The 144,179-nt window shown below is 41.4% G+C and overlaps 1 protein-coding gene across 7 annotated transcripts; it reads left to right on the top strand.

Moving 5' to 3' along the window:
* The first annotated feature begins 58,944 nt into the window (after positions 1 to 58,944).
* Positions 58,945 to 140,009, top strand: arhgef9a (Cdc42 guanine nucleotide exchange factor (GEF) 9a). Of its 7 annotated transcripts, none has more exons than XM_072439853.1 (14): positions 58,945 to 60,453; positions 62,890 to 63,219; positions 65,269 to 65,395; positions 65,474 to 65,568; positions 105,897 to 106,076; positions 110,671 to 110,760; positions 115,555 to 115,755; positions 119,869 to 120,048; positions 120,893 to 121,125; positions 125,770 to 125,899; positions 127,673 to 127,804; positions 131,955 to 132,198; positions 135,394 to 135,462; positions 139,374 to 140,009. In XM_072439853.1, exons 1-14 carry the CDS (start codon positions 58,984 to 58,986, stop codon positions 139,550 to 139,552), a joined length of 3,660 nt encoding a protein of 1,219 aa, XP_072295954.1. In that variant the 5' UTR covers positions 58,945 to 58,983; the 3' UTR covers positions 139,553 to 140,009. The 7 variants fall into 7 exon arrangements, with proteins under 7 accessions (XP_072295954.1, XP_072295957.1, XP_072295958.1 ...); XM_072439856.1 differs by having other exon boundaries at positions 135,394 to 135,485; XM_072439857.1 differs by lacking the exon at positions 62,890 to 63,219.
* Positions 140,010 to 144,179: the final 4,170 nt, after the last annotated feature.

Raw genomic sequence — 144,179 nt, 5'->3', positions numbered from 1 at the left:
AAATAAAAACCTACAGTTTCCCAGCTTGAGCACCATCCTCTGTTTCTGACTACTTTTACTATACAATTTTTAAGATTTAGTTTAACTTGCAATCTGTTCATTTCTTTTCCTTCTTCTTCTTCTTCTTCTCACTCTTCCCGCCGGGAGTGGAACACATTGATGACCTGTGGACCCAGATGCTCCTCAACTGCCTGGAAAACGCTCTGTACTCGGCTGATAACTAATATTTTCCGATACTGATGTTACATTTTTTAAATTCTTAGGGAGGTTCAAAAATGTGAATTATAAAGTTCCCAATTTTTTTTTTCTGGTTGGTTGTATTGATTATTCTTATACAATCTTATATTAGCCTATTTTTATTTCATTTAGATCCTATAGAAGATTCACATTTTTTAATTTTATGTCAGTTGTTTTATCATTGTTTATTGTTAATCAATAAATTAACAAAATAAGTTAATTTGTGAACTTTATCATTTATTATACAAGGCTGGGTGGTCTGAATGTCCTTTGTTCCATTTGTCTGATCTGTTACTATGTCAGTCCAGTCCTTGATCTTTGGTGACGTTTGTGTCATCCATTTCTGTGATGGCCTTTTTTCCTGCCGCCAATAGCACGTTCCAGAAGTATCGGTTTATTGTGTCCCTGGCAGGAGTTCTAAAATTGGCAGTGTCAAAATCAGTGTTCAGTGCCTAGTTAAATTCAGTCCAATATCTTCGAGCAACAGGACAGTCCCAGAACATGTGACGGTGGTTTGCCTCCCGGCTGCCAGTTTCTCCAGCAGTGAATATTGAGCACTTTGACATGTGACACATTTTGTGGACCTCCACTGGACAAACAAGTTTACCATACTTTTTCCCCATTTGTTTTATTATAATTAGCAATGCATTGACCGCATTTAGATAGTATTCCCCTTAAAAGTTCTGATTTACAAGCCTTTATATAAAGTTCATTCAGAGGATTATAATTGTCATTACTTTGTACAATCTTTTGGTTATAATAACTCCTATAAATGTCCTGTTTCTCCAAGCCAAAGGATTCTTTCAACATGTCAAAACTTTTGATGTAGTGATCTTTTGTGGAGTGTGAGATTGAAAGGCGGATTGGTGCAGTGATGCGGTGGTTGTTTCGGACTGTTGTGGTGAAGGAGCGCAGTCGAAAGGCAAAGCTCTCGATTGGCAGGATCATTCCACGTTCCTACCCTCACCTATGCTCACGAGCTTTGGGTAGTGACCGAAAGGACAAGATCGCAGAGAAAAGCTGCCTAAATGAGTTTCCTCCGCAGGGTGGCTGGGCGCTCCCTTGGAGATAAGGTGAGAAGCTCAGTCACACAAGAGGAGCTCAGAGTAGAGCCACTGCTGCTCCACATTGAGAGGAGCCAGCTGAGATGGCTCCTGGACGCCTCCCTTCCGGTAAGAGGCCCCTGAGAAGACCCAAGACTATGTCTCTCTGTAGCCTGGGAATGTCTCAAGATCCCCCAGAGGAGCTGGAGGAAGTGTCTGGGGTAAGGCAAGTCTGGGAGACCCTGCTTAGGCTGCTGTCCCTGGACTATAATCAGTGGGAGACTTGAGTCACATGACTTACTTGACTAATGTACCACAAAGACGTGACTTAAGGACTTGTCCTTTGTGACTTGAGACTTGACTTTGACTTGAGCCTAATGACTTGAAATTAATTGGGTTTTAGAGGCTATTTATATTTCTGAAGACTCAGGCCTGTGTGCGTAGCCGAGGGAAGTGGAAATGTATATGTCTTTGGATGGATTAACACAACATGTGTGAGTGAAGAGTCGTGATTAGAAATATATTGGTCACACAAACACATTTGTACAACATTCACTATGTGAGCACAAGCAGCACAAGAACAAACTGACGTGAAAAGGTAAGAATCAGACCTCAATCAATATTTTATCTTTGCAGAAAATTAGATAGATATTTGAAATAAATAAACCTCATATTGCCCGAGATCTCATTCGAAAATATCCAATCACGGACTTATAATACTGTGTGGCCCATAAAAGCGGTTTAACGCACAGCAACGTGCAATGTCATACAAAGCAGCAGTCAAAATGTACAAAATAGGTAATATATTAAAAATGTATTGGTTTCAGGATCAGAACGGAAATTTCTGCTACTGCATTGTAAAGGGATTCATTAAGATCTGATAGATTTTTCTTCAATTCATTTGTTTTTCTCAGTCAAATGCTCTGAACATAAATGGTGAAGGAAGATTATGCAGCATTTGCACACATGCTGAGCCTTGTATTACAGTGACTCGACCTTCTTGACCCACATGACCAGTGAACTGAGACATACGGTAGGCCTATATATATATATATATATATATATATATATATATTTTGTCCACCGTAATAGTGGGATTTGATAACAGACGCAGTGAATGACATGTTCAGTCCTGAAAACAGCATTAGCGGCTGGAATCAGATGTTGGACCCTAAACAAACCCTCCTCCCTGGACCCACAAGTGATAAGCGCTGAGAAAATGATTGCGTTCGATTTGTCGCTGGGAGTGTACCGGTTTAGCAGTGATTTGAGCTCAATAATGAATGTAGCTGAGCACTGATAAACTGGGCTCTGTGGTGTGGATTGGTTTCCAGGTTACACTGAGGAGCACAGACTGGTAATCAAATGCACAATGCTACAGGGTGAATATACTAGCACCCATTTATAGCCAATGTAGTCTTAAATTAACCCCATGTATCATGTGGTTTTCAGAGATTAACAACAACAAACATAGATTTATTTATCAGTTGTTTTTTTTGCAATTACTAATTAAATGTATTGACACTTTTAAGAGTGATCTGTTTAGAACAGTTGCAACATGGTACTTGTGTTTACGTTCTATACCATTCATTTTAATGGAGCAAATTAAATAACTAATTGTGTAGTATTAACTATCAATATCTAGCTTCAACCCCCACTTTCACTTATCACTGTTAGATTTGTGGCACTTGGTTAAACAAAACTAAACCTGTGATCCACCAGGTTTTTGATGGATTATTGTGCAGAATAACATTAGATTAGAAATGTGTATTATGAGGTTGTTAGCATGCATGCTAAACAAAACACACAAACTTAGGAAATAAGAGAAAAAAACTACATTTTTTTTTTTTTTTTGTAAAGCTGGGTTTACAATTATGTTATATTGCTGTAATGTAATGAAGTCAATTGATCCATCTCGACCAATATAACAGTCTTTTTTCTGTAAAACATGCCATGTACTGAGAGAAAAGCCCCCACAATCCAGACATCAAGAATCTCACCAAAATGACACAATTGTGTAAAATCCGGACTTGTTTTTAATTTATGTCTTAATGTGTTGGTTGTTGGTGTTGGTGGTTGTTGTTGTTGTTGTGGGGGGTTGGTTGTTGGTTGTTGTTGTTTTTTGAGGTTAGCGTGCATCTGTGAGGGTATGGACATACTGTTTGTAACCTGCATCACCTGTGGCTGGCCAAAACATAAACTGTAAAATGACCCCGAGGTTCGAGGCGGAATCTAACAATGGGTCATTTGACGGGAACAGTTTTCTGCAAATGTCACATCTGCAATGTTGAAGACAAATCCTTCAAAATGCAACCGTTTCTCGGGGATATCATTTTCTAGCACTTCATGTTGCTCATTGTCTGGTGGAGGGTCCGCCATCTGCTCTCATACATGGAGATGCTTTAGATAATGCGCTACATTATGGCATTAACCGTATCTATCTTCACAGAGACAAGTGCAGGGGATAATCAGAATCAGAAAAGGTAGTGCAGAAGTAGGTTTTTTCAAGATATTAATGAGCAATAGAAGCGCTTATTAAAATTGATAAACGCAAGATGAGTGTGTAATCAAAATATTATAATTGTATCTGAAAGACAAAATGCAAACGTACTCATGCAATGTTAGAATGTATCGTATGCCTAGTGTGTGCAGCCGATCCTATAACTTAATCATCCACTATATCTGACATGAATGACAATGCGAATATCTGTTTGATCACTTGTAACATTTCATTTTCCATCACAACATGAAAGACTACGGCACTTTCACAGCCGCACGCCATTGTATACTATTCCACTGATAAAAGCATACATTTTCTTTGATGTGCGTTTGGATTCCTGTTATTTTCCATTTCTCCGTTGCGCTCGTAGCCGTGCACAAAACCGGCTGATCCAGCTCGTGCATGAAAAATACATTTGAGCTCTCGAAACTTCACTTTTGACCCATTTTACGTCAAGATCCCGGGAGGGCCGCGAGTGGGTGAACTTCACAGGCCGTGCTCGAAAGCGATGTGTTGTGTTATCTTTCGCACATTAAAAGCATGTCCAGTAAGAATACTTTGATGGTATCAATATTTCAGTAAGTCGGGTGATGGCTATTGTGCGGAGAATAAAGGGGAATGGCAGAGGGGGATTGCGTTAGAGTGGTGGGCCCGGGCGATGCTCATGTATTCAGAACAGGAGCCTCAGTCTAATCCACAGTCTCTCAGTCCGGCTCTCCTCTGCGCCCTGCCCTTACCAAGACAAACAATGGATATCCTTCACTCTGCTCAAGATCACCTCTTTCAACACATTAGCCCTTCATCTTTTATCAAACATACACATGACTTTCTAAAATGTGTGTGTGTGTTTTTTTTTTAAATGTACCGCTTGTTTTTGGGTCGCTTCTATTTAACTTTGTGTCACCTTTTGGATTGAAATTGTGGCTGACAAACATGTGATCAGTGAGCTTAAATATGTTTAAAAGTTGCACAATCTTAACCAAATCAACCAAATCTCCTGGTTAAAATGTAATGGGAATCAGTGCAATATGAGGGCATGTGCAACACCGATGATTTTTTTTCTAATAGTTGTCATGCTCCGGGTTATTTATTATTGAATGTTTGTGGCAACATGATTAATCATTTTTGCCTGTTTCTGTCCAGCTGCACATAGTCTGTATATATAATGTGTGTATGTGTTTTATCTTTCTGTCTGCCAGGGGGTCTGCAGGTGGAATTTAGTCTAATGCTATAATCTGGCATATTTACATTCGGTTAAATGTTCCATATGCATTGATCCCCCTTTTCCTTCAGTAAATGAATAAAAAAAATGAACTGACCTACCTGGAGTTACAATAGGCAAAGCTGAATATTTAGAAGTGTGAGTCTGCACTAGAGACAGATGAAGTAAAACTGTACAAAAGTTGATGAGAGGGACGCGTTTGCATGAATTGCGCTGCTTACCTTCAACTGTCCATGGCGTGTCTTCTCCTTTCTTAAGTTGTCCTTGCAAAATTGGATGCAGCGCATTTGTGTTTATATGAGCTCCTCATACTTTCAGGTTCACAAAGGCACTTTAACCACTTCAAAGGAGGACGGACTGAATGAGTCTTTGGATGGACCAGTATACCACTGCAACAGGTTTGCATAAAGAAAAGACTAGACATTAGATGTATTGTTCACTCGCAGCAACTTTTATGGACAACACTCTCTACATGAGCAAAGAAAAAACTTAATCCACGTCTTTTAACTTTACAGAAAAGAGCCTTTATGTGACATAGGCCTAAATTGAGCAGGGGCGGATGAGAGAACACAGTGGCTGGGGCATTATAGGGGAACCACTCACTCAGAAATCAGACCTTAACAACAAATAAAATACATTTGTCAACCCTCAGGCTGTTTGGACTCTCATGTTTAAAGGGTTTTGTTATTTTTTTTCTGGGAGGGGGTGTCAAAGGTCTGTGTGTTGTACTTCATAATCCAAACTTCGACATAAACCTTGTGATCGGTCCAGGTAAAAGCGCAATCAAACAGTAAATGTGGTCAAAATACAGTATGAAGTGCGTCTGTTTAAAGTTGTGGCCGGAGTTTGTGTGAAGTCGCAGGAAAAAACATCTGCAAGTATTGTTAAAATACTGGTATACAAAAATATCTAACAGTACCGACCCTACATATGGGACAATAAAGTGTAGCTGAACCTTATTACGACAAAAAAATATATATCCAAGGCATTTATTGGACTTGAAGTTCAATACACGTTTTTCAAAATACACTATTTCAAAAACTACAGAGAGCAATAACATACTTTTTTTTTCAAGGATATGAAAAATCAGCACCGACACTCTCGTCCCTGTCGAGCTCAAGGCTGGGAACTAAAACTGTATCTTTTTCTCGAGTGTTTTTGTTTTCTATCACTCTGACGTCCCACCGGCTGCGGCGCGCAAAGAGCCACAATTTCTTTTCTTTTTTTTCCTGCCTTTGAGCACAGAACGAAATTGCAAAGACAAGCAGACATTACCTTCCAAAGTCAAGACCCAACATTTGCAAAGTGTATTGACGTATTGATTTTGCTTGGCAGCTATTGGCAGAGGTAGTGCGGAGGACGTGGAGGTGTGTGCGCGCCCGTCTTTGCGATCCAGGCAACATTATGCACACCAGGAGAATGGGGCTTAGCATATATTGAGTGTCTATGCTGCAGAATAGAAAGTGTAGAGCACCTTTGCTTAAACTCACCGACTGTTAAATTAGGCTTAGCAAAAAATCCCTCTTACACAAACACAAAGTGATCCAGGGGCTTTCTCTCCCCCGCCGATCTCCTCTGCATAAAATCATTTTTGGTAAAGCTCTTCCAGTCGATGAATGAAGATGCCACAGGTAAAAGCGATATGTAGAGTGGACCTGATTAAAACATTCTGCGAGGATTAGGTTCGTTTTTGTGGTCATAATTAGGCTGTGATTATGTTGTGAAATAGGGCAACGAATTTAAAATCTTTATACAATTGTATGAACAGCTAAAAATAAATGCGTATGTTAATCGTTCGACCCTGATTATTAGATTTCAGCTTTTCGATGCTGTGATCAATACATAAGCAGTGACGCAGTTTGTCCCAGAAATATAAAGCTGAACTGGTGTTAAAAAAATAATTTGCTAAAACACTTAAAACACTAAAAATGCATCTAGTTTGTCCAATTGCTATGTCCACATTAAATAAACAAATGTAAATAAAAGTAAATAAATGTTGACCGCATTTCCATATTTATGTCGCATTTTTCCGGTTTATTATTTTACGTTGACTCAAAGTAAATCATTCTGATTTGAGGGAAATTAAATATTATGCTTATTTAACAAAAACTATGAAAAGAGGAAATTACAAAATGTACACACAAAAAATTACCGCATTTATCAGAATCAGAATTTTTGGAATCAGAAGCTCTGGAAAAGGTGGATGATGGAATCTTGTATACAGGCCAGTCATTACTTTATCATTTAGTCAGACAGGAGTTTTAAGAGTGAAAGTATGTTTTGCTTCTCATCCAAGGAGCTTTAGCAGTTCATCTGAAACCTCTCTGAAGGGAGGAGCTGAAACACTAAAAGAAACACACAATAAGGAGCTTCTGTTGTTAATTAAATCTATTGAACTCCTCTAATGTGTGAACTGTCATCTGAGCCATGTTTCAACGCCGTTCATGCCCCAACTGTGCCATCAGGCCTGAGGATGGAGTTGTAAATGGTTGACAGGTTGTACTTTAGATCCAAAAGGCTCTTTGCCCCTTTACTCATTAGACTGGCACAAACAAACAGAAAGCATTATCAGCTGACTTGCACGTTTAAATAAAGTTGTGGCCGTCTTAACCCTTCCTCTGTGTTCAGTTGTGTATTGTATATGCATTCACTACCACCTGCCAATGTCACCTCACATATGACTGTTACAACCACCATGTTCACTTCCACGCTCGGAAGTGAAAACGACCAGTCTGTCACAATGTCACTCCAGTCCCGACCCATTCATCTCACATCAAGCTGAAGTTGCTGTACAATGTAGTATTTTTCATGAAGGGAAAGAGTTGGAAAGGCCAAGGAGGCTCATGGATTTGCTGCTGCGGAGAAGCGTTGTGTTATGTAAAGCTGAAAAGCAGGATCGTGGCGGGGAGAGGGGGTGTATTCACAATACAGTGTGAACATGAATATATAGGAACAATGGTGGGCAACATCTTTCTGCTGGAATTTAGATTTTTTATTTATTGGGGCAGTTTTAGCAAGTAAAGTTAAATATGAAGTTCCCTTTACTTTCCCACTTGGGGAAATTTGTTGAGCAGCAAATCTCAACACCAAAACACACAGCACAGGCCCCTTATGATCTACCCTGTAGCTGGTGGGAAGGTGGTCCTCGGCCGGGGTCCCGTCGGACAAAATCTGACCACCAGACGCTCACCTGTGAGCAACCCACCCCAGGCCTGGCTCCAGGGTGGACCCCGGTTTGGCCATTCTTTCCATAAGGAGTTTGAGGAACCGTACTTGGTCTGGTTCATCACCTAGGACCTGTTTGCCGTGGGAGACCCCACATGACCCCTAGGATCATACGAGCACACAAACCCCTCCACGTTTCGGTGGTGGGTCAAAGAGAGACTGATGTTGTTGTGACTCGACCCTGGATGAAGCAGAAAACCATGGATGCCAAATAAAAATGTATATTTATATATAACAGACACAAAACCAATAACATACAGAAGATTAAGAACAATAAATACTGAATTAAGAGCACTGTACCTCATTTTAATTGTCTTAAATACATGTGTTTGCAGTGGTCCAATTTATTACTTCAATTGAAAACGTATGAATTTAATTGAATTTAGTGCGTGCTTATAAACACAACTCTTCACCCCATTGTGTTCATAAGCACGTTTCACAACCCTCAAATGTCAGAGCGGCGTTTGGGCGTCACTACGAGCATTACCAACTCCTCTTCTTTAGTAGAAAAAAGCTTCAGTTGTAGTCATCTGGACTCAGTTTGAAAAATAGACGTTTCGACTCTCATCCAAGAGTCATTGTCAATAAAAGAATTTAGATCGAGAACTCCGATATTAATACTGTTCTGTGGTAAGACCCGCCCATTGGGAGGAGCCTTCCTGAAGTAGAAAGAGTTGTTTGTTTCAACAGAAACTCCCCCCTTGTATCTACCGAGCTAGCCTATTCAGAATCTTAATGGACTATAAGAATCCTCTTTGTCTTTGTGAGACCCTGGCTCAACCACCCTGAGTACCTGATTAGCATCTAAATGTCCTGGTCCTGGTCCTCTACCTTTCCAGGGGTTCAGTAACCCATTATAAATAACAGGAAGATTAAACCTTAGCCCTCCATTTCTGTTTAAAGAAGGTCTTTCTTTTTTAACAAAAATAGCTTCCTTAACTCCTCTTTCAAACCATCTTTTCTCCCTGCTTAAAACCTTCACCTCACCGTCTTCAAACGAGTGATTAGAGGCTTCAAGATGGAGATGCACGGCACTCTGTGGACCTGAACTTGTATTTCTTCTGTGCTGATAAAGCCTCTTGTGTAGAGGCTGTTTCGTCTCACCTATGTACCGTTCTTTACAGCTTTCTTCACTGCATTGGATCGAATAAACTACATTGCTCTGTTTTTGAGTCGGCAACTTGTCCTTAGGGTGAACCAGTTTTTGTCTTAAAGTGTTTCCTGGTTTAAAATAAACAGGGACTTGGTGTTGTCTAAAAATTCTCTGCAGTTTTTCCGACAGGCCAGACACATAAGGGATAGAAACACCCTTCCTTCTCTGTTCAGTTTCCCTTTTGTCCTGCTTCTTGGTTCTCTTCACTCTGTTGAGAGCCCAAGCGGGGTAACCACAGGCTGAGAGGGCATTACGGACATGTTTTTCCTCTTTCTTCTTGCCCTCTGAGCTGGTGGGCACACCTTGAGCTCTGTGTTGTAAGGTTCTGATCACCCCCAGCTTGTGCTGTAGTGGGTGGTTGGAACCAAAGAGCAGATACTGGTCCGTGTGTGTAGGTTTCCTATATACTTCTATTTGGAGTTTTCCGTCCTCTCCTCTGATCGTGGAACAATCAAGAAAGGCCAAGCGATTCTCCTTAGCGTCTTCTCTTGTAAACCTGATATGTGGGTCCACAGCATTGATGTGATCAGAGAAGGTTTCCAGCTCTTGTTTCTTAATTGTTACAAAAGTATCATCGAGATAGCGGAGCCACAGTTTTGGGGCTATGCCTGAGAATGAGGGCAGTGCCTTCTTCTCAAAGTGCTCCATGTACAGGTTGGCCACTATGGGAGAGACGGGCGAGCCCATGGCACAGCCATGAATCTGTCTGTAAAATTGTCCCCGGAATTGAAAGTAAGTGGTGTTCGGACAGATGTCCAACAGTTTACATATGTGTTCAGGTGTCAGTTTGGTCCTTTCCTGTAGGGTGGTGTCTTCCTGCAGTCTGATCCTCACTGCTGCTACTGCATCAGAGGTCGGGATGCAGGTGAACAGGGACACAACATCATATGAAACCATGAGGTCATCTGGGTCCAGTTGGAGATGTTTCACTTTATCCACAAAGTTGTGCGTGTTTTCCACATGATGTACCGAATTCCCCACAAGCGGAGCCAATATAGTCGTTAAATGCTTGGACACATTGTAGGTGATGGAATCTGTGCTGCACACTATGGGTCTGAGTTGAACCTCCTTTTTGTGTATTTTTGGAAGGCCATAAATGCAAGGCATGGCTTCACCAGGATACAGTCTGTAATACAGAGGCCGGTCTATCGCTTCCTCTTTTTCCAGCCTTTGTAAACAGTCTATCACTTTCTAAGACTGAAAGTCTAAAGTCCAGACTGCAGGAAGACACCACCCTACAGGAAAGGACCAAACTGACACCTGAACACATATGTAAACTGTTGGACATCTGTCTGAACACCACTTACTTTCAATTCCGGGGACAATTTTACAGACAGATTCATGGCTGTGCCATGGGCTCGCCCGTCTCTCCCATAGTGGCCAACCTGTACATGGAGCACTTTGAGAAGAAGGCACTGTCCTCATTCTCAGGCATAGCCCCAAAACTGTGGCTCCGCTATGTCGATGATACTTTTGTAAGAATTAAGAAACAAGAGCTGGAAACCTTCTCTGATCACATCAATGCTGTGGACCCACATATTAGGTTTACAAGAGAAGACGCTAAGGAGAATCGCTTGGCCTTTCTTGATTGTTCCACGATCAGAGGAGAGGACGGGAAACTCCAAATAGAAGTATATAGGAAACCTACACACACGGACCAGTATCTGCTCTTTGGTTCCAACCACCCACTACAGCACAAGCTGGGGGTGATCAGAACCTTACAACACAGAGCTCAAGGTGTGCCCACCAGCTCAGAGGGCAAGAAGAAAGAGGAAAAACATGTCCGAAATGCCCTCTCAGCCTGTGGTTACCCCGCTTGGGCTCTCAACAGAGTGAAGAGAACCAAGAAGCAGGACAAAAGGGAAACTGAACAGAGAAGGAAGGGTGTTTCTATCCCTTATGTGTCTGGCCTGTCGGAAAAACTGCAGAGAATTTTTAGACAACACCAAGTCCCTGTTTATTTTAAACCAGGAAACACTTTAAGACAAAAACTGGTTCACCCTAAGGACAAGTTGCCGACTCAAAAACAGAGCAATGTAGTTTATTCGATCCAATTCAGTGAAGAAAGCTGTAAAGAACGGTACATAGGTGAGACGAAACAGCCTCTACACAAGAGGCTCTATCAGCACAGAAGAAATACAAGTTCAGGACCTCAGAGTGCCGTGCATCTCCATCTTGAAGCCTCTAATCACTCGTTAGAAGACGGTGAGGTGAAGGTTTTAAGCAGGGAGAAAAGATGGTTTGAAAGAGGAGTCAAGGAAGCTATTTTTGTTAAAAAAGAAAGACCTTCTTTAAACAGAAATGGAGGGCTAAGGTTTAATCTTCCTGTTATTTATAATGGGTTACTGAACCCCTGGAAAGGTAGAGGACCAGGACCAGGACATTTAGATGCTAATCAGGTACTCAGGGTGGTTGAGCCAGGGTCTCACAAAGACAAAGAGGATTCTAATAGCCCATTAAGATTCTGAATAGGCTAGCTCGGTAGATACAAGGGGGGAGTTTCTGTTGAAACAAACAACTCTTTCTACTTCAGGAAGGCTCCGCCCAATGGGTGGGTCTTACCACAGAACAGTATTAATATCGGAGTTCTCGATCTAAATTCTTTTATTGACAATGACTCTTGGATGAGAGTCGAAACGTCTATTTTTCAAACTGAGTCCAGATGACTACAACTGAAGCTTTTTCTACTATGGAACACGCCTGGACGAATGAGGGATTACACCGACATACAACTCCTCTTCTGTTGATGGAGGCGAGCTGTTGATGGAGGCGAGCTGTTGATGGAGGAGAGCAGAGAGCGCCTTCTCCGTGAGATCAGCTCAACTCTGAAAACTCCTTCATCAGATAATCCTGTCGGCAGGGATTCTCTCCCACACATACATGTACAAAGACACACTGAATTATGCATACTCGGAATGACTGCGTATCACAGCTGCCTCAAGACCCAGTCCCCAACTGATGAGTTAGAAGATCCACAGTTGAGCACATAATAATGTTTTTGTGCATCTAAAATTATAATTCCCTCATATTATGCTGGTTCAAACTTGTAGCAAAGCTGGAGTGAATGATAAGTGCCAGAAGTATGTGTTACAAGTGGACTTCGAGAGATCAATACTCCCTGCATGAATTTGGTTTGAAAAAAACAACTAAAACTAAACTGGACTCAAAATAAAAATTGTTGATTGGAAGTTTTTCTTTTATGATTCTTTTTCTTCTTAAAAATAAGGTCAATTGGCCAGAGGAAACTCTCTACCTGCTTTCCAAGTTGTTTAGAAAAGTAGAGCTGTGTCAGATGTTAGTTATATTTAGACCCCTGATATGGATTTAACAAATAAGTCGGACATAAGCGCCTCAGATTGCACCATCATTGGTCATTGTTAAGGCATTGGACCAGGAGAAAGTGTACGTTAGAGAACATGACGACAGCATAATTAACAAATCACCTTAATTAGAGCGACCAGGGCGACATGGCGCCAAAACACGCACACGCAAACACACACACGCACGCACACGCACGCACACCTGTACTGGCGTTTCTCTTAGCTGCCCCAGAGCCATTCCTTGTCCCCGCCAAAGCCATCGTAGCAGTCACGGGTGCACACTTGATTGCTGCTAAACCATATTTCTTGTTTCAAATCCATATTTGGATCAATATTTCATATTTGTGAATTTATTGTATTATTTATGAAAGTGTTATGTTTCTATTTGAAGATAAAGTTTGATTTCTTCCTGGGGGAGGAGCCCCCTACTATAAAACGGGCCTTCTATCACCACAAAGGCAGTGTATGTTCCAGGAGGGAGTAGTGTGCACTGCAGGCACTAGCAGAGCCAGCCAAGGACTATTATCTGCTACACCACCGATGTGGAAATATATATTTTTCTGTTCTGCACTGGTTTGTTTTTGCACTTCTGGCCCAGAAGTTCTGGGAATAAATTCACAAACACTATTTCTGACTCTGCCATATAATTTCTTAGTCAAAAAAGGAACCCACTATCACAGTAAGACATGACAGGCCGTCAGACCATACTAAAATAAATGTAAACATTGTGAGTATTGGCTGTTGTGCTTTCCTTTACGATATTGTGTTCACTGATCAACCTTAAAACTCTGCTGCTGTATTTTGTGAATCACCGTCATATTGTTTTGCATTATTATAACAGAGATTTTTAATTTCCTCCTCCCTCGTGGTCTATTCCTCCCGTTCTGATCTTCACACTGTGGTATTGTGGTTATGTTCAGCGCACTACGGAAGCTTGTTCAGATCATACAACACTAGAAGGTTCACACCACGAACAAACCGCACCGGAGACCACTTGTAACCATGCCGATACCACCTCTGATTCTTTAGTCTGGACCAAATCAAACTGGTCCGCTTTCACACCATGCTATCTTTGTTTTAGTTCTGCTTGATGTATACACGTGTATCTTTCAATAATAAGTCAAACACAGTCATGCAGAATAATACATTAGAATAGGGGCCTCGTCACTTGCTAAAAATATGTGAAACGGCTGTAAAGATCTTGTTCAAAAATACAAAGTGTGTGAGACACGAGACACTGGAACATCATAACAAGTCACACTGACCTGCCTCTGCTCATTTGAAATCTCATGCATAGTCAGAGGCAAACTTTGATTTCATTTTTGCACACGTTTTCTGTTCGTTTGTCACTTCCTGGATATATCTGACAACAAACCTCTCACCAAGACCGTCAGCGCACTGGCTTTTTACATGTTATTTTTATGCAATTTCATAACGTCAAGCAAGAGGGTTATTGAGGTCAATTTATGAGGTTTTTATGAAATATGTTTGGTGGACAGGGGGAAAAGGCCAAGCAGCCCTGTCACACACACCGGTTCTGTCTAAAAAAAAAACCTCACACATTTAAAATAGTTTTCTCTCCTGGGATCGTGAATCAGCAGCATTTCATTGCATTGTGTTTTGATCCTGGCTTAGCCTTCACCAGCTTTTGGGGATGATCGCTTATTTTCACTGCAAACGGTGGCTCATGAATATGGTCTCAGCAAAGGTAAATTCATTCTTCGGCACAATGAAATAAATATTCATAGAAGCACAACATTTCAATGCTCCTTTTAGAAAAGTGACGTAGCGCAACTTTTAAGCTAGCACTCACTCAACACATTTGGGTAAGGTGGAAAAAGTAAATGCCAATAAAGTACAGTATTGCCACTCTTTTCTAGTATTTTTAACCTACTCCAGTGAATAAAGATTAAGATATTTACAAATGGTGAGAATTGATTTTCCAGTTGAATTAATCCCCGAGAATTAAGAATGAAATGTTATACTTTTGGCTTCGAATAGATTTCAATTTCCGGCTGAAAAATCCTTGCAGAGACATCGTTTAATTTGAAGCACAGATGAAGTGGGTCAGTCTTTACTATAAAATATTTAGAAATCCATGTTTGCGTTTAAGAAATGTCCAAGGCTCAAGATTGTACGGTCAAGATGAAACATGGATGTGCTTTTCCACCAGAAAAACGGGTCGTCCTCTTGCATGCAGAAGTAATGCAATTCCACTGCGTTCCAGCCAGTTCTTTGACAAAACATTCTCTCGATCCATATCTTTTAGTTTGTTCGTTTTATAATGTATTGATGTGATCCGTGCCAACAATTGTCAAACTTTTCACAGGAAGTAACAAAAAATGTGTCTTTCCAGGAAGTCCAAGCATCACTTCAATGCAAGCTGTTGCCTCGATGGGACTTCCGGAATTGCTAATTTAACAAACAGAAAGTTGGAGAACGAACAAAGTCCAATGAAACCGTAATTAGCAGATTAACAATGTCCACAGGAATTAAGTAAATGGATAACTCTCCCAGAGTATCCCCAGTCCCCGACCCAGCCTCTCGGCAAGGAAAACACACACTCCTACGTACGGACAGGCCTTTTATTTATTCTTTTATTTATTTTCAGGCTCCACGGGCGGTTGTCGGCTGCGGCTGCTGGGGCCTGGCTCCTGGGCCCCTGGTAGAGGTTTGGTGTCTTTTCTCATCTCTCTTCTGGGCCCTCTGTCTATGTCCTGTGGCTGTGGACGATGCTCCTCTGATGATGCTTCCTCAACTGGTTTATGGTACTCAGTCTCAGGCTTGTATTTTTTTTTATTATTATTTTTTGACATTTAAATACTAAAAGATGTATTGGATTTGGCTAGGTGTTCTTTATTTTTTATTGAGTTAATTTTTACGGAGCCCCGCAATTGACATCAGCGAAATATTATGGACCCAGATGCCCCTCTCCTGGTGAAGTGGTCCCTGCCCCGTGTGGACGGTCCCTCATCTGCCTGAAGAGTGGGTCCAGCTCGACTCAGACGGTCCCTCATCTGCCTGAAGAGTGGGTCCAGCTCACCTCAGACGGTCCCTCATCTGCCTGAAGAGTGGGTCCAGCTCCAGTCTCCCTCGTGTCCGTCTGTCCGTCTGTGAGAGTCGGATCTCTTCTTCACTGGAACTCCTCCAGGTTTCTACGCTTTTTCCCTTAGGAGGTTTTTTTGTAGTTTGTCCTTAGACTCTCCTTCTCGGCCAGGAAAGAGGACCCTGGGACATCGTCCCTCGCCACCACAGACATTGTTGATTCGGCCCTCAGAGGCGAATGTTGTTGTGATTTTGGGCCTTACAAAAATAAATTGAAAATTGAATTATATTTAACAGGAAAATCTTTTTTTTTTTTTTATTATCATTATTTTTTTAATTATCACATTCCCACGAGATAATTATCGAGATAATCTATTTATTTTTGTTAAAAAAAAACGACTATTTATTTTTTTAAATCACGTGATCATTTATGTATGGCAGGTGACCTCTTGGTGGCGCTCTTTAATAGTGTATACAGGAAGTGTGTGAAAAAGCATAAAAGATACCAGAATCCAGGACACAATGGACCGTGACTCCAAAATCAAACATTATTTTATGCTAGGGATGAGCTACGACGATATATTGGTCACACTTACTTTGGATGGTAATATTTTGAGCAAAAGACATTTGATGAGAATATTACAAATGCATGGACTCTACCGTCGTCAGTATGCTAACTTCGAGCTTGTTGTTAGCTTCATACTTAATCAATTGGAAGGGAGACTCAATGGTTATCGTGGATGTATGCTAAGTGTTTGGAGCATGGTATCCGCGTCAGGAAGGAAGACGTGAGGTTACTGCTTTCGCTCCTGAGATAATTATCTCGTGGGAACGTGATAATTTAAAAAAAGAAAATGTATATATATATTTTAAAAAAAAATTGTGAATATAATATTTCGCTGATGTGACTTGCGGGGCTCCGTAAATTGTATCGCATTTCTGTTTCTAAAATTTCAAATTTTAATGCATTTTTCCTGTTGTGTGAAGCACTTTGAATTGCCTTGTGTATGAAATGTGCTATACAAATAAACTTGCCTTGCCTTAAAAGCACATTATTTTTAGTTAGTTTTATTGATTAATTGAATGAAAATGGCCCTGAGCTAAACTAGATAGATTCTAACAGAAAATTACAAACTAAACTATTTATATTCTATTAAACTGATATTTTTACTTGAAATAGTTTCTGCCGTATATGTGTCTAAGTCTGTATAAGGTTTTAAATTCAGGGACAACTAAACCTGTGATGCTGATGATGCGGCACGCAGACCTGAAAGCACTGAGCAGAGGGCACATTTTTTATGCTTTTACACCGTGGTGAAATTTTGGCAAAGTAACAGAGGAAATGACAACCCCGAGTTGGATTAAGATAACTAAACGTACACCGTGAATGCCTAAAAGTTTGGACTTTGCTGGAGTTACAGTTGGATGTGCAGCAACTCGTGTTTGAACCCGACACTCTGCTTAAGGACGTTTCACTGCTTAAGGACGTTTCACACGTGAAAACAGCGGGACAAATGCACGTTTCCTCGTCTCATGAAGGTGGGACTTGGCTTCATCGCAACGCGTCATAGGGATTCTGAAGTGAGTTAGTGTTGTTTCATGGTGCTGCTGCCATTATGCTGTATAATGTGTTAAACAATGATATTACTTTGGCATATGCCCATGAAAATGTTTAATACATCCATGCATATGCCCAGTTGACCATCGCCAAGGCAACACCTGCTCGTGTGTGTCTGTGTTGGTGTGTACTAAAGTGAGGCCGCTTTAGCACTAGTGAAGAGCGGGTTTGGGTCCTGCGGTTTTGGCGTTCTCTGACCCGGACTACGGAATCTATGTCCAACCCGCCCCATGTCTACGCCTACTAAAAAGGTTGCCTATTACTATCAATATTATTATATGTAATTTGAACTACAGTTTTTTGAGTCTGAAGAGGCACCTGAAAGCTTTTAACTGGTAGTAACTGGTTTTAACGTGTAGGATCTGAGCGATGAGGCATTTTAACAAATGAATTATCATTTGAAATTAACTGAAGTTGCGAGTGAGAGTGGATGCGAATGAAAGACTCAAACTCCCAGAGTTTAGACTGAATGGAAAGATACCTGACTCCGATACGGCGATCAGCAACTCGCACCACAATCAAATTTGAATTTCTTGGCCCACACCCAGCAGAGTCAGAGCAGCGTAAAATGACTTCATTGTGCCTTCTCTTTGGTGTATCTTGATCATCTTATACCGAGTTACACAGGTCCAGAAGTTATATACAAACACATTACTACTGTATGTAAAAATACCTCGTTTTCAAGGGTGACCTGGCCTTTTTATTTCAGTCTTCAAATCAAATCAATTTATTTTTGTAAGGCCCAAAATCACAACAACAGTTGCCTCTGAGGGCCACAGGGAGAAATATATCAACAATGTCTGTGGTGGCGAGGGACGATGTCCCAGGGTCCTCTGTCCTTAGACTCTCCTTCTCGGCCAGGAAAAACTACAAAAAAAACCTCTTTTGGAAAAAAGCGTAGAAACCTGGAGGAGTTCCAGTGAAGGAGAGATCCGACTCTCACAGACGGACAGACGGACACGAGGGAGACTGGAGCTGGACCCACTCTTCAGGCAGATGAGGGACCGTCGGAGGCGAGCTGGGCCCACTCTTCAGGCAGAAGAGGGACCGTCTGAGTCGAGCTGGACCCACTCTTCAGGCAGAAGAGGGACCGTCTGAGTCGAGCTGGACCCACTCTTCAGGCAGATGAGGGACCGTCCACACAGAGCAGGGACCACTTCACCAGGGGAGGGGCATCTGGGTCCACAGGTCCTCAGGAGTGAGAGAAAGAAAAGAAGGCGGTGAACAGTTTACAAGTGGAATCAAAAAATAAATATTGTTTGATAGCATAAGTAGTCAGAAGAAGAAGAGGCTAGTGCTCAAGCTGTCATACTTCCCCCAGCATAGTTACTCCTAGGGCAGCGTAGCTAAAGCTGTGGGTTTATGTTTCTGTTCCTAACTAGTCTGACCATAAGCGATTTCGAAGAGGAACGTTTTAAGCCTGGACTTAAATTAAGAGACTGTGTCAGCATATCTAACATGGGTCGGGAGCTGATTCCATAACACAGGGGCTTGGTAGCTAAACGCTCTACCTCCTACAGTACTTTTAGAGACTCTTGGCACCACCAGAAGGCCGGCATTCTGAGAGCGAAGAGCTCTGTTTGGATGATATGGTTCTATAGCATCTTTGAGGTAGGATGGGGCCATGTCATTTAGGGCTTTGTAGGTCAAGAGTAGAATTTTGAATTTGATTCTAGACTCGACGGGGAGCCAGTGAAGAGACTTCAGCACTGGCGTAATGTGCTCTCTTCTTTTTGTTCCTGTTAGTAATCTTGCTGCTGCATTTTGAACCAGTTGAAAGCTTTTTATGGAGCTTTTAGGACACGCTGCAAGCAGGGAGTTACAGTAGTCTAATCTAGTCGTTACAAATGCATGGATAAGTTTTTCGGCATCACTTTTAGGCAGAATTCTTCTGATTTTGGCTATGTTGCGCAAATGGAAATAGGCTGTTTTACAAGCTTGATTTATATGAGCTTTAAATGAGAGCTCCTGGTCAAATAAGACTCCAAGGTTTCTTACAGTAGAACTGGAGGCTACACTGACATTGTCCAGTGTGACTATCTGCTCAGATAGAGCGTCTCGTAGATGCTTAGGGCCAATCACAATGACCTCGGTTTTTTCAGGGTTAAGAAGCAGGTAGTTTAGTGTCATCCAGGTTTTTATCTCCTTCACACAAGCACTAAGTCTGTCTACTTGATCGCTCTGATCAGGTTTCATTGATAAATACAGCTGAGTGTCGTCTGCATAGCAGTGGAAGTTAATGTCATGCTTTCTGATAATGTTGCCTAATGGCAGCATATAAAGAGTAAACAGAATTGGACCGAGTACCGAACCCAGTGGCACACCGTAAATTACTTTAGAGCTTGGTGAGGAGCTCTGGTTTACATTAACAAATTGGAACCTATCAGATAGATAGGATTTAAACCAGCTGAGGGCTGTTCCTCCAACACCTACATCACATTCTAACCTCTGCAGTAGAATGTTGTGGTCAATGGTGTCAAACGCTGCGCTGAGGTCCAACAGAACCAGGATTGAGACCAGTCCATCGTCAGCGGCTAATAACAAATCATTTGTGACTTTAACTAGTGCAGTTTCAGTGCTGTGGTGGGCTCTGAACCCTGACTGGAAAACTTCAAATAAGTTATTGTCCTGCAGGTGGCGACAAAGCTGTTTTACTACAACTTTTTCAAGGATTTTAGAGACGAAGGGAAGATTTGAAATAGGTCTGTAGTTTACCAATAGGTCGGGATCTAGATTAGGCTTTTTCAGAAGAGGTTTAATGACTGCATGTTTGAAGGACTGTGGAACATAGCCACTTTCGAGTGAAGTATTTATTATATTAAGAATAGGGTCTATAATTAGGGGAAGAATGTCTTTGAGGAGTCTGCTTGGAATGGGGTCTAGGACACAAGTTGAGCTTTTAGAGGACATAATGGCTGAAGTTATCTCTGCTTGATCAACAGCTGTGAACCTTTCTAGGTTTACAGGTGGATTTATATGAGACGTTAGATTTACAGCTTGGGCTAGTTCAGGGCTAATAGCGGGGGTAATTTCATCTAATTTATCTCTGATTGTTTTTATTTTATTGTTAAAAAATAGGAGGAAATCATCAGAGCTGAGTGTAGCTGGGATTGAGGGCTCTACTGCGCTGTGACAGTTTGTTACCCTAGCTACAGTGCTGAAAAGGAATTTAGTGTTACTTTTGTTGACTTCTATTAGATTTGAATAATATCTGGTTTGGGCCTTACGCAGAGCCTGCTTATAGGACAGCAGGCAACTTTTCCATGCTTTTAGGGATTCTTCGGTGTGAGAGCGACGAAATAATCCCTCTAACTTTCTAACTCTTTGTTTATGTGAACGCAGTTCTTGGTTGTACCATGGGGAGGCGCGCTTTGGCCTAATGACCTTCTGTTTTAACGGCGCGACAACGTCAAGAGCAGACTTCAGAGAATTCATGGTCAAGTCGACACATTGATCACTTAAACTGGGACTAAAGCTGTTCTCAGCAGGATCACATGACATGTCACTGAATATTGGCTCTATTATTTCTTTGAATTTTGAGATAGATTTTTCAGATATTGTCCTTTTCATTATAACTTTATTTTGTGGGACTGGATGATCTTTAAGAATAAACTGAAAGGTAATTAGGAAATGATCTGACAATATAGGGTTTTGAGGGAGGACAATGAGGTCACTAATCTCTGTTCCATACGTTAGGACAAGATCCAGAGTGTTCTTGTGAGTGTGAGTCGGTTTATTTACATTCCTAGTGAAACCAATGCTGTCTAACAAGGCGCTGAAGGCATTACTGAGGGCGTCATCACTCATGTTCACGTGGATATTAAAGTCTCCAGCTATAACTATTTTATCCCAGGCTAACACTAAGTTTGATATAAAGTCAGAAAACTGTTAAAAACTCTGAGTAGGGTGTCTTGCTAGAGTCTTGCCCTCGCTGTCATCGCTGTGGCTCCACTGTCGGCTCTTTCAGTTGCACTGCAGTTGCACAGCAGTTGTAGGCTTTATGTCAAATAAAATATGATTTGAAATTGTGTGTTGAACCTTTAAGACTGGTTTTAAGCTATATACCAATAAATGGAAAGCAGAGGTTCCCTGCAGTTATTCTAGGGAAGGGCTATAGTCAGCAAAGAGTATTTTAAATTAACATTAATATTCTTTTCTTATTCTTGCTTCATTTGAATTTGATTTTTACTGGTAAATATAACATTCTTGGTTTACTTGTTTCTCTTAAAAACGGGTAGAAGCTTTCTGAATGTGTTCATGGTCAATTGTCAAATTGCGTTAATAGTTGGGCCTACAGTGATTGAGTCTAATGAGTAAAATGTAATCCATCCATTACTAAATATATACTGCATCAAATATATACAAGAACCCATGAATTCATTTACTTATTCACCAAATCTAATGTTGTTTTCTTGTTGTTTCTTTAGTTATCCTTGAAGTTTCTGCTTACCTTCTAAATATTTCAGTAGCCTCACCATCGACCCTCACTCACTAAAGTAAGAGGCCCGAGACTGCACCTGTTCCCTGCCTTGTTAAAACTACAGTCTTTGAGCATTCTTAAATAAACCATTTACTCCACTTCACAGGGGAAGAATGTGGTGCAGGTGGAAACACCAGGAGGATCTGTTCTGGAGTTCTTAGAGCAAGGAGATTTGAACAGGGTACTTGACTATGGGCTAAGCATGAGGATATTTCACACACATTTGGTGCTCCACAGTGTACTACTACTCAATATATGTTATACTGAGAACTGGACTGAAGGTCAGCACAGAGGCACTCATCACGGCTGTACAAGAGCAGGCCCTGAACACCATATCAAAAGAGGCCCAGATCTACCACACCAGACAAGACCCAAGATGTAGGCTGTGCAAAGAGGCCCCTGAGACAATCCCGCACATAACTGCAGGGTGCAAGATGCAGAGACAGCATACATGGAGCGCCATAACCAGGTGGCTGGCATAATGTACAGGGCATATGTACCAAGTATGGACTGTGGAACTTCCAGATACAGACTGACTGAATGGTAATGAGAAACCAACCAGACATTGTGGTGGTGGATAAACAGCAGAGGAAAACCATTGTGGTTGACATGGCAATACCAAGTGACGGCAACATCCGGAAAATGAACATGAGAAACTGGAGAAATGCCAAAGGCTCAGAGAAGAGCTGCTGAAGGCGGAGTAACCCCCAAACTGGAAGAGTGGCTACATCAGAGATCTTTGCCCAGAAAAGTGCATTGTCATATTTGTCATAGTTCGCTTGGGCTCTTTTGGCACATTTGACTTGTGCCCAAACCACAACACTCCCCTGTGGTCCTATCTCGCCTCCCTCTGTGGATTAGAGCGCAACCGCACTAGTGGGAGCTGTGCAAGATGGATTCTAATGCATTTGAGACATTTATTGTTCATGTGCCTGGTTTGGCTGTAATGTGATTGAGAGTTCAGGCACAGGTCATACAGTCCAAAACTCTTTGTAGGCTAAATCAGGACCTCTGTATACCAGCAGCATTGGGCAGTGTCTCACCAGAAAACACTAAAGTGCTTTGACTTTGTGGGCTGAAACGTTCTCGGCGCTGCAGGTGAAAGTCTATACAGTGATCGTGATGATGTCATGTCCAGCTGCGGCGGCCACATGGTAGGCAGCCAACACAACACCGAACAGAGCAATTGGTTAAAAGTTTTAAAAAGTTTCAGGGAAGTTTTAACACTAAATTCACTGCAGTGTCAGAGAAACAAGAGAAGCCACAGCCTCACATTAGACTGTACAGTCAAAAATGCCTCTAAAATAATACAAGTTTGAAACTCAAGTCTCTTCTAACGGCGGTAGCAGCAGTCTCTGCTCCTCACAGTCGTCCACACAATTCCAAGCTCTATATGTTAAAGCCTGTTGTAAGTTGACTTGCTCTGGTGATAGATCAGGGGTAGTGTGGAGCTGTGTTTAACAGTGGAGTCATAAGTGGCCCGTTTATCTGCTGACTTTTAAATTTTTCTTATCTGTCATCATAAAATGGCAAATAACCTCCAAAACAGACCTCGCTCTTGCCTGCTGCACTCACTTTCTGCCCTCCAGGGGGCGTGCGCATGCCCAAAATCCCGGAAGCAGACAATAAGAGCAATCACTCGTATGACATAGTTGGAATGCAAAATGGACGCCTTTGTGTCCAAAATAAAGTTTTCATTGACTTCTCAGATTTTGTGCTGCTGATCCAAATAATTGTGTCTGGCCAACTCCTCATCGTATTGCATTTTCCACTTTTAAGCTTATAGAACGATTCTCTGAAAACTTGTGTAACTCTGGCCCCACATTTCTTTTTAAAGGCCACTTTAATTGAACATAACTGTCTACACTCTCTGGATCTTTAGAGCTTTTCAGCTCATCTGAATTTTGCTGAGCAATTTAGTTAATGGGGTATTTTCAGTTATATTTGAGAAGAACTTTTGAAACAGGGAAGATTAAAATGAGAGCTAAATGTCATCGCCGTGTATAGGAGCGCATTAAAGAAAAACAAAGTATTATATTTGTATCAGCTTTATTATATTTTCAAATGTGGCATTAGTGACTAATATACATTAGTTGGTTTTTATGGTCCAAAATTGTGTAGTTCTTTTAAAAACAAAACTGTCCTCCAATAAGTTACACACGCAGATGCAGTAAACCCTTCAACCTACAACTCGACAAAAGTATTAACCATGTTTCTCACTGAGTTGTATTTTGAGTGTTTTATGCATGTTTGAGTAATATTATTCAATTGTCCTGCATCAGAGGTTCCATTGCTCTGAAAATATCCCTTTAAACCTTCCTCTTATACACGCTGACTGCTACACTTTTTGCACAGTTTTACCAGCTTTTGAATAGAATTGATAAACCAGTACAACATAGTTACATCTTAGCTTCCACAGAGTTATATAAAACCTGGCATATGTTCTGAGCTGAAGACGATGGAAGCTTGTTCTGTTTCTTTCAGTGTGGGTGCAGTGTCTTCATAAAATCAATGATTAAATTGCCAAGAGAGCTGCTGCTTAACATGGCGCTGAGAGGTGATGAGCCGGTGTCAATTCAAGCTATTGAGGGAATTAGCATTAGCATAATCCAGCCAGCATTTTCTCAAAATCTAGAAGAAATAATTGAAGCTAATTTAATATGTTAAGGATTCAATTACCTGAAAAATGGACTTACGACACAGTCAACAAAAAGGTTAATTTAATAAAAATCAATCAATACATAGGCTATTTAAAATGTATTCATGTATTTATTAGTTTAACATGCTTCCAATCAAAACCAATCAGTGGAATGGATGAGCTGATATGTGCATTCTTGGATGATTTCATTGCCCTCTCTTACTAATTGTTTTTGCGAGGCTTTTTCAGCTAATGACAGGCAATAATTTACAATAAATCACACCATGATGCTGATTTAGCTTTCATTCAGTCAGCATCGATCCAATTAGCTGTAAGAGAGTGTGTCTGCATGTCTACACACACCAAGTAGCCCCTTTGTTTGTTTTCTGGTGACTTGTTGTGTTAAAGATTCTGTTTTAGCCAAGGATTTCACCGACTGAGTGTTCAGGGTAATGTTTTATTTTTTATTGGATTTTCTTATATAGGGAAAACCCAAGAAGAAGACGTTCTCTACATAACACAGAATAAACAACAATCACAGGATACTAAAACACAAATAAAACATTCAATGAAATTAACCAATACATAAAAACACATTCCGACATGTACTATGAGATAAGATGATTTGACCAGTTCTTTAAAATCATTAAAAAAGGCATGAAATAATTTAATTTACCGGTAAAAAGTATTTTTTTTCCTGTCTGTGTTGATGCAATGGGACTGTAAGATGGAAATGTCCTGAGACCTCAAATGGTGACAACTTGACCTGAGGGGCAACGAACTTGTTAAATAAATCAGGCAAAATCCCAACGAGAGCTTTATAAATAAACATAAAGCAGTGCTGTTCTCCTCTTGCATCCAATCATTGCCATTTTACTTTAGAGTATAAGTGATAGTTCTGAGTTCTGATTCCTTCTCCTGTAATGAATCTTAATGCTGAGTGATAAACTGAATTCAGAGGTTATACAACTGTTGCTGTAGAATGCATATATATATCACCATAACACAGAACTGAGAGAAATGTAGTTGGATTAACTGTTTTCTACAATTTAAAGGAGGAATGATAATCTGGCTTTAAGATCATTCGTCAGCTCTTCTTGTGTGTGTTTTGTTGGAGAGTTTATCATCGATCCAGAAGTATTTGTATTAGGGTACGTGATATATTACCAGACATAAACACAGGTAAATCAGCTCACAGAGTAATCAAGACGGGTCAGTAGGGACAGCTCAGACGTTTTTTTTCTGTTTGTTAAGCTTCAAAATGCTTTGTTACAATCCAACTCATATTCACTGAGAGATTAGTCTAATTATACCCACGGCACAGCGGAGAGCAGGTGCACCGTGAGGCCCTGGTTCAAAAGACAACCGGCGCATCACTACCGTGCAAGTTCTTCATGATTGTTCAATGCTATTAAACGCCAATATAATTTATAACTTTGGTAGCAGCTGCAATAGTGCTATGCCCTTATCTAAATCCAGACTGTTAACTATTTAAAATGTAATAGCTAAGCTTGGCTAAGAAAGCATGCACCTGGTTACGTATTAGCTTCTCCAAGAGTTTTGCTGGGCAGGATAGTTTTGAGATTGGAACGGAAATTGTTCAAAACATTTGTCTGGCCTCCTTTGTGCAAATGGAGAACAAAAGCAGTTTTCCACAATAATGGGATACTTTCAGTTTGGATTGTGGGATTAAATACATGAGTTAAACTATTTACTCTTAGTGGGGCTGATAACAAAAGCAACCTATGTTCAAGGGTGTCGGCTCTAGTGGACTTTTTTGAATCCATAGAGAGCAAAACATATTTCAGACTAACTTTGCGGTGATGATGAAGCAGGTACAAACGGATTACGGATTTCCAGCTAACGCATCAAAAGTATTAATGTGACAATTAAAACCTTGCCTCTGTCTTTGTGCCTTAATTTAATTGGTCCTGTGTATATCAAGTGACGTTGTTTGTCTCTTTTATAATTTGCTTACGAGAAAAAAATAATTGCACAACCGCCCTGTGACTTACAGCATGGCATTAAACTTTTTAAATCACAACCTAGTTCTGGCACACAACCACCACTTTGCGTCGGTGGCTATGCTAGCAAATGTTTATTATTTATTCAATATATATTATTCACAATTAGGTTGAGGTTTGGGGCAGGTTTATCAGGAATTGGCCGAACTGTGTGGGGAACAAAATGACAAATTTTGCATTTGTAGAAAAACATTCGGTTGTAGTCACGATACGTTTCGACACTCATCCATCATTCATTCATCTTTTTCTACAATGGAACACTCCAGGACAATGAGGGATTATATCGACATGTTTATACATTTTTAGAGATTTTTTTTTGCTCATAAAACACGCTTTCAAACAGTTCGACCTCTCCACAGAGCTGACCTATAACTTGGACTGGAATGCCTTGGACACCTCCTCGTCTCCCTGGATAAGTTTAATGTCATTCCGTGCAACATCCAAGACAAAGCAATTCAAATCTCCATGGAGACGGCGTGGCGGGCACGTCACCTGGGAAGTTGCTCAGTGCACCTTTAATATGTGCAGCAGATCCAGAGCGTCTCTCTCCCGTGTTTGCTGAATGCTGTCGATAATTAGACAGCGCTAACATACATCGTCCTCTGTGGATGAGTCTCTTTTATTTTATGACAACCCGGCAACGCCATATGCAGGGCGGCCACTTTAACGGGCCGGGGATAAATCAACAGTTAGTGAGCCCCGGCATTGAGGAAATATTTATCCTCCTGGACTAACAGTGCGGCTGACAGAGCGTCCACACCGGGAGGAGTACATAAGGCAGATTAACCGTTCTGGTGTGGTGGCGATGTTGTGTTCCCGGACATGTTCTGGAGGCACAGATGGAGCCAGTGAGACATGCAGCCCTCATTGTTGTAATCATCGAAATCGGCGGCAGAGCCATCGAAAACGGGCCAAAGTAGCCGCATTGGAATTAATCAAACAAAAATAAATCCTATAAAAGATGATCGAGCACATGTAGATGAACCGGGATGGATATGAAGGGAGAAGGTTATTGTGTTTATATGTTAGGATTTAAGATGAGAACACATTTTATTAGTCCCAGAATGGAGACAAGTACAGCAAGTAAAACATAAATACAAAATAGACCTTAAAGGTGCCATAACATGCTTTTTTTCACGTTTCGTAGTCTATCCTAAGTGTATAATTGATAATAATAAGGGTTGTGCAACACCCATAACACAATAGTTAAGAAATATCACCCAGACCTTGGACCCCCTCACCAACCCGGAAATGCAAACGGCTTGGTTTGATATTCGCCCCCACCATTGCGAAGAGCGATCTGGCTCCCCCGCCCAACCTGTGACGTAGTCTCAGCGAGAGGGTATGTCCCCCGCCCACCCGTGACGTAGTCTCAGAGAGCGCGTGTGTGCCCCGCCCACCCCGGAGACGGTGGGGGTGTAAACAAACTAACTCAATAATCCCGTTTTCGATTCTAGCGGCGGTGAAAGTTGACGGGGCCGGTCCCCTTGTCATACGTTGCCGCCCCTTGGCTGTCACTTGTTGCGTTCCTTTGCACTGATAGTGTGGAAAGTGATCTCAAACGTACATTATGGAGCCCCCAGTGCTTTCAGAGTCCACAAACTCCTTGGATGAGCTACACAGAGGTCGATATTTAGAAAAGCTGCGATCTATCAACTCAGATCCATATTTTATGCCTAAATCACGACTCTTCCAGATATCTCCAAGCCCACTGGTCCCATGGTTCACAAGTCCCAATTTTGATCAAAGGCTCTACGGCTGAATAAAACATGTTATTCTACAGCGTTTATGCTCCGGAGTTCCAGCGCAGGCAGGCGGTGCGTGAGTCTGCATGCCCGGGGTTCGGTCACCTACACCGGGCTGAACAGCTGACAGCTCCGCCCCGTGCCGCTCCGTCCGCGCGCGAGTGAGTGACAACCGATAAAACTTCAGATCAACAAAGTGTGTACTAAACCAATGTTAATTCTACAGCGTCCGCAGAACAGATAGACTTACATATCCGGAGCTCCAGCACAGACAGCGTGTGGTTATGACGCAGTCTTGCACCCATCCCCCGTCAGTTTGGAGATTCGAGGAAAGGAGATAATAATAAATATAATATAATAATAATAATAACTAATCAGACTAAATCTAAAGTAGACCTGTAGTTCCTAGATCCAAAGTTTATCACGGCATTGTTTTTTAAAATGTTCAAGGTTGGTTTTGGCTTATAACAGGTACAACCTTAAATGCACTTTAGGAAACACAATCACAGAACAGAACTTAATGCCAGTGTGTTAGCTGTGCAGAGCTAATGGTACATAAACATTCAAATAAAACATCTAAAAACATGCATTAATATGGTGAGCGGGCTGGCTTCTCCACAGATCTGGTCTATACAATGACCGAGATAAGCTAAAACTATACTTGCCTATTCCTTTTCTTTTGTGTGTAAACATGTTCCAATAATCTAAAAAAAAAGCCAAAGCCAAAGCTAGTTTCCATCTGCAGTCCCCAGTTTTAAGCCTTTCTTGCAGAACGGTCCGGGCAAAAAAAGACTGGCAGACCTTCCACCACAAAAGTCACACAGTGCATATTTAAAACGATCTTACCCATATGGCCCTTATATAGTCCCAATCTCTTGCACAGTTGCCCTACTTCCTTCACTTCACCGGGCTCCATCACCGCGATGCGTGTCTGTTTGTGCTTTCGGGCAGATATTGATGTCAATCTGTGGACCCGATCTCCGCGGTTGAATGAAAGGTCAGGCCCAGACTCTATATTCCTTTTTCAGCAGCCACAAGCCCGAGCCACCCACACGTAATGCACTGAGCAGCCTCGTCAATCGTGATGAAAAGAACCGTCTTTCATCTAACCTCACACAGAAATGTCAGCTTCTCACTTGGTCCCGGCCCCACCGTCCATTGTGCTGCGTGCCATTTTCTGTAACTAATGAGCACCACATTTAATGCCTTATCCCCGCATGGCCATAGCATGACTGGCATTCAAAGATGTTCTTCCTTTAAGCTCCTTTAGCCTGCAGCATCTGTGCTCCGAGCCAGACGCAGCGTGGTTTTTTTCCTGACCTTGTTGCTTTGCTGTTGCTGCGATACAACTATAATGGTGCTTAACATTGAGGACTTAAATCTATAGGGCTGCAGTCTACTGTGCATTTTCTAGGCTGTATTCATCGATACACTTTTGATACTTATTCTGCATTTAAGCTAGGGTTCCTGATTTTCACACTGCGAAACGTTTTTTGTTTGTTTTTTTCCTCTGCGTAACTTTTGTCCTCACAAACTCTTTGGCCCATCGAAATCAAAGTTTCATTTTCAGACTCGCGTACTGCTTTAACACAGCTTTTTTTTTTATATAATCTTTTTTATAATATTTCCAGCGCCTTCAACACCATCCAGCCGCTGCTCCTGAGGGACAAGCTGGAGACGGCTGGTGTGGAGTATGACCTGGCAGAGTGGATCCTGGACTACCTCACGGACCGACCCCAGTTTGTGAGAGCCCGGGACTGTGTCTGACACTCGGACCTGCAGTGTGGGGGCGCCCCAGGGCACTGTCCTCGCGCCCTTTCTCTTCACCCTTTACACTGCAGACTTCAGACATGACACGGACAGCTGTGTCCTGCAGAAGTTCTCTGATGACTCTGCCATCATCGGACTCATCACAGATGACGATGACGAGGAGTACAGGGGACTGGCGCAGGACTTTGTGGACTGGTGTCAGCGGAACCACCTCCTCATCAACGGGGGGAAAGACCAAGGAGATGGTGGTGGATTTCCGCAGACGTCACCCCACTGCCCCCTCACCAGTGAACATCCAGGGACGGGACATTGAGAGAGTGGACTCATACAAGTACCTGGGTGTTCATCTGAACCACAAACTGGACTGGACTCATAACACAGACGCACTGTACAGGAAGAGCCAGAGTCGGCTCTACCTCCTGAGGAGACTCAGGTCTTTTGGAGTGACAGGGCCACTCCTGAAGACCTTCTACGACTCTGTGGTGGCATCAGCCCTCCTGTACGGTGTGGCCTGCTGGAGCAGCAGCATCACAGAGAGGGAGAGGAAGAGGCTGGACAGAGTCATCAAGAAGTCCAGCTCCGTCCTGGGCTGTGCTCTGGACTCGGTGCAGGAGGTGGGGGACAGGAGGGTCCTGGCTAAATTCACATCTATGCTGGACCATGAGTGTCGCCCCCTGCAGGACACTCTGTCCACTCTGGAGAGCAGCTTCAGTGAGAGACTGATCCACCCTCGATGTGTGAAGGAAAGGTTCTGTAGGTCTTTCCTTCCTGCTGCTGTCAGACTTTATAACAAAAACTGTTAGTCCTGAACACTCGCAATACTGACCTAACCTAATACTGATGTGCAATTCTGTCATATGTGCAATTACTGTTGTAATTCATGTGCAATTACTGTGAAATTCATGTGCAATCTATGTGCCGTCGTGACACATATTCATGTGCAGTTACTGTCGTGATCACATGCAATGGTATTTATGTATTTATTTATTTGTCTATGGGAGTTTTTGTTTATAGGAGATATTCTACTGAAAGTGTTTTTCAGACTTCCTACAAGTGATCTGTTCTTCTGTATCTACCTCTGTATCTTCCTGCGTTGCACCAATGAAATTTCCCCATGTGGGACAATAAAGGAATATCTTATCGTTTCCAGATGCAAAGCGAAACTGGGCTGGACCACCCAAGCACAGCCAATCAGAACGTTGCTTTCAGCTTTTACGTCTGACGAGCCATAAAGTACTACTATTACTACTTTTTGTTCAAGTGCTGCTTTTACAAAATAAAAAACACAAAATGTACTAATTTCCCCACAAAGAAAAATGGGATGGGTACCCAAGTTCAAAACAAAAAAACATGCGTTTCAGTGTCAATAAGATATTTCTTTCATTAAAAATATAAGCTCTCATTGTGCATTGGCAGTTAATGGACATAATCAATTCGGTGTCCTTTGTGTTTTTTTTTGCTCTACAATATCCACACCTTAACGATCTCTTTCTGCATGTATCATTATGTAGAAGAAAAGAAAAAAAAAACAAGAGCGTGCATAAATTCAATAAAAGACGGCAAGTACTTATATCAATTATGGGCCTTGAAAGGGAAAAATATAACATAACCCAGTCCTTCTTCAGATCAGTGGAATTGAAAAGAACTTGTACTGCACACACAAAAGAAAAATATGCTGGGTACCTTAGTTAAAATCAATATGTATTAAAAAAAAAAAAACACGCATTTCAGTAGAATATTTCTTTCATTAAAAATATAAGCCATCTCAGTGCATTGGCAGTGTAAGTGATCAATTCGGTGTGTTTTTGTTTATTTGCTCTACAATATCTGTACCTCAACAATCTCTGCATGAACCATTATGTAGAAAAAAACTTTATAATAAACGTGCATAAATTCAATTAAAAATGGCAAGTAAATATGGGCATTGAAAGGGGAAAAAAACAAAAGCCTGTCCTTCAGATCATTGAAAAGAACTTGCACTGAAAGGCTCTTAAGTGTAAACCGCAATGCAAATGTTTCTGCAATTACATAACCTTAACTCAACAGATTTAATACAATTCTCAATATTATATAAACCTTAAGCCATAGAATGAATAACGTGTTAATGTCTCACCTGGACAAGCATTTATCCTTTACATTTCTTCCCACGCTCCTTTGATTCACTCGGCTGTCGCAGGACTCTGGGTGACCTTGAAAGCCTTCAGGTGACATTCTTAAAATAAGAACACGACAAATGTATACAAAATAAACATGAAACACGAACAGGATGTATACGGAGAACATCACCAAGGCTAAGAACAAATCTCAATTCAGTGCAACCAGTTCAAACTCTAACAATACACAAACACAAGATTTAATTGTATCAGAGTTGAAGATTAATCAGTTCAGAGTTGTACAATTCCTTATACATTTTTATGGGTACAGGTGGATGCAGGTGACAAGTTACAGGTCAGATCTGTGGAGAGGAGACGCAGCTCACGGTAAGACATTTTCTGCAATAATACACACTTGTGATTGAATAAATACAATTTTAATATCACACTGTTGTAAGCTCCAGAAAGCAAAGAAATAACATCTCCATGGAGACAAGAAGGTGACCCGAAGACATTAATGAATGTTACTCAGACGCTGTCACTTGGCTGGCCAAAGCTTCCCAGAGTTACCACTTAAATAAATGAATGGTGAAGTTAATCCCTGTATTAAAGTATATTTTCATGTTTATTTCATGATGATGTTATTTATCTGGTCTCTTCACTAATAACATATACAAGAGGATGTTTAGTGGTCAATAAACACACACCAGAAGCACGCAACATCAGAAATGTCGACTTAAAATCAGTTTTTATGCACAAATTATCCAAATAATAATGTAAAAATGCCAAAAGGTTTTCACACGTATCAATGACTTTTAATAATGCTTTGACCTCAGCTAAATGTGGTTGATGTGTCTGTACCTGGTGAAACATTACTGATTATTCATAACTTGCGTTTTGTGGGCTACTAGTACCTCAAATCTTACCGAGTCGCAGAGTGATCGATGCGACGAGTCTACTAATGTATGTATGAGGGACAATCTACTGGAAAAGTTACATAGTGCACCTCTAAGTGACTTTTATCAGGCAGGTCAAACGGACTCAAACTGAATGGAGTAAACGCAAAAGGCAAATATATAACTAAGACTCCTCTGATGGATAATGAAACAGGAATACCAAAACAGAACTAACTATAAAAGTGTCCCGGACAGGGTTCCTTTATTTCAGGAAAAGTGAACAAATGCAAAACAGATTTCAGATGTGAGATCATGTGAATTAAATTAAGTGTCCCTTTTAGAGCAGAGTTCTATGAACAAGAGACTTCAGCAGACTTCTTAAACAGATATATGCACAAGGCAAACAGGAAGCGGGAAAGTTCCTATGTTTGTGAATTTTGTTCATTGACAATGGCAATACACTTCCGATTCCGAATGTCTGTGTTGACTGACCATCCAGCAGAAACTGACTGCAGAGAGGGAGCATATATACTCTCCCATAGACTAAGAAGGGAATGAAGAGAGAGGGAGCATATATACTCTCCCATAGACTAAGAAGGGAATGAAGGGAATGAGGGAGCATATATAAGCTCCCTTAGACTAACGTGGGAATGAAGTGCAGCTGCAGAGAGCGGGAAAACAGGGCAGGGAGCAAAACACGAACTGGAGCAGTACAAGAGCTGAACCAGGGAAAACACAAACCGATCAGAAACACAGGATCATGATAACTCTGCTAGCCAATTATCTATCTTGGCCAGAGCTATTCAATTTAAGGCCCAGCGGCTAAATCAGGCCCTCAAACGATTTAATCCGGCCCAGGACCCCTTTTTACAAATATAAAAAAATAAAATAACAAATCTTGTTTACTGGTTTATTTCTAGTCTGCGTTAGCACTTGTTTAGATCTTGTTTGCTCTTGGTTTAGTCCTTGTTTAATTCTGCTTCAGACCTGTTTTTATTCTGGGTTAGTCCTGGTTCAGTCCTGGTTAGTACTAGTCTAGTCTTTCTGGTTCTGGTTCAGTAGTTATTTTATTGTATTAACTTAATTTACTGAAAAAGTGTTGGGGATATTTCGTGCAATCCAGAATGTAGTCACATAGCAGTGGCCATGGCCCTCCAGGAAAATAAAGTTGAATGGCCCTGTTCTAAACTACCACCAAATATGTAGTGAGAAAAAACAAAAAAAACATTTAGCTAAATTAAAATGCTCTATGTCGACCCTTCCCACTCATTCATTACTTACCATTTACTTACTGAAGCCGGTCCCTGGTGTGTATTTAAGATAAGATAAGATAAGATATTCCTTTATTGTCCCACATGGGGAAATTTCATTGGTGCAACGCAGGTAGATACAGAAGTAGATACAGAAGAACAGATCACTTATAGGAAGTCTGAAAAACACTTTCAGTAGAAGATCTCCTATAAATAAACAAAAACTCCCATAGACAAATAAACACACAAATACCATGTCATGTGATCACGACAGTAATTGCACATGAATGTGTCACGACAGCACATGAATTGCACATGAATTTCACAGTAATTGCACATGAATTGCACATGAATTCCAACAGCAATTGCACATATGACAGAATTGCACATCAGTATTAGGTTAGGTCAGTATTGCGACGGGATAACGTGACGATCTCCGGGTAAGACGACTGTTCTCTGCAGTTTCATGAGTTCCTCCTTTGTGGAAACGCGGTACGGCGCCGGCCGGGGGGCGGGGCCGGAGCCGGGGGGCGGGGCCGGAGCCGGGGGGCGGGGCCGGAGCCGGGGGACTCAGAGCCAAGACACATCGCAACGACACGACGAAAACACTCAATCCAGCCGAATAAAGTCAAAACAAGTTAATTTAAAGCGATTCCAGTGCGTGTCCCGATCGTTCGTGAAGTTCCTCTTTCATATAAACGTGTATATAAACGTGTACCGACGACACGCCGTACTTTAGCGCGGCCGGAGGGCGCGGGGAGGGGCTGGTGGGCTCACTCGGAGCTAGCTCACGTCACAACAACACAACGAACGCAACGAAAAACGCTCAAATCCAGCCGAAAAAAGTCAAAAACAGTTGAATTAAAAAACTATTCCAGCGCGTGTCCCTATCGTACAGTAAAATAGAAAAAATATACTAACTATATTTACAAAATATAGGAGATAAAGCACAATAAGTGTGAGAAAGAAGAGAGAGCGTTTACACCGGGCTGCCAGCTGTACCAGCGCCTTATGACGTAATTTAGAGGAATAGACTGACAAGCAGACAATTTTGGCCAATTCATCCAAGCCTGATTTTCATGCAGGGAAAAGGCCAGACGATGTATGAAAATAGGCTATATTATTAATTTATGTCAGATTTAGTTTGTTGTTGCCTTGTACATATGTGTGTAGCAGTTGTCATGTGTTTAAGTCTTCCTTTTTCCAGTTTTACCCTGCACCTCTGAACACTACATGTAATGGAAATACTACCAGAGCCGAGCAGAGTAGAGTAGAGCCGAGTACACTAATGGGAAAAGGCCCATTATATTTAGTAACGTGAAAAAAACTTCAGTCTAGTATTTTCTAAAAGTTTTTGACGGATTATCAAACTGCAAACTAAAACGTTCAAATAATCCTGTTCAGCATTAAGAATTAATTTACTTCACTTTGATTAGCTTTTTGGGGCTGTGTGCAGAAGTATCACGCTGTGTCTTATATTTCTCATAAGGAATAAAAGCCTGTGCATCTTTTTTACTTCCAACAGCTTTTTGGCTCGTTGCAGCAAAGATCACACTACGACGCAGTAAGACGTGTTCCAGCACAACAGTCTCAGGGGAAACGTCAGCTTCATCCCTCAGTTATAACAACAACACGTGCTACATGCTAACAAGCTATAGCAAGTAAGACATTAGACCTATCTATCTGCATTCATTCAATAACAGTGTTTTCATGGCTTGAAATGATTTAAAAAACTGTTAACCTCTTTGTCTACATGTTAAGCTATTTGTCTACACTTTAAGCCATCTGTCTACATGTTAAGTCATTTGACTACATGTTAAGCTATTTGTGTACACTTTCAGCTATCTGTCTACGTGTTAAACTATTTGTCTTTTTTGCTTAAAAAACTGCAATCTTACGCCACCTCTCCACAGATCTGACCTGTACCTGGACCTTGTGGCACCACCTTCTTGTCTCCATGTTGATACGTTTATGATGATGCTACAAGGAAACAACCAGGTGGTGGATAAGTTACTTTGTGTACCTTTTAATAACACCAAAAATGCCACTTTTGTCACAACCTGTGTATGTAATCATCAACTAATGAAGCTCAAAAGTAAAAGCAAAATAGTTTTTTTCCATTTTATTTCAAATCTGTTTCTTGAGATTTGGTTTGTGATTTTTTTAATTGAAACCAACTGTGTTTTTGACATTAGTTACGATAAAACTTTTAGTGAAGAGCGGATTGATACCATATATCAAAATATCGATACTGACAGAAGTATCGAAAGGTATTTGTCATGGTCACGTCTGTCTGGTGACGTATAGGTTGTCTTGTTTTACTCACAGTGTTTCTGTCTCTGCGCCTCTTCGTTTCCCCCCTCCCTTCTTGTTCTCCTCTCTGGTTACCGCCCCTTTGTCTCTCAGGCTCATCACAGGCTCCTCACACCTGTGCGTGGGTTCACAGCTGTGTCTCATTGTTAATCACTGGGTGTAGAATTTTAGTTGTTGGTTTTCCTTTGTTCAGTGCGAGATTGTCTGCGTTGCCCTGTTAGCCCCAGCATTTGAGCGTTTTGAGTCTGATTCCATTTTTGACTTTGGACTCTGATTCCTGCCTACTTCTCGTGATTCCTGTTTGCCGTCGTCGACCCTGGACCGTCCTGAGATTATCCTTTCGCCTATCCCCTGATAACGCTGTCTTGCCTGTGTTCCGAACCTGAAACGGACCTGACTACTTCTCTCGTCTGCCCTCCGACACTGCGGTTGCTGGTGCTGCTCACCGCTGGAAGAATCTTTTGTTTGTCGTACTCTTAACCAAGAGATTTGGTATTTTTTCTGTTCCATTATCATTAAAGACTGTTTATTCATCGCCTGTTTCCGGCCCTGTAAATTGGCTCCGTTCTGCCATATCGTGACAGTATTGCTACGTGTGCAAAACGTTTGATGCCCAAAATGCAGTTTTTACATTGCAGTTTGCGTACAATTTTGCAATTTAATTCTTTTCATATTATTAGTTCGAGCAGCCTGGACGAATGCAAGATGGATGCCTTTAATGCCATACGGTGTAACTTTGCAGGACTAAACAATAACATACTATGTAGACAAGCATCAAACATAAAAGTAAACCAGTATTGCCTCTGCTAAGTGAAGACATTTTGATCACACTAAGAAAAGAGCTTCACTGCGGTGACCATGGATACAGGAATCAAAAGGAAAAACAAAGTAAATTGACTGCTTTATTTTGGTGCATACGATACAGGGGAAATAACTTGGTGTAGCTCTTCTATCAGCTCTTCTATCTTGGTGTAGCTCTTCTATCTTGGTGTAGCTCTTCTATCAGCTCTTCTATCTTGGTGTAGCTCTTCTATCTTGGTGTAGCTCTTCTATCAGCTCTTCTATCTTGGTGTAGCTCTTCTATCAGCTCTTCTATCTTGGCGTAGCTCTTCTATCTTGGTGTAGCTCTTCTATCTTGGTGTAGCTCTTCTATCTTGGTGTAGCTCTTCTATCTTGGTGTAGCTCTTCTATCAGCTCTTCTATCTTGGCGTAGCTCTTCTATCTTGGTGTAGCTCTTCTATCTTGGTGTAGCTCTTCTATCAGCTCTTCTATCTTGGTGTAGCTCTTCTATCAGCTCTTCTATCTTGGCGTAGCTCTTCTATCTTGGCGTAGCTCTTCTATCTTGGTGTAGCTCTTCTATCTTGGTGTAGCTCTTCTATCTTGGTGTAGCTCTTCTATCTTGGTGTAGCTCTTCTATCAGCTCTTCTATCTTGGTGTAGCTCTTCTATCAGCTCTTCTATCTTGGCGTAGCTCTTCTATCTTGGTGTAGCTCTTCTATCTTGGTGTAGCTCTTCTATCAGCTCTTCTATCTTGGTGTAGCTCTTCTATCAGCTCTTCTATCTTGGCGTAGCTCTTCTATCTTGGCGTAGCTCTTCTATCTTGGTGTAGCTCTTCTATAGTTATACAGTTCCCAAATGTGTTGTCAATGTTGGTTAATCTGGGAAAAGAGGATGTTATGATAAGTTTATATCTTTATTTGGATTTCATTGTGTTTAAGTTGATAAGTTGAAGTGTCATGTTGAGCAAGCGTTCTACATTAAGAACTTTAAGCTATTTGTCAACACTTTAAAATATCTATCTACACTTTAAGCTATTTGTCTACACGTCAAGCTATTTGTCTACACGTTAAGCTACTTGTTTACACTTTTCCTTTTCTTGTCAGAGTGTATCTATTCATGTCCAGTAGAAGGTATGCCCTTTTTTGTCAGGGGTACTATAGTTGGCAGAGTCTAGTTCTAGTGCACGGTTACTCACTACTCTGTGCTTCTACACCGCGTTTTAAACTTCTTCTGTGAAATGCGTTGGGTTTGGATTGCATTGGGTCCATTATGCAGTGGAAATGCAGTATAATAAGTTCGGTCTTGAAGTGAGTTCCGTTCTTCGTTAACAGGAAACGGCTTATGCTAACGTATGCTAGCTTTGTTTTGTTGCCGGCTCGACAAATAGTTATCATCAGTGACTTAATCTTGTTGTCACAAGATTAAGTCAGCGTTTGGTGAGGAATAATTATTTTGTTTATACATCTGCTTTTTGCCATTTTGTTGTCACCCAAGTACGCGTTCTCCTCTGTTCTCTTTTGCCCAGTCATCTTGTAGTAAAGCAATCCGGGGGTCTAAATTGAACCGACACCCCCTGGAAGCAAGTACCTCTCACGGCCCACTTCAGACCCTTCAAATGGGAAGACAATCTTGGACCACCCCAATGCACTCCAAAGTGAACCAATCACAACGTGCCTTATAAGAAAAATGAATGTGTGGTCCGTTGCATGCATGTGCCGTTCTCTTACTATACTTCCTGTACTTTTTACAACTAAAACTCTTTAACCTGGGTCTGAATCTCCTTATACCATCTTCATCACCCAATATCAATCGCCTCGTCTTTAACTGACCACTGACTCTTTCACTCTTTCGTTTCATAACTTTCTGCTGATTAAAGCAACCGTCTTGTGAAGCCCAACGAGCTGCTGTTCTGATTTTTGCCTCTACAAAAAGCACACGTTGATGCCCTCCTTTTCAACACGCCTCCAGCTTTCATACACATTAATTATCTATTTGGAGCCGCATAACCCGCTGTGCAGAGAGTGTACCGTTCGAGCCCAAATCACGTCGAATAGGACGCAGCCGCGGCTATTGTAAACACTTGCATCGAAAACCAAAACCGGGTGAAAATGCATTAACGCGAGCGAGACGCACCATTACTGGCCCCGCGCGCCGCCTCGTCCCTCCGCATCGTCACCGCATAATCGGCGCGAGATATCCCAGGGACGCCGCAATTTCGACGATCATTAGCTTTAAAAAACAACCTGGCGCGGACACCCGAGGAAAGGAAGAAGGACCCGTCTAATTGAATCTGCGCCTTTTTGCGGCCGACGCGTTCATCCGCCGCCCGTCATGGGAAGATGGCGGCTGATTTTTATTTTGGGGGCTTATCTCTCCAGTGGCCACTACCTTCCTCATCTGCCGTGGTAATGTGTTACCCCCCCCGACAACCCACCCACCCTCACTCTCTCTCTCTCTCAGTCTCTCTCTCTTTCTGCTCTTTCAACCCCTCACGAAGATTACCACCACCACAGCAGAGAAATGATTGTAATTGGCCATTTTGGGCTTGGACAGCTGCTAACATGAAAGAGAAAGTGGCTTCAGCGTGGAGTGCTGAGCTCCTCTAACCTCCTCCGCGCTTTTTTTTCCCAACGCTAATAACTGCCCACAGCACATTTACAACAAACAACATTTAAATGGAGACAAACGCCACATGTAAAGAGGCGTTAGAAACCAGAGCTAGATTGGCTCGGCGTGTTGCTTTTCCCGCCGCACATGGTCTTTATGCCCACTTATCGTTAAGCCTTTAAGATGGGGCCACCGGCTTCACTGAGTCGTAAAGGTAAAAAAGTTCCACTCCGCTTGTAGTATTTGATTGGAACCGGGCCCTTTGTGAACAATGAGAGAGACACTGTAAGACATGGATACATCGAGTTAACTTGAGAATCCGGGCGTGTCGTTGTGGCGGCGGGAAATTCTTCGTTTCTGTCGAGAAGGAGATGCGCAGCTCCGAGACAAGAAACACGGCAGACAGCCAGTACAGAGTTGAACAAACTAATAATTTTCGGGCACAATCTCGACGGGGCGTGACGAGCGGGTGTTGTGTTGCTGTGGTGGAAGAAAACAAAGTACTTCAGTCACTTTTTGAGGTATCTGTACTTTACTTGAGTACATTTTACAGTGCATCCGTTATACTTTCACTTCAGTGTCTGTATTTTCTACTCCACTACATTTTTGAACTGGACTGAAAAGTATAAAGTACATTTCCTTGTGTTTTTAAGCACATTTATGATGATATTGTCCCTGAAGGTTTTTACTTCAAGTCACGGCTTTGAGCAAACAAAAATATATACCCTAAATAAAAGCAGGACATTTAAGTTATTGATTCAGTCGCCTCTGTAGACTGAAAATCAGCACACTTTGTTATGAAGACCACCACGACAGAATCAATGTTTATTTTCTTTAGCTGTTTTTAGTCATACATTTTTTCCTGCTCAAAGTTTTTCAGCTCGAACTATGAACATTCAGCCATCTCAGGCGACTACAGACAGTAAAGAAAAGTACTTTTTACTTTTTCAACCTGCTAAGAATAAATACGGATACCTGCTCTCAAATGTTGTGAAGTAAAAGTAAAAAGTATACACTGTAAAGTTTACTGACAACAATACAGACTCCTAAAGATTTGATTTAAGTAAAATACTTATTACTTTTCACCACTGCTCATAACATTTGATTTGTACATCTTTATATACTAAATGTCACTTTCCTACAAGACAACATATGTTTACAGCTCTATTAATCTTCTGCCCTTAAACCAAAGTCTTTATAGATTAATTTGTATTGCATCATAGGGTTATAATCAGGGTGAGAGTGTTTACTATTTTCATTTTTTTATAATATGAAAAGAGAAAAGTAACAAAGTTGTTGTTTTCCTCTGCTATTCTTCATAACTTACTGTGCAGCTTGTAATACACGTTCAAATGATTATTATAGCTAATGAACGCTAACCTTTCTAGCCACTTCTTCCTTATCTGATTCTTTGCTTTAACACAGAACATACATTTAATGACTACCTGAGAACGAGTCTCAGATGTAGCTGAAGGACCTTGAGGGACATGAGATTAAAAGCAGATAAAGATATACGGCTGATGTAGACTGATTGCGTCTCTGTGGATATTGTTTGTACATCCACAGTTTTCGAAAGAGCCATCTTTACCTCAGCCTAACACAGAGCAGTTTTGGCAATGTCGCTGCTCATCAAAAATGAATCATATTAGTCACTGGTCTGAATAAAAACCCAAGCAAAATGTGTTTGATTTTCCTCGTCATCCTTTTTTAACCAAATATATTATGTCTATGGCACAGCATCTCCTGAAACCTTTGTCTGTGCTGCTTTGCCTTTCTGAAATACTGTACTCTCCCAAATGTGCACAATATCAGCTTTTTAATAAGAAAGGATTGTGTCGTCTGAGCCTTCTTTGCACTTGTAACGTGAGGGTTTGAAGGAGGAACGCAGACAGGGTCAGAGTGCCATCATGTGGTAGAGAGACGTAACTGCACACGGGGAAATCTGACAAGAGGAAGGATCTAAATACACATAAACAAATACATATAATAATAAATATGAATACATGTTCTTGTGTATTTATGGTAAAGGATCATTTAAGAATTGGTGGTAGTAGTGGTAGTAGTAGTAGTAGTAGTAGTAGTAGTAGTAATACTACTACTACTACTTACTACTACTACTACTACTGTAGTAGTGGTAGTAATAGTAGTGGTAGTAGTAGCAGTAGTAGTGGTTGTGGTAGTGGTAGTAATAGTAGTGGTAGTGGTAGTAATAGCAGTAGTAGTAGTAGTGGTAGTAATAGTAGTGGTAGTGGTAGTAATAGCAGTAGTAGTAGTAGTGATAGTTATAGTGGTAGTGGTAGTGGTAGTGGTAGTGGTAGTAGTGGTAGTGGTAGTGGTAGTAGTGGTAGTGGTAGTAATAGCAGTAGTAGTAGTAGTGATAGTGATAGTGATAGTGGTAGTCGTAGTCGTAGTCGTGGTAGTAGTAGTGTTAGTAGTAGCTGTGGTTTAACGGTATGGTAGAAGCAATAAATATGATCAAGTACATTTTATTAGATTTTATTGATCAATTAAATAAATTACTATTTCTGTTTTCCCTCACATTCTTATACCGCTTGTATTTTGCTTTACCTTTTATGTGGGAATTGTAATTAAAAATGCGCATTTAACTTTACACCATACAATCAAATAACAGACCATGCTGTTTAGGTTTCATTATTTGTTCTTTTTTACAGTTCAACTTTCAAACTAATATGTCATTTTCTCCACTAGATGGCTCTCTTCACCCAAGTGTAATTTCCTCCCAACTTTATTTATTTATTTATTTACAGAAAAAATGTGATAGAGAACAGAAAGTAGTGCAAGGTTATACCATTTTACAGTACTTTTTGACAACTAAAGGGGCAGAGTTTACCTTGTAATTACATAAATAAATGAAGTTAAAACACAGAAATAATAATAATCTTTAAATAATAATATGAATATAAAATAAATAAAATAAATAAAATAAATAAAATAAATAAAATAAATAAAATAAATAAAATAAATAAAATAAAATAAATACAATTGTAATGCCCAAAATCACTAGAGCAGTTTCCTCGAGGGGCGACAGTGAAAAACAGATTAAACGATGTTCACAGGGATTTGGCAATGTCCCATCATCCCGTGTCCTTAGACAAATGTCCCAAGCTCCTCCAGCCTTAGACCCTCCTTCTCGGCCTGGAAAAAACACCAAACCTCTTTGGGAAAAAGTAGAAACCTGGAGGAGTTCCACTGTGAAGGAGAGATCTGACTCCCTCAGGCGGACGAGAGATGGATAGTGGAGCTGGAGCCACTCAGGAGAACCAGTTCTTTGAGGCAGACGAGGAACCGTTCATGTGGAGTAGGGACCGTTTCTCCAGGCAGTAGAGGATCATCTGGGTCCACAGGTCATCGCTGTGCCTGTCCCACTCCTCTCTGGGGCTGGGAGAACAGATTGCAAGTAAAACTAAATATTAAATATTGTTTGATAGAATAAGTAGTCAGAAGCAGAGGATAGTGCTCAAGCTGCCATACTTCCCCATAGTTGCTCTTAGGGCAGCGTAGCTGAAACTGTATGTTTATATTTCTGTTCCCAACTGGCCTGACCATAAGCCATTTCAAAGAGGAACGTTTTAAGTCTGTTCTTAAATGAAGAGACTGTGCCGGCATCTTTAACAAGGACCGGAGCTGATTCCATAACACGGGAGCTAAACGCTCTACCTCCTACTGTACTTTTAGAGACTCTTGGGACCACCAGAAGGCCAGCATTTTGAGAGTGAAGAGCTCTGTTTGGATGATATGGTACTATAGCATTTTTGAGGCAGGATGGGGCCATGTCATTTATGGCTTTATAGGTCAGGAGGAGGAGTTTAAATTTGATTCTAAACTCGACAGGAGCCAGTGAAGAGACTCCAGCACCGGCGTAATGTGTTCTCTTCTTTTAGTTTCTGTTAATAATCTTGCTGCTGTGTTTGAACCAGTTGAAAGCTTTTTATAGAGCTTTTAGGACACGCTGCGAGCAGGAGTTACAGTAGTCTAATCTAGACACTACAAATGCACGGATAAGTGTTTCAGCATCGCTTTTAGGCAAGATTTTTCTGATTTGAGCTATAGTGGGCGGATGTAAATAGGCTGTTTTACAGGCTTGATTTTTATGCACTTTGAATGAGAGCTCCTGGTCAAATAAAATCAAGGTTTCTTACAGTAGAACTGGAGGCTACACTGACAATGTCCAGTGTCACTATCTGCTCTGATAAATAAAAGAACAGAACATTAAAATAAGTTTCAGCCAGGGGTTTTGGATTACAGTTTGAAATAATACACTTTTACAGCTTTAGGGTCTGAGTTTGTAATATATTGTACTTCGTTTTGTAATATTGAGAATATGAGTTTCATGTCACAGACTTGAAAAATTAGCTGCACAACAAAACATTAAAAAAAAAACATTTACACGTTTAAAAGTGGCATTTAAGAAAAAAATTAAACACAACCAAATTTAAAAGAAATCTTTGAGACCAGCTTCTAATTTAATATAACATGTTGCCCCGATGATGAGTAAATGTATAATGTACTGATTATTACTATTGACTATTAACAGTTTGGTGTTAGGGAGATAAATAATGTTTTACTGTTGCTTAAGATGTTTGACATAGTGTTTCCAGGAGGTGGTGGTATAAGAGCAAGATCCAGCTCTGCTACACCACAAACCAGAATACAAAGAAGGCCCTGCTGTATGCATTACATTCATGACTGTTTGAGTGCATTTAATTCAGGCTTGTCCCTCCCAGCGCTGTGTAATTACTAGAACACACGGCCATTTCCTTTTACAGACTTTTAGCTTCACTTTGGCTGCCCAAATACAGCCTGTCCGAGTAAATTTACTGTTTTGACATCCTCCTTTTTGCTGATAAGACAGAGGAAATGTAAAAAATAGCCGCACAAACAAACCGTTTGAGTGCGTTTGAGAAGGACAGTATGACAGATTGTAACGCGGGGAGGGACAGCAGGTCGTTTTAGAGAAAAAGACTCATATTATAAAGCTTTTACATATCATTTCTGTGTAACAAGAGAAGGTCGAGGGGTGGAGATGAGTTATCCGAAACTAAAAGCACACAGGACACTGACACGGGTCAAAGGGCACAGGACAGCATTCATCAAACAACGGGACAACTAAAAAGAACCGTTTACTCAGAGGCTGTAAAATAACACGTATCAAGCAGCGAAATTGTGTTCAAATGAATGGAGAATATTGTGAAATAGACTTATAGATGTAAAGGATGACTGCAGGCTGCACATGAGCTCAGAACAGCAGAAATGTAGCTTTGTATTTATGTTTTATGTGTTACTTCTCATTGAGCGGAAGATTATATGGAACAAAAACACCTACAACAACTATTTGGTGAGGGCAATCCAATCAAATCCCGCCTAAAAACATACCTCTTCACCCAAGCCTATGACCTCCCCTACCCCTAGCCTCCTCTACCCCATTGCCTACTCTTCTACCCCCTGTTACATCCCCATCTTTTTCTCTCTTCTGTCTTGTTCATTTTATCTGTATATTAATGTGTATTGTATGTGCTGTCCCCCCCTGTCTGTAAATACCCCCCCCCCCCCTTTTTTATATATGTTCAGCGTCTTTGGGTCACTGAAAAGCGCTATATAAATAAAAGTTATCATTATTATTATTATTATTAATGTCTTTGTAATTGAAAAAAAACAAAAGAATTAAGTCATAAATACTATTCTTTAGCGTCTCCAAACTTGCTCTTGTATGTGTTTCATTTCAGCTCCAAATGATGTGTTTGGTGACAACTCTCCATTACAAATTAAATATAATTATAAATACATTGATTTGTGGTGATTGTATACACCATATAAACGAAACATCAAGCAATTATTAAAAAATGAATAAACAATGGAACAAATAAATAAAGCTCCGGGGAAAGATGTAAACAAAAGAAATGGCCGAACAATTGATGGATTAATGTGCAGAAAAGAAACAATTGAACATACAAAGGCTCAAGCAACTGAGGGAACAATCGAAATTTAAAAAAGAATGATGGAATTAAAGTAAAAAAAAACTGCTACTGACTGAAAGAAAACGATCACAAAAATGATCGAAAACCAAAATAATGGTTCCACAAAGTTAACCACGTCATCCCTAACTACTAAAACTATGCCGTCACCTCACCATTGGCATCACAAATGTAAGTCTTATTGAAAAAAGTCTGTTATTTTTTATTTTTTTTCCCTTTCTTCAAATCCTTCTTCAAAAATCAACGTTTCCTCCCAGGCCCAGAACAGGAAGTAGATCCGTGGTCGTCTTCCCGTGGTTTTGTTTATTGGAACCCGACTTCCTGTTTTCAGATTCATCCCGATAATAGCTGAAAGTCCCCAGCTGAGACCTGCACACACACACACACACACACACAGACACACACACACACACACACACAAAAGCCTGTCCTGTTCCTCTCATTCTTTCACTCTCCATAGGCCCCTCTCTGCCTCGTCTGCTGCAGGGACACTGTGAGAGACGCCGCTGCATGGCTTGTTCCCAGGGTAACAATTTTGTGTGTCACTGTGTCAGAATCAAACTAAAAACTTGGCTATCAATATTTAAAACGAAAAAAGTATTACATTTTGCATTCGCAGTCGTTGGATTAAATGTGGGTCACAAACTGGAAACGGTGAAAGAGACTCATAACCCATTAGTTGTCCAGTTGTTGTTGAAAATGACCATGTACATATATTATATTATATCATGATATCATACAAAGTGATGTATATTATCTATTGTTGCATTTAACTTATCTTAAAAGGGACATTTACATTTTAAGAGTTTTTAACCAGAGTTGCATTTTGATTGATCTGTTTGAATAAAGCTAATGTCCTGCATTTAAGGCCTGAATGTTTTCACGTACCCCCTATCTCCGCCCACTTCTCAGCGCTCATTCGAAACAATTAAACTTTGGATCTTGATGGTAGGTTTAAAAAAAAAAAAAAGATCATGTATATACAATAAGCAACAATTAAAATGTGCCGTTTGCTTCTATGAAATGCCTTTTGAACAGAAAGCCAATGGACACGTTTCTATTATTAATCTGTTTTAGATTGTTATTGCGCTTTACAATGAACACAGTGTGAAATCAGGATCTACTTATATATATACCTGGAAAAAAAGCAGTCTGTCAATAATAAAACTGCTATTATTACTACTTCCCTATTTGGGCTGCGTATATTTGCACTTAAATCACCAGTGAACCGCAAATACTACTTAAGCTACTGCCATAAACTTTCCCTTTACCACAAAAAGGACTCGTCTCATGTAATAAACTCAGATCATGTTGAATAGTAAAGTTTACAAAAGTTTGAATACTTGAATACTTTACAGTGTCAGTGTTCCTCAAATTGAGATTTGCACAATAAATACATACATTTCTTATATATTTATTCCAGTTTATTATCATTCTACTATTGCCAGTAAAACGAACAAACAAATGAATGACTTTTCCTGAATAAAGGACACGATATACATTCACATTTGGGAGTATGCGAGTCGTGTATCAAAGGATAACTCATAAAATCACTTGTCTAAAGAGGAAAGCACAATTGTACACACTCAATTTCCTCCAATACTGCTGTGGATTTGACACAACAGACACGACTAACTTTTGCATCTGCCTTTTGAAGTGACTCCGCTAAAGGTTCAGCGCACGTATACCATTTGTTTACAGCCGGGACCGCTCAGCCCGTCCCTCCCTCAGCATTCCTCCTGACCACATGTGAAAGCCAGGCGGCCCATTTGGGAATGCAGCGGGGACTGATTGATTATCCCTCCCTGATCCGCGCTGATTGGACAGAGCCGGACAGACGGTGGGGCGGGGGGAGAGGATCAAAGTTCGTCCCGGGATAGACTTTAAACCTGTGTCTATTTGGCTTTTAAGTGCGCTTCCATGTGCGTCCGACCCGGGGAAGTATGCAGGTCAGCGTACGGGGAATGTCAGGAATGTCTCTCTGTGCCACTGTGGGTATTACCTGGGCACGAGGAAGACGAGGGGCGGAAATGAGAGCGGGGCATTTGACCGTGAGGATGACACTTACCGAAAATGCCAAGTGAGGGTAGTCAATTAGTGAAATTTTTGATGATACAAGTGAAATTAGGCACAAATAATCAACAAATCTGACTTTGTTTGTGTTATTGTCTCATGAAATTCCAATGGGACAAACATTTTCCAAAAGGATTTCCTTTTCAACTATGATTTTGTTTTCCACAGCTCATTCAGAGTATGAATAAAGTACAAGCGCATAATGTATGAATGAGAGTATGGTACAAAAAAGTAGGTTATTGAACTGACTGTAGAATTTGTACTTCCACATTTTAATCAATTATTGCTTTTACTGATAACGATTGTAACGCTGATGGATTCGTCTCACCTACGAAAAACGTCGAACAAAATGCAGACTGAGCCTGACACGAGTCTCTCATTTGTGTTGTCATGGGTACTATCTCTGATCTGAGTGGTCACTGCCTAAAGCCCGATCGTGAATCAGAGCTAGTGCGGCCTTTGCGGCTCAGTGAGGAGCTGAACGTGAGCCGTGGTCTGTTCATAAACTGAGGAGGGGAAAAACGTCCATGTGTCCTCTGTCTGCAGCTGTGATTATAGCTTTTATTACCAGTAAGAACAGGCTACATAAGAATAATGATGTCAAAAGTAACAGGAATCAGATACTAATCGATTTCAAACTAGCATCAAAGCTAGTCACTCGTTTGAGTCTCAAGTATCCGTAAACAGGACACAATTTGACCTTTTCTGAACAGTTTTAGAATGACCTTGAGCTTTATCAGAACAAGTATAAAACCACATGGAATGATAAAGAAAGTGCTACTATTTTGTGTCGAAAATTACATTCCACAGTTCAAAAATATGTTGTTTTTTGTTATTGCGGTATCAAAATGAGCAAAGAAATGTGAGTATTGTGTCACTACTGTATTCTCTACCTTTACCATAACCTCTGCTTTCATTCAACCCCAAGGCCAGTGTACTCTTTATGCAAATTAGGACACTCAGAGATAGTTTGCTGTGTTGCTTTCGGTCAAGAGTAACAGTAAAATCCAAAAGTCGCACCGGAGTATAAGTCGCACCAGCCAAAAAAATGCATAATAGAGAAGAAAAAAACATATATAAGTTGCACTGGAGTATGAAATGAGGTTGCTAGTGTGAAAATAACAAATAATATCACATATAAGTCGCTCCGGAGTACAAGTATATAAATATAAGTCCGGAAAATACCGTAGTTTGACTATTCAAACTCATCTAATAATGTAATAATAATAATAATCAAATGTTTACAACAAAATCTACAAAATTCCCATTGCTTTTACTCCTCACTTTTGTCTAATTTGCATAGCGTGACACAAATGGCTGCAGTTTGAGCCTGCAACCTGTCGCTAAAACCCACCAGAAGCAGGCACAGCTTGTGATCGAGCAACAATCTCCCCAAACAACAGATTTAACCGAGCAGCTGTTCTCACACAACTCTTACTACTCCCTTGTCCCGTTTCCCAGGCCCAAATAAGCCTTTTCATTTGATATCACAACACACTATCTGTCCTCTCCTCACTCCCCAGTCTGGCTCGCTCGCTTTTTTTTTTTTCTTCTTCTGTTTTCACTCCGGAGCGTTGACAAAAAGCGTTGAAATAATTACAAATGTTGCTAAAGCGGCGAGTGTTGTTTGCGCGCAGTAATCTGTGCCGGGCCCCATGTGTCAGAGGAAGAGGAGGAAGAGGTCCGATTGTTCACCAAATCAGCTCATGACATCATTTCAAAGGGCCGTGTCAGGAATGCTCCCGACTCCAAAAGGTCTCGCTCGGTAAACAGTGACCGAATATGAGAGAAGTACGTTGTTGGACCGCGAGTTGTGGAAACGTGAACTTTTCTGCAGTTTTTCTCACTCACACTGTGTTGCCTTGAATGTTTCACAATACGACTTTAAACAATCTAGCGTTTTGTTTCATGAAAGGTTACAAAGTGCACCTTTAAGTACGGATCATATCACAACACATTCAACAAGCAGTAAATTAAAGTGAGGTTTTATGACAAATTCCCGTCTGATTGCGTACTACAATTTACTGCATTTTAATGTCATAAAATCAGCATTTGAACAAAACTTTATTGATTAATTACTGCTAATACAACTACTTCCCATAGTATTTCAGGCTATTTGTATTTACTATATCCCCAACTGATTAAAAACTACTGCCATGGACTTTTCCTGTCATTATTACTACATGGATTAATACCTTTAAAGCCACTGTTACATATAGAATTTTTGGTCTTTACTTATATATGTATTTCAAATCATATTAGTTCCGGCAAATGTCTCTATGGTCTGAAAACACAAATACATATGCATATGAGAGCGAAAGTGTCGACAAACCATATTATTTCAGGCCCCAAAACAATTTAAAGTACATAAATCTAATCTCACATGCCGCTCACACATTCAATAATGCCGTGTGAAAGAACGTGACGTGAAAGAGTGTTTAGAGCATTTTTGGCGGCCATAGTTTTGGGTCCAGGGCTTCAGACCAAAGAGTGTTATAGAGTGAGATGTCTTTTGTGACTCGGGGCAGGGACAGCAGGAAGACAGCGGTCCAGAGGAAGTGAAGACGAGAGGGAGGAGGAGGCACACATCTGCTACACCGTGGGACAATAGTGCGGGACTTTGATATGAGCCCAGACGTGAACATGGCCCACCAACTAAAAAGTGAGACAAGACCATTCGATTATGATTTGTGTTTGAGGAAAAAAAGAGAAAAAGCAACCGTGAGACAGTCCTAGTCCCTCCAACTATCTAGGTCATGTCAACACCTCCCCGGGGAGGCGTTCAAGAGGCGTCCGGAGCAAATGCCCGAGCCACTTCAGCTGCTCCTCTACACGTGGAGGAGCAATGACTCTACGCCGAGCTCCTCCTGGGTGACTGAGCTCCTCGCCCTATCTCCAAGGGCCATTTCGACCGCTTGTGTCCGCGATTTTGTCTTTTCGATCGTTACCCACAGCTCATGAGGGTAAAACGTACCGTATTTTCTGGACTATAAGCAGCCAGCCAAAAAATGCATAATAGAGAAGAAAAAAACATATATAAGTTGCACTGGAGTATGAAATGCAGTTGCAAGTGTGAAAATAACAACAAAATATCACATATAAGTCGCTCCGGAGTATAAGTATATAAGTATAAATATAAGTATAAGTCGCACCCCGTTCAAAACTATGAAAAAAGGTCTTATAGTCAAGAAAATACGGTACATTGACCGGTAAATTAAGAACTTTGCGACTTTTTTGACCTCCTTCTTCACCACAACAGACCAATGCAGCGGCCGCATTGTATTTGTGAGGCTATTGAAGGTTTATTTATATATGCATTATTCATTAATTCATTTGATGATAAACGACAGACACTCGTACACGTAAACTAAAACCCGTCACCGCACACGCCAAACAAGTATAACGCATGGGTTCCGTTTCCGCCGTCACAGCAAAGATGGCCGTAAATAAAAAGCGGGAAGGAAAACCCGGCGCGGAGCTCTCGAGTCCCGACACGGTGACGCGCAGAGCGGGGCATATGGAAGTACACATTGCGGAGGAGCTTCTCTGGAGGCGAGCCCAGTTGAAGATGGGCCCGCCGTAATGTGCACTGACAGTTGTGGAAGAGTTATGCGGGGAAGTGTTGCATGTAAATCACCGCGTCCCCACTGCCATAACACAGAAACACGGACTCTAGGCACCTCAAGGTGTTCGGGGCCAGAAAGAGAGACGAGATAAACTGTACTTCAAAGCGTGTTATTGCACCACTTTTACTTTCTTTATTTTCTTTGTATGGTGAGAACTGACCACATTTGGGTATTGCATTTACTCGAATTGACTGACCCTGTTGTTCTCTGTCCACCTCTCTCCCTCACAGCTGATTAACAATGGTTTCTCCCTTGTTCAAGGTTTGATGACGCTGTTGTACATAGACGGTAGATTGTACTCTTATCGGATATTTCTGTCTTTATTTAAGTTTAATACTGTACCGTTGAACAATGAAAGCAATATAATCTACATAATGCACCTTTATGTATCGCCCTACTTCAGAGAGTGTTATTGCACCACGTTTTCTTTCTTTCTTTTCCTTATATAGTGAGATCTAACCACATTTGGGTATCGTAATAGTCGTACTTATTTACATGTACTTGAATAAATAGTTTAAACGTGTATTATGTAACTTTTCTTTTCTGTCTGTCTCCATAAAGGTGATGTCAAATGTCACTGTTTTTTAAAATCAAGACGTTTCGGCTGCCACTCGGAAGTCATTTTCAATCTGAAGCTACTGCTCTGAGCTCGATTAGTCCTGCCTGTCTGCCTTTGTTTACCTGTTGACTTTGATATGCTCTGACCCTGTTGTTCTCTATCAGCCTCTCCCTCACAGCTGTTATTTACCTGATTAACAAAGCTGTCTCGCTTGTCCGAGGTTTGATGATGCTGTTGTATATAGAAGGTAGATTGTACTTTCATCGGATATTTCTGTCTTAATTTAAGTTTAATACTGTACCGTGGAACAATAAAAGCAATATAATACATGAAGACAAGCAGGTAGTGAACAGCCACCAGAAATGTTACATAATGCACCTTTGATTATAAATTTGGGGGCACAAGAGACAGTTTTCCTTATTGATTAACACAACATTTCTATGAGAAATATCTAGAAGGGAAATCCACAAAGGCTGAACACAATTATTGCTTGAATTTGCCCCATTTCAAAAATCAATAAATAAAATCTGACTGTAAACAAAAGAAATAATAACTGCCTCGATCTTTTCAGGTGCCAATCGACAAATTGTCATTATTATTTTGCATCATCGTTATGGCAAGTCAATAACTCAGATTTATAGTCCGTGGTTTACCGTATTTTCCGGACTATGAGTGGCACCAGAGTATAAGTCGCACCAGCCCAAAAATGCATAATAAAGAAGAAAAAACATATATAAGTTGCACTGGAGTACAAGTATTAATATAAATATAAGTCGCAGCCCGGCCAAAACTATGACAAAACTTGCAACTTATAGTCCGGAAAATACGGTATATGGTTTATTTTCCCATTTTTTCTTCCCTTTATTCACGTAACAGGGAACAGTCTTGCTCCTCTCTCACAGGAGTAGCAGTGGCCCCACAGGCAGCAGTAAGGGAAGCGTGGACACGTCGAGATATTTACATACAGTCAGACAGACTTCCTGCTATTGTCAGCCGCTGCGCGTTGATGTCAGATCCACTCCTTCCTGTGCAGAAGGGAGAACGCCAGGCTATGACAATGGGCTCAAAACAAGACAAAGAGGAAACGTTTAAATTTAGGCCCCCTCTTGCTACCATCTTGCCTCCTCTTTCTCTCGACAGGCAACCACGGCGCGTTCAAGCTGTTTTAGTTTTTTAGCAAATTCCTCCGGTTTCCCCCAGAGCGCCCTCTCCCCATTGTGTCGTCTCAATGGAAGGATTTTCACATTCAACACAAATCCCAAAGGAAGATCAACCAGTGAGACCAAGGTTCAGTCAATAACTCCATGCTCCCCATAGAAATGAGAAGTGCTTTTCCTAAATAGGTCATGCGTCGAGTAAGTAGTCAACAGAGGAACACAATTGAATTCATCGGAATACGTTTGACTCAACACGAGGCGAACTTCTAAGTAGGAAAGCTGAAGGATACTGTATCATAAAAAAAGCACATTGGCATCTGTTCAAGTTAATTAAAAGAGGGGGCATTGACGGGGTAACCACACCAGGAGGTTTCCCTGGGCCTCAAAAAAAGAGAGGCCCCCAATACTGTCTCCGTGATGGTGATGGATGGCTTACAGTGAGTACGGTAATAATTAAAATGTGGAGCATTACATTGAGAATAGGTTATGACAATATTTAAAAACACTTTTGGTTGGTAAGTATGAACTTTATTTTTATTTCATGTGTTTATTGATGCTCAGTCTTTACAAATGTCATAAACGTTGGAGTGAAGGAGCTTTAATGTTGGCTTTTTTGTTCCTTTTGACATTTCACTTGTCACTGACTGGGTACAGGGCTTTATTGATTGGATCCAGAAACTTTCTGAAATTACAATGGAATTTATCTAAGGACTGGATAGACATTATAACAGACATCAAACATATGGGAAAAATTGCAGTCAGACCTGACTTGAAACTGGAAAAAATTGAAAAATCTTGGGCGAGATGGGATGTTTCTGTTGGACTCATTATGCTGTACCCTCGTAATTTATGTTTTATCACTGTCATTATTATTCTCATAGTTTGTATTATCATTATTTTTATTTGGTCTCAGTTCATGTCCCCCAATATCATGTATTGTGTACAATTAAAATTGAATGGAAAAAAGGAATTTATCTGGAAACATGTATTTGTTCGTTTGCTCACCATTTTAAATATGTATGTAACATATCTGGATGCCCTTCCTGAACAATTTCTCCTGGGAGTGACTTGTCATATTTCATAGAATATCCCATATCCTTTTACCATTTAAATAGCTTACTACAACTTTAGACACAAAACAGCTAAGTTCTACTTCCCACTTAAAGTGCATATGACAGTTTTTTTGTATTAATTTTGACTTTATTTGGTGTATTTATACCTGCTGTAAATATAAATTAAAGTTTTACACCAATCAAGTTGCTCTTTGTGGAAAAAAGTTGAAAACCCTGTAGAAAGTAACAGGAAGTGACATCAGGGACATTCAAAGTTTATACATAAAAGAAACAACTTTTTTGACCCTCTAAACATTAATTCAATAAAATAAAAGGTACTGTCATATATGTTTATTTGTCAAATGCAAAAAGTTACATTATATGAGTTTTGGCTTAGTGGTTGCTGGGGATTTTCCTCGTTCCTAATAATTACAACCAGGAAGTAAAATTGTAAACCTAAAAAAATGCTATTCATGGATACATTTGTGTATTTAATTTTATCAAAATGAAAAACATATTCATCTCAAGTCCCCTTCGCTTCACTGAGTCTCCCGACCCGTCAGAGGCACTTTACCCCCTCAAACACGCCCGTCAGAGGCACTTTACCCCCTCAAACACGCCCGTCAGAGGCACTTTACCCCCTCAAACACGCCCGTCAGAGGCACTTTACCCCCTCAAACACGCCCGTCAGAGGCACTTTACCCCCTCAAACACGCCCGTCAGAGGCACTTTACCCCCTCAAACACGCCCGTCAGAGGCACTTTACCCCTCAAACACGCCCGTCAGAGGCACTTTACCCCCTCAAACACGCCCGTCAGAGGCACTTTACCCCCTCAAACACGCACGTCAGAGGCACTTTACCCCCTCAAACACGCACGTCAGAGGCACTTTACCCCCTCAAACACGCACATCAGAGGCACTTTACCCCCTCAAACACGCACGTCAGAGGCACTTTACCACCTCAAACACGCACGTCAGAGGCACTTTACCCCCTCAAACACGCACGTCAGAGGCACTTTACCCCCTCAAACACGCACGTCAGAGGCACTTTACCACCTCAAACACGCACGTCAGAGGCACTTTACCCCCTCAAACACGCACGTCAGAGGCACTTTACCCCCTCAAACACGCCCGTCAGAGGCACTTTACCCCCTCAAACATGCACATCAGAGGCACTTTAACCCCTCAAACATGCACGTCAGAGGCACTTTACCCCCTCAAACACGCCCGTTAGAAGCACTTTACCCCCTCAAACACGCCCGTCAGAGGCACTTTACCCCCTCAAACACGCCCGTCAGAGGCACTTTACCTCCTCAAACACGCACGTCAGAGGCACTTTACCCCCTCAAACACGCCCGTCAGAGGCACTTTACCCCTCAAACACGCCCGTCAGAGGCACTTTACCCCCTCAAACACGCCCGTCAGAGGCACTTTACCCCCTCAAACACGCCCGTCAGAAGCACTTTACCCCCTCAAACACGCCCGTCAGAGGCACTTTACCCCCTCAAACACGCCCGTCAGAGGCACTTTACCCCGTCAGAGGCACTTTACCCCCTCAAACACGCCCGTCAGAGGCACTTTACCCCATCAGAGGCACTTTACCCCCTCAAACACGCCCGTCAGAGGCACTTTACCCCCTCAAACACGCCCGTCAGAGGCACTTTACCCCCTCAAACATGCCCGTCAGAGGCACTTTACCCCCTCAAACACGCCCGTCAGAGGCACTTTACCCCATCAGAGGCACTTTACCCCCTCAAACACACCCGTCAGAGGCACTTTACCCCCTCAAACACGCCCGTCAGAGGCACTTTACCCCCTCAAACACGCACGTCAGAGGCACTTTACCCCCTCAAACACACACGTCAGAGGCACTTTACCCCCTCAAACACGCCCGTCAGAGGCACTTTACCCCCTCAAACACGCCCGTCAGAGGCACTTTACCCCCTCAAACACGCCCGTCAGAGGCACTTTACCCCGTCAGAGGAACTTTACCCCCTCAAACACGCCCGTCAGAGGCACTTTACCCCCTCAAACACGCCCGTCAGAGGCACTTCACCCCCTCAAACACGCACGTCAGAGGCACTTTACCCCCTCAAACACGCACGTCAGAGGCACTTTACCCCCTCAAACACGCCCGTCAGAGGCACTTTACCCCCTCAAACACGCCCGTCAGAGGCACTTTACCCCCTCAAACACGCCCGTCAGAGGCACTTTACCCCCTCAAACACGCCCGTCAGAGGCACTTTACCCCGTCAAACACAGAGGCACTTTACCCCCTCAAACACGCCCGTCAGAGGCACTTTACCCCCTCAAACACGCACGTCAGAGGCACTTTACCCCCTCAAACACAGAGGCACTTTGCCCCCTCAAACACGCCCGTCAGAGGCACTTTACCCCCTCAAACACGCACATCAGAGGCACTTTACCCCCTCAAACACAGAGGCACTTTACCCCCTCAAACACGCACGTCAGAGGCACTTTACCCCCTCAAACACAGAGGCACTTTACCCCCTCAAACACGCCCGTCAGAGGCACTTTACCCCCTCAAACACAGAGGCACTTTACCCCCTCAAACACGCCCGTCAGAGGCACTTTACCCCCTCAAACACGCCCGTCAGAGGCACTTTACCCCCTCAAACACGCACGTCAGAGGCACTTTACCCCCTCAAACACGCCCGTCAGAGGCACTTTACCCCCTCAAACACGCCCGTCAGAGGCACTTTACCCCCTCAAACACGCACGTCAGAGGCACTTTACCCCCTCAAACACAGAGGCACTTTACCCCCTCAAACACGCCCGTCAGAGGCACTTTACCCCCTCAAACACGCCCGTCAGAGGCACTATACCCCCTCAAACACGCACGTCAGAGGCACTTTACCCCCTCAAACACGCCCGTCAGAGGCACTTTACCCCCTCAAACACGCACGTCAGAGGCACTTTACCCCCTCAAACACGCACGTCAGAGGCACTTTACCCCCTCAAACACGCACGTCAGAGGCACTTTACCCCCTCAAACACGCACGTCAGAGGCACTTTACCCCCTCAAACACGCACGTCAGAGGCACTTTACCCCCTCAAACACGCACGTCAGAGGCACTTTACCCCCTCAAACACGCACGTCAGAGGCACTTTACCCCCTCAAACACGCACGTCAGAGGCACCTTACCCCCTCAAACATGCACGTCAGAGGCATTTTACCCCCTCAAACACGCACGTCAGAGGCACTTTACCCCCTCAAACATGCACGTCAGAGGCATTTTACCCCCTCAAACACGCACGTGCACTTGCACACCTTTCCGCCTTCAGACAAGTAAACAAAGTGCGGGCTGAGGGGCGTGTCCTCCGCTCTTGGCTCGCGCGTGTGCGTCTGCGTTTGCGTTTGCGGAGCTGCGCGTGCGGCTCTTGTGGCGTCTGCGGCGTCTCTCCCGTCTGCGTCAGAGCCTTTATCACACGTATCACACACTGTCCGCGTCTGCCGCTGCTGCCGCCGCGTCTGCCGCCGCCGCTGCCGCGCACGGGGGCCAAGAGTTCACGGCTCGGTCCCCCCGCGGCCCCTGCGCAACTTTCTCTCACAGTTTGACGCGAGCTGGAGGAGAGCGCCTCGCCGCCACACGTGACCCGCTCCCAGTGGCATAACTTCGGACTTAACTCATGGATAAAAGTTCGTGAGGCGCCGCGTCCACCGGATACGCTTCGGCCCCCGGTGCGTCAAAAGTCGCTTCGTCTCGGCGCCGCGGACGGAGATGGCGCTTTGTTGAGGGTGAGTTTACAGCGCAGCAAACTTCACTGACTTTATCTTTCGCTGTCATGAGACGTTCTGTGGAAGGACGGCTTTCCCGGTGCGCGTTCCGTTTGTTTAGACCGTCAACTTGACCCGGGACACGGCGGAGGAGCGCGTCCCTTTTACTTTGACTTTAATTCATGCTTCTTTATCTGAAGTGTCATTAGAAAGTCTGTGTCGCCTCTGATGGTCACTCATGTCGCCTTTAACATGGTCAGTAACTTCTTTCTACCTTCCCCAAGACGAAGTTTAAGTATTTGTGGTCTCTAGCCTATTGGACTATGTAACAAGTACAAATACGTGACGTTATTGCATATTATGAAACTTTTTTTTTATTACAGTTTTATTTGTAGCCTGAGCAGTGTATTGATTGCCTTTGCATCCTCTCTCTCTCTCTCTCTCTCTCTCTATCTGATGTGAACCCCCGTGACGTCATTATGCCCGATATCCCAGTAGTGAGTGTTTCCATGGTAACTCTGCCTCCTGGTTTAATGGTGGTCAGAGACTGAAATAATAATTACTTTGAAAAGGATGGACCGGATATGAGGCACCGGGCAGAGTTCACTCAGGAGACAGTGTGTTATGAAAAGTACCAGAGAGTATGGTTTGTTCTCACTCACTCGCTGCTGAGGTAAATGCAGGTGTGAAGACCATGGATTTAATTACACAACATGTTTGACATACTAAGCTTCTAGATCTGTGAATAAACAAATAGTAACCCTGTGTTTGTGGCTCAGGTGAGAGAGAGACACATGATGGAGAGCTGACACGGAGGAGAGCGAGCATGGAGCTGACTGACTGCTCTGCCCTGGAGAGCACCAACCCTAATGGCTTTGTCAACAAGGTCTTTACAGTGTCTCTGGACGTGGCCAATGAGAGCAGCTCTATTTGTGTTCAGGAGCCTGCTCCCTCAGAGGGGCCAGGGGACAGTCCTGTCAGAGACAGGCAGGAGGTGAACCGCAGGTCCCGCACCACAGGGGGCATCTGGAGAATCCTGAACCGAAAGAGAGCCGTCCCAGAGCTGGACAGACGGCCTCATTCCATGATCCTGCCCGGAGAAGCCATCCCCAAACTCTCCTTTGCTGACAAAGTCCGCTCCTTCAAAAAACTCAAATCCCCCTCTGTGTTCAGAAGTAAAGGGAAGTTGTCCTCTAAATTCAGCAGCTCTTTGGTGGACGAGGAGTCTTTTTGTCATGACATCGGCACGCCTCAGCAGCACAGCAGGAGCACATTGCGGCACCGGGGCAAAAGGCACTCATACGCTGGATACACAGTCGACTTTGACTGTTCATTTGAAGATCTGGACCTCTCTGTTCCTCCAGAGACCAGTCATCCCTCTGTTTCAGACTCTGCTGTTCAGAATGGAGTTAAACCTGCAGACAGAGTCTGTTACACTAAAAGAAACCATAACAATTCATCCAACATTAACAAAGCACCCGGATGTGAGGAGGCGATCATCAGAGACAGTCCCGGGACCCACCGAGGTGCAGGAAGGAGACACAAAGACGTGTGGAGTTACCTGCGGAGGATTTCCCTTCTGGGAAAGGCCGGTGCGGCCTACTCAGAGCGGAGCTTTGACTCAGAGCTGCCCTCTCTAGACAAAACACTGGACTCAGACTTCGGGTCTGTGGACTTTGAGATGGTAAAGGACTTCCAACAGCCTCTGCCCAAGCACTCAGAAACCAAGGGCCACTTTGGGGGACTATTCAAGTTTTTCAACAATGTAGCAGAAACGGCCCGCAAATGGCGGACCACAACTCGCTCGTTCTCCCCTCCAGAAGGAGAGAAGACTCCAGTGAGCTCCCCACGAGCCCCACCACGCACAGCCAACAACATCCACAGTGTGTCCCTGTCCATCCACACAGACACACCTGCCACTCCACACACCAAGTCATCAGGCAGCTTCAGCAGTGAGGCCACGGGACGTCCCAGGAAAGGCTCTCACAAACTTACCAAGACCCAGGGATCAGGATCTCATGCTCTTAACGGACTTCAAAACCCACACAAAGTGGCAAATAACATAGTGGAAAATGGTTTAAGTGCAGACAATAAAACGGAAGCAGAGGTCATCGTGGATCCATTGAAAATGCAGGAGGAAAGGGCCGAGGGACAGACAGGAAATGAGCAGGATTCCAGCCATGCTCCACCTGACACCACAAAGATACAGGAAGTAAATGTCCAATCACAACACGGCGACAAAGACAGTACGACCAATAGTGTCCCAGCGTCCGACTCTACTGAAGAAATATTTAAGGTATGTGCCCTAAAGTGAATGTGCAAGTTATGTTTGATTTCATTTGTTGAATTAGCATCATCGCTGTGCAACATTGACCGCATTCATGCAATAACCATAACCTCATCTCATTGCAGCTTCTCACATCGTTAACATCAACAAACCCATTGTCTTTGCTGCAAATATACTTCAAAACACGACTCAAACTTTACTCACAGAATTTGCACTTTTTACTTGTATTTGAATATGACACTGAGTATTAGTAGAAGTAGAGGTGGTAATAGTAGCATCAATAGTAGCACCTGTGTTCTCATGCAAAATATTATGGTAATAGCAGCACGCACGAGAGGTAGAGCCTTGTTTCAGTAGTTGTACTTTAATCGTAGTGCAGTTAGTACTTTCTGAGTGCGTATGCATTTGGAGTATTTCCTGCTTACACTTTATGCTCTAGGACTGGGAACATAATAATAATTAGTTAGCATTTCTTTTCACGAGTCAAATCTGATAATTACCTGATTTCTGTTAAGCATCTGATGGGCGTAGTCTGATTTCTGTTATGTATATGGACGTAATCTGATTTCTGTCTGATCGTTCACACCTGTGCAAGTTTTTACAAAGACAATTATGCGGGAAAAAAATGTAAAAATCACAAACTAAAAAGAGAAAATGTTGAAAGTTACTTCAAAACTCATTGTAGTCTGTCTTCCAAACACAACAGTCATTCTGAAAACCCATTGATTTACCCGACACCTGCCTCAGATTTCTCTTGTGCACGTAGACAAACACCAATAATCAGATCTATTTATTCAGTGATCTGATGAATCTGGGTCATGTAAATAGTCCCATGATGTGAGTTATAGGTGTGTCTTATTTAACTGCCGAGTCGCATCAGATCAACAAAACCAAAACCTTTCAATCATAACAGTGACACACCTTCTCTGACATAGTCCCACTGTCCTTTTGCTCCCTCTATTGGCCTTCAGAGGGACTGCGGTTTCACAAAAAAGCAGTTAGTCCTGTGTTCATATGACGAGACTGAATGCCTTTCTATATTTTCCCGTGGAGCTCTGCGCGTGTGTCTGTGGCAGCCCTGGAGGTCAGTGAGGCAGCCTTCGCTTCTCACTTCACTGAAAACATTAGTCAACCCCCCCTCCCTCCCTGTTGCACCGCCAAGTCAGGACACGTTAGCCCAAACTCCCCATGACGAGATGCAATGTGACATCTCGGGACTCAGCACACTAGCATTGGGCCTGATTATGCAAGTGCGGAAAAGTGTATTCAAATTGGTGCCGTTAAGTAGGGCTATAGTTGTATTAAAGTTTAGGGAGTAGCAGGAGTAGTAAGATAAGATAATAAGATAAGATATTCCTTTATTGTCCACACATGGGGGAATTTCATTGTTGCAACGCAGGTAGATACAGAGGAAAAGGACAGATAACTTATAGGAATTTTAAAAAACACTCTTATAAACAAAAACTCTTATAAACAAAAACTCTTATAAACAAAAACTCCTATAAACAAAAACTCCTACAGACAAACCTCTCATTTCTTAATAAGGAATGGAGGGGGAAAAACAGCTAGCGTAAGACAAGACAATACTAGTAATAATGGTAAAATAAACACTCTATTTTCATCAGTTATATGCACATGAATGTGACATTATTGCATGTGACAGTAATTGTAATAATTGTAATAGTAGTTACAGTATCTGCTGTAGCTATTGAAATCAAGCCAGGTTTAATCCAGGTTTAAACTTAAATGGGCGACAGAGCATAAATGCAATGGGTATATGCATTATGGGTGAGACTGTATTTAAATGCAGTACCAGGACTTACACTGTTACTGCGTTCCTTATGACATGACACAAATTGATAGCAATGAAAACCCTGCTGGTGCTTTGAGTTGCGATACATGTGTGTTCGTTTATTGAAAAAGCCATGATATATTTAGCCAAAAGAAAACTGAAAGAAAGACAAATGATAAGGATTGACAGGGGAGGGCGTCTGCAGTGTTGAGAAGTAACTACATACATGCACAGAAAATACTCGGAATACTAATTTTGAGTACAGTTTCAGAAACATGACGTTACTTCATCTGCCATTTAGGCTTTGCACAACACAGTAATAAGGGAAAAAAGAATACATCGCTCCTACTTCCCAGTCTGATCAGGGAAAAATGAATCCATAACAAACGGTGCAATAAATGTTAAGCTATTTTATTTATCTGACATTTTTGTACTCCATAATATAATGAACTAAATGTGAATGTGATGATATAATGGAAATAGCGGATCATTTACAACACACATAGCAAAAAAATAGATTCATATGCTAAAAATTGCTACTGATTCACAATTTGGAGTATTCGACCGAATTGTAGAGCGTCTCCTCCCCGTCCCGAACGTATATTTTTGTCCCTGATTGTGCGCCAAAGCCTGAGTGTGTGTGCCAATCCCAGCTGTGTGAGCAGATTGCCCTGCAGACGAGCAGCTCTGTCAGACACCTTTGCCCCGCCGCGCATCACTCCAGCCTGGACCGCTCGGCCGGACCCACCCGCCTCCGCCCTCGTCCCGCCTCAGCCGTCCCGGACCTCCGCGGACCCGAGGCGACCCGGGACTACTATAGCCACTACAGCGAGGTGGGCTCTCTGTGCCGGAGGAGGAGGAGACCGGCTCCCGGCGTGCACCTCTCGCCGGGGCAGAAACGGGCCGCTGCTCGAACCAGGCCCTGCTCTGTCATAGAGACCGGTGTTACTAGGGAGACGCAGTTCACCGAGCGACACCTCAGAGTAAGATGTCCGGCAAACAAACACGAGAAAAGCTTTTTATGTTCCACCGTAGGGAAATTGCGTTAGTATGCAAATTAGAAACGGGCTGATATATCGGTTTGCCATTATATCAGATCTTTGCACTTTTTAGCGTATCGACTATCGGCCGTAAATCTACTGCATGTATATGTATGATCTGGGCTTAATGAAAGTCATAAAGGTTTTTTAACTCTTAAATATGAAGATGAGATTGCACAAAATGTGACCACTCTGCTCCCTTATGAGTTAGTAGTAAAACAGGGTGTGGATGTCTAAAAACAAATTTCTATAGATTGTTTTCCTTATTATTATTAGTTTATCATGCAGAGCAGTAAAAAAGTTTAGACAGTAATTAAGTTAGTAGTAACTATATATTCTGGGGAAATTATTAATAATTAAATAATCAGTCCTACTTTAGTCCAAAAATATTGTCTGAGCTTTGGATTGTAAAATATTAATATTGGCCACGACCATGAAAAATAACCAAAAACATATCAGACAATTTCTAATGCAAATTTTATAGAAAAAAGGTATGTTGCTCAAATGCAAATACTGTTTGTATTTATTATCTAATCCATTGCCACAAGTCAGTGAATTAAATACAATTTAGGCCACACAATTATTACCCAGGATCACAATTATTGCTAACCGATGTCTTGTTTTGAATACATTTGAGATGAAACGTGTTACCGTAGTAATCATCTCTCTGCACAAATAGCCCAGTTCCTGCCTTGACCATTTTAGCATCTTTACCCCATCGGCTGAGGCCAGTGAATGAATCATGTTGGCGTGGATTTCACAAGCAAAGAGAAGCTTTTGTATACAAGAAAAAAGTTACATTTAGTAGTATGTAGGCCAAGTATGTTGTGTAAAAAAATACCGTACGTCTGTTATCTTTTAGAAAAGGAGCATCCAGCAGTCTCTGTTTGCAGATATAAATTGCTCAAACCCATTATGAGTCTACAAGAGTTTTTGAAGGGCAGCTTACGGGACTAACCCAGTATTTATGCTGCGACAATGCATGCGCGCTCTGCCCCATTTACACTGCACTTCTGGCTTTTCCTCAGTTAACCGCCTCCTACTTTGCCTCGCTTTCTTTTTTTTTCGTTCGCTTTTTCAATCGTAAATGTCTGTCTCTGTGGTCCATTTTTCTGCCTCATCGCATCCACGAGCGCTGCCTCTCGCTGGCCCCAAACGCCGCGTGCGTTTGGTTTAACCTGGGATAGCCCTGGCTGGTTTGATGTATGTTCTGAGCTGGTTTGGCTTCAGGGCGCGCGCACATAGATCACGGCGCCATGAACAGGCTTGTGGTACATTTATTTACAGTAAAAAAAAAAGGGGATAGTGTAGAAAGGAGACAGTGGAGGACGTGACAAGAACTAAACCAGTGCAGGACTCATTCATGACCTAAAGAACTATGTCTAAACCTGGTCCAAATCAGGGCTAAACTAGCTCTAAATGATCTGAAGTCTTTAGAAGGTTCAAACCAGGTACAAAAGAAGAATTGTGTGCGTTTACATTGTCACAAATGTCAGATTATTCACTTTTTCTGAAACAATTGATGAAGCGCTACATAAATACACTGCAATAATAATAAAAAGTCCTTTCGACATCAATCCAGTCTTCTGTGCACTATAACGGCATCACCTTCTGTAACTACGGTGTCTGTGTTGCTTATTTATGCTGACAGAGAAAACCTCGACCTTTGTGTCAGTTTTTATTTGATGTGGATCGGTTCGGTAATTACAGAGATATATGAACCATAAACCGGGACGACCATCTGCAATTTTTACAGACAGCTAATTCCACCAAACGATCCTTACCTGTTCTCCAGCTAGATTATTAACTCTAGGCATTTAAGCATGTTTTAATGTCACCTGAACGCAGCCAATCAGCCTCAGGCACGACCAATAATAGGACCAAACCAGACGTTCTTCTTAAATGTGCTCGTTAACTTTGTGTCTGTGTGTAATCGTGTCTTGAGCTCTGCATTTGGGGCATGAGCGGATCCTAACTGTTGAGTCCCTTCAGGCCTTGTCCCGACCCCCCGGGGTGTCCCCTCTGGAGCCCCCGCTCAAAACCTCCCTCCAGCGCTGCCGCTCTCTGCCTCTGCCCAGCAGCACTTTCACAGCCCTGGCTCTGCGACTCCCACAGTCAGGTAGACTTTGCAGATTACATTAAATCATTCATATCTGTGTGTTTCTTAACTTTATCATTATTCTTTTTACGCTCAAAGACATTGGACAGTCCTCATCCGTGCGGCTGAGATCTGGAAGCTGCAGGAGAAGACGACTTTTGAGACCGGGGTCCGAGCCACTGCAGGTCAATATAGTGAGTCAATATATTTCTTACGTTACTTTACATATACTGCACCTGTATTTTTAGTGATCAGTATTAATAGATCCCGCAATATTGGCATACATTTTTGCATCATGTTTGTTGTTGCTTTGTTTTTTGTTTATTTCTGTCCATGTGGGGTGTTTGGATATGGATTATTGCTATAATTTAAGATGCTGTGTGGTTTTACTTGTGTTATCCGTGTAACTGAGCATAATAAGCGTTCAGTGTATAGTTCCCTTTGGGTCAAAATGAGACCGCTGCTGTGTGCTATTAGCATTGAATTAAAACGGGTTTTATCATCCGCTTTTAGCATAATAGTTGTTCTTAGCTTTACTGTTTTTCATGTTCAGGTGCAGCACTTTGAATTGTTTTGTTCTTTGAGTTGTGTGAATGAATGGTAACGTATTACCGTATTTTCCGGACTATAAGTCGCTCCGGAGTATAAGTATATGAGTATAAATATAAGTATAAGTTGCACCCCGGCCAAAACTATGAAAAAAGGTGCGACTTATAGTCCGGAAAATACGGTATAGACAATATTGTGCTGAAAAGTGATTATTGATTGTAATGTTGAGTCGGACACGTTCAAACAACAAGTGACATATGAGTAGATTTTATTTTTAATTATTGAATTAGTGAAGTACAAATTTGCCTTTAATACCTTCAACTCACCGTCCAGTTTACTTCGGGTTTTATAACATCTCAAATCTCTGGGTGGAGAAACACAATGACCTTTACCTTCCAAAACTACACCCTGATGTTCACGCCTTAACTTAACGCCTTGCACGGTGCACATATTCTTGGAAAAATGAATGTCTAAATCAAAATGAGGGCTATCTTATCTTTTACATAACTCCATGCACTGTACTCTGATGTAACCGTGCTCGGGAAGTGACTCCAGTTTTTCTCAAATTGGTGCTTTGATGTGCCACGAGGCCTTGGGGGATTTTTAGTGGAAGGAAACGCACAGTAACTTGAAACATCCCCACTTCTCATCCTTATTGTTTTCACTTGATGCTGCCAGCGTCTTTGTTTCAAAGGCCAATGCCTGTAAAATACCCGTGGATTAGCTCAGTTTATGTACTTTTAGTCAGACACTAGACTCAATGGGAACAGCGTGATTATTGTCTTCTTTTGTATTGGTGGAAACATGTTTAAGCTTAAGTTTAATGCCACTAAGTTAAAGTATAACACTGGTTTAGTCGCGGACAGGCCTTGTTCAGACCTGGTTAAGATTGTAAAGTAATGCTGCATTCAGGTGGTCCTCGGGAACTGGAAAATGCACATGAAAACCTGCAAAAGTCGGGAAGAAACTCAGGAACTTAGGTCAAAAGCTGCTGCCCGACTTCCACACCTGACCTCACCGGCTGTGGAGAACAAACAGATTTGTTGATTCATCATAAACATTTGAGCTTTTTGATAAAACTGTTACCGTTTACTGTCTGGGGTTTACTGTCAGTTGTCCATAGCATAAGAGCAACAGATTTGCACAAGAACGATCTGACATTATTGTTCACAGTTTATTGATGTAACTAAAATTATGAGATGTTTTCCAAAGAAAATACTGTTAAGTTTTTGAGAAGGCTAACAAAAACAAATCAGTGATATTGGCAAAAGTCCTCAAAATGTTGCATAAAATATGTGAAACCAATGAATAATCTTTGGTTAGAGAGTAATATTTTAAACAACATTTATTCACAGTCTGGTCATACGTAGTGTAATGTTATAATGCTTTACATTCATGAGTATTGTGCTTTTCAAGCACACTCCTGGACGAGCACTCTAATTGACAGCACTAGATTTGCTTTATTATACAAAAAAGGGAAACAGTGGCTCAGTGGTTCAAGCACTTGTCCAATAACTCAAAAACGCGCTCTGACCAGTGCAGGCTGTTGTTGTGTCCTTGGGCCCTTTACCTGCCAGCCCTGTGTTTGGAAGTGAGCGATTGTTTGGATAATGCAGATTGGCAGCTTCGTTTCCATCAGACTTCCCCAAGGCAACTGTGGCTACAGTAGAAGGTTACAGCACCAGTTTTTGGAGTAAATGAATAATGCACAAATGTTTAAAACTGTAAAGTGTCTGGAAAAGCACTACATATGACTAATGCATGTTATTAAACAGTGCTAAAATCCAACATGTGATGCAACATCAGGCATCCCTCGGTTTTTCCCACGCTAGAGCTCATAAAAGATTTACTAGCTTGAAAAATATCTGTTATGTATTATTAACAATAGTTCCCTTTCTTAAATCATGCATTAATGTTCCTTAATATCGACTGTTCACACAAACACGTTCATGGGCGGATCCTAACCACAGCATTGAGCCATCGAAACCGTGAACGCAATTTGTGTCCTGGCATGTTTTCCATTTGGAGCTGGATTACACTTCACAAATGCAATTACTATGGGAGAAGAGTCTTATGGGATGTATTAGAAAATGGTTGAATATAGATAGACCTTAAACGGGACTGATCTGGACCTGTTCTAAAGTAACACCACGTCCAGCCCTAAAACCATGGTTATAGCAGTCATGCACCAGGATAATCCTTGTCTAAATTAGAACTAAACTGGATCTACAGCTGGAATAAATTAGCTTTGAATCGGTTCGAAACAAGACAAATCCAGGACAAAGTAAAAAAAAGAGGAAAGTTTGAAAATGTATGTTGAATTAATGCCTTATGTCATGTTTTTTAGATTCTCATTTAAGGTTTATCAAAAGCACATATTTAATTTTAAGTTGAGTCAGGACTAAATTCATCCTGATTTACACCAAAATTACTCAAATTTATACAACTAAAGCATCTCTGAACCCTCTGTAAACCAGGACAAAACTAGGTCTAAACCTACTCTAAGCCCGGACTAAACTGATCCTGAATTACTCTAGAATTCCTAAAATGGGTCTAAACCAAAACTAGAACTAAACCAGGCTTAAATCCACTATAAATCAAGACAAAACTAGGTCTAAACTTACTCTAAACCAGGACTAAACTGATCCTGAATTTCTCCTGAATTACTCAAATCAGTCAAAACTCTAAACCGAGACTAAAGCTGACAAAGCTATAACTAAACTGGGCTTAAATCCACTATAAATCAAAACCAGGTCTAAACTTACTCTAAACCAGTACTAAACTGATCCTGAATTACTCCAGAACTACAAAAATAGGTCTAAACTCCAAACCAAAACTAGAACTAAACCAGGTCCAAACACCACTGTAAGTTTAGCATTTGTTCAGTCGCGGCTTAATCTAAACCGGGTCTTAGTGTTTGTGATCTCGCCGTTGCCATGACACTGCTGGCTCCTGTTCATCTTCTCGTTTCTATCTTTAGCCCGTCTTTTTAAGTGTGAGCTAAATCGAGAGGCGCGTGGGTGCCGAGCCGGGCGGAGAGAGAGAGACACGGAGATGTTCCCTTTTGTATGCGACACTTTTGTAGCTCGGTCGCCCCGCGGTTCTTCCCCCGGGGGACGGGAAACGCGGACACACTGTATGTAGGTCTGCTTACCGCCACATACCGTCCAACACGACTAAATGACACGCGGAACACTTGAAGCAGATGCAGGCGGTCACGTGGACGGCCGGCGCATGAACATGAGATGCGGTGAAAGTCATGCATCGTTTATTAGGTTTTCACGGGAGAAAATGCAGCGTATTCAAGTTTTTCTTTTTTGCAGTTTATTTTTCTATGAACGGAGTTAGCATTAGCCACGAATTGTATGAGGCATCCGTATTCTGTAAGTCATCTTCTTGAATCTTGAGCTCGGCTTGACAGGGCCGTCTTAGCTGGAGGATTTTACCCAGTTTGAATCTAGGGATGTGACAAATTGTGATTGTATTCTATTTGGGTTGTCGAAAAAGGCAATTCCCCCAAAGCTAAAACTAGTATCTCTTGAACAAGCACTGATTTCAAAAAGAAAAACATCAGTATGACAGTTAGACCACATGATTTATTTACTATTGTATATACTTCATTACTGTTTCCATTGCGATTAACAATGTAACACTTAATATTATGGGTCAAATTATGTATTTTGAAAGGGGGAAATGTCCTCAAAATGTTGCATTTAACAGGAAGCTCATGAATTGTCTTGAAAAGAGTATGGAAATGCAGTTTGAAGTTTAGTAAACACAATATTAAAACAATCCAAGTGGGGACCATGATCCTTTGCTTTTTTCAGTGCAACCAACATGGAGAAATTATGTTCAATATACTGTACCATTTTGAATATGAAAGTAATAACAGAACTCAAAGGCTGCACAGACTTGCTATGTTTTCGAATTTTGTCGTGACTGACTAGAACCTATATTATTGTCTCTTCTCCACGTATTAGTAGCTGTATTTTCTCTTCACAATTTCAGCCGCACTTTCCATGAAGGGCAGTGTCTCTTGACTGTAGCCGGGAATGGCCTCACCATTAGCAAGATGCTGATATTGCACAACAATAACATAGCGGTGCATGCTCGCGGTGCATGTTACAGCCTTCTCCATCAGCCGACTGCAGTGGATTAAGCCTTAATGCTGACGCCTCTCCGCTTCTTTCATTTAAATAGATTCCTCTCCTCGTCTCCTCTCCTCCGCTCTTACCTCATCTCCTCGTTGCATTAGGCGCTTTATTCGTTCCCATGCAGATGAGGGGACAGTTCCCTCTGTGTTGGCAACGCTGCGCCGCCAGCGATCCCTGTCAATTGTCAGAAAAGGAGCACTCTCTCTTAATAAGGCTCCCATGCTGGATTATGGGCTATTAAAAGAACTAAACCAGGATTAACCCGGGGTAAAACCGGCACTAGACTGGGCCGAGACTAAATTAAGGCTGAAGCAGAGTCGGGATGAGTTTACACACTTGCGGATAAACTCCAAAAAATGGGACTAAACTGGAGCCAAAGAAAAAACATGGAGTAGACCAGGATGAAAACACGACAGCACTAAACTAAGTAGCACATTCAACACATCAAAATGGAGACTAAACCAGTACTAAACCCAAAACAAGGACTAAAACCAAACCAAGTCTATCAATTTAAAACCTAATAACGACTAAACTATACTCAAACTAGGACTAAACGCGCTCTAAATGTAGACAAAACCAGTACTAGACCAGGACAAAACCCAGTCTAAACAAAGGCTAACTCTGTCTAACATAGAAGGACTAGACCAGGTTTAGGTTAATTTAGTTCAGTCCTTATTTTGAAGGGACAATGTACAGTACGGATACATTAAACTCATAAAAAACTGATGTTTCATAGCAGATTAAAGCTGAATAACTAGTTTCCAAAGGTCTGAAAAGCATCTATAGTAAACCAGGAAGGAAGCAGCTCAAACCCAGGACTAAATCGTCACAGACTAAATCCAGAATCAAGCTAAAACAGATTAAAGCTAGTTCCGAACAAGGTTAATTCCAGGACTATAGCCTAAACACGCACTGCAGATTGGTGACTTTTAAAACGCACTTTTACACTTTCAGCCGATTCATTTTGGGCTAACCTTGCTCCGCCTTGTCGTAATCAAATGATACAGTGCCATCTATTTGTTCTGTGCGCATGAGTCAGCAGCAGCGGCCGGTTGGACAAATAGTGGGGCAGCGCTGGAGACAGGACGGTGGAGCTGGGATGGAGCTGTGTGCAGCTTCTGTACTCACGTGTGCTGTTACTCATGTGTCATCGCCGCAACATACACATAGTTGTTCCAATCAGCCTCTGGGCCTAAGTCTCGACAGTTCCTCACAACAGCCTGTCAAGCGCGCCGTGTGTGCAGCTTTGGTCTGACATGAAGGAAAAAAACATCGAAAGGCACGAGTAGTGTGACTGCAGGGCTGCGTGGTATCGGGCATTATTATTGCGATTAGGCGGTGAAGTGCTGCCATATTCATCTTTTTTGCGCTGTTTGAAAGCACTTTTTGTCACAAGGATTTCAGGTATGTTAAAACCGATATGTGCCTTAATGCATAATGTATTAGTCAAACTGTTAAAATTATAACTTACCAAAGACAAAACCGAGACTAAATCAAAGCAGCCTTAATTCCAAGTCACTACTACTGCAATTGTGATCATGTTGGGAAAGCTACTATTGACTCAGTACTTTTTAAGTTGTTATACTTGTACTTTCTATATATATATAGATAGATAGATATAGATGACTTGAATGTTGTTAACGTCTGGACAGAGCAGTGTCAGGTGCACCCCTGTACAGTGGAGGTGCTTATATACTCTATAGAATTGTATTATAACCTGTACTGACCCGATAAAATACTGACCACCGTATCACATGGGTTCCACGTGTAACTTTAGACGCATCTATTTTCAGTTCCTCATTAGACTAATTTCTCAGGGAATATGAGTTGTAATAAAACACACGGCATTTTGAAGCTTAATATACTGAAAACATGTCTGAACTACTGTCCCCTCTGTCCTTTATTCCTCTGTGTGAGCTGAGTTACCTGTGTCTGTCCTTGTGCCTCCACATCTGGCTCGGCTCCTGCGCTTGAGAGAGAGAGCGCTTCCTGCTAGAGCGCCCCTAGAGGCCGCTAGAGCCGCATTTTAGTATAGTCCGCAGGGTTGAAAGCATGTGGAAAAAGTAGCAGCTTACAGCCCAAATTTATGGTACTCAATGTTACTCTGGCGTTTCCCACATCAGTGATAGAGTTAGAGCTCCATCTACAGGCTGCAGAGGGAATTACATATAGGTGAGCTAAACAATGATAGCTTTCCACCAACACGCTAATGCAGCCATGCAGTGGTAATGAACGTGATTTGAAGCAGAAATGCTAAAAACGAGTCTGGTGATGATTTATGGTCCTAAAAACGGCACAAGAGACCTCAGAGTTCTACACATGACGTCACAAATGTTTTTCACGCTCGAAGGGGAGAGCAAGGTTAATGAAACACGCTTAGGAAACAATGTTATAACATGGCTAAAAGCTCGAACAATTCTATTTTTTCATTGTTACGAGTATTTTAATAAGAAATTGGATACTGTATAAATTAAACGCTATCTACAAATTTGATCTCTGCAAGTGCGTCAGTCTGGGTCAGATCTACAGCCTGCCTGTTGTTTCTCCTTTTCTCAATGGGTTTTTTGGAGTTCTCCCTTGCTGAGACGGAGGGTCTAAGAACTGGGAATGCTCTGGGACAGTTATTAATTTGCTTATTTCCTGTGATCGCTGGAACGTGAACTGTAGAGCCTCTTTGTAGCACATTTATTTTCCACATTTTGTTTCATGCCAGTGGGAAAGACTACAGGAAACGGCTGCCATCGCTTCATTTATTATTACCTTTCACGATATAGTGTGACTGCCAGGGTTACATGTGTACACACAGTATCCATCGTGAGTGCAAACACCGGCTCCTGCAGTGAGAGAGCAGCTCCAGGGCTTTTAGAAGCAGAGCCGGGGCAGGTGGTGTGCAAGTGTGCAAATGTGCAAGTGTGCAAGTGTGAAAGTTTGCTAGTGTGCTAGTGTGCAAGTGTGCAAGTGTGCAAGTGTCCAAGTGTCCAAGTGTCCAAGTGTCCAAGTGTCCAAGTGTGCAAGTGTCCAAGTGTCCAAGTGTCCAAGTGTCCAAGTGTGCAAGTGTCCAAGTGTGCTTGTGTGCAAGTGTGCAAGTGTCCAAGTGTCCAAGTGTCCAAGTGTCCAAATGTGCAAGTGTCCAAGTGTCCAAGTGTGCAAGTGTCCAAGTGTGCAAGTGTCCAAGTGTGCAAGTGTCCAAGTGTGCAAGTGTGCAAGTGTGCAAGTGTCCAAGTGTCCAAGTGTCCAAGTGTGCTAGTGTGCAAGTGTGCGTGACAACCAGTCCACAACATATCGTAAAAAATAATGCCATGATTCAAAATGACTTGTAGTTTAGGGAGGTCGCCATTGAAGATTGATTTAGTTATTTCCAACTAAATTATCTCGAAAAATGTCCTAAAATCTAAAATGAGACAAAATGACTATATTCCCAGAACAAGTCAATTTGGCCCATGTTTGTAGTTCCTCCTTTTATCAGTGGCGATGCAGGCTCGGGGCTCTTTCCTTACATAACTCCTGAGAGGATCCTCTGCTCCTTATAAAAGGTGTTTTATTTCAGATGGCTGCATGTTGCTGCTTCTGGAGGCCACTGCGCTGGAACAGCCTGTTTAGTTTATGGTCTGTTTTGTGCAGGTTTGAGCATGTGGAAATACACACACCCTTGATATCCGAGCCACGATATCCTCAATTCAGAAATCTGTAATAAAAGTGGCGCATGAAAGGATGTCGCGATTACAATGACACTGGAGTTGGACTGTCGGGCGGTTGGCAGGTAGATCCAAAAACCCTAACGCTAAGTCTGGCTTTTTAAGATAATATCTTAAAAAGCCAGACTTAGGGTTAGGGTTTTTATTTATACATAATACATTTATACATTCATATTTATATATTTTTATTTATACATATTTATTATAATGTTGTATCACATGGTGTGTTTACGTTAATAGTTTATTGTCCTTGTTTGCCCAGAGTGTCGTTAATTTACTTAATGTTTTTAATTTATTTTAATTTAATTGAGTAAAATTAGGTTTTTTCCTAGTATATTATGTAAAAGTTTCTCATATCTGCATCTAATTATAAAGAAATTTAATGAAATCAGAATCAGAATTACTTTCATTCATCTCGAGGGTAAATTATGTTTGTTAGAGACATGCAACCGAACAGGACAAGAAAATAGAAGTTCTAGAAGATAAAATGGATAACTAATGGATGGTTTAGTTGGTTTTTATTCAACTAAACCACCCAGTATGAACAATTTACATTTGAATTAAACTTATAAATATCCCTCAAAGCCATCCATCCATCCATCCATTTTCTACCGCTTGTTCCCTTTCGGGGTCGCGGGTGACTGGAGCCTATCCCAGTGACTTCGGGCCTTAGGCGGGGTACATCCTGGACAGTGGCCAACTCGTCACAGGGCCAACACAGAGACATAGACATTACAGACAGTTCACGCTCATATTCATTCACTAGGGCCAATTTTAGAGTCACCAATTTTTGCCTAACACATGCATGTCTTTGGACGGTGGGAGGAAGCCGGAGAACCCGGATACCCCACGATAACACGGGGAGAACATGCAGACTCCACCCAGAGAGATCATGTGATGTTGGTCTGGTCCGGGAATCGAACCCATGATCTCCTTCTTGGGAGGCAAGAGCTCTAACCGCCTTTGCCACCGTGCACCCCATCCCTCAAAGCCACTTTACATATTTATGACAATGTAGTTTTACAGGTGTACTTAATGTTGAACAATATAAGTAAATAACAGCACAGTAAATAACAGCAAATAAATGATCAATAACCAGAAGGTAATGCACGATGTTGTAGCTGCTGTTGATGCAACGCCCACAAGAAAAGCACTTATTTTAACATTATATATAACATTACATGCATTGACCAAGTGAGCAATTAGTTTGGACCTGCAGACTCTTTAAAATGACAATAATTAATAAAATTTAAAATAATCATAAAAACAATCATAATAAAAATAAAAATAAACAATAATTCCAAAATATCTAAAATAATAATAATTAGTCAGAAAGATCATCTTCAGTAAATCCAAATAGATTATTATTATTATTACTTTATTGGCATATAGTGTCCCACAGGCTCATTCATGGGTTAGATTCTGCAACATTGACAAACATCAATATTATTATTATACACATTTTAAGTTGAATATGAACGATACATATATAGGTGTTCATATTTTTGTGTTTTGGGACTGACTCGAATCTTTAGCATATTATTTTCTGTTTTCCGTATATTAGAGGCTACACATATTGCCAGCACGCAGTTATCGAGTCAGTTCTCCGACCTGATAAAGGCTCTTAGGACAGTGGTTTTGACTGTGGAGCAGAATAACATCACCATTAGTGGGATGCTGATATTGCACTAACAATCCCAGCTGCAAAGTATCTTCTTCGTTGTTGCCAGAGGGGGCAATAATTGGACTCTCTTTAGCTTTTTAGATCATTACACATGAGCACAGATCGTGGCATCGTTTTAACCACCGTGAGATATGATTCCCTCTAAACGTAATCTCGATCATGCATTTTTGGTGGTGTGAACACAGTTTCCTTCTGTACACATTCCCAGCTGTGGAGACGTCGCCAAAGGTCCCAGTGTTTGTTGCCGTCTGTGCATGTAGACGTCGTGTTTCTGTTTCAGGCCTAAGGCAGGTGGAGAGACTGTATCACATGTTTCATTGTCCTACGTTTCCCAGGACGATCAGGCATTCACTGCATCTGACAATTAACACATTGTTTTTGTGTTGGGGTACTTTCTGGTCCACATCTGAGATCAACCTTGGACCATTTTAGTGTTTCTAAACAATGTTGTAGTTTAAACAAAACAAAATGTCCCTCTGGCTAAACCACCAGATACTGTATATAGAAATGACCATTCTTTAACTCTCACTATTTAAAACAAAGGGATATTGGAGGAGGTGGTTTGGGGCATCAACCACTATAATGTCAGATAGAGCTGCAAGGATTAAGATTAAGTGACTTGTTGATACATAATAAATAAGTGTGATTGTATTTTTTTTATATTTGTAATGGTTATTTGGACTAAACAGACTCTAAAACACATAGAAAAAGATTATTTTTTTTTAACCAAAAACAGTGACATTGTTGAATCGAGATGTCAAAAAAGAATAAACAATTCCAAATTTTCCCCAATAATACATTTAATTTGAAAATATTCTCTATTTTGAAGCCTTCACTCACCACATTCCAATCTTTATTAGGATGACAATATATTAAATCATTGTACCATGGAAATAATCCAAAATAATCGTTAGTGGCAGCTATAATGCCAAATCTTGGTTAGAAAACGCGCATTAAATTCACATACGCAGCTGACCGAAACATTGTATTTTCACTATTTTAATGCAAAATGGCAGAGCGTTTTAGCTATGTTCCATTTGCGTTATAGGGAAATACACGTAAAAAGCAGATTCCAATATTTGGTATGATTCTAAACTGGCAGAATGTGTTTGGACAGTGTTTGTTGTTGTGAGCCGCGTGTTTGGAGACAAAAGCCCACCCTGCTGGCACCAGGAGGCTCTTATGGTGAAGTTGGCCTAATTACAGATCATGGCTGGCTCTCTTGGTCGGCGCGCTCGTTCCTCTTTACTGTTGTCGTGGGTTTTCAGGTTCACGTTAATCGTCTTTCTGATGAATCAATTCAACACGATGGCTCCTAATAGAATATTGGAGTTTATTGATTCATAATAATGACCTTACCCCAGAGGTCCCCGAAATGGCCGCACACCATCGAGTACGGGCCCCAAATGGGAAATATGATGTATCTTTTAAAATATGTTTTATTGTCTACCGCTATTTTGCTTTGTTTTGTCACCCTGGTAGACTGCAGATAGTTAGGGCTGTTTATGTTTTCTATTTACCGTATGTTCCGCACCTTTTTTCATAGTTTTGGCCGGGGTGTGACTTATACTTATATTTATACTTATATACTTACACTCCGGAGCGACTTATATGTGATATTATTTGTTATTTTCACACTTGCAACCGCATTTCATACTCCGGTGCGACTTATATATGTTTTTTTCTTCTCTATAATGCATTTTTTGGCTTGTGCCACTTATACTCCGGTGCGACTTATATGTTTTTTTCTTCTCTATAATGCATTTTTTGGCTTGTGCCACTTATACTCCGGTGCGACTTATATATGTTTTTTTCTTCTCTATTATGCATTTTTTGGCTTGTGCCACTTATACTCCGGTGCGACTTATATATGTTTTTTTCTTCTCTATAATGCATTTTTTGGCTTGTGCCACTTATACTCCGGTGCGACTTATATATGTTTTTTTCTTCTCTATAATGCATTTTTTGGCTTGTGCCACTTATACTCCGGTGCGACTTATATATGTTTTTTTCTTCTCTATTATGCATTTTTTGGCTTGTGCCACTTATACTCCAGTGCGACTTATATATGTTTTTTTCTTCTCTATATTGCATTTTTTGGCTTGTGCGACTTATACTCCGGTGCAACTTATATATGTTTTTTTCTTCTCTATAATGCATTTTTTGGCTTGTGCGTCTTATACTCCGGTGCAACTTATAGTCCAGAAAATACGGTATGTTTATTGTATTCATTGTGGGACAGTGCACATCAATTAACATATACATACATAGAGTAAATGTCCCAGCGTTTGCCATGCAGGATCTGGCCCCGCCCTCTTCAACCGCCCCTTGAGAGAAATTAATGTTTAGATTAGATTAGCCTTCATCTAACCTTCTTGCTGTGAGGCGAGACTGCGAGCCACTCTGCCAATAACAATGTTTTTATGTTTTGTGTATTTTGAGAGCTGTCGTCCGCGTATTTGAACTGAAATGCAAACGGACGGGAGGTCATTGATATACAGAGAAAGTAGTACCTGACCTCGAATTGAACCTCGTGCTGCGCCGCTGGAAAGACTGAGGGCGGAGGATTGATGTGTGTGGAACATGTCGAATACAGCGGGCAGTTAAACGCAGAGGTGGGAGAAGTACTGCATTTTATTACTTAAGTAAAAGTACCGAAATACAAGTTTAAAAAGGTAATTTAGGGGGTAAAAAAGTATTTCACACACAACTATTAAAGTGACAAATTTAGACATCTTGATTTTGCTGATTTTACTTTTACTTATATACTTTGTTACTTTCCACCACTGGTTGAAAATGCCTGTATCAATTTGACACTTTCATCGCATCCAGGAAGACATGAATGCACTTTACATTAGTGCAGATCGCGAGAGACGTGTGGATGCTTTCAAAACAAGAACGAGAAGAACACAAAATAAAAAAGAATATGATGAATTAGTGGTTGTCCTTCAGAGCGTGTGCAACAATGATTCACCTACAGTACATTACAGCTGTGTCCTGAGAGTGTCGTCATTTGTGGATAATGAGACAGAAGCTCACTGCCCGTGTATTGCCCGTGTGCTGCCCGTGTGGTGCCCCTGTACTGCCCGTGTGCTGCCCGTGTACTGCCCGTGTATTGCCTGTGTACTGCCCCTGTACTGCCCGTGTACTGCCCATGTACTGACCCTGTACTGACCTTGTACTGCCCGTGTAGTGCCCGTGTACTGCCCCTGTACTGCCCGTGTAGTGCCCGTGTACTGCCCGTGTACTGACCCTGTACTGCCCATGTACTGACCCTGTACTGACCCTGTACTGCCCGTGTAGTGCCCGTGTACTGCCCCTGTACTGCCCGTGTAGTGCCTGTGTGCTGCCCGTGTGCTGCCCCTGTACTGCCCATGTACTGACCCTGTACTGCCCGTGTACTGCCCCTGTACTTCCCGTGTACTGCCCCTGTACTGCCCGTGTACTGACCCTGTACTGCCCGTGTACTCCCCCTGTACTGCCCGTGTACTGCCCCTGTACTGCCCGTGTACTGCCCCTGTACTGCCCGTGTACTGCCCATGTACTGACCCTGTACTGCCCCTGTACTGCCCGTGTACTGCCCGTGTACTGCCCCTGTACTGCCCGTGTACTGCCCCTGTACTGCCCGTGTACTGCCCGTGTACTTCCCGTGTATTGCCCCTGTACTGCCCCTGTACTGCCCGTGTACTGCCCCTGTACTGCCCGTGTACTGCCCATGTACTGACCCTGTACTGCCCCTGTACTGCCCGTGTACTGCCCGTGTACTGCCCCTGTACTGCCCGTGTACTGCCCCTGTACTGCCCGTGTACTGCCCGTGTACTTCCCGTGTATTGCCCCTGTACTGCCCGTGTGCTGCCCTTGTGCTGCCCGTGTGCTGCCCGTGTGCTGCCCGTGTACTGCCCCTGTACTGCCCGTGTACTGCCCCTGTGCTGCCCGTGTGCTGCCCGTGTCCTGCCCGTGTATTGCCCGTGTATTGCCCGTGTACTGCCCGTGTACAGCCCCTGTACTGCCCGTGTACTGCCCGTGTGCTGCCCGTGTGCTGCCCGTGTGCTGCCCCTGTCCTGCCCGTGTCCTGCCCCTGTACTGCCCATGTACTGCCCCTGTACTGACCCTGTACTGCCCGTGTACTGCCCGTGTACTGCCCGTGTGCTGCCCGTGTACTGCCCATGTCCTGCCCATGTGCTGCCCGTGTCCTGTCCGTGTGCTTCCCGTGTACTGCCCGTGTACTGCCCATGTCCTGCCCATGTGCTGCCCGTGTCCTGCCCGTGTGCTGCCCGTGTACTGCCTGTGTACTGCCTGTGTACTGCCCGTGTACTGCCCGCTTTCCTCTGTCCGCTCCAGGCTTCTGTGAATGACTGACTGTATTTTTCTGGCAGCTGCCACTTCTCATGTACATTATTTAGTGTAACTTTCTGCAGCTGACCTTCGTGGCTCAGTGTGGGGGGAGAAAGGCTGCATCACAACATTATGCAAATGCTGGATCACAGCGTGGGTCATTTTACCTCATCTTCGTCATGTCCTCTTAAAGCGAAACTACGCAACTTTGAAATAGCTTTATCAAAATCATTGTGATCTGCCTTTTTCATCCTCAAGTTCCAGGGATAACAACCAACTTTTATTTTCATGTAATTATCTTCATCTAAAGCCAAATATGAAATAGTATTGAAATATATATATATATCTGTATTATACATGTATAATATTTTGTGCTGAAAATTAAATTTGATTGTTAGAAACATATAGATTTTGGATTAATTAGAATCTGTAGTTTATATTTTTGTGGATGTATAATGACATACTTTACAAAAGACTAAAACAAAACATTAGAATGTGCTTTGAGCAGTGGAGTCTAAAATGAGTGTCAGTTACGCCCAGTTATAACCCTGAAATTAGCCTCTGTCCAGCGAGTACAAAAGGTACTTCCAGGTCCAGTAGAAGATGAACACATATTTATGTTGTCATTTGGTTAAACGGCTGTAGATTTTGCATAGTAAATGTGGCACACGAGGTCTGTTGTTGCATAACGCTTTCTCAAACTGCCATTTGAATATCCAGGGGAGGAAAGTACCTTATTAAAAATTGTACTGTTATTGAGTAGATTTTTGGGATGGTTTCTCACGTCTGTCTCACTCTATTCTGTGCAAACACATACAAGTGATTGACAATAAGTGGAATGTTTAATTAATGACGTTCAGTACGAGTGAAATATACTAAAATCGTGTTCAAAAGTAAATTCTTGGTCTCCCTTTTTGTATTATGCATACCTTTTGCTAAGTACAATTTTGGCAGCAATACTAAAAGTGCCTCTGACAGGACTAACATTGAACTAAAATGCAGTTACGATAGATATATTTTAAATTTAGCAAAAAGGTTTATAATTGTACTTCCTGTTTGTAATTTATGACATCACAGAAGGAAATTACCCAGCAACCACTGAGCCAAAACTCATCTAATGTCACTTTTTTTAAATATGACAAATACAAATATATAGAGGACCATTATTTTCTTGGATTAATTTAGAGGGTCAAAAAAGTAGTTTCTTTTGTGTAAATTATGCATAAACTTTGGATGGTGTGATGTCGCTTCCTGTAATTTTCACAGGTTTTTCAACTTTTATCCACTTATTTTCTCCACAAATAGCCACTTGATTTGAATAAAACTATCATTTCTAATTACAACAGGTAAAAATACACCAAATTAAGTCAAAATTAGAATGTCATAAAAACCTGTCATAGGCACTTTAAACGTGTAATTGTCATCTTGATCCAGAACACATTCTCAGATATTCTCTTTCCACCACTGGCTTTAGCTATAAACCCTTTTCCAAGTAGCGCCTTAAACACTTTATGAATTTGACATTTTAAGAATCAAATGCGATCACTGAATTGGCCAGGAAACTCATAAGACCGCAGCTAATTATGTGAGCTCCCTCAACTGTCATTCGGCTCGGAAAAAGTTGCTCAGATGGGAGGAAGATTGGAGAACGTACAGTACTAATGCCAAAATGAAATGTGACGTATCCGGAGTGCCAATGAGGTCTTCAGTAAGGCTGTAATCCTTCAGTTGTCTAGTCGATTAATTGGTCAATAGTGAGCCAAAAATGTTATTACTAATTATTTGATTTTCCGCACTATAGGGCGCACTGGATTATAAGGCGCAGTTAATGAATGGTCTATTTTCGACCATTTTTCAAATATAAAGAGCAACGTGTACCACAAAAAATCGCTTCGAGGTCAGTAAGCACAACCAGAATTAATCCATATAAAAGGCGCACTGGATTAGAAGGCGCACTGTCGTTTTTTGAGAAAATTAAAGGCTTTTAAGTGTGCCTTTATAGTGCTGAAAAAATGGTACTTGAAAATTATTTATATGAGACAACAGCAAAAAGAAGATAGAAAGTGGGTTAGATTTTGGAGTGAATCATGAGTTTAATCTACAAAAACAACAGTAAATACACTGTTTACTAGTAGTTTTGTGTATAAATAGTTGTTCTGGTTACATAGCTGTGCACTATGTAACTTTTCTAGTGGTTCTGCTTGCCCGGAATGTTCCACCGCAAGGCATTAAACTTATACTTAAGTTACAGGGGAGATATATTCAGTAAAAATAGACTGCAAAACATTTCAAGCAAATCAATGGGATCGCCTCCATGGAGACAAGCGGGTGACGGGCCCTCCACCACAGAAGTTGCACGGCGCACCTTTAACTCTGTACAGCGTGCGCGCCCTCTCCAAATTTAGCTCCTTTCATTTCTTCCACCCGTTCATTGCCGATTCCAAGCGCGACCCTTTTGTGTTTGAACAATGCCGTATTCCGTCCAGTCGCTTCTTATCCAATCGCAGGATGAGCCCGTCGAGTGTTTGATGGGACTCGTTGAACTTTTTAACTCTACAAAGTGGGCGCAGACAGACACGGCGTGCAAAACAACACGGAAAGCGCGTATCTAACGGCGGCAGAGTTTAGCATTTCAATCCCCGGGTTCTGCTTTTGAACTCGCGCGACACGGAGCGAATTTTAAAACAATGGCGGTTTTCAGAGCAGGAGCGGTGGGCCAGCGCAGACGGGGCAGGATGCAAACGCTAAGATTAACTCGTTGGGAGGGTCATTTCCTATTCCTATTTTTACAAACGCAATTAGGGACTGGTTAAAAAGGTATGCTGGAATTTTAAAATACCAAAAGAAAACAATGGCGTGCTTCTGTTTTAAAGAGGTCCTGATGGCCGGAGAGCGCATTACATTTGATATAGTTTAAAGTACTTTATGGACCTCAACTTGTCGGACACTTTTTGATGAAACGTAGAGGAGAAAACAACAGAATGTACAATGTGTAAAATTCTCTTAAAGGTCTCTTAAAGGTACACTACATACTGTAACTTTATCGGTCAAAGGTCTTGTCTCCATGGGGCTGTTATTGCTGTGGATAAAATGTGTAAAAAATATGGCGTCAAAATGATCCAACTCTAACTCTGAAGGCAAGCAGGCCGAGTTACTGGTCAGATCTGCGGAAAAATGAGCCCACTAACAGTTAGAATGTTTTTAGAGGTATTTGTTTGCAATTAAATGCTGGATTTATGTATTTCTGTGGAGCGTGTGGAGCATTCCAGTCAAAACAATAACATCTGGATAGTGGACCCTCCTCACCAAACAAGTACCGTATTTTCCGGACTATAAGTTGCACCTTTTTTCATAGTTTTGGCCGGGGTGCGACTTATATACTTATACTTATACTCCGGAGCGACTTATATCTGATATTATGTGTTATTTTCACACTTGCAACCGCATTTCATACTCCAGTGCAACTTATATATGTTTTTTTTTCTTTTCTATTATGCATTTTTTTTCTGGTGCGACTTATAGTCCGGAAAATACGGTACACTTTTAGATATTGCAAGTATCCATGAAAAGTATTGTGGATTTTGAAACATGCATATATCATTCATACATCATTCGTTCTTGTATTGGCGAATCGACTACGTTCATGCACAAAAAGGCAATTATATAGATCTGCCTGGAGGTCCATGAAGCGTTCCTCATTATCTTTTGTTCTCAAGTTGTATCTGTTGGTCGGGGTTTAGCAGACCTTGAATTGTATGTGAACTTTAATCTGTTTGAAAATAAAGCGTCAGGATTGCTGTTGATTAAGTGTAATAAAAAAACAAAAAAAACATTTACAGTTTTCTTTTTTTCAGGTGTATTGGCACATTTTCCTGATTAGAACTGAAAAGATTCAACATTCAAATCCTTCACTTACTTTATACTAATCGTTAAGATAATTTTCTTATAGGTTTTTACAAAGAGCAAACGCTTTGGTGCTTTGTTTCCAATTATTTAGCACAAGCGTCCGCTGCTTCTTACGACGTCATTTGCTTTTGTCACGGCGGCTCTCATCGACTGGGACAAACCATTTGGGTTTTACCTCGTCGTTTGGAAGCGTGGCAACCAAAATCATTAAACCATTTATTACTATTACTTTTAACGACTACACTTTCATGCCGACCTTATGCACAGTTTACTCAGCGGTTAAGTGGTGTCGTGTTTGGCATCTGTCCACATTTTTTGCATGGGTCATTTGGCTTCACAGCTACACACTTAAATATTGTACCAGGCTGTTGATCTTATATTTCTGTTCAATAACACAGATAATAAGAACTGGAATTATGGTTATGTATGGTTTAGCGTTTTATTGTACAGAACAGCATACCGTATTTTCTGGAGTTTAAGTCGCACCGGAGTATAAGTCACACCAGCCAAAAAATGCATAATAGAGAAGAAAAAAACATATATAAGTCGCACTGGAGTATAAGTCGCATCAGCCAAAAAAAATGCATAATAGAGAAGAAAAAACATATATAAGTCGCACTGGAGTATAAGTCGCATCAGCCAAAAAATGCATAATAGAGAAGAAAAAAACATATATAAGTTGCACTGGAGTATGAAATGCGGTTGCAAGTGTGAACATAACAAAACATATTGCATAAGTCGCTCAGAAGTATAAGTATATAAGTATAGATATAAGTATTAGTCGCACCCCAGCCAAAACTATGAAAAAGGTGCGTCTTATAGTCCGGAAAATACAGTACTTTGTCTATCGTCTGTTACAATTTGCCAGCATTTATTTTACGGTGAGAAAACAGGCATCGGGCATTCCACTCAAAACAACTGGAAAATTGTGATCGAATTTTCTCACGTCATTTCTATTTCTACAGCCTAATACATTTGAAATGGAGTCAGCCCTAATGCGCCTCTGAAGGATCTCTCTGATTAAAGGAAGAGCGAAGCACAAAAGGGACGTGTGGTGAGATGAATACTGTTAGATAATCCCAGTGGGACCAGTGTAATTCCTGGTAATGTGATGGGTACAGACTGTAATCTCCAGCTAGATGAGATATTAGATGTTGAATCAAATCATAGAATAAATTAGAATTTGGGCGTACATGCAGGTTACTTGATAGACACTAAATTGTAAAGTTGGGCCATATGTGCTTCTTTTTCACACCGCGGTTGAAATTCTGTGGGGTAATATTTAGTTTCAGTGCACAAATGTGGTAGAAAGTTATTGAGCGTCTCTTGGGGCTTTGAGGGAACATAGTGGCAAGGCACATTCATTTGTCTCACTGCCTCCAGAACACTGCACTGACTTGTATTAATAATAATAGGGTCTTAGAGTTGGCACTTTGAAATGCATCAGAAGACTTGCAGTCACAGCAACATTGCACTCTGCTTTACATGATTGCACTTGTCACCAAATTAGGTATTTTACGCAGGGAAAATGACATCTTTTCAAATTGTAATGATGCATTTTTAATACTATTATCCATCATTGGTTGAGGCAAGAATAATGCCAAAAATGACAAAGGTTTTATTCTCGCTATTACGGTTTGCACAAACGCTTGAAGACGTGTTTTAAAATGCGCTTCTTGCTGTTAAAGTAGGATTTTTGCTTAGTTTAAAAAGGTTGTTTGTTTTCAACTGCAGTCTTGTGTGACTTGTCAGCTGGTTTACGCTGGTTTTGGCGCTGTTTTCACCGCTAGAGGCAGGACAACAGCGCCATCTACAGTCTGACTTCTTCAGGACAGTATCCCAGGTGTGCGAGAGTAAGACAGCCCCCTCGTCCCGGTTTATAGTCCCATGGGTCCATATTTCAGTCGCCTCCATAATCCGGGGACAGTTTTTGTTGTCTGTCACTTTTAAATAAATTATCAGAAGATCAGATTGAACTCATTGAATCATAAGTCTTTTTGTTTTTCTGATCCAACAACATGGTGACATACCCCTCAGTGGTATTGTTAGTTTCTGGCGACATTACGGTTGTCTTTGAGGCCTACTTGAACAAAGAGTCCCACTTAAAAATCAGACAAAAGTGTAGTGAAATCCAGAAATGTCAATATTTTAGCTCGGCTTCTCTTGATATTTGGAGTATCCTCAGCTCAAGGAAACAAATCAGCAGCCATTTTTCAATAAAGGTTCCTGTGCCATTTCCTTTATTGCGAATGCCACGCTTCCACGGTAGATGCGGTGCTAATTCAGTCCAAACCAAACGATTTGAAAAGGGAAAGTGACCCCAAAATAGTGATTTGAGCAGCTCCAAACGAATAGGATGCAGCTCAATGGATTTCTTTCACGTGATTTAAATTAAATTTTCAGTCCCTGGTTACGATTTCAATCACGTTTTCTTCATTCTGGCTGCAAATGTGCCATCCTTCATGTATTTTGAGTTCCCAAAATGTTCCCCGGCCACAGTCAAAATGATATTATCCTGCCAGCATAACCTCAAAGAACTGTTTTGGCTTTTGTTTCAGGCTATGACCCAATAACTGTGTCTTTATTTAGCGGCGACTCGAAGGATCTGAACGACTAAACAGCTGATGCCTCAACAATGGTTTTGAAAAATAAACGGCACGCAGGAAAAGTCCAGAGATGTATTTTTAGGAGCTTTGTGGCTCCAGGGCCTGGGAGGAAACAGGAAGACCAGTGTGGTTACCTTGGCAATGGGAGGGGAGTGGACCAATCGGAGAGGAGAGAGCAGGAAATGGGTGTGGCGCGGTCAGCCTCGATTAGCCAAACGCCGACTGACCACAAACAAATTCCCTTTTTTGTGGTGCGAACATGACGAGATCTATTCACAGACAGCCACACGGGATAAAGACGAGAGTATGGACTATTTCTGCTCTTATACTAGTACTGAAACTAGATACTCATTGTAAAAAGTATTAATATCAAAGCATTACCCAAACAGTGCAAAATGTGACCTTTCCTGAACAGGTTTAGAATGAATTTAGAATGATTGGCACATGGGAGCATAAAGAAATAACTGTTATTTTGTGTAGAAAAGTATAGTCTATTTTTGTATCCATACTACTAAATAATATAAAACCTAATTCTGAATAGTCTTAATAGTAGAAGTTGGCGATATGTGACATTTTAGAGATAATTGTGAATTTTGTGTTGAAAATATGCAAAATGTGATTATCGAGGATATTGTTTGTACTAAAAAATGCTGGAAAGAAAAAGAGGTGATTAAAAATGAACATGAAAAAATGCCATGTTGGAGGTAATATTTCTGCACTTTTATGATTAATATTACAGGCATTTCACATTTATCTGATAATTAAACCTCAACATTTACATTCAAAGACATTTCTATTACCTTGACACAATATTGTTTGACTGTTGTTATGGGGATGCTTGGGACGTTACGTCATAAGGCGCTGCGCTGGTATAGCTGGCAGCCCGGTGTAAACGCTCTCTCTTCTTTCTCACACTTATTGTGCTTTATCTCCTATATTTTGTAAATATAGTTAGTATATTTTTTCTATTTTACTGTACGATAGGGACACACGCTGGAATAGTTTTTTAATTCAACTGTTTTTGACTTTTTTCGGCTGGATTTGAGCGCTTTTCGTTGCGTTCGTTGTGTTGTTGTGACGTGAGCTAGCTCCGAGCGAGCCCACCAGCCCCCCCCCGCGCCCTCCGGCCGCGCTAAAGTACGGCGTGTCGTCGGTACACGTTTATATACACGTTTATATGAAAGAGGAACTTCACGAACGATCGGGACACGCACTGGAATCGCTTTAAATTAACTTGTTTTGACTTTATTCGGCTGGATTGAGTGTTTTCGTCGTTGCGATGTGTCTTGGCTCTGAGTCCCCCGGCTCCGGCCCCGCCCCCCGGCTCCGGCTCCGGCCCCCGGCTCCGGCCCCGCCCCCCGGCTCCGGCTCCGGCCCCCGGCTCCGGCCCCGCCCCCCGGCCGGCGCCGTACCGCGTTTACACAAAGGAGGAACTCATGAAACTGCAGAGAACAGTCGTCTTACCCGGAGATCGTCACGTTATCCCGTCGCAATACTGACCTAACCTAATACTGATGTGCAATTCTGTCGTATGTGCAATTGCTGTTGGAATTCATGTGCAATTCATGTGCAATTACTGTGAAATTCATGTGCAATCTATGTGCTGTCGTGACACATATTCATGTGCAGTTACTGTCGGGATCACATGCAATGGTATTTATTTATTTTATTTGTCTATGGGAGTTTTTGTTTATTTGTAGGAGATCTTCTACTGAAAGTGTTTTTCAGACTTCCTATAAGTATCTACCTCTGTATCTACCTGCGTTGCACCAATGAAATTTCCCCATGTGGGACAATAAAGGAATATCTTATCTTATCTTATCTTAAATACATCAAGAAGATACACATTTTTGTCAATATTACCCCGCCCTAGTTAGTGGTAGTTGAAATAGTCGTAGTATAAACTTTTTGTTCAGTAATAGCAGTCGTTTCCTTCCCGTCCCTCTCGGAGTCAGAGCTGTGTGAAGTGTACACAATTAACACCGAGACGCCGACGTGAAAACCAGGAAATGAGACGAGAGGAATGTGACCAGCCGCCTTTTTAAAATAGACCCTGTGCTGAATCCAGCCAATCCAATATAAATCGTCCTAATTTGGTTGTATAATGAGTGGATGCCTGGAAATCATTGGGACTCTGAGAAAAGCTGAGGGGGGAAAAGCAGATAAGATGAGCCAGGAATGAAAATGGCAATATTTAATTCACAGATTTCTCAGTAACACTGGCTTACAGATAATGCTCACAACGTCAGGCGTCTGCGTTCCCGGGAGACGTTACACGCACCAAGCACATTCAAGAACACCAAAGAAAAGTGAATTCAGATCTGTCGCAACGCTTCAATTATATACAAAGCTATGCAAAAATGTATGTTGTGCACTTATTGGTATTCATTAGAATTATTTGGTAATGTGTTTTAGTTCATACTAAGCTCTAATTAGCAATGATAAAGCATAAACAAAGACTTTATTATTCATTCTTACTTAATTAAAACCCCAACCCTAACTAACCTCTTAATTATGTACTTACTAAGTCTATTATTTATTATGATTTAAGTCTTTGTTCATGCTTTATTAAGTCTATTTAAGGTGTAGTTGTTATAAAGTGACACAGACTGATACACATTTATTTGGCAGTGCATTAAAAGGCACGGTTGCACTAAAATATTGTGGGATTTACCAGATTTTGGCACCATTTTAAGGGCAAGGTTTTAAACAATAGGCCGACTATTTTCAACTCAAAAATACTTTCTGTATTAAGCCCTTTGGTCTTACACTAGTTCTGATAGAGCTCAAACTGTTCAGGAAAAGTCATATTTTTTTCCTGTTAGTTTGATTTAATTGTTACATTTTTTTGTTATTTTATCAATAAAGTATCAATAAAAAATCATTAAAATAAATCTAAAAATATCTAGTTTTGAAGTTTTAGTTTTGATTAGTATCTGATTTTTGACACTTTTGACAACCCGAAGTTTTTTTGTTTTTTTAAAAGATACAAAAAAGTGTAAAGCAAAAAATTGTCATGGAAATTATATTATTATATTAGAAGTTTTAGTATTGATTAGTATCTGATTTTTGACACTTTTGACAACCCGTAGTTTTTTTTTTTAAGACACACAAAAAAAGTGTAAAGCAAAAGATTGTCATGGAAATGATATTAAAAGTACAGTGTGTAACTTTTCTGGTGGAGGGCCTGCCATCTGCTTGTCTCCATTGAGATTTTTTTTCTTCTTTTTTTTGTGTGCCTATAATGCTCCTCGTGGCATTATTTAACTTAGCTGTCTTCAAGTTACATGTCACATCTGTGAAGAGGCGATCCCACTGAATGTAGGTTTGGAGTATTGTTGTTTTTCCAGCATATAACACAAATAACTGTAATTGAAAGATGCGCGCAAACCATCCAAGCAAAGCAATAACATCTCCACGGAGACAAGAAGGTGGCTGCCAGAAAACTTCCATAGTGTCACTTTAAATATCTGCTGGAAATATCTCACTCCCCAATAAACATTTGAATTTAGTTTGAGCTGAACCACCGTGACACTTCCACTTTACATAATGATTAATTGCTGTAACCGCGGATCCGTGGATCACGTTGGAAAACACGCTTTAGTCGTGGCGTGAAATAATAAAACCTCTTCTGTGGTTGACACTTTGACACCGGCGTCTCTTGGAGTGGATCCAGCTTGTTGACATTAAAGAGACCTCTGCTGTTTGCCCATGAAGTCGTCCTTTGACTTAATTGGCCGGCGGTGTCCGGGTGCAGAGCGGTGGGCGTCCTGCGAGAGAACAGGTCCCATTCAGATGCAGAAAGTGTAGCTTCCTCTCCGTGTGGACGCCCTGGGTCAATTTGTGGCGCGGGGACTGGATGTGACTAATATAGACTTTGCACCGAGCACTGTAAACTAAGCAGAGGACGGGTTTACTGCTGAGCTGAAGGTAAACCTTTTGGATACTAATGCTGCGAGGGTCATTAGAAATAACCTTGCATCACATAATAATAGCAAGCTTGTGGTATTTATATACGCAAACACAGACAGTATTGCCTCGAGGGGCTCTACAAAAATGGGTGTGAATAAACGCAAAATGTATAAAGCTCAACAGTGACCACCGCAGCTTGTTTTCTGAACATTTTTCCGGTAGGCTTTCTAAGAAGTGTTCGAGAGCTTACTCAGGGCTAATCAGCCACTGTGTGTGGGAACATAAGCATAAGACCTAATATCTGTTTCTGAAACGTTAAGAACTGGTAAGTCATTAAAACATTTTAGAAGCATTTTTTGGACGGAAAACAACCATTATGGACATTTTTGTCACCACATAACTGGTTAGCCTCTGCCGTGCCTTTGAACTCTTAATATTTACATTTTTCTGTCTATGGCAAAAATGAATGGTTAAGTTACTTCCGTAACCACAGCAACATGAGCGGACAGTGGCTCCATAGTGACTAAAGATCTGAGATTGCAAATTTAGCTCCAGTTTAAGGTGTAGAGAGTTGTTTTATTATCAACTTTAAACACAACTTGAAAGTGTATTTTATTAGGTGGATTTTTTAAATTATGAATTACAATTTCTTTGCCTGGGAAGTCGGTCCCTTTCAGCTCAAATGCAAAAGGGTTTAAACCCAAAAAGAGTGCTGTTACATGGGACGTTCCATTTCCAACCCTTAATTTGTAACATGTGTTTCTCAAACGTAGAAAACATCTCCTCTCAAATATTATCGTATCATTCAGAACAAACTTTAACTTCAGATTCTCAAAGTTTAGTGCTTCAATCTGAAGAAATTCTGTGCAGTTTCTGAATCCTCTCTGTTATTTTTAGTTGGGAATATGGAGTATAACATATTTCTTGTAGAAGCATGGGTACCACTTTATAATAACCACACCTTAATTCACCTTTACAGATCCTATATTATGCTAAGGGGGCGTGTTACAGGTACAGAGTGCTTCCTTGAGGATGGGAAGTGTGCCGCTGCACTCACCAGCATGACTCATCGTGGTGAGTATCCCCCATTCGTCTGCTCATCCGAGGGGAATGATAGAGACTGTTCTCTAGCTAAAGACTACAGGAATCAATCAAAAAACACTTTGGGAACATATACATATACCAATAGCACTGTAAGAGGTTAAAAGCTTTGAAAAGTCGATTTACGTAATTACTAAGCCTGAATCACTCTTTTTAAAATATATGAAGTAAGTATTTGATGTTGCTTTACTATGGATTATAACGTGTTACCGAAGCATGTGGTCTTTGCTGGCCAGGTCAAATGGAATCATGGCATTATATTTTTTGTTTGTTTTTATTAAAATGGACCACTCCGGGAAAAGTGCACAACTACATCAGAAAAATGTCCATATTTATGTTGTTGTGGATGACCAAATATGTCAATATTGTCAAATCTATAGCAAGCTCCACAAAAGGAATATCAACATTTATTTAAAAAAAACTCTTTAGCGTCATTGCTCTTCTATTTTTCTGTATAAGAAGACAAATCCGATGCACTGAAGACAAACGGGGAATGACACACGGGCACATAGAAACTGGGGCATAGAGGGAAAAAAAACAATTGGCACGGAGACACTTCCGCGCCACTTTGCAGGTGTAGCGCAGTGACTCGCTCGGATTTGATGTACATTCGCGCGCTCTGCTGCCGGTGGACGTTTTTTTGAGAATGAACCGATTTGAAGCGCGTCTCCGTCGTGCGATTCGTCGGCTGGTGGCGGTTTGCGCTGAGGTCTCACTCGCGATGGCCCCTGCTTTATATGCATGAGAGCATTAGCATCGGTGTGTGCTCGGATTTAGACTTTCAGATTCGACCTTTTGTTGTCTAAATGTCAGAGAGATCGGAGTGGGAGCCCACTGAGGAGGCATAGGCCAGGCCAGGCGGGTTTATGTAATCCGCGGGCATTGCACACACACACACACACACACACACACATATACACACACACACACACACACATATACACATACACACACACACACACATACACACACACAGAAGCAAAAATCTTGATTGAGGATGCCATAGTTTTTCTGTGATGCTTGCTATGGCTTTTTGCAACCGCACTGAAAGAGCTAGAATGGCTTTTATCTGCATATATCTGCTCAAAGTGCTGTGGAAATTATTTATGGCTTTAAAAAAACATACACATACAGATATAGTGCACCCCGTTTGGTCGTTTTCTTTTAAACATATTCGGAGTCCCTTTGATCCCATCCCCTCGCTCTCTCTCTCTCTCTCGCTCGCTCCTTCTCCCGCTATGTGACTGTCCTGTGTGGAGCGGTGGTAAGAAGAGAAGGCAACGTTTTACTGAAGTGTCAGATGTAAAGAAGTATGAGGAAAATGAGGAAAACTGCAGAAAATAGAAGTATTAATCAACAACGATAAGATAAGATAAGCCTTTACTTGTCCACACAGTGTTGCAACACAAAGTAGGTACAGAAGTAAAAGAACAGATAACTTATAGAAAACTTAAAAAAACAAAAAAACACTCTTAATAGAAAAGCTCTTATAAACAACTCTTTAAAAGAAAAACTCTTATCTTATCCTCCTGTCTTCTGTGAACGTGTGTGTCTGATCACGAGCATGCAACGGTTAAATGTGGATTGTCAATAATTGCGCTCGAGTAAAGAGTTGAAAGACGTTTCAAAAGTTGTCATCAGGTGTAGTAGAAAAAAGGACTTCTGGATGAGAGTTGAAACCTTCTGCGCCTGTTTACGTCACAACCAAGTCGAAGTATATGCTAAACGTTCAGTCTAATCACACACTGACCTCGTTTGTCATCACCTTTTCCCATTAACATGTACATTTCAAATATATCGTCTTAAAACTTGTATTTCTACTCGAGCAACATCAAACAAGTACAAGAAAACAGTTTACATACATAGATATCATTGCTTTCCCTAGATTGTTCCACAGTATGGCGTTAAACTGGGCCAAATTACAGGTCATATCTGTGGAAAGGTGACCCCTCCCTCTCATAGGAAGAATGCAGGTTTTTCAAGATATTTATTCGCAATAAAAGACCAGTTTATAATAGTATAAGATAAGATAATTCTTTATTGTCCACACATGGGGAAATTTCATTGTTGCAACGCAGGTAGATACAGAGGTAGATACAGAGGAAAAGAACAGATAACTTATAGGAATATTAAATGAAATTTGAAATGCAATTTGAAAAATAAATGCAATAAGTTGAATGCACATATATATACCATATCTGTTTAAACAAGCAGGTGCCTGACCCTGAGAGACATGGTATACATTTTGTTCTTCTTTCTTTCTTTTTTATTGTGCCTGATCTGTAATCATTTCGAAACTGCTGTGAAGTAAACTCTCTTCTCCTCTTGGTTTGTGCTGCACGCTCGGCTGTTGTTGCTTAACGATCTGCCCACAATAAGCACTGGTATGGACGCACCCGGACCAGAGCTGCAGGCCAGATTTTAGTGCAGAGGGAGACGGTGTTTGCTGTAAGTGGCTGCTTCCAGATAAAGGCCACAAAATAATGATGTGCAGTACCAGGGGCAAAAATGCATGCGGCATATGGGGACTTCAGCCTGTCACTCAAAGCTCTCTGGCAGTCGTAGTGTAACACTGGGGGGTTAGAGGAGCAAACGTGACGTCCCCTCAGGCTCTACAGGCCTTCTGCTGCACTTCAGTTTACTGCAATGCTGGTTCCATTTCATCAAGTTCATCGTGAGACCGTTTTATACGTAATACTGTGAATTAATGGTGCACAATGTAACCTTTTTGGCAAGAAATCTGCTTTTAAATTATCTATGTAGAAGCATGCCCACAGTAAGAATGCATTTATTTGATTTTTTGATTTTTCGAGCAATACAAAAAACCTGTGATGAATCCAAGACTGTAATGCCACTGTGGGATATTGGAAGTGCTGGTATGTTATGAACACTTCAATTCTTTTCCAAAATAGCTACTGACATATTGTTTTGTTATAGTTTCTGTTTTGGATTGAGACTGACTTTAAATGTCATCAGAGAGTGTTATGTTGAAATGAAGATGCAAGTTTAATTTGGACATGTAATTCTGTTTGCAAACAATAACCAAGCAAATATTCCACTAAACTGTAATTTAAGTTAAATTTCCCTCTGACCAAGCAACCTAATAATGGAGGTCTCTTGGTCTCTGCCTCATAGGTTTTCTATTTTGTTTAATCAGGTTTTATCCAATATCTGATAAAACCTGGTAATCAACTTACACTCTGCTAAATGATGTTAAACTGCTGGAGGACTTCTAATAGTGCTGTAATTATGATTAACATTGCAGTGTCTTACAGAGGCTCTTATGTTTCCTGTTGCTTAATTATCTTAAAGTCTTAGATGTCAATTTAAGCAAAAATGTGTTGCGTTTATCCAGTGAATGTCCTCAAAGGGAAAGATAGTGTGGCAGTGGGAGGCGGTCCAGGAGCGCGCGGGGCGCAGGTGCCACTGTCCAGATTCAATTGTGTCTTTTATCAAAGGAGAACAGTGTGTGTTAATGGCACATGACATCAGCACATAAAGTGCATCTGAATCTGACTGATGGGTGACAACAGATCCATTTTGTGGAAAGATAAAACTGAGCCAATAAAATTCTAATATGATTATCACCGAGAGGAACGTACATTTATTACGCTGACGTTCATCCTCTCTTCGCGGCACTAATGATGAATGATAAATCACGCGCGCACGGAGGTATTTTTAGCGCGGGAGATGAATGAGGTTATGCTTCTGGCCTCTTGGTCCGCGCGCGCCCCTCCCCCGACACGAGGTGATGGCTGTTGCCGGCTGTCTCGCGCTGGAGCTCTGATCAGAATAATACAGGAACCGAACCGCCTCTGAGGCACTGGCCCCGCGCAGGCAGCTCCTGGTGCCTCACTGCGAACAGCCCGCGCACAGCCCGCGCACAGCCCGCGCACAGCCCGCGCACAGCCCGCGCACAGCCCGCGCACAGCCCGCGCACAGCCCGCGCACAGCCGCTGTCCGCGGAGAGAAGAGGCTGCGCTCAGAGCTCAGGGAGACGCGAGCACCGACAGGTGTTGACTAGCGGGGAGAGCGCGCGGTGCACACTGATGACGATGATGATGGTGAGGATGATGCATCTGTTCGCGTGCCTTTATGCATTACAGGACGTAGCGTGAAGAGGCGTAGGGGCATCTCTTTTCTCATTTCTTCCCTGTAATGGTGGATTACTCGATGGTTCTGAGGCGACGCGGCTGAGACCGTGGAGCGGGGCAGAGCCGCCTGTGAGAGCGCTTCTCTTCGGCCCGCAGCGCTGCGCCATGGCCTTGGATGTCCAGACTTGCGCGGTGTTTACAGTGATAGCGGTTTTGGTGCTTGTGAACGTGCTGTTGATGTTCATCCTCGGTACTCGTTAATGGATCTGCGCTCGGGGCCCGGACTGTCGCACCGGAGAGGAGAGGGAGGCGGTGCGCGTTGGTCGAGAGCGGGGACACCCGGCGCTTCATCACGGCTACGCGTTGAAATGAATGACGTTGGTACAACATAATGTATTTCTGTTTCCCCCTCCCCAGTCCTCCGTTATGTCTTGTCCTCTCACCGTCTGTGATAGCTAGTGTTTGTGCTCGTCTCGCTGTGCGGATACAGGTCTGTTATGCTCCGCTGTGATGCTGGGAAATCATATCCCCCACATATAAACACGTCCCCTACGTTGCTCTCCCTTTCCTCCATGTTGTATTCTGTAGACAATGCGCATGGATGATGTGGACATAGCATTAAGTGTGTTCATTCAAATGAAACATGAGTGTTGTAACAACAGAGTGCTTGAGCATCAGAGCATGCTCTTGCATTGTGGCACAGTGTAGCCATCTACAATATGACAGCTAATTACTGGGCTGTGAGCTCCCCACCTCTGTAAATGTGATATTTGTCATAAAAATAAATAAACAGAAGAGGAGTGAGAGGTGTGTGCTGCAACGTGGAGGCTCTACAATCATCTGAACACAAACGTGAACACTGAGGAGCTAACAGGACAGGGCCTAATAAAGCAGGCCCTCCATGACTTCAGGTTTCCCCCATTTTAGATACAGCAAAACCTTTCTCCATTTCACAGCCCACTCTTCGTTCATTTGGGACATTTTCAAGCACCTGCAAATCTCAGTCTCACACTTTATTACATAAGCACATTAAGTAGGAACAGCTAAAATATGCATTATACTTGAAGGGCAGAGCTCTTTCGGATGAGATGTCTTTCAAGTAGAAAGGCATGTCAGGATAAAACATTTCTCCCTCCATGCTTTTCTCCAGGACTATATTGGGCTAATAAAAGACAGGAGGCCAGTGTCATGAATGTTGAATGAACAGCAGAAATAGATATGCTAAAAGCCCGTCCTGGAGCTGTCCATGGTGGTCCTATTAATAGGGACAGTTTTTGAAGCTATATTGTATGTATGTGCTCCCACACTCAGGGCTAAGTGCTGTGTCTCTGGGTGAGTGGTGAATGCTGCACAGAAGGTGTACAAAAGAAATGTTTGGCAGCCATGTTTTATGAATAGGGGGGCACATCACATGCATGGCGTGTGGTCAAAATAGAACAAAGCCTTTACATGTCCCAAACCGGAATCTATAAGTCTGTCTATTGTACTGCTTTGTGCTGGTTCCAAGCCTGGAAATGCTGAGGTTTAGCATGAGTTACTTTTACTTTATTTGCAGTTTTATTCCTTGTTCACTTCTCCTCATGTCGCTGTTGTGTTATTGAGCAAGACATCCTCCAGAGTCGGTGGGATTTATGGATTTGTGTGATAGTTTCTTTGATGTTAAGTGTTTTTTATGGTAGAAAACCAATCTAATGCTATTTAGTTAGCATAAGAAAGGACGTCTTGTACAAAATAGCAGTGAAATACAGTACAGGGAAATGGGTTGTAGTGTTGACCCCAGTTATAGAGTGACCCCAGTAAAGGGAAAACAGACTTGCATAATATAGGTTTTACATATGACAATTTTGACGAACTGTACAAGCTTCTGTTAAAAAGCATGTCTAAAATGTGGAAAAAAAAAACAGTCTCATAACAAATATAAAAGTACAAAAAAAACAGATAAACAATGGGAGCATTGCAGGTTACGCACACATTTATCACTGATACAAACGTTGCGATCACACACAGTTTAGCTTCATAAAATGTTCTCCTTGAATAAGATGTCACGTGTTGTGGAAATGAATTGCTGTGAGCCGAGGGAAAGTGTCCTTTATCACCTCCTGCCATTATCCGACAAGCTCGCTCTGCAGTAATGGAGACAGAACTTTCCGGTGCAAAATAGAAGCTGGATGTAGAATGTGTGCACAACCTCTATATATCACCATTTAAAACAAACAACACAGAGTCATGTTGCAGTGGTTATAGCGCTACATTAGACCGTTCCATATGTACAATAATGTCGTTTGTGATCGATGTTATCTGCGGTTTGATTCAGCTTATGCGCCCGTCCGTCTCTGGTCCTTCACACATCGGTAAACTCCCCCCGGGCAGGTGCCGTTAATACAGTTTCCTTGTGCACTCAGAAGGAGGAGAAGCGTGCGCACGGAGAGGGTGTGCGCCGATCTCTCGCCGGTTTTTAGGCTGCGCGTCTTTGATTGGCTCGCCGACTCAGGGTATAAGTGTATTACATAATAGGGCTGGCAGACACGGGGAGGACGGACCGCGAGATTCACTTGGTCTTGCGTCAGGGGGGGAAGACAAGACTCACTACTGGAAAAACCTCTCCGCATCTTTCCCAGCTGCGTTTTGACGGCCGGCCGCCTTCGAGAATAAGCGATTTCGGATACGATGACCGTATGAGACCGGACTTCTCCATGCATGCGCTTGTGGAGCAGTTTCATGTCACCAACATGGTAAGATCGGCGTGTTGAGAGAAAGGTGTGCGTGCGTGTGTCTTTTGCGAGGCGAGAGTGTTAGGTGCTTTTGGTGCAGCTGTGCTATGTAGGAATGCAGTGGGGCTGGCAGTGCGGTGAATGCTGATGTGGATGCGCCTCTAACATGATATATGCAAGTGATCTTAGTTACAACCTCTCCCCTTGCCTTCTGCAACTCTCTCCAATTTAAACCTTATGGACTATTTTAACAATCGCTCCGCGCATCCCTCGCTAACAGATGGGTTTGACTGCATTCATTTGCATTGACCTAAATACAGGTTTTGCAGTCAGAAATATTTCGCCCTTGGATTTGCGATGTCGCGTTTTGATGTTTGGAAGTGTAATAAAAGGCACACGGGTCATCTGGCGCCAGACACCGCGTTAATGACGGCGGTTGTAAGAGGTGCTCGTCTGTTTACTCCTGTGGCATTCGATCAAGCTAGGTGTGAGTCTCAGAGCGGAGAGATTGATTATGTAATGCAGTTTTAATTTATTCAGACTGCCAAAAAAAAACAAAAAAAACAGGCGGTATTGAGATGGGGCAGCGGTGATCTTATTAGCAGGATGGAGAGATGGAGAAGAGAAGTGTGCATTGGCCGTGACACGACCTGTATCGCTTTCCTCCTGCTCCTCCTTGCCTACATTACGGTAGATTGATGGGAACCTAGGAGATTGTGCTTTAAAGTGACTGAAATAGACCAGCGCTGGAGACAGGGGGTGGATTACCGCTTGCAGACATTTACAAGAAAAGAAACGACAAAGCAATACTTGACCTTATAGTCCCAAAGCTCCGCTCCGTGCTGTGGGTGCTGCATCACGTCTCGGATGATGCCAGATTTAGGATTTCCATTTTAGACGTATTCAAATTCAATCTCATCTCAAAGAAAAAGTATTATTTTCTAATCTTTTTGAGCACCATTCATCGGGCCAGTTTCCATGGCAGCGTGACACATGTTTTTGCGGTAGTCCTCCTTCTCTTATTGTAGTGGTGAGCTTTTCTGATATAGGCTGGGGCTATTGTTACTTTTCTACGGGCCCAATGTGAAACCTGATTGAAATATGACTCAGACACAATTCACGTGTTCGAGATACTTCACAAATCTACATTCTAATTGTGCTGTGTTACTGCTTTGAAGTCATGCAATCCAAGAGTAGACAGAAGATTAAACATATATACAATAGCTGTCAAAAAGTAGCTATACATAGAGTCATGGAATTTTAATAATACATATAAAAAGGCCCCCAGGCAGCCTGCGTGTAGAACTGCATCAATTATAGCTGATTATATATGATTGCTGCAAATTTTACTCTTCAGTTTTCAAATCAATGTCATGTACACATGCTTTATGTGAACAGCCTAATTATGTTCTATTAAATCTATTTCAAGACGCATTGAATACATCAGTTTTGACAATGTTGTTGACTTTTCAGCCCCAGTGGCAGTCAGACAGACTCCCCTGCCTGGATGAGTGGAGAGAGTGGAATGAACTGCCATCCAAAACCACTCCCAAATGAATACACATTCATTGCATGTCACAAGAATGTACTGTTATGTCGCGAGTTTAGAAGAAAAAGGACAAAAGTAAAGAAAGTGACTTAACTAACACAAGATTAAGATTGATGAAGGGCATCTCTGGGTCATAGATATGTTGGTGCTACACTTGTGCTCTACAAGGATTAAGATAAGATAAGATAAGATAATCCTTTATTGTCCCACATGGGGAAATTTCATTGGTGCAACGCAGGTAGATACAGAGGTAGATACAGAAGAACAGATCACTTATAGGAAGTCTGAAAAACACTTTCAGTAGAAGATCTCCTATAAATAAATAAAAACTCCCATAGACAAATAAATACATAAATACATAAATACCATTGCATGTGATCCCGACAGTAATTGCACATGAATATGTGTCACGACAGCACATAGATTGCACATGAATTTCACAGTAATTGCACATATGACAGAATTGCACATCAGTATTAGGTTAGGTCAGTATTGCGACGGGATAACGTGACGATCTCCGGGTAAGACGACTGTTCTCCGCAGTTTCATGAGTTCCTCCTTTGTGTAAACGCGGTACGGCGCCGGCCGGGGGGCGGGGCCGGAGCCGGGGGGCGGGGCCGGAGCCGGGGGGCGGGGCCGGGGGACTCAGAGCCAAGACACATCGCAACGACACGACGAAAACACTCAATCCAGCCGAATAAAGTCAAAACAAGTTAATTTAAAGCGATTCCAGTGCGTGTCCCGATCGTTCGTGAAGTTCCTCTTTCATATAAACGTGTATATAAACGTGTACCGACGACACGCCGTACTTTAGCGCGGCCGGAGGGCGCGGGGGGGGGGGGGGGGGCTGGTGGGCTCGCTCGGAGCTAGCTCACGTCACAACAACACAACGAACGCAACGAAAAACGCTCAAATCCAGCCGAAAAAAGTCAAAGACAGTTGAATTAAAAAACTATTCCAGCGCGTGTCCCTATCGTACAGTAAAATAGAAAAAATATACTAACTATATTTACAAAATATAGGAGATAAAGCACAATAAGTGTGAGAAAGAAGAGAGTGTTTACACCGGGATTTAGATTAAAATGAGGCAAAATAACCCTCATTTGTTCATAAGTTAGAGAGTAAATAGTTCATAGCTGGAAAGGGTCGCGTCAGGAAGGGCATCTGACCTAAAACTGCATTGGCTTGCAAATGACCGCACTCGTGGGCTTCTGGATATCGCTCTCAGAGGGCAAAAGAAGATTGATTTGATCTGTTCTGTAAATTGTGTGGTTTCACTCACTCTCTGTCTCTTTGGGGAAATATTGCGGTGCATCCTGAAACGTCCTTGCCTTGTCCCATCAGTGGCCTGTCGATATCGTTGAAGTATCTGTGGCCATGGAGACGCCTCTCAGGCGTGAGCGACCCTCCCCGATCACTCCTGCCCCCATCTCCCTCTCCTCCACCCCTGTAATCCACGCTCGCATACAGGTCTGAGGGTCAGCAAAGCTTTTGAGTTTGAGAGCTTTAGATCCTCAAGGGGCTCGGGATGAAATAAACAGCCACGCACAAAAACTGCTGCAGCGTCTTAAGAAATGCACTATAGGATCATTTATATTCTGAAGGCAAAGTGTGAGTTGGCGTCAAATAGCAAGCAGAGAGGCTGTGTGAGAGGACAAAATTGTATAGATTGGGATAATGTGTAAAATGCGAGTTAAACAAAATGCAGCAGTTTGCAATTAAAACTCTATTGTGCCTGCCATAAGGGATTAAAAGCCACAGTTTGGGTCTCAGGCTCTAATAAATGAGCAGTGCGTTGTATTGTATCATAAACCCTTACCCTAACAAGTATGGACGCAACAATAAAAAGCTAACATTTATAGATGATGTCGGTGTAATCCCTCATTCGTCCAGGCGTGTTCCATAGTAGAAAAAGCTTCAGCTGTAGTCATCTGGACTCAGTTTGAAAAAATAGGCTAGCTCGGTAGATACAAGGGGGAGTTTCTGTTGAAACAAACAACTCTTTCTACTTCAGGAAGGCTCCTCCCAATGGGCGGGTCTTACCACAGAACAGTATTAATATCGGAGTTCTCGACCTAAATTCTGTTATTGACAATGACTCTTGGATGAGAGTCGAAACGTCTATTTTTTCAAACTGAGTCCAGATGACTACAGCTGAAGCTTTTTCTACTATTTATAGATGATGTCGACATTTTAACAAACAACGACATGAAACTGGAACATTTCAACTTTAGTTCATCACAATATCTTTCATTATTTTGTGACAGATTGAGATAAAAGCAGCAACACATCTATGCTTGATATCAGATAGATCTCGTTTTAGGTTATTACACAGATACGACGTGTGTTTGTCTTTACTACGTTTCAAGACAAACCTTTAAAAACATAGTCGCACGAATCAAAATCAACTGTAATTGGCAGTCTTTTCAGAATCTCTCACACCGACCTGTGCTTCGAATCATTTTTTTCCCCCCCATCCACAAATCGTCCACTATATCGAACAGTGCGGTCAATTTATCCGAGTGGTACAAAGCCTGTTTCTGCTTGCTCCCCGTCGTCGCTGTATTGTTCCCATTGTAACCGCGGCGCATTCTAGTCCACCTCCTTCTTTGCGGCAGTGCAGTCCCTGGGCGTTTGATAAGTCTTTACCTGGAGCCTAAGCAGCTCCTGTCAGATTTGATTAGAGGTGGCGTTTGTGCCCAGGGCCCCCGAGGGGAGCGGATGCATGGTTAGCGCCGGACCAGGGGAATGCCGAGCGAGAACAATAGGATCGCGGGGCCTGGACACGCGTACACGCACACACCGGTGTTGAGCGACGGCGCGAGCAGGTGGACTGTGTTTGTTGTGTGTCAATAGTTAAGACTCGCAGCCTGATGGATAACAGCGCCCGGGTGTATTTTGGGAGCTATTGTCCTTTAATGAGAGCAACCTTTTGGAGGAGACGTGTCAAACTCGGGGTCCCGGGGGGGGCAAACCTGTCCTTTTGGCCATTTATTTTTACGTTTTGGTGCGTACTGCGTTGTAGGTTTTAAAGGGGGCGGTGCGGTTGTTGTTGCGGCGAATCATCTCGGTGTCAGATTAGATTAAAGATGCGTTCACACGTGTCCTTGTTGGGTCCTGCCTGGTTTGAGTCCAGTTTAGTCCAGATGTAGGCTGGGGTTTTTGTACTGTTCTAGTCCTCGTTTAGTTCTGGTTTAGTTCAGGCTTAGTTCCAGTTGAATTAAATGTGGATTGATGTGGTAAACGAAGTATAAACGCACCCTTGGTGAACCTTCTACTGAATCAATTATGTCCACACAAAGTAAAATATGTATACCTATACTTTACAAATTCTCAATGAATGTACATATCTAATTATTTGTATTAACACTTTTCTTAACAATTTGTAAGCAGTGTAAAGGAAATTAAACTGTTAACAATGTCAAACGGGAAAGTAACAGATTATGACGTTGAAGTATCCCAATAATAATACTCCAAACATGTCTTTAAACATATTAGTTGAGGTTTAACCATTAAACAAATGGGAAATGTCTGTCAATTAATAACCAAAGTGCATAAATATCAACATATAGCCTTATTTGGAAGCTTACAACATCTTTTTTAATGTTTAATTTGTAATCAGCTCTTTTTGTAGCATTTTTTTCAACTATAAACAACATACTTGATATTCAAATTTTGCATACTTTCAAAACAACATTCATGCTATTGATACCGAGATAGATACCTCTAGCTCTGGCCTGCATTTCATTTTAATTTAAAAAATGTCTCTGTGTTGATTCATTCACTTGCAATATCCATCCATTTGATTCACTTCTTGAGGTTGTATGCGAGACCAAATGGCTTTACTAAAATATCTCGTTCATTTGTCATTACATTCATTACATTCATTCATTCATTACCCACCACCACTCTTGGCACACATCTCTCTGTGAAATTAGCTTTGACACTGCTGCCCGGCCTCTCCGTGGCATGTGAAGACTGCACCAGGAGAGGATGCCCGGTCAATAACTCATACCGAGTGCTCTGCTCATGTAATTAAAACACACCTACCGCGTTGCATAATGTTATTAATTCATGAAGTTGAAATCAATTGAAAAGGCTCCCGATGACTCATTCTGGTACATTTTGTCAAAGTTGTTGCCGCAGATCAACTAACAAGCCCCTACGACAGCGTGAAGCGGGAGGGATTAGTCCCTCATGTATGTTTGCTGATTTGCATTCCTATCACATTATCATATGTGATTAGAATAATGTCATAATGGGCCAATTACAGGCTCTGCTCCTCAAACACTCTGTTGTTCCTTCACCGAAGGCTCTGTCTTTTTGTGTTGTCACTTATTGTGTTGTGTTGCCGTGGTCTGTGTTAATAAATGTGTTATAATAGTTTTGCAATTCCTAAGATGCCTCTCTTCAATGGTGGGCAGTGCCATATTGAATAATGTGAGTGGGTTTACAATGGAGACTATAAACAGCATTGTATTCAAATCACTTCTGACTAATCTGATTGTATGAGGTTTAATACATAATACAGAAAGATATATGTATGCATGCAGAGTTATTAAGTTTTAATACCACTTTTGTTGCTCTTGCTGCCGTCTGATGAGGCATGTTTCCAGTTGTGTGGCACAGTTAGATTACAGTATGCTTTGGGTCTCTAAAGAGTCAGTCAGCTGTGCATTTGCTCTTATGTAAGGCACACAACAAACATGACTTCGGTCTGTGTTTTAGTATGATATAAACAATTCATATCATACATCTTTTCTTTGTTTTTTTATCCTCGTTCTAAAAGCTTTTATGGCACAGAAAACCCACTGTGTTGCCGTCACACCAAAGAGAACAGGGTCTCTCTCATTTCAAACTGATATCACTTTACAGTTCGATTGCGGAAGGCTTCTGTAGACACTAGGGTTGTCATAAGTATGGAATATCAGAAAATAATCAATCCTGAAATCAGTACCGAAACTAGATACTCATTTCAACAAGTATCGATACAAAAAAGATCACATAAACAGGAAAATGTACATGTCATGAACAATTTTAGAATGATCTTGAGCTTTATCAGAACTAGTGCAAGACCTCATGGTGACATAAAGGAAGCACTATTACTGTTTAAAAATACAGTCTAGTGAGTAAAACCATATATTTAAAAACTATATCATTGTGGCATTGTAATCTGCATTGAATATCAAGCCTATTCCTTCCTTGGAGCAGGTTGATTTATGTCTGAGGCCTCACTACCAACTCCACAAGCTCAAACTCAGATTTAAAGATGATAATTATGCCATCGTGCAAGTTTTAAGTAAACAATCTCATACAGGCCTGGTCGGTGAAGTGTCTTGCTCAAGGACACAAAACATAGATGATCAATCTATTTACACATGGAAAGATTAAAATACAATACAGTCAGTTTTCAAGAAAGATTATTAATTTAATTTTTTAAATAAAAATATTTTCAATTCAATTCAATTTATTAAAATGTATTAAATGTATTCTTATTTATTTATTAAACTATTTTTGTTGATTTATTTTAATTTTATTTCATTTATTTCATTTATTTTAAGTAGGACAGTGTAGTAGGACTAATCAATGTAATCAATATAAATATCCCAGTTAGCACAAAAGGTAAATTTCATCAACAACAAACAGACATTTTACCACGATTGTTTGGAAAAAAGCAACTTATCCATGATTTTCTCCTCTAGTTTGTGATTTTTTTACACTTAGAACAAAGTAAAATTCTAAATTAGAAGTTACAGAACGTGTACATAATATTAAAATTATAATGACTAATATCCATTACATTTTTAGACAGTCAACCCACACTCTCAAACAGTCACAAGTTTTTATCCGAGCCTAAAACCTGACGCTCTTTACAGTCTTCCATGGTCAGTGCGTTACATCTGGTCAGCACTGCACTGTGGTGAACCCAACCAGGACGTCTAGTAAAGTACCAACTAAAAGTACTACTACTGCGACTCCACAGTGGAAACATGCCCCGAGTGACGTTTGCTCAAAGTGCCTGATGTTGAGGTGTGTGTCACGTTTGTCCTTTTTATGATGCCTTTGTGGTTGTGATTGGATGGTGGGCCGTGGCTGTTGAGTAATGTGAGTGGGTTTACCACGGAGGCTAAATTAACATTGTTCTGAAATCACTTCTGACTAATTGGATTGGAGTTTCAGACAATAACAGTGTTACATAAGTTCCCCCTGTGTCGTCTCTGTGCAGTTGATAAGCGGCGGGTCGATCGTGAACGCGGAGGCAGTATGGGACCACGTGACCATGGCCGACCGCGAGTTGGCGTTTAAGGCGGGCGACGTCATCAAGGTGCTGGACGCCTCCAACAAGGACTGGTGGTGGGGTCAGATCGACGAGGAGGAGGGCTGGTTCCCCGCCAGCTTCGTACGGGTGAGTGGGGGGGCGGGGCTGGCGAGAGGCGGGGCTACGGCGACGCCACACGACAGCTGCACGACATTTCACGGCACCGAAGATTAGAACAATGTGAAATGACAAAAAAAAAAAAAAAATGGCTCAGTGACCCTCTTCAGTTGTTGTGGTGGTGTATTTACTGATTTAGCAGCAGTTTGATGGGTACTAGCAGTGAGTAAGGGAAACTGATGTTAGAGTACCGTATTTTCTGCAGTATAAGGCGCACTTAAAAGCCTTTCATTTTCTCAAAAAACGTCAGTGCGCTTATAATCCAGCGCGACATATGGATTAATTCTGGTTGTGCTTACTAACCTCGAAATGCTTTTGTCTCGCTTAATGCGCCTTATAGTGCGGAAAATATGGTATGTTTATTTTGGTGCTAACTTTTTTCAAGTGGTAATCGTCCATTATAATAGACACTTTAATGTTTCTGTAACACCCGTAACAACGTGATAATCCCCGCAAACGTAATGACAAGTTGCCGCTTTTAAATGTAATAAACTCTCAAACGTTGAAACAAATTCCCACAAACATAATAAGTGTAACAAATCAAATATAATTACCAGCTTGTAAACTATCCATGTCTTTACATTATGACCTTATTATCTGCATATACAATACATTTGATAAGTTTTTGATTATTTCAACTTTATAAAAGTGTATTTCTTTGTATTTTTCCTTTGTTTGTTATTATTTTCATGGTAACATCCTGATGTTTACTCTCCTACATTTAGAAAAAAATCCCACAAATGTAATAATTTAGCTTTTGTGGGAACATTTTTCAGCATTGGCAACTTTTTTATCACGTTTTGTGGGCGTTACATGGTCCTGATAATAACAAGCTACATTTTCAGACATTTTAATACAATAAAAAGTCTCAAAGATATGCAAAATAAAGAAGGATTTAAATGTACTGTCCATCCAAATAATAAGGATCGACTTCCCCTAATTCCAATTGTTTGCTAAATAAATCCACTTGGACCTGGGACAGCAGACAGACGATACAATAGAGCCATATTCATCACCTAAACTCACGAATAGGGTTGACAAAAGTATTAAAAATAAAGACCGATATGACAAATGTGACCTTTGACCACAGTTTAAGAAGGATCTCGAGCCCTATGAGAACCAGTACTGTATAAGACGACATGGTTGCAGAGAAAGTGCTATTATTTTGTGTTTGAAATGCGTTCTCCCACAGCCCGGCCCGACAGTGTCGCCTCGAATCTCCCCATTTATCGCTCTCACTTCGCTCTGCCACCGTCGCTTTTTCCGGTCAGCGTTTTCTGAAGGATGATTTTGACTCGACTCTCTTAAAAAAACGGCTGACTTTCTCAAATGTAACCTACTGGGACTGAACTCGGTGTTGGACAGTAACTTCAGATACTTATACTCAAGTCATTACGTACTAAGTTTATTACCGTATTTTCTGGACTATAAGTTGCACCAGCCAAAAAAATGCATAATAGAGATTAAAAAAAACATATATAAGTCGCGGGAGTATGAAATGCGGTTGCAAGTGTGAAAATAACAAATAATATCACATATAAGTTGCACCGGAGTATAAGTATATAAGTATAAATATAAGTATAAGTCACACCCTGGCCAAAACTATGAAAAAAGCTGCGATTTATAGTCCAGAAAATACAGTATTTAGTCTTTGTTTGTGTCATAAAATTTGTCGTAAATCATTTTTCGCCTCTTTATGAAAGTCGTTTTAGCGGCAGCAGTGTAGCTTTTGTGAAGTGGTGAAAAATATCCGAGAGAATATGTTATTTTAAACAATACCTGTATTTAAATCCAGATTATGCGTACTTACTCCACCTCTGACTTTACGCCATCTTCTCTGAGCAGCTTAACCACTAAATACCAGAGGGTTTTTGAGCCATTATTATTAAGCCTTCATATTATCATTCTAATTTCCTACAACCTACACACACACACACACACACACACACACAAAGTCACATGCGGATGCCACGTGTCCCAAACAAAGCAGATTATCGCAACACAAAGTTACGCTCTGCGAACACCGCCTGGTTTAATAACGGAGAAAACCCAGGAGAGGTGGAAAAAGCGCCAGCTAAGTGCCTTATCCGCGTTCAGGGGCAACAAAGCAAAAAGATGCTGATGTCCCCTTTTACTTTGGCGTCACCTTGAGCGCGTGTCCTTGAAACGCACTTAAATTTACATCGTCTCAACCTTTCGTCGGCTCCACTGAACAACGGCGACACGTCCGAGCGTGTGGCGTGGCGCGGGGTCGGGTCAGCGCGGCACGTTTTGCTATAGATCACCCACAGAAGGGATTACGTCCAAGGCTTTGTCAAGACTAATCAATTCTAAAACCATCATTCAAACTAGATACTCATTTGAACAAGTGTTTTTGAACAGAATTACAGCGAGATCACGTGGTAACATCAGGTAAACTGCTATAATTATATGTCGAAAATGACTATTCTATTGAAATGTTTTTGGTTTTTGTTTTGTATCGGTCAAAAAGCTCTATATTGTCAGGGCATGATGGGAAATATAGTACAATTTAATCAAGGGAAGATGTAAGAGACGTATGTTATAACTGGGCGTGTAGCATGAAGTTAGCTGGAGGCTTGGAAGTAAATTGTGAATTCCATCTTCCGTTTATATTTATAAATATGCCCGTTGCTTGAACCCCACTCATCGGTCACTCCTCGGTCAGGTTTTCAGGAATGTTTTCAGCGCCCGCCGGCGTGCCCCTTTTAGTCGTCTAAATGATGCACCGGGCGCGTCTTTATTCGAGTGCAGCCCCAGTGCAAATGTTACTGCTTCATTTGTGAGAGGCAAGTACGTCATAAGGTTGTTTAAATCGAATTGTACAGTTGCTTTTACGCACATTATTTTGGTAACTTCCTATTTAAGTTATTTGGCGGGAAGTCTCCTTGACGTATCAATGCGAGAAAAATAAACAGAAACAACAACAGTAAACAACGCTTAAAAAAAAACCCCTCAAAAAACAGTAAAGATCTAGCTTACAGTAAAACTAATGGATGTGAAACTGAGCTCTTAAAACTTGTATTTTGTAAAATGTACGTACTGTATATATCAATATGGAAATATGTGATGCTAATGTCTACGGTCTGGCTCAGTAAAACATTTTGAAGTACAATTATTACAGAAAACAATAATATTGAAACTACCGTATTTTCTGGACTATAAGTCGCACCAGACTATAAGTCGCCCCAGCCAAAAAATGCATAATAGAGAAAAAAAAACATATATAAGTTGCACTGGAGTATGAAATGTGGTTGCAAGTGTGAAAATACTCGCTCGGGAGTATAAGTATATATAGTATAAATATAAGTATAAGTCACACCCCGGCCAAAACTATGAAAAAAGGTGCGACTTATAGTCCGGAAAATACGGTACTTTATGGCTCTGACACAATTACCTTTAAAGAGGAAGGAGGATCCCAGTAAAACATATTTAAATGCACAATGTCATTAAAAGACATGAGCTGCATCAAATAAACATAAGAATTAGCCATAGACGCTACTTATTCATGACTTTTACAGCTGAAATCGATCGCATTTCACAAACAATATCAAAAAATGTAGGTACAATGAATTCTGAACCCCCCTAAAATATTGTCTGAGCATTTACTGAAGTCGATATAGTGGTTATTTGTAATACAGTGAATTATAGGGACAGTGTGGTCATTCTGGTCGCTTGTTCTTGTCTTTCTCTTAAGTTCTATGACACGACATGGGAACTAAACAAATTCTGAATTCACCTGGATCTTCACCGACGCAGCTGTGACCTCTGAAATAGCTTTTATTCCCTCAAAGCTTATTTATAGATTCCAACAGGCTAAACGTTAGCTAAGGTGCTCCGCGGGATACGAACGAAACCAGTTGGATTAAGAGCACGTCATTTAAAACGATCAATAGACACAAAACAAACTAGTTGTCAAAGGCTAGTTTGAATAAATGTGTTTTTAGCTGGAATTTGGAGAGGAAACAAGGATCAAACTTCGAAACTCATAAATCTAACCAAGATTATTATGATTTATTAACCACTTAAATCTGACAACAACAAAAAAAAGTATCTGGTTTTGAGACATCTCTACTAAATAAACGCTAATTAAGTACAATTATGAAGCTTATTTTGAGAATTCTTGATTGATTTCACTTATTTCAAGGACATTTATGCATCGAACAAGTGTTTTTTTTCTAGTTTTGAGAAAGTGTCATTTTGAACTGTCAATCATCATCATCAAGTGTGACCGAATAATGCTCCTAAACTGTAAAATAAAGAGGTTTTAGAAAAGAAAGTGCGCCGCGCTGACCGGCCTGATGCCACACCACTTCTGCTTTAACACCTCAAACTCCTCAAACATGAATGTAATGTATTCAAAAGCATCATTACTGAGGTTGAACTCTCCCCCCTTTTTTCACCGAGCACCCCCCTCCATGGTCGTCATCCCTCACTTTTCACCCCTATCTTTCCATATTTCCTCTTGCTGACGGGACAGGGCAGACCGGCTGACCCAACTGCCCACCCGAAACACTTGTCTCTCTGTGTGTCTTTTCTCCCAAAGGTGGACCCCCACCCTCAACAGCCCCAAACAAAACAGGTTTTCTATATCAACCCCATAGCAACTCCACGGTTCCAAAACACCACGACAAAGGTGCGTTCCTATTTACCAACAAATGTCATCCACCAAATCATCCCGCCCGCCCGCCCATCCACCTCTTGCTAATATCTGTAAACCGCGTCATCGCCGAAACATTCACCCACCGGAACGTACGGTTAGACGACAAATGCGTGAGTCAAAAAGTAAAGGTCCAACGCGACATTTTTTGGGGTCCACGGTCACTCACGTTCGCGGACGCGCAAATTCTTCCTGGCGCGTCCGTGCGTGTCTTGCCGTCGACTCAGTTCGGCGGTCTCGGTGGCACCACCCGCCGCTCGGCTTGTCTGTGGCACTGCATTTCCATCTTGTGTTTGGCATCGTACCTGCCGGTTCTTTGATGTCCTCTTGGCAAACTGTGTGTCATCAGGTGTTGGCTTCTGGGCCTCGGAAACCACACACGCTCTCTCCCTCTCTTTTCTATCTCTTCTTCCCTCTTTCTTTCTGTTAAATGAGCCAGCAGGAGGACATGCCATGTTTGTAAATGCCGTGTCGTTTGTGTGTGTACTGTATGTGTCACGATATCTGTGGAATACTGCGGGTGTGTACTGAGGGTGTGTAGGCCGCTGCGTGAAGTGCAACGAGAACGTACGAGCAGCGGCAAAGTGGGAACAATGGCTCTGACAGAGTCGGGTTCATCCAAGAGCCGAGCTGGAGTGAGATCAAAACCAGGTTTAAAACTGGATCAGGCCGATACCAGAACCTAAAAGTAGGAGTAGCATCAAGAGTAGTAGTAGTAGTAGTAGTAGTAGTAGTAGTAGTAGTAGTAGTAGTAGCAGCAGCAGCAGCAGCAGCAGCAGCAGCAGCAGCAGCAGCAGCAGCAGCAGTAGTAGTAGTAGTAGCAGTAGTAGTAGTAGTAGCAGTTGTAATAGCAGTAGTAGTAGCAGCAGCAGCAGCAGCAGCAGCAGCAGCAGCAGCAGTAGTAGTAGTAGTAGCAGTAGTAGTAGTAGTAGCAGTAGTAGTAGTAGTAGCAGTTGTAATAGCAGTTGTAGTAGCAGCAGCAGCAGCAGTAGTAGCAGCAGTAGTAGTAGCAGTAGTAGTAGCAGTAGTAGCAGTAGTAGTAGCAGTAGTAGCAGTAGTAGCAGTAGTAGTAGCAGTAGTAGCAGTAGTAGTAGCATTAGTAGCAGTAGTAGTAGTAGTAGTAGTAGTAGTAGTAGTAGTAGTAGTAGTAAGTGAATCGATTATTGAGATAAGCGTCAACTAATTTAGTAATCGAATAATCATTATACGGACTACAAAATGTGCCACGTGCTGAGATATATGAATATATATATTATATATTAGGTTCTATCACTCGGGAAATGTGTACATTCAGTGATTTTGGTGAAAAGAAAATCGTTTTTTGCTGCAATTGTACTCCCAAGAATCCAGAGTACACACTTTTCCAATTCTTTACAAAAAGTGAGTCCGGTCACCACTCCCTCCACCGCGCCTCCAGCCAAACTCAAACAGAACCGAGCAATCAGATATTTGTTTTTTTACGACAAACCGCTCCCTGTCCCCGATTGGCTCACGCACCTGTCAATCACCTCCGCCTGAGGTGAACGCAGACTGATATCAAACTGTACACACCGAAAAGTATCATGTTGTACTTTTTGGATTTGACTTTAGCTTCATCTTTAGCATTTTTTCGCTAAATCGATTTAACGAAACAAAAATGTTAATGTTAATTGTAAAAATAACTGTTAGTTGCCGCCCTAAATAGTAGTAATTGCAGTTTATTGGCAGTAGTTTCATTAGCTAATGACGCTATAGGGCGAATCTTGAAAGTAATAGCAGTAATAGTAGCAGTAGCGTTCGGGCACATCGCGGGGCGGCGAGTGCGATTACTACTATTTAGGGCGGCAACTAATAGTTATTTTTACGACTAACATGGCAATTTTTCGTTTCGTTAAATCGATTTAGTGAAAAAATGCTAAAGATGAAGCTAAAGTGATGAGATTTGAGCTTCATCTTTAGCATTCTTTCGCGAAATCAATTTAACGAAAATAATAATTGCCAGGTTAATCGTAAAAATAGCTGTTAGTTGCCGCCCTAAATAGTAGTAATTGCAGTTTATTGGCAGTAGTTTCATTAGCTATTGACGCTATAGGGCTAATCTTGAAAGTAATAGTAGCAGCAGTAATAGTAGCAGTAGCGTTCGGGCACATCGCGGAGCGGCGACTGCGATTAACTGAGCCGGGGATTTGTTTATTTACGTTTAATCGTGAGTGAGCGGCTGCCAGCGCCTGGACACAAGATCCCCCTCGGCAGCGACTGAAAGAGGCTTTGTGGAGCGTGGAGTGGTTGGCAAGCGCCCGTCTAACCTTGGCGACACGCTGGACCGCGAGTCCGCGCCCGCATCCAAGGCGCCGGGACTAAATAAAGACCGGGAGGTTGGATTGCACCGACAACGAGGATTAATTAAGTCTTACGCGGTGTAGGTGGTATGTAAAACCGCCGGTGATACTTTATGACAGATTGGGATAAGTCAGTGTTAATTACAGACACTTTTTTATTTTTGTTCGGACGTAAAAAGAAACATTAATTTGCACGTTGTCGGTCGTCGTGATACTGTATTCTAATTTAAATATAAATTGTATTGAGCTCAGCAGGATTCACAGTACAATTATGTAAATGTGTTCCAAATTATGCAAACTGTAAATGATTAATAAGTTATATTTCATGAAGCAACTGCGACGAACACAGTCAAATAAATTCTCCAACTACTACTATTACGATATGTTTCATTTTGAAGAGTTAATTTGTAAAAACAGATGAGTTATGAGTTATAATAAAGGCTTTGGTGGTTTGTAGTTTACTCTTTTTACAGCAAGCCGTACATTTTAATCAAATTATTGTTCCATCGTTTGATAAAATCCGCTTGGCTTTATTTTCATCGATCATATCTGTAGAGGATTGTAACAAAAGCAAAAATACGCTTCGACCATTACACCATTCTTGTTCAAATTTAGGTTCGTTTTTGCAAATTAACTTCTTCTTCTATCTCATCTGATACAAATATAATGTAATATTGGAGGTGGGTAATATATACACACTTTTTATTTATAATTTCAATGCTGCTTTAAAGATATACAACATTTTAATATCAAGTTTTTTACAGTAATACAAAAAAAATGCAAAAAAAATAAAATGTAAACTTTCAAATAAGGGTTTTAGATGATATTTCTGCGCTTTTTGTGATTTATTTGACATTTGTCTGATAATTAAACCTCAACTGATACATTTAAAAAAATGTCATGACACATTTATGTTGGATTTTCATAATATTGTCTGACTATTGTTACTGCCGTACTCCAAAGTAACACTGAGATATACATTTTTATCACTAATTATGATCTAACTCCTGATGTGGATGTAGCACAGCAATAGCCAGCTCTCCATCAGCTTTTACTGACCACGTGAACATAATGAAGTACTCTGTTGAAGTTATATTCAACTGTAAGCGTACTTTTATATAGTTTTAGTTCATTTAAAAGTCAAAGTCAGTCCGGCCCGACGAGAGCCAAGGCTAAACACATCTATAATAAATGCAACCGAGGCGCGGACAGTTTTTAGCTCGGTCGCAAACTGAAGGGAACTTTTGTTTCCTTTGAGACGACTGTACAGACAGAATTAAAAGACCAATATGAGGATATAATAAAACACATATTTCCCTAGATGTGCCGCAGACGGTCGGGCAGACAGTGGCTTTTGTCGTCGTGCCATTACTCATACACGGTAAAGTAGAGTTTGAGGAAAACACAAATCAGGCACGCATTTGTATTAGTCCGTTTTGAATCTTCAAAACCAATTTCACCCACGTTGGAAAGTTCAGCAACTGTTATTGATGATTAGACATTGATTGAACAGGTCTAACTTTACATACTTAATGACAGGTGCATACGGTTTAAATAACTATATATAAACAGTACGGCATTAAATCAATCTTAATCCCTTGAGTGAGGTGTAAACATGCTGTCCTATTCTATTACAAAAATGTACTTAACAAATACACATTGATGCCTCATGTATTTCTGGCCTAAAAATGACAACAAAACAACCAAAATGTGTTGATTTTAATTACCGTATTTTCCGGACTATAAGTTGCACTGGAGTATAAGTCGCACCAGCCAAAAAATGCATAATAGAGAAGAAAAAAACATATTTAAGTCGCACTGGAGTATGAAATGCGGTTGCAAGTGTGAAAATAACAGATAATATCACATTTAAGTTGCTCCGGAGTATAAATATATAAGTATAAATATAAGTATAAGGCGCACCCCGGCCAAAACTATGAAAAAAGGTGCGACTTATAGTCCGGAAAATAAGGTACATGAACCAACAATTCATTATTTATTGACAAGAAACCATTTTAAACATTCATATTTAACTCTTAAAAAAAGAGAACCCTGTACGTAACTTATTCAAATTATGTTCAAAAAACATAGTTGCTCTGGAGTATAAGTCGCACCCGGGCCAAAACAATGAAAAAAGGTGCGAAAGTATGGTATTACCTGACTCGTTCACTGTATTGATGCATCTACAATAAATGTAACGGCAATAAACAAAAAAAAGGCAATGTTACTATTTTTCAAACGTCTTCAAGGTTCCTTTCCTTCCGTGGCGCAGTGGTACGTTTTCAAATAACCCTTTCTCGATGCAATCCAACCGCTGCGGTGTGAGTGCAAAGTCCTGTTCTGTACGTACTTGTTAGCGCGTCGTTGTTGTTTTAGTCTCATGTTTTGAAGCCTGCACCTGCCTCCCGTGTGAGTGTTTTTTTTCTTCTCCCCCCTTCTGCCGCGTCCTCAGCTGTGGGTGAACCAGGAGGACGGGGGAGGCGAGCCATCCGAGGGGACGAGCGAGGTTCAAAATGGCCACCTGGACCCGACCAACGACTGCCTGTGCCTGGGCTCGCCGCTGCAGAACCGCGACCAAATGAGAGCCAACGTCATCAACGAGATCATGAGCACGGAGAGACACTACATCAAACACCTCAAGGACATCTGCGAGGTGACGAAACACGAAAACACGCCGCACGGGACAAAAAACAACACGGGGACGGGTCATTAGTCTGCGAAGAATCATGGCTAAAAGTGGTGGATTGTGGTTTGTGAGGGAGCGGAAAGTCTGGACCCCTTTGAGCCTCAGGCCTTACAGCTGCGTTGTTGTGGCGGCATCTGGGCGTGAGTTTAATTAAAGGTGCACTGTGTAACTTTTCCGACCCCTGCTTGTCTCCGTGGAGCTGAAATTATAGTCTAAAAGGAATAGACGTTTAAAAAAAAAACAGATGTGATTGAACAGAGCAAAGTGAAAGCAGTTAATTAATGGAAAAAAGAATCAATAACAGCATTTAAGAAATACATAAAAAAATATATATAATAAGAAAGGTTATTTGGTTAAAATTGTGTTTATCTGCTTGTTTGCAATGAATGAACAGTAAATGTATAGTGCATTGTTTAATCTGTGTTAAGTATAAGTGAAAAAAGGGGGCATAAAACATAAGATTGCTCTACTTTCTGCTCCTTTTCATTCATTTTTGGTACGATTTACCGCTCCCTGATCACGTCAATAATAAAAAAATAATAACAATAGAAAAATGGGTCTTTCTTTCCCTGGAATGTTCTAAAACATGGCATTAAAGTGATTTATCTGTGTTTTTACTGACCTGTAACATGGCCTGCCGCCGTCAACTTTCCTCTCCAAACAGATAGATCTATGCGTTTAATGCCATACTGTGGAACATTGCAGTGAAAAGAACAACCACAATGACATAATCCACAGTGCATCTTTAAGCCTGTCTTATGTACGGCTGGTTCACAAGCTCGACATGTTTTTGGCCTGGCGAGTTTGCACGGAGGAAATAAAGCAAACATAAAACGCGTTAATGAATACAGATGGATGGTATTGAATGGTCCGGTTCTCAACAGCGATTCAGCAGGCTCGTTTCGCTCATTAAGTCGTTAAAAATCAACTTTAATGAGCTTTTAACTATGTGTTTTACTCATCATTAGTGAACTAGTGTATTTGGATTGACTCCTGCATCTTCCTGCGTTTTCCTGGAACCGCGGCTCGAGTGCACAGACAATTCCTGTTTTCACCTACCCCCTATCTCCGCCCACATCCCCCCCGTCTTTAGCTTCGATTGTTTGAAACCAAGCGGCGCGTGAAGTGTGCTCAAACGTCACGAAATGTCACTGTGTGGAGAGGCGGGGCTTATCAGTTCTGCCGTTTCAGTGTTGTTGTTGTTGTTGTTTACAATGAACAGAATGTGAAATAACGATCTCGCTTTTAATAAGAACCGGGAAAAGGGGCATAATGTGTCACCGTAGTGGATCATCTCTGTAACGGGACTTAACTGGAGGCAGAGGGTGGTGCCGATGATTGGATTTGTCATTACAGAGTGAATCATGCTGCGCAGATGAGCCACAAGTCACACTTAATAACACAAACCAAATGATCTGGGCCATTTATACGGGGCCATAACGGGACGTCTCAATCAAATTCACACATTATCTCTGCCTTATCACGTGCAGAACAACGTGAATACACATCTTCTAATCCTCTACGTGTTTATTTGTTCCATTTCCAGTTGTTACGGCCGATATGGTGCATTTTACGACATTTGACGACGTTTTTTCAATAGCAGTTTTTCTCTAGGCCTTTATTTATTCATGTACAGTCGTGTTTATATATAATTTCTGTATTTCTACGCCCGGGTGGTAGACTGTCGCTGTTTAGCTCGACTCGATTCCTTCACACGACGGCAATCCAAGATTTTAAGGGGGGGGAAAACCTCCTAATCTCGACTTAATCCTCCGTGAACAAGATTTTATCAAAGCAACCCATCTTTTTAAATATGTGTGCCAAAGCTTATATTTACCACCTCTCCTCGATATGTCACGCCTGCAAGAAATCCTGGCATGGAGCGGCGCAGCTATGCACACAAACACACGGAAGGGAAAGTGATATTCCCTATCACACCTGTGCAAATAGTGTTCTGGGCAAACTAAATCTGTTTTACTTCCTATTTTCGATCAAAAGGCGTGGATTACGTGTCCGTTTGCTCAGGTTCTGTGGTGTTGTGGAAAGAAATAGTCGTAAATACGGTAGATTTAGCCATATAGCTGATATTTGTCATGCAGATAAGCAAGATTTGCCGATATATGTGTCATTATGGCAAGGCCCGCAATGTGGAATCAAGTTATAATCAAGTTCATCAATTAACTTTTCCCTCTCTTAGCTATAATTCATTTTTAATGTATTATTTATGACGCTCGCGTAAACAAACAGCCACATCTTTAGCGTCCTTGCTCTTATATTTACATTATAAATAGGCTGTAGAAGAAGTATTCGTACAATTACACCCGGAGATTTTACTCTCTCTCTTTTACTATTTCTACTTTTTATGTATAAGTATAATTTTACGTTATTTTTTAGATTAAAAATAGCATTAAAGAAGATGTACCATGCTTTGGCCTGCTATATAGTTATAATCTATTACACACGTGGATCATTATTGTCTATTTTGGACAGTTTAAATCATGATATTAATGTAAAATAACTCTTCTTTTGGTAAAAAAAAACTGCACTACAACTTCGAGAGGGCAAATGAGACGGGGATTCCAACACAATTAAAAGCTCTTAAATCAATTTTGCATAATACGGATCCTTTAACAATAAGCTCAACTCCTGTATAATTATGTAAATAGACTTTATTTAAAACAATTGCCAAAGAGTGACTAAGCTTCATCGTCTGAAACACCAAAGACTGGATTATTTAAGTGCATTTAATTGGAATACAAGGAGAGCAGAGAGAATTGTGGGAAGTGTAGTGTGAAAGGAAAAACACCAAGTCTTTTCCCCAAGTTCCAAAGCCACGAGGCATTTAATTAGCCGCGCGAATTGGACGGACAAATTAAGGCCAAGAGTCTGACCTGCACCAAATTGTTTTTGACTTTACAATGGGTCCAGAAGTCACTGTTAATTTTCAAACCATTTAAATTATATTAGTCGGGTGTCCTAACATGTTTATTGCAAGGAGCCACTGAAAATAGGCTGAACATTAATTACCTTTGGCGCGGTGTGCCCTTTTTGCAGACCTATAAACCCAGCTGTGTATTTTTCAATCAGGAATCTTTTGTGTGTTTACATCATATTTTACTGATATGTCTTAAAGCCCATAGGTTAAACTACTCATTTCACACACAAACAAGTTATCAGGCCAGAATTAACGGTAATTACACAACTGTTACAGATAAACCGTACTGTAAATAAAGGCCAAAGCTTGTCTAATTTACAACGTAACTTTTCCTCACAAATTGTCACCTAACTGATGTAAATATATGTTAAATATGACTATAAAAAGTACTATCGCATCAAACTAAAATAATTTGAAGAAAAAGCAGACCTGTCATTACTACATTACAGTAAATGCATCCATCTTTATCAGACTGAGCTCATCTATTGGATTGGATTCTCTCGTTTTCCTTCGTTGTACCATGTTTTAAAGATACTGACCACTGCAGACAAGGAACACGCTCAAGAGCTTCCATTTTGAATGTTATTCGGTCAAGAACGTCCAGAGTTTGCTTACTGGGCTGAGTGGAGCCTTTTAGTGCAGAGTTTGCATGTTCTGCTTGTGTCTGTGGGTTCTCTCGACTCGGAAGGACCTAAAACTATAAAAAATTTGTTCATTTTCTGGTGAGGTACTTGTGGATATGAACCTATAGATAATATTTGATGAATAAAGTATATATAATCCCGATTGAAGGATGTGGGGTCTTTTAGTGCAGAGTTTGCATGTTCTGCTTATGTCTGGTGGGTTTTCTCGACTCAGAAGGACCTAAAACTATGAAAAATCGGTTCATTCTCTGGTTAGGTACTTGTGGATTTGTGGATGTGAACCTATAGATAATATTTGGTGATTACAGTATTTATAATCCCAGGTTGAAGGATGCGCGGGTCAATGTTACACCTCATCGTTTACCGAACATTTCTGCTTCAAACATGTACATTTTGAGTATGTTAGACTGATTTTGTGTGCAGGAATAGTGTAGCTACTCCTACTATTCACATGCCTGTTGTCATAATATGCTCTTCGGTTGTATTTGTGCGCCGTTGCAGGGCTATTTGCGCCAGTGCAGGAAGCGCGTGGACATGTTCAACGACGACCAGCTGAAAGTCATCTTTGGGAACATCGAGGACATCTACCGCTTCCAGATGGGCTTCGTCCGAGACCTGGAGAAACAGTACAACACGGACGACCCGCATCTCTCCGAAATAGGACCCTGCTTTTTAGAACACGTAAGGCATTTCCATCATTTCGCTCTGTTTAAAGGCGTCGGGAAGGTGTCCACGCTGACTCGCTTCATGTCTTTGATGGGTTACTTGGCTTGTCAGCTGGTTTTTGAGATACTTAAGAAAACTTTGTTGACACTATGATACATTTCTGTTATATTTAGTGCAATGAAAGTCGTGTAAATTATGTAGCGCGCTGTAACGTTTTGGCACTTTTGGAGAAAGCTGTTGGCAAAGGTATACAGTACTTTCTCTCACGCTGCAACATCTTGGTAGAGGGCCAAGTTTCTCTCTTTGGATATTGCTTTAACACTGTATATACAAAGTTATTGGTCAGATCTGTGGAGAGACATGCTAAGAAGTCATGATTTCAAGCTCTTTTTAGCCACAAAAACATGTGTAATGTCTTTATGTGTCACTTTAAGTCTGATTTCTCTTTGTATTCAGTGAAATAACAGCGATGGAACCTGCCTCACCATTTTCGACATTCTTATAAACACGAACCAACACAGTATATTCGTTTTCTGTTTTATTAGGCATTTTTGTATCCACAATATTCTAAAACGTAAAGAGAATTCAAAGCCTGGTGATGAACAATTAGCAACGTTGCCTTAGCCAATAAATCAAAACAAAACACTAAATCACTTTAATGGTGAAAGGTGCTGAGAATGGCGTCATAAACAGTATGCTAAAACCCATAAATCACAGTCTAAGGATTCATTTTCCGCCCCATTTCCATATTTCAGTTTTGAATGATTGATTGACGTCCCAAAAAGCGTGCTATTGTGCTTGTCCTCACCCGCTGCCTTACTGATATGTAACACTACCGTGCGTCCTGTACCTTCTGCAGCAAGACGGCTTCTGGATCTACTCGGAGTACTGTAACAACCACCTGGACGCCTGCATGGAGCTGAGCAAACTGATGCGTGACGGCCGCTACCAGCACTTCTTCGAGGCCTGTCGTCTCCTGCAGCAGATGATCGACATCGCCATTGACGGCTTTCTGCTCACTCCGGTCCAAAAGATCTGCAAATACCCGCTGCAGTTAGCCGAGCTGCTCAAGTACACGGCGCAGGAGCACAGGTGAGACGAGGGGCCCCCGACTCATGCATTATTCAGTGTTCGGTCCACAGCTTTGTACAGATTTTGTGTTTTTCTGTCGTAAAACTGTGGTATAAGAGTTTGTCACAAGCTAGCAGCCCGCAATGGAGTGATGGCGTCTCTGTCGACCGACATGTTTACTGGTCGATTCATTATTTCTGGGGGATTTGAAATGATTTATAGTCACAGCAGCAGAACAGAGAACGTATGTAATTGTAAACAAGCGTAGTGTGAGTTTTATCTGCATTTTTACAGATAAATACACTGTTTTGTCACAATGTGCAGATACATGTTACTTAAAAGGTTTGAGTACTTTTACCAGTGCCATGCTCCTTTTAGTCAACTGATTGATGCTCAGAGCATGTATTTTATTGACCAAGAACTTCTTTAGTCCACTAAAGAACTGCTGGATAGTGATCAAACACTAACACTACTATCAAAACTACGTAGATACTCATTTGAACAAGAACCAATTGCATAAATAGGACAACATTCGACCTTTCCTGTGTAGTTTTAGAAAGGTCTTGAAGTAGTCTGGGATCACATGGTACTACAGGAGATACTTTACATTATTTCGAGTTGAAAATTCCATTCTATTGCCTAATGTTTTTATTAACTTTGTGGTATCAAAATTGGTATTGAGCCTTTTCCTTTGCATGAAAATGGAGTTAAACATGTTTGCGTCATGACAACACGCTGGCATAACAGGATCAAGTCTGTAGTGCTGTTAGTCTTTAGCTGTTCTGTCCATTAATTGCTCGATGGTTAACCAAAATGTGTATTTGTTGACTTATTCTCGTATTTAAAGGAAAAGGATTTGAATGGGACAAAAGCAGAAAGGAGGAGGCAGTGAGATAACTGAATCGTGAGTGAACCATGAGTTATAATCTGCCTTGTTCATAGCGTTTCTGTTCAGATTGTTGTTAAACATGAACTTCTGCAGCTGTAGTCTTGTGAGTGCAGATCTGAGCAATAGTTTTTAGTTGGCTAATTGGTCTACAGGGCATGTTTTTAGTCAACTACAGCTCTACAAGTCTGGGAAAGGTGTTTGGAAGTGCATGTGAATGAATCAAAACACGACTGTTTTAGATTAGGGCGCTACAACAATGTTAATAATGTCCTGTAATTTGATAAAGTGATTCATGTTCATTATTTTGTCTAAAACATACAGTACCTGCTGTTGTCAGTTTATTTCATTCCCACACCTTGCAAATTCTGTTTCCAACTTGAGTCCTAATAACACTTCATCTCACTGCTTGATTAGAAAAACATGTTTATGATCGTTCATTCTGCTTTTTGTCAAATTGGGAACAAACTGGCAAACGCTTTATCCCACATTTTGACTACATTCTTCCACGCTTAAGATCAGTTCATTTCAGAAACTGGTTTATTACTGTTGCATCATGGGGCTCCAGATGTGCGCCATGCAGCTGTTTGACACAGTTTACTCGAGCATGAACGGAAAACAAATGCTCTTGGCTGAAGCGGACAACATTACATCCTAAAATCTGGCTTGTGTTTATACATTTAGACAACACAAGTGGAAATCCATACTCAAATCCCGGGATGACGCTGTCCATTGACTGATTGCGAAGTGAATCATTCAATCATCAGGATTAAGCAATACAACAAACGCCGCACAAGGCTTGAGGAATAAGTATTTATTTGGTATTTATCTTTTCCCTCTTTTTGGTGATGTCAGAGCAAGTCGTTTGTGAATGGATTTATTTAGTGTTTAACCAGACTGAAAATAACAACCGCAGCTTAACCAAGAATTGTGCAAAAATGCTGTTCAATTGGCTCAACTCCAGTTGGTTTGTACAGATATGTTTTACAAGCAGTTCTTAGGGTAAAAATGAGGATGCTGTGTGATGTCTGCACCTAATTATAATAATAATAACTTTATTTAATAACTTTTATTTATATAGCGCTTTTCAGTGACCCAAAGACGCTATAAATCATTTTTCATCATGCGCGAACCGGGAAGTAACGTAAGTGCTCTGAACGTTGTGAATTGTGCTAATCAACTCATCATGGTGAATAAAAAGGATGCGTTAACAAAGTGAGGAACAGTTTAAAAGATTATGGTCTGTTTTTCAGGTTTTTAATGTTATATTTAAATATGTGGGGCGTCCCTCGTCAGATCCTTTCGCTCTGACTGGATGATAGTGTCCGCCGGCAGATTAGACAACATTTGCGGCTCCACCAGCGCCCCCCGCTCCGCACTCGCACATCGCACAGACGGGCTCAGTCCTAATCTAAACATTTGCAGATGCTATCTCGGCGAAACAGACACTCAGCGGAGCGTCCAGATGTGCAAACCCGGGCGTGATGCTGCAGAAATGTGCTTTAAGTGAATGGAAAGAGAGTCCAGCTCCGGATCACCGCGCCAGAGACGGGGACGGATGCCAGAGCCGTCGCCGGTTTTGCCAAAATCGCGGCGTTTCGCTGTTAGGAGATGAGAGGCGTTGCCAGATTCAGACATATTATCGATCAGAGTGAGGATTGGATTAGCCTTTCGGGATGTGAGATATTTCATTGCCACTTTGTTTGCGGAGTTAGCGGCACAAAAGGGAAGACGCAAAATGACCTCCGGATGAAGGGGGAGAAAACATGTTCAACACTGTTCATATAAACTGTCACATTTTGTACCTGTCAAATTCACTCAAATTCTTCCTAACGTGTCTGTGATTTCTGATAAATCAATTTTGAAAACCTGTCTCTGATCATATTGTTGTAGCAGATGGAAAAGTGCAGATTTGAGTGAATCTATTACACAATTTTGGACTCTCAGCTGTTAAACGTGCCCTCTACATGGAACTTTTCTTGCTTGTCTCCATATGGAAGTTATTTATTTGCCTAGAATCTCTCACAGTATGCCATTAAACGCCCTCATCTCCATGGAGACGAGCAGGTGACGCCACTAGACCAAGCCACAAGTCAGATCTGTGGAGACGCTCACAGTAAGAATGCATGATTTTCAAGGTAATTTAGAACACATTTGATACATATAGATACATTTAATGCTTTACTATGGAACGGTCCAGGCAAAGCAATAACGTCTCTATCGTCGAGACTTGCTAAAACCACCTGAAAAGTTACATAGTGCACCTTTAAAACTGGGGTACCTGACTTTTTTTTTGTAAATTAGTACATTTTGTGTTTTACGCCCCAGTTTCACTTTGAATCTGAAAAAAAAACAAAATGTTCTAACGTCTTAAAATGAATGCAAGGGGATATTAACGATGTATTCGTAAGAGCTAATTAGACTTTTTTAGACGATTTTAACACCCATTTCTTGTTTCGCTGCCTGAAAATGAGCTTTGATTTGTGGTACTTATGTCAAAACAAAAGTCATTTAATTTAACGCTTTCTACACCAACTTGCCAGCTCTAGCAGTATGTAAAGATAGAACTTCTTAATAAATAACTCTCATTTGGAAAATTTTACACGATTATGCACAAAATATCACTCAAAAACAATAATAATACTGCATTTCAAGACACCCAAAGTCCTCTCACTCACGTTCTACATTCATACAAGGCAAACGGCTGAAGTATCTTGCTCAAGAACACAACAACGGCACACAATAAAACCACTGTCACCCACTTACTGTCTTCACTTTCGCGCCACAACACTCACAAAGGCCTGAGCCATAGCATTAAATAAGCGAGGCCACGAGCAGTGCTGTTTATTTGGCTCCTCCGCTTTTAGATTTAAGGCTGCGTTTGGACATTTATTTTGACTGGCACCGAATAAATCCTGTCACTACGAGTACCATAACTTTACCGCGGTACAAGATGTTGTCGGAGCAGCCGGTGGGACCCGTCTCTCCCCGTAAGCACGCAGCCAGTCAGCGAGTTAAGGGTACAGGACAAGAGGCTGGTGCCAATTAAACTGCACTTTGTTGTCGGGTGTTGAAGTCAAATTTACAGCCCTCGCCCGAGTTTACAAGCCCCGTGTTTTTAATGGGCTATCTGTCTTCACTTCCAAAGCATTTACGTGCCTATATTAAAGACTAGGCCTGTCACTTAAAGCTGTGAGTTTGAGTCGCCGGCCAGTAATTGCTGTGTGTGAGCAGAGCAGCCGAATCGTTGTCAAAATTGTAACTCAAGTACTACTAGAGATATCTTCATGTAAATCGTATGTATATTTCTCAAACGTTAACCGACACATTTTGAAGGACGTGTGTTATGCAAAATGGACTTCTTTGAGCTGTTCTAACATTGTTCCCTCGTCATAAACGTACCTGGAGTAGCATTTAGCGTATGCAATTCACGCTTGTTGATTGAATCCTGGTTAGAAAATTGTCTCCCCTCCGAGCGTCAAAAACACTCCGTTCTGAATCCCCTCGATAACGGATGTTTTCTTGATCTGACGTTTTCTCAATCTGTGAACATCTCTGAAATGTTCTTTGCTGTTTTTTGAGTGCATAAATCATCGGCGGACTGTGAATTGCTCCCCTCTAGTCACTATCATTACAACTGCGTGCTGCGAGCCGGAAGTGAGAGGCCATCTTGAAATGCCTTGAAATGTTTATCAGGTCGTCCCGGGTTAAACAGCCGAGAGCCAAACGTCATTTTTTGTCTGTTATAAACCCTTCTGTTGTTTTCTTCTGATCCACAGTGACTATCGATACGTGGCGGCGGCGCTAGCTGTAATGCGTAACGTCACTCAGCAAATCAACGAGAGGAAGAGGAGGCTGGAAAATATCGACAAAATCGCCCAGTGGCAAGCCTCCGTCCTGGACTGGGAGGTACGTACTTGTATCACGTGACCCCGTTCAGTACGACATATCATTTATGTATCAATTTGCCTGGAAGGTCCCACGGTATGGCATTAAAACGTGTCCATCACGACAGAAACGAGGCCAAGATTGTGAGAAATGTAAATAAAAACAGCCACATTTACCGTAAATAAAAGCTCTAGATAAGTTTAACGCCATACCGTGGAACTCCAGAAATGTTGCACCTTTAATTTAATGCAGTTTCATGCCAAACTTCCTCTGCAAAACACTGTATTTAAAACGTCAGCGCTCAATATTTCATGACTATTTGCGTTTCAAAGAGTGAAGGTAATGCATTATTATTCATAGCACAGATGGCGGCTAAGTTAGCTGCAGCTGCTAAGACCAACTTTTGGCTCGGGCTTGTTTATTTACAACACTGGCAGTGCACTGAGGCAACGGATACAAAGACAACATGCGACGAACTGAGCCAAGACTCAAGTGTAAGAATGACGGCAGAGTTGTTAGGTGTCTGCCACGTCACAAAGAGGTTATAGAATTGATCCCTGATGAGGAAACTGTCTGTATGTCCTTGTCTTGTTGGCACCCTATTTTTGTCACAAGTTCACTATTTACTTTTATGAATGACCTTTAATGTTCGAGAGACTGCTGGGATAACAACAGCTAAACAAATACAAGCATTTGAAAACATGCCAAATTAAAATCAATCTACAATGTCTAAAAAACACAAAAATACAAACAAAATTATTTAAAAAGAAGATATGCCATTAAATATTTAGAAAAACTATACTCCTCTTTTATCCACTCTAAAGAAATCTTGAAACATGGACTCTTATCCCATACTTAAGTCTAAATCAAAGGATTGAAACTATAAAAAGGTATTTTTTCCCCAGATTTCTCAATCTACTCAATTTCCATCCCCAGCCGCCTGTTCGAAGATTTGTCTGGCAAGGCAAGAAACCTCAAATCTGATTTAAAACGTTTCAACTATTAAAAGAAAATGGAGGTTGAGGTTTGCCTTGCCTGAAAAATGACTTTATCTCAGCTCAAATCAGAGCGTTGTTGTACTTACGTGATCCAGAATGTGAAGCTCAATGGAAAAATATTGAGATTAATGTTGTGCCGGTGGTTCCTGTACAGGCCAGATGAAAAACGGTTGAGTCATTTAAAAATTTGTTGAGAATCCCTGGGTAGAATGTATACTTACAACATGGAAAGAGCTAGTCAAAACATACAAACTTAACAAAGTAGTTAAAATCTTAAACTGGTTGACTTATGACCACGGTTTTGTACCAAATAGAAAAAGAAGATACAATGAATTTCATTAATGGATGTACTATAAGAAAGGTATGCATTTCAGAACATGTCTGCAGAGGTTTAAACTACAAGATTAGCACATTTCATCACGGCGAGTGGATACATCAGAAAACATCATATTACCTAAATACTACAAATACTCGTTTATGCCATGTCAGTTCCCTCGCTAACCACGGCCACCAGGAAATCCAATTGTTGCTGTACCAGATGTTATAGAGACGTTAACATACAGTAATTATCCTAATATCCCGTTGTTCCTATCAAAACTCCAAATCACTACAACTCACGCCTCGTTCCAAATCGCCGTTAAAAAGGTCGTCTCCAAACAACGTAATGGCCTCTTTACGGCGAACATACGGCGGCGATTAGATGACTCGTTGCTGTGCATTACGCTTTACAGCTCCGTTAAGTGACATGAGGCAGTTTGCGGGGCCGTGTTAATCATGAGGTAATGTCGTGTTCCAGGGGGATGACATTTTGGACAGGAGCTCGGAGCTGATCTACACCGGGGAGCTGTCGTGGATCTATCAGCCGTACGGACGCAGCCAGCAGAGAGTCTTCTTCCTCTTCGACCACCAGCTCGTCCTCTGCAAAAAGGTGAAGGGCGTGGGCTTTCGGCGACACTCACAGACGCATCGTGTTAATAATTTAGAAAAGAAAACATATCTGCAGAAACTGTTGGCAGATTCTGGGACGCGGCGTCACAATCGGGCATGCGGCCGAGTTGCAAGGAAAACTCACAAATTATGAAACGGTTTTATGTTAGTTTTTAGTTCCAACTACACGATAAAGGTGTGAACTAATTAATTTTAAACTGTCAGCAGCGGTCTTAACTTATTCTTCGCTTTTCCCAACACATTTTTCACAGCGACAAGACGTTTCTAAGCACGTTTCACGACTTTCAGTGGCCAAGGCAGAGTTTCTGCGTCACAGGAATGCCGAGATCCACTTCCCTGCCAACAGTTGATAAAAATGCGTCGGTTGTAAGATGCAGACAGCGCACAGTGGACAGATTTTGACCATATGAGCTGTTTTTATTATTACTATACTGGGCCATCTTTAACCATTTTCAATCCGCCTGCATCACAAGTAAAAGAGAGAAATATATCATAAATCTATAACATAGATTTATGATATATTTCTCTCTCCTCTTGGTGTAACGTAAAAGTACTAATGATCAACCTAAAACCAAGTACATTAGGCTTTTACTTAATTTACTTACACGTTATTTTATGCGTCAGTCTCAAACTATAACATATCTGTGCTGTGTTACAAACTCTAGGCTACTTGTGCTGGTCCCAAGCGTGGATTAAAGCACAATAAGGTTAATAATGCACCAAACATTATGGGAAGGATGAGCGATATTGACAAAAATGTACAGAAATATCACTTATACACTTGTTTTAAAGACAACATACATTTGTGCCATTTTGTGTCATTTCAGCCGTTTTTCAGGTATTTTCAGATTGATTTTTGTTCAATTTACTGTAAAGGACACAACCAATATTCCAAATATTTAATCTTCAATACGACACTGACAGGATTATTGATCATTTGATACATCTCCCACCTCTAACACGTGCACATCACTGCTCAGCTAAACGGGAAACGTAAAAGCACAACGAGACAGGACAATGTGCAGCGACAGTAATTTGACATTTGGCTTCGGTGCAACTTTTTATTGTATACAAAGCGTTTCTTTCATTACGTCAGCGTCCGAAAAGGAGACGGGTGTAAAGCGTTGCGTAACCCGGGATGGGACGGACCACCCTCAGCCCGATACTCAGCACCTTTCTCTAAATGTAGCCGCGGTCGGTTGGGCTTTAATGCAGTGACGCTGTGTTCTCCTGTCAGGGCGAGCTTCACGCTTGGGCAAACACCGAGACGCAGACACGTTGGCGGGCACATGCTGAGGTTAGCAAACATGTTGCGTCATCCGGGGGGGGGGAATAAAAAATCCATAATTTCAAAACAGAGTAAAGACCAGGGCGAAGTTTATCAGCCGTCGGTCTCCTGTCTCTCTGCAGGGGAATTTTGAAATCGCTTCAAGAAGTCTAACCCATTTTTTTTGCACGATAGAGAAGTTTAATGTCATACTGTGGAATATTCAAGGCAAAGTAACACATCTTCCACCAGAAAAGTTGTACAGTGCACCTTTAAGATGATCTGTTTTACCAAATTCTCTCAAAAAACAGTGCTGGACTTTTTAATACAAATTGCAGAAACTCAAACAGTACCTAGGCTGAAATGTGTGGTGGCAAGAACAATAGATGAAATGATTACTGATAAAAAATAAAATAAAACATACATTTCAGACACCATTTTAATTTAAAACGTTAGTGCTACTGTTTAGTTTAAGGAACAAGAACATGATGTACAGTCAAAACCAAGATAAAAGCCGATTATACACTTTGCTCTTTGAACAGAACAGTATTTCCTGGATATAAAAACATTTACAGTTCTACAAACGTCAAGTAACACCTGAAGAATGAAAAACAACACACATTTCTATTCTATTTTGTATTTTTCTGCAAAATAACAAAAAACAAGCGATATAAACATTTTGAAATAGGCAGCGTTTATATGACATTCTCTTGCTTCCAGGTTGACGAGAAATAAAATACTTCATAAATAAACACAAGTGCTGCTTTTACCACATACATTTTGTGGGGGAAACACAAACAGTTACTCATTTACAACTGTGCCCCAGCTTTGATTGACAATTGTGTGAGTTTTCTGTTTATACATTTTAGTTTCTTCTTAAAATGAGCCTATAAACACAAGCTAGCAGCAATAGTACACAGCAATAGTGTCAATACATCTCACATATGCACATACAGTATGCTTTTACCAGGATATTATTATTTTAAGCTCACAGCCTTTTTCTTGTGTACCTCTGCATGTTTCCTCTCGCCACATGCATGTCCGCCGCTTGAATAAAAACAGCTCGGAGACACAGATAAATTATAGATTTTCGTCTCTGTACTGAACTTCCGTCTGCAGGATGCTGGCTCCGTGTGTGTAGCGGTTAGCCTCTGGGCGAGTTAGCTGAGCGTTGCATGTGGTCCTCCATCTCTCCCTCTCTCTCTTTCCTCCCTCTCTCTCTCCCTCTCGCTCGCTCGCTCTGTCTATCTCTCCGATTGGGACACAGATGCCGAATTGGTTCTGCACGCTCATTAAAGGCCGATTCTTTCCGCATGTCTCCTTCTCTGACCTCCTCGTGAAGCGGAGGTTATTTATATCTCCCAAAGCAAACCTGGAGATGACGAGGATAAGGATTTAGTGCCTGAAGGAATGACGTAATGTGCGGTGATGTGGAGGAAGTAGGCGGGAGTCGTATTGAAAAACAATACAGCGGGGATTGGCAGCCAGCTTCCCAATAACGGTTGTCAATAAGCCACATACAGAGATATAGGCTGTTACGACAATGTGTTGTTGTCTTTAACGTTAGGGGAAGAAATGTGCATTAAAAACTTCTATTTTTGTAAAAGACATAGCTGTGTGTGAGTAATGCATATTCCCTCATAATAACTGCTGGTACCACATTTACATTTTGAAGGAAATATCAAAACAGAAAATCCACAAAATCTGGAACTTTGTTGGTTTGTTTGAAATGAGTTTGCACATTACTAGATTTTATTTTATTTATTTTATTTATTTTATTTATTTTATTTTATTTTATTTTATTTTATTTATTTTATTTATTTTATTTATTTTATTTATTTTATTTATTTTATTTATTTTATTTATTTTATTTATTTTATTTATTTTATTTATTTTATTTGTTTTATTTGTTTTATTTGTTTTATTTTATTTATACAGGGAAAACCCAATGAGGGAGACAAAATACAAAATAAACATATATATAAATATAAAACATTCAATAAAACGATCAATAAAATTACATCAAAATACACTTACACATACAATAAGGGATTTTAAAAATATCCTGCAAAGCAAAAGCACCAGCACTGTGGATTAAAGGACACCTATGCAAAATGGTCTTATTTGAGCTTTTAACCAAGGTATAACATAGTTCCATCATCAAAAAAACAAACCTGGAGTTCTATTTAGCTAAATTCACATTTCATCAATCCTGTCTCCCACTGTTTTAAAGTCTTGAGCATTTCTGCCTTCAAAATTGTGTTAGCACTGCTAACTTTTGCTTGCGTCACGATTGGTAATTCCCTCTGCTGCCAGTAGATAATATATGTAGAGTGCTAACACCAAATCCTGATGAGGAAACGCCCGACTGATAGAAAGCAATGTCTACTTTTCATTACATTATTTTAATTTCTAAAAACATGAGATTCCAAAACAAAGGTACTCAAGTTCATGTATCATATATTTTTGCACTTTTCAAGCAAATATCGATCATCTACGAGGTGAAACGTGAATGTTCTTGCTCAAAGGCACAGGGGTTATCTAGATTGTGCCCGTGGAACCTCGCGGGAGCCCCGGTTTGAAATGAAACGGAGCAACTTTACGCAATGGCAATAAACAGTCTAGAAGAACATTACTTCATTGCAATAGCCTCGTGCTTGTTCTAAATGCAGCCGAAACAAGCAGCACTCTTCTCGTTCTTGTCGCGAGTCCTTAAAAGTGACAGATTTACGCCCTGAACTTGGCGTAACTCTGGACTACAATCTCGGTATTGAAGCGTTCGAGGCTGGGGCCCCCGCGCGCTGCAAGACCGCTAAGGCTGTTCACGGCTCGGCTTTTCACGCACGCGTTTGTTCACCCGTAGGACCTGATCCGCCGGGACATTCTGTACTACAAGGGCCGAATCGACATGGACCGCTACGAGGTGCGGGACGCTACAGACGGGCGCGACGACGACTTCAACGTGAGCGTGAAGAACGCCTTTAAACTGTGCAACAAGGACAGTGAGGAGATCCACATCTTCCTCGCCAAGAAACCCGAGGAGAAGATCCGCTGGCTCAGGGCCTTCCACGAGGAGAGGAAGATGGTGCTGGAGGACGAGAAAATCGGTTTGTCGAGAATTTTTTGTCTTCCTTTGCATATTGTGACCTTGTAAAATATATTTTAACCTGTTTTAGTGCTGGTATATCCCCGGTTTTGCCCTGATCTACTGTATTGCCGTTACATACAGTCTTGTTTTAGTCCTTTTTGTGCTAGTTTTTGGTTCTGGCTCTGTTCAGATTAGTCAAAAATGTTTAAGTTAAGATAAGATAAGCCTTTTTTTGTCCACACAATGGGGAAATTCCAGAAATTCCAGTGTTGCAACCCAAAGAAGCAACTTATAGAAAACTTAAAAAAAAAAAAACACTCTTAATAGAAAAGCTCTTATAAAAAAAACCTCTTATATTCTTAGTAAAAAGTAAAATAAATAGTAGTAACAAAAGTAACACTCTTATTTACAGCAGTTTATGGTGTAGTTCTGGGGGGGGGGGGGGCTGGCTGAGCGGGATCTTGACACAGTTCGGTCGAAGCATCGCCGCGACAAACCGTCTTAACTTCTGCTCAATCGAGTTCAGAGAAAAGGGACAGACGTCTTCCCCATCCATGAATGCATTTCTCTCACTTCCCTGCACTTTTTACAGAACACCATGGTTTTTATGTCTTGCTTAAATAGGCCGAAGCATGTCTGTCGGCGCTGCCATGTCTGTTTTGGTTCGCTCGAACGCTTCGGTCTGGCTTTGGCCAATCGCAACAGCGCGAACAAGATGAAGTCTAAAGAGTGTGCGAGACATTGAGAGTTCATCTTGATGGCAAGGTCAGGGAAATGGGGCGAGAGTATGCGAAAACATCTGTTTCCGTGCATTTTTTTCACCTTTGGTACAGATGTGTCACGCTACATTGCACAGTCGGTTATATAAAAGGATCTTTAACTGTAGTACTTAGAAATATATGTGATTGTCTTGGAGTATTCATTTTATTGTTTTGTTTTATCTTATTTTTTGAAAGGTATGGGTAGAAACATCCTGGATTATTGTAAATACAGCACTTTTTTAATTATTTATGTATAATCTTTCCCAGGTTTATTCAGTTTAGTCCCAGTTTTTTTCATGGTCAGGAAATCCATAGCTTCCCATAAGACGAGGTGATGCTGGGAGTATAAAAAAAATCAATTTGTCATGCACTTGTATTCACCTCGCATCGTTACACATTGAGGCTTTTTGTATGAAACACTGCATAATTGGTTACATCAGTGGTCTAGTAGCGCGTTTACATTTAATAGCCATTCTTTTTGTCTCACGCTGTTGGTTGGTCAAAGAGGAATAATTGGTGAGGATGAGACAATCGGTTCGTCACACCATTTTTCCCTGTTACAAACAGCGCTGGGGATACATCTCGTCGAGCTTTACACGATGCGCCGCGCGGTTAGTTTCATCAGCTGTGTTGTTGTTGCAGAGTCTGTCGGCGGATGACCCCGTAGTCTTAGTCCTGTGATAACAACACGAACGCTCAGTCAACACAGCAGCAAACATTACAGCACAGGAGCAACATTCTGCGCCGTAGTGTTGAATCTATAGTCGGCCATTTCATTTTTCCATTCTATTTATTTATACATGAACAGATGTACAAGAACTGCCTGACTCTGAAAAAGCAGCGCGTTGCTTTTCCGCAGCAGAGGATGGACAAACCACAGCAAGAGCAGACAATCACAGACAATACATCGCGGTGACGTCATACAGCCGGGACTTCCCCACAGCGGCCATTTTAAAAGGGGCACGCGATATTTACAAACCAACACGACTGCATCCTTTTCTACAGCATAATGAGCTACAAATACTTTGATTCTTTAGACGATAACGGCGAAATCCAGGAAATATGAGGCATTTTGGCCTCATATTTCCTGGATTTCGTATGGAGTAGACGTGCTGTTGTGCCCCTTTCAAAATGGCGGACTCGGTTGCCACTGCACACGTTCCCGGATGTGCGAACGCATGTATACACACACACTCAAACACTTCACAAGTTTAGTCTTTGACCAAGAAAAGTCTATACTCTTGTTTTTTGTTCAAAGGTGTGACTAAAGGGCTTTTTTTTTTATTTACTCATCTTTATTTGAAAGTACCAGAGCATAGTTATTATAAAGGTCAATTTGACACATTTACTTTGTATTGTAAGGTTTGTTTTTATTTTGGTAACTTCCTGTGTGACGGGAAGTGGCCGTGAAATGCAAGTCTACTTAACAGTAAGGAAAAGACGCAAAGTAAAGTGAACAACGATAAATGGTGAAAACATGGGCAAAACACGTTGAAACTCAAGGATCTAGCTGGACAGGGGAACAAGGTCTGTAGTTAAAACGACTGTATTCATGAACGATTTAATATGTTTAATTGACAAATATGACCAGAAAGGTTGTCTTCGGGGTAGAATTGGTACAGTCCAAACGTGTGTGAAGTGAACCATTTCCATTTAAAGGCATCTAAAGCGGTCTGACTCACTATTGGCTTGCTGGAACCCTGATTGGGCTGCCCCGAATAAATTGTATGTTTGCTGTAACCCTACCAACATTTTTCAAGTAGGTAGGTAGGTAATTATTATTTTTTTACTTTGAAGGCATAAAAAAATCCAAATTTGTATATAAAATCCACCCATTTAATGATAATTAACTCCACTTTGTTTGAATGTTCGGATGCTTCTGATGTTGGCACTCAGCGTCACAGAATAGCGATCAATCTCCTCTTTTTCACCTCCCAAGTCCACTAGCACATCACGCCACGTATCAGTCTGTCTTAAAACCATCAACTTATTCTTAATTCTCACCCTGTTTCCTCACTTCGACCGAGCTGTCACCGACACACTGAACACACATGTGCCAGTGACCCGCAGTGACCACCAGGCGTCGTGAGTCTAATTCAACAGTCAATGAGACGTTCTCCGTTCGTGTTGGATTACATTTCTTGACGGTTTTCGCAACATTTTCGGCTTTAAAATATTTCTAGCGAGTTCCAGTGATACAAAATTATTCAACACAGCGGGTTTTTTTTTTTAAATGGTAGAGATTTGGCATCATTTTGACAAAATGCTGATATTTTTTTTCAGTCAGCTTTTTTTTTACCAAGTTGGTCGGGTTACGGCAAACAGACATATTTTTTGCTCTGCCCTGGATAAGAGAGAACACGGACTCGGCTGAAAACGAAGCCAGTCGAAGTGTAACTAAAACGGTTCTCTCCGAAAAGCTAAAAAGTCTTTCTCTTCCACATCGCTTTCAGGTTTCGAAATCTCCGAGTACCAGAAGCGACAGGCGGCCATGACGGTGCGAAAGGTGACCAAACAGAAAGGTGAGGCAACAAGAAGATACCAGGTGAATCCCCTCTTTCCTTTTCTTTCGGCTGATCTGCTCTGTCTTCTCATCGCTGTTTACTCCCCCCTGACCCGACCCCCTTTAATTTGTTACTACTTACTCACTCTGTTGTATGAATAGATTAGCTTTGCGCTCTCAGCCAAGTCAAGCCGCTGTCTGTCTTTTAATTGTCTGTCGCACACGAGTATCGCGATAGCCACGCCGCAGCTGTTAAGCATCAATGAAAAGACAGAGGGATTTTGCATGTTTTCAGTTGGAAGGGTCGGACCAGCGCGAGGGGCATGTGGGTCTCATGTCACACTTGTTTCAACACGTGGGAAGCGAGCGCAGTGTTTTCTTTGTACTGGAGAAAAGCAGCTGTTTTATATGTACCATTTCCATTAGAAGCTTTTACCAGACATTTCTGAGGATTCTTCTGCTCCTCGACTCCACCGTTATTTATCTTTTCTCAAGCCGCTGCATCCCCTTTGTTAGTTTAATGTGTTTAATTTGACTGTGTTGTATTCAAATCTAATCACCGTAGGATTTTAAAAGTATTGAATTTGATAGTGTCCAACTTTTAAGTGCTTAAAAGCAATGAAAGTTACCAAAAAATATCTTATTTCAGTCTTAAATGTTCTTGCTTTTTCATAGTCATTGTAGCGATGTTATATTTTTGTCAGAATATGTTCTCATTTTGAATGTTTTATAATGGAATTGACCCACTCACATCAAGTTATTGCATTAAAATCCACACAAAATGTTCCTTAGCTACATTTTAATGGTTATGAAGATTACAGTCAAGTCTTTATACATATATTTTGTATCCAACACATCTTCATTTTTATCCTAAGTTTTAAATATCCCCTTTTGATTTTAGGTTTTATAGCTAAGACTTACAATTGTGGCATAAAATGTTACTTAAGTGGCATTAACAAAGTCTACAATACAGTGCACAGACAGTTAAGAAGCAAAAACTGCCACAAAATGTATTTTTTTGTAAAAACTAGTTGTTGGAAATGTTCCGGGCGAAAACAAATGTCTGTGCAAAGCTTTTCTCTTTTATTTTGGTTAATAATTGTAAAAACACCATGACCCCACAGCTGCCGGCTCATCACAGTAACAGAAAACGCTGTTGGACCAGTTTATTTTCCCGACGAAGCAAGACGGACACGGGACCCACATGTCAAACCCGCTGATGTGACCTTGAAGTTTTTAGCCATTGTTAGTGCTAGACTAGTTGTTTGTACATTTCCCATTAGTGGTGTTTTCTCCACTTAAAGCATGACCATAATCCACAATCCCCCCGAGGTTAGGGTCTACTTCCCTCCCCTTCGACGTGTCAGTCATATGTTCTGTGTTTCTGATTGTGCTGTAAGTGTACGTGGCTGGCACAAGGTGAACTACTCTCTTGAATTTCAGATTCATTTGTAGGTTTCATCTTGAGAAAGAGGGCCATGTTGTATGGACATGGTTTGAAAATGATAAAGGTATATTCCACTAGCGTTCCACTTTAGAGCTAGCACAATAAGATGCCATGGCAACTGCATATCGCCATTGAAAATACGCTGTTAAAGGGAAAAAGAAAAAAAAAGAAAAGGAAAAACCATCTTGGCAATGTAGCGTGAAGTCTCCCACCCATCTGTTTACGAGCATTATTCCAAGACAAGCAGGTTTTACTCACACAAATCGATGTCACCCTTTTTCGACACAGTGGTTGGCAAAATCTCCCTGACAAGATGCCATGGCAACTTCCTGAAAACCTCATCTCCGAATATGGACTAGCCTCTAATTGTGATGCTTGTAGGCTCGTAGCGAAACGACATGGTAGCCTGTAGTTTCGGCGCACATGACCCGGCTTCTGTCGCCGCTCTGCTCGTGTCTCCTCCAGTGTCCCAGGTGCTTTTCAAACAAACCGCGCCACAAACGGCAGTCGGCGATGTTTTCCCCCGCCGGCGATGTTTCCCGCCGCCGGCAGAGACGAGTCACAATATTGTATAGACGATTTAAAAACAAAACAAACAAGGATTCGTAATGCAAGATCTCATGCAAAAACTGTTCAAACATCATCTGTTATGTTTTGACGTTGATGTCATTTACACAGAAAACACACACAATCTGCCAGTTTTATATTTACAAAACAATTACCGTATTTTCTGGAGTATAAGTCGCACTGGAGTATAAGTCGCACCAGCGAAAAAATGCATAAAAGAGAAGAAAAAAACATATTTAAGTCGCGCTGGAGTATGAAATGCAGTTGCAAGTGTGAAAATAACAAATAATATCACATATAAGTCGCTATAAGTATATAAGTATAAGTATATAAGTATATACTTATATAAGTATAAGTCGCACCCCGGCGAAAACGATGAAAAAAGGTGCAACTTATAGTCCGGAAAATACGGTACATGAACCAACAATTAATTTATTGACAAGAAATCATTTCAAACATTCATATTTAACTCTTAAAAAACCCTGTACGTAACTTATTCAAATTCACTTTCTCTCATGAACAGGTGGCAAAAGCTCGTCAATGAGCCATTGTCGATATTTCAAAATGGTTTTAAAGTACAGTACGAGTTATGAAGTACTTCTATTCGTAATTAAAGTCATTTGAAAAGTCAGCAAAGTGTAAAATGTGTCCATGCTTCCCAGCCCCTGTGTCAGATGTGTTCTATCATCACTTTCTATTGGTTTTGTCTGCTCAGGTTTGATTGAAAAGCGTCTCGTATCATCGCTAGAGCTGAATTTCACCTCCTTCTATAATTCAGCCTCCATCACACGGCCGCAGTGTTTCATAGTAACGGTTTTAATGTAGGAATGTGCAGAGGATCGTGGTGAACATCCACATGCTTGTTTCTCTGTGGGGCATGACTCAGTGTTGTCTTTGACGCTGTTTCACACAACAGGTTGGACAACTCAAGGGTTTATCTCTGAAGTTTATGTTTATTAGAGAGATAGAATCGCACAGAAAGCAGGGAGTTTAGTAAGACAACAATAATAGAGCCAAGAATTGACAGTGACGATGGTAAAACATATAATACAAATAAATAATATTTCAACATAAAAAGATTTCGTTTTATATTTTGTATTATTGTTTCATTAGTATTCATTAGTATTATTGTTATTTATTTATTTATCTGTATTATTGTTATTTTATTATTTATTTATTTATATTATTTATTTGCACTATTGTTATTTTATTATTTATTTATTATTTACTTAATTTTGTATTACCTATCTATGACATATTCTTTTATATTTTTTTTACCTCTACATTTTTTATCTGCATTTTTTATCTGCATTATAGTCATGTTTATGTTATGTTACATATCCAACTTTTGCGTTTTATCTGAAACATCAATTTGCCACATTACTTTCGAAAATGGCACGTTGTGAACCAGGATAACGATTAGCCGTATGGAGATTATCCAGTTTAATATTAATAATAAAGGATTTTTATGTATTTATATTGCACTTTACATTTGAAAAACAAAAAAACAAACCTCTCAGTGCTAAATGAGCCCCTCTTCTCCACTAAAGTTCCAATAACTGTTCTAATATAAGTGCATACTGACTGTGCTAATATCATAGCTGTATTTAGTGTGTAGTTTTTAGTATTTAGTGCTTTTAGATGTCAAAGTTTAGCCGTTATACAGGTTTAATTCTGAGTTTGGGTCCAACCTGCTTGTTCAAACAGGTCCTGTATTTGTGTATTTGTTCTGAATATCCAACTGACAATATTCCCTCTGCCACTTCTTCTTCCCCTTGTTCCTGCTTCCCGCCCCCGATGTCCCTGTTTCCGCCCCGCCCTTACCCCGCCCTTGCCCCGCCCTCCACCCCCCTCGCTGTTCCCCCCGCTCTTGTTTTTCTCGCCTCTCGCGCCTCCTTTTTTGCTCCCTCCTCCAGGTGTAAACCGGTGCACGCCCCCGTCGTACCCGCCCCCCCAGGACCCCCTCAGCGCGGGGCAGTACGACCTTTTACCGGAGGACATGGCACAAGGAGAGGTTTTTGAATTCAGTCAATCCAAAAGAGGCCAGGCACCATTCTGGCAAAATTTTAGTAGATTAGCCCCGTTTAAGAAATAGAGACTCTTCTTCTTCTTGTTCTTCTTGAAGGACCAGCTATTTTTCTTAGAAGCACTAAACACTGGATCATCTTGTTCTACCCCCCGATGAAGAAAACCTTACCCACATTTACGTCAAAAAGGACTTTAAGGACTAATAGGAAATGCTGACGAGGAACCAGCGGATGGATTTTACTGACGGTGGAAAACACTTATAACAAACGCTCTATACTAACCCACGTTCTGTTTTTTTTTTTCGATTTTCGACGCTCGTATCCATCTGAATGTCCTCAAGATTGTGGCGCTTATTATTTGATTTTGGTTTCGTCACCGCCGGGTAAAGCAAACACACACTACAGGGCCCTCGTTACGTCTATGATTGTGTCTCAAAAATGCTACAATATGTGCTGCTATGTGAAGTTTTGTGAATGTTTTAGAACTTGAAATGGGGCAAATGAAGGAACATCCGGTTATAGGACGGTATTGTTTAGCCATACGTTTTCTTTTTCGTGCTTGATGTGTACAGCTGAGCCCCAAACGTGTTCACAGCCAGGCCAAATGTGGGTGATTTTATGGGGTTTTAATCCTCCTTTTTGTTTTACTTCGTCACATCCATCCTCCAATAAAGATGCTATAATGTAGGACAATATTGCGAAAAAATGAATTAAATATATGCTATACGATTGTTTTTTTTTTGTTTTTTTCCCAATTTTAAAAACAAAATAAGAATTGGTTTGGTGGATATAAACAATTCAATGCCATTTAACACACAAAAATGTCAAATGTATTCGTTTTAAATCCAAATTTAGCTCCAAACCACCTGATTTCATTGACTTTAAACCAGGAATATCATTGACAATTACACATTAGACTGGATCTCGATTACCCTTCTATAAATTTAAGTTTAATAATTAGTATTTTACCTCTTCCCAACATATATTTCACTGCAGTTTTCTTCTGTAGTGCATAAAGATGATGTTTCGATCTCTACTACATGCATTTGGGCCAAACGTATGGATTATTTGGGGCTTAGCTTGTACCTCCGTCCGCATTTAGCAGTAATAGTCGTAGTGTTTTATATATATATACATCCCGCTCTCTCTCCACCTGCTCGCCCCTAAGTGCTGCCACTCCGTCCTTTTGAACCCTCGCCGCCGGCCGTGATTACCAACAGGTCGGGGAACAAATCGATAGCGGACGCGTCGATGGACTCTTTACATCGTTTTCGCCGAGCACTTTTGACAGGGTATTAAAGAGCCAGGCAGGCTATGGTGCACTTTCCCCCCGCGCGTGTCTCTCTCTTCCTATCCCCCCAGAGACCGCGCCCCGCCCCCCCCGTAGCACTGTGCTGGCGCCTCATCCCCATTGGCTCATCGTTTTTTGGAAAGCACCACCAAAAAAAAAATCCTACCTCTCAAAACCCCCCCCCGACGTCACAAGCGGCCGAGGTCGACGCATCGGCCGAGGTCCTAGCGTCATATTTCATTCTCCGCGCTCGCCACCGCCGTAGGACCGACTCTCCTGGTCGACTTCTTCGTTATTTTATCGCCAGCTTCGTGGAGGAGAAAGAAAAGAAGGCACAGTGCATATTTCAGACGACTCATTAAAGACGCGCAAATGTAACTCTCGGCGGCGGCGGCGGCTTCGGAATTAGCCAGAGCGCTAACCAGCACAAGGGGGAACGCTACGCTACGCTGCGCGAGTGAACGGGACGCGAGGAGATTGAAGAGAGGAGCGCGACGCGAATGAGAAGCGCAAATAAGGAATAGGATATGTAGCAAACGGGCGTCGGCTGCGTTTGGGTGCGTGGTGCCGTAAGCGAAGGAGGCTACAGAACGTTTTCATCGGGGGGAACTAGCTTTAGCCACAGAATATCACAAATTGGACAATCAAGGTGGCAACTTTTAACCAGACGCTGACACATTTAATGTAGAAAAGTCCCCGTGATGATGTTTTTAATCTGCCTTTAGGTGTTAGTTGCTGCTTTGGTCATTTACAATGTTTTTTAAGGATGGGACAAGATCTCGCGGTAAGAAAACGCTTAAAAAATATGTTTTTTGGGAATTACACCTCTTGAGAAGCCGAATTTGAGGTCAAATTTTAAACCAAACCACACGATTTGTCTTTAACAATTATGTCAAAATCTCCCGTCTTGTCTCGTCTTGTGGACTTTCTATCTTGTCCCATCCTTTTACATTATTCCATTGATAAAACCGCTCTATTTAACATTATTAGTGTTAAAACTGCTCTAAAACGTCGTCATTTAAACAATATTTTCTTTTCCAACGGTTTCTGAGGAGGTGTCACTGCTTTGCCGGCATCGTTCCACAGCAGGGCATTAAACCGTCTCTTCCATCTCCACGGAGACAAACAGTCCAGGTCGGATCTGTGGAGAAGAGAGCTCGCACACTGTCAGAATCGACGATTTTCAAGGTCGCTGTTGTTGTTGTTTTAGCAACTTAACACGTCTGTAAATGAATAAACGCAAGATATAACGTCAATATCTCACTGTGGAACATTCCGGGCAAAGCAATAGCATCTCCATGGAGACAACCCCACAACAGAAAGCCACACAGAGCACCTTTAATATCGTTTGTCATTTGGCCGCCTTAGTTCAGGGCACCACACATTCAAATGCCGCTGAAAAGGATCACGAAAGACACAGTTTTAATTCTTCTCTCTGTCGCCCAGACCTAGGTTTTTGTTTCGTTTTTTTACCGTAGATGATGGCCGTTCGCATTTATTTCTTTTATCGTTTTTTGTTTGTTTGTGTCACTCTTAAGCTGCTGTTTTTGGATACGCTCTTACATTACAGTGCCCCCTATAGGAGAAAGAAGACACTGAAGGAAGTTAATTTATGAGCGTGCATCGTTTTCTTATGTGGGAATGTACGTGCAAGGTTTGTCCACGCTTTTTCGACTTATATTTTGACCTCATATTACAGACTTTATGTTATGGACAGTGCATATACAGACAACTTGTGCAATGTGATCATAATATATCTCCACTATTCACTATGGACAAAGTTATATATATTGTTCTGCTATGTCCTTTGTTTTCGCCTTCTTACAGGCTTATTATAATCTATTGGAGAAAAAGAACAACATTAGACTTGCTTTGTATGTTGTACTATTTATGTTTCAGTAAAAGGAAGTTGAGAAATGGGCTGAGTTGGCTGCTGGTCTCTTAGACACAGTGTCCTCCACCAATGTTGGCGATGTTGACGCGTTTCGTGGAAAATTCGGTTTAGTTTCGAGACTTTCCGGGCCCAGGATTCAACGTACTCTGGTCATTTTGGGCTTTATTCATTTTAATGGAAACAAATGATCTACACCAGGCATGTCCAAACTACGGCCCAGGGGCCAAATGCGGCCCTCAGACCGATTTTTGTTGGCCCTCCGGCTTCCTGCTAAGTTGGTCCGAACTTCAAAAAGTAGTCAAATTTACTGTAAAATAGGAACAATTCAAGCATTTTGACGTTATACCAACCTAATATTAATGTTCAATGTATTATTAAAGGTGTGGAGGAATCAAAACAATGTAAAATGCTATTTGTTATTTGACAAATTCGACCCAGACGACCCAAATTGTTGGGTCGTCTGTGGCCCTCTGTTTCAAAAATGTGGCCCTTGGTGAAAAAAGTTTGGACAACCCTGATCTACACGGTCGAGAGTTCATATTAAAATATCAATAATTCTCTTCGTTTTGGATTGTTTTGCCCAGATTTCAGTCTTGTTTCAACACTTCTCATTTCAAGGCAACTTATTTGCCACTGAGGTATGAAAAAGTGAATCATCCCATTAGAAAATCAATGTATTTTCTTATTTCCAGCTAAATTGTATTTGTAGCTAATCAGTCAGTGTCTTCTTTTGTGCCGTTCAACCACTGACCCCGTTTTTACCAGGGTACGTTTGAATCCGTTCGCTTTTTCACGCAGTGTATGAACGCGCCGGACCGCAAACGAACTTCTCCGACGGGAATTGAAATCGATCAAATTGAATCGAGAAGTCTCGAAACGTTTCAACGCCGCGCGAGCAATTAAATACGACCTCCGGGCAAAACTCCTTACATAAAAGTACATAAAAGGCTAAAACGGCACGCCATCATCCATTTCTAATTATCCGTTTGTTATCTCGGGGGCGTGGCCTTTTACACGAGATCGCCGGTATTGGTGGAGCGGCACTGACAGTCGGTTCCCGGTCAAGATCACGACAAAACGATAAGTGAAAGGCACAGAAAACGAACAAAAAAACAGGTGGTTTTCCCAGGCCATTATAACCTCAGGTCCCATGCAACGACTTTACACCACGCCTCCCCGATTTCCTCACCGCCGTAACGCAACGATAGCGCACTACTACAAAGCGCGCAGGCACATATACAAGTACACACACACACACACGTACTCACGCGCACTCGCTGGCCCGATCTGCTGCCGAGGGGAGAGATGCGATCTAACAGTGCCTTCCAGTATACCACTAGTGATTATCTATTCAGTTTCACGGGCAGATTTTTTGAATTAGTCATGTATTTCCCCGCCCCGCCCCCGTCTGTATGGGACGCTGCATCTCTTCTGTCTCTCGCTTTTGGGAATCCCTCCTTCCCTGGCGTACGGACAAAAAAAAAGAACGAAAAAAACCCGGCCTCCTCTC

Source organism: Eucyclogobius newberryi, unplaced genomic scaffold, assembly GCF_026437365.1.
Source record: "Eucyclogobius newberryi isolate DKJ021-1_F unplaced genomic scaffold, fEucNew1.0.hap1 SCAF_11, whole genome shotgun sequence".
Taxonomy (NCBI): domain Eukaryota; kingdom Metazoa; phylum Chordata; class Actinopteri; order Gobiiformes; family Gobiidae; genus Eucyclogobius; species Eucyclogobius newberryi.
This window is presented reverse-complemented; position numbering and strand designations above follow the sequence as displayed.

Bases quoted from the DNA above. Each gene is read 5' to 3' on its own strand.
- arhgef9a (XM_072439853.1), top strand. From the start codon at position 58,984: ATGGAGCTGACTGACTGCTCTGCCCTGGAGAGCACCAACCCTAATGGC. The intron at 125,900-127,672 runs GTACGTACTTGT...GTCGTGTTCCAG, and splicing joins CCTCCGTCCTGGACTGGGAG to GGGGATGACATTTTGGACAG. The intron at 127,805-131,954 runs GTGAAGGGCGTG...GTTCACCCGTAG, and splicing joins AGCTCGTCCTCTGCAAAAAG to GACCTGATCCGCCGGGACAT.